The 136,911-nt window shown below is 36.1% G+C and overlaps 1 protein-coding gene across 1 annotated transcript; it reads left to right on the top strand.

The window, feature by feature from the left end:
• The first annotated feature begins 39,795 nt into the window (after positions 1–39,795).
• LOC108680619 (carbonic anhydrase-related protein 10) lies at positions 39,796–111,901 on the top strand. Its single transcript, XM_018169493.2, has 8 exons — positions 39,796–40,682; positions 77,465–77,512; positions 89,634–89,770; positions 99,816–100,007; positions 104,216–104,311; positions 104,897–105,118; positions 105,920–106,097; positions 109,731–111,901. The coding sequence occupies exons 1-8, from the start codon at positions 40,631–40,633 to the stop codon at positions 109,748–109,750; spliced, it is 945 nt and encodes a 314-aa protein (XP_018024982.1). The 5' UTR covers positions 39,796–40,630; the 3' UTR covers positions 109,751–111,901.
• The last annotated feature ends 25,010 nt before the right edge of the window (positions 111,902–136,911 follow it).

A 136,911-nucleotide genomic window follows, 5' to 3' on the forward strand; every position in this document is an offset into this window, starting at 1 on the left:
TACCTTGTGGATACAGTAATAGCTTTATCTAATACCCCACATGATCGCCTTGTAGGAGCTAGCAGGCATGCTGGAGAGGGGCTCAGAGATAGTTTAATGGTATTAGATATTAATTTTCGTGAATTTTTTGCCATAAGAAAAGCATAAACGAGCAGGATTGAATGATAGTTTATTCAGAGGGTTCTGGCATGTTCTGTTTGTGTAGACACGACAAGAATTCTTGTTTTTGTATGAAGTTGGTCAATGAAGCCATATTGAGGCTGCCAGCTGTGAGTGAGCCTTTCAATGGAGCTTTGAATGACTTGTATGCTCGCGACGGCGGTGCGATAATCGTGGGTATATCAGACTGGAGCTGCGTTCCTCAGAAGTGGTCTTGTCATGGTTGTTGTAACCCGTTTTGGGGATTGGAATTATCCAGCACCGGACACTTGTCGTACCTGGATGGTCGGTGATGTTTTTGTAGGTGGCAGTGATTGGCGTGGACCAGAGACCACAGGATGTGCAAGGTGCTGGTGGATTACGTGGCTGTTTTCTTGACGTGATTGCCTTCAATGCACGTTTTAGGATCGAAAGAGCATGGCGCTGCAGGTGAAAGTCGAGCCTACCTCATCAGTAAACATCGTTAGGGTGAATTTGCCATTATGTACGTGAGAAAGAAGAATTCGCGATCAATCACTGTTGATATCCGCATGAAACCTCTCGCCCCTACAAGAAAATTCTTTTCCCATTTGAGCATAATTACTCTCGGCGCTAGTCAAGCTATTCTGGAAGCTTGTCTGTATATCCCACCACGAAACTGAAAGAGGGGGCCGCTAACGAGCTATTCACTGCACATTATTATCTAGTTAATAATTTAATGCGACTGATTAGGGTTCTTTGGCAAATCTAGTTGGTAACTTCAGAATCTCGAACCTGTACACAGTGCATTTGCAGCTTGCAACAGCTCGGATGGCGAATTTTATCCACTTTTCCCAGACCAAGAGAAATTCCACATGTATTAATTAAGGGCCAAGAAATTTCAGAGCTCTTTCTCAATAAGCGAGCATTTATCCATGTTCATCTGTGATTATTATTCAAAACTTTGTCCTTGTTACAGCATGCTTCTCTTAACTATTATTAAGCACCACAAAGTTGTGTATGAAATCGATTTCATCCTCAAGTCAAGGATCGCCTGCATTTTCTTAGTTTTTTTGGCTATGTCAACTCCCATTTTAAAGCGATTAAATTTATATCTGCAAAATGAAGTCAGCTGTGCACTTGCGCCTGATCGCATCCATCAAAATCAAGAAGCCGCGCCGAGTTTTGAGAAAAGTTTCGCGCTTGATCGCCAATAAGATAAAACTTATAAGTATGAAGATGGTACTGTTCCCACTTCAAATTAGGAATAAAATTTCTTCAAACCACTATTTCTCAAATGATGGTTCCCATTAATTTCGTTGCCCTTACTTACATCAAACAATGGACTAGTCTACTTCAACGGAGCGGCCTCTTTTCAATAGTCCATGTCGACTGTCGTCAATGTTTCTGACGATATATCACCGAAAAGGAATAGTAATTGATTTCATAGCAGTTTTCATTGCATAATCGCCAATGCATGTTCTTTGGGGTATAGTTTAACAGCCATTCCAAATATTGCAATAGCAATTCCAACTCCTTGTTCGCGAGCAAAATTCAATCAGAAAACTGTTTACCTTTTGGTCTGATCCAATTACGCAATGAGAGCTAATGGTATGGAATCTTCTCGGCTCTATACATGGCTTGTTTCATTTAGCTTAGCGCTGTAATATTTGGAATGATTACTGAATCATCTTCACAATTTGTTATTCTTAACTTCAAACGAAACACCACCTAAGCAGTCATCATTGCTGAGTAAAACCCACTGAATGAGCATCTCTAGTCGTTACTTTCGTTAGAATTAATTTTTTTTTTCGTATATTCTACTAACACAAATAACGGGAAGGTTTCAACGGGACGCCTGTCGGAGACCACCATGCCGTGCTTCGAATGGACTATCATGATACCTTCCCTGAAGAACGTAGCCTACAACACATCTTGACTGTAACGTTATTAGCCGCACGCCACCAGACAGATCACATCCATTGAATTAGATCAATCAGCCCACAGGAAAATAAGCCTGGCATCGTATGGCCCAGCGTCCTCTGCCAACACACGAAAAAATTTTACACCACCCGGACGGAGCGCGCCGGAGCCGTCCGTATCTGTCCCGTGTGTCGGACCAGCCCACGGTCGAACGGCCACGCGTCGTACGATGATAAATTTTGGAACAGAACTATGCTATCTGGAACCTAACCCCAGATGCTGTGAGCTAAAAGTTACGTAATTTAGCGAAGCTGTAGAAGTCGCTCGTCGAAGGATGATAGATTTTGGAACAGAACTATGCTTTCTGAAGCCTAACCCCAATGCTGTGAGCTAAAAGTGACGGTCTGGTGGTGCACGGCAGGATGCACACAGTTCCACCGGCGACCTGGGCTGGTTGGTCACAGTCCGTTGTCCGCAAGTTACAGTTCGAGCTAAAGTCAGGGTATGAAGTGATGATTCGATGCAACGTTCAGTGGTGCATAACCATTACTTTCTGGGCTATTCGCTTCAGAATATGGTGGCGTGAAGCTCCTAATATTTAAAGCAAGATGATGTCACGGGCTGGTTACCGACGGTTGGCTTAATCATCATCCGGAAATATGCTAGGCGTTCCATTCAAGGCTGATTGGTGCACAAATTTGGTGGTGCACGGCTGCGTACCCGGTTTCAACCAGGCTTTTCATCCTTCTATGAGCGTCAAAAAAACTTGCACGCCACAATAGAAACGCGTTCCCTTCGTCATGAGGTCCTTAGTATACTTCAACAGTTGAGTGAGGTATAGGTGTTAAAATTTGTAAGTTTTTAACCAGCAATTCTTGTGACGAACTGAACTCTGATTCTTTCCTCGTGACCCAAAATTTAAAATTTTCAGCAATACGAAAACGGCTTTCGAGTAGTTCGCTAGTTAGGTGATTCATGCATGTGTATGTCAGGTCACTGTAAGTGTCGCCTTATTCTGACAAATTTCAGTCTAGGCCTCAAACTCTCTTAAATAGCTTCAAATATGAGATTTATAGTTAATAGAACCATAAATTAATATTTATGGTTCTATTAACTTTCCGACCCCTGCGAACGAGTATTCAGATTAAAAAATCATTACCTGCAGAAAAGGCTGCAGTACAATAAGGCTTCGTTCACGCCACACCGCCAGTCACGGTCTAGTCCAACATTTTAATGCATTTCTATAGAAGCATTCACACCTGCCGTGCAAAACAAGTGCCATGCCAGGCACGGTCCAGCCGTGAAAAAGGCGAAAAATATTTTGACCGACCAGAAAGGAAGTGACTGCAGTGTTGCCAACTATTTTTTGCCGGTTATACCAGATTTTCAGCTCAACATACCCGATTTTAGCAAATAGGCCAGATTAAAACTATCCATATCCGACACAATCTCGACTCTCCAGATTTATGACATCTGATACGGATTTATAATAATTAGCAACGCTGCGTGACTTGCGTGGTTCGTGATACGAAATGAACTGAAATGAGGATGACCCGTATAGGGCTTAACAAGTTAACACGTGGCTGCACCTGGCACGGAACGGAAAGCGACTGGCAAAGTGGCAAGTGTCTGGCACGTGCCCTCACTGCCCTGCAGTATGGTGTGAACAAAGCCTAACATCAAGATTATAATTTGTTTTATTTAAATATAAACATGACAATGGAGTTACAGTACTTGTAGCCGCGCGGTGACAAGCGAGCCAGGAAGACCTAGTCTGATGAGAGGTAGCGGATGGAGTTAGGAGATTAGCATCTTAAGGGGGTCCTGGTCTAGCATAGAGAGCACCAGAAGCAGAAAACGCATGACTGAAATTTAGGGTATTTAATTTTCATACCGAAACAAAATGCTACCTTATAAGGACGATGAATGTAATGTATACAGGAGTAGCGCCCGGCTTTCTCCGATGAACAGGTTGAAGTCTTCAATAATGGAATTTAGTCATTATAGAAAAGATATGAGTGTTATGAGACCAACAGCAATCGACTGTCCCCACGCTGTATTTATTTTAAGTAAGACGAGAAGAACACATGAGTATTGTCCAGCCTTCTCCTAGAGACTTGACTAGGTATCACTTTCTATTTATTAGAAATAGGACGTAGAAGTAAGCAAGAATATTTTTTGGCAACATATGGAGGAACTTTTCTGTCACCGTAGTTTATTTCATTATAAAAGGACTGTCTAGAATTGATGAGTGTTGCTTGGCCTGCATTCTCTAACCGTCGTTCACATGCCGCTGCGCTCGGTGGTCGCGCTATTTGCAGGGCTCTTCAAATTAGTTGAAGGAGGTTCACGGCAGCCTTCGAATGTCGGTCGTTACGCAGTCGGGGCCCTGCTTATTCGACACTTAGGAGTCGCTTGCGCCGCTCAAAACTCGCACAGGCTGACCTAAATGGGCCATCTCTGAGCGACCGGTCAGCTGCCCGGACCTCTGCCCTGCAAATCATTATCCTATCGAGTTAGCTCGCGTGAAAGATTCTATTTGTAAATGTATTAATTTTTACATTTCCCGGCGCCTGCGATGATTTTAAAACACAGGTTCAGATTTTTGTTTATTTCGATAAACCTCTGGATAAAGGGGCGCATGCCGGAAGCCAGCTTTGCCAAACTTCACACTTAGTTCATATTCCTTTCCGTAGGTAAGAACGCTTGAGTGTATAACGGCTTATGAAGTCAAGTGCTCAAAGCCATAGCGCTGTATGTCTACAGCCACAAAATAAGCATGCATCTGGCCAAACCTCCTCAGGCCTAACCTATACGAGCTGCAACCTTTCTTCGCCCAAAACAAACCTGAGCGGACCTAACCTAACCTCATTGGCTGCAAGAAGTTAGAAAAGCGTTCCAAGTGTGCTGGTACAGCCAGTCATTGGCTGCAAGAAGGTTGTGAGCCAGGACAGCATGAATAGATTAGGTCAGAAGAGGTTAGGCCGGAGTAGATACATCCAGATGGGGAACTGCCTGCTTATGAGCGAGCATGCTTAAGCATTGGCTGAAGAACAAGGCACTATTATCGTTCAGCAGTGTGTTGCTTGTCTGGATTACGGAGTTCAAGTGTAGTCTGCGACTTCTACTTCTGAGGCTGAGTAAAGTTAATGCGTGATGAAGCTAGGCGTCGGCTCCAGGGCTTATTTAAGAGTAAAATTTGTGGCCTACGGCTGCGCCCCCTGGATAAATAAATCCATTCTGAGGTCTCTCTGTGTGAAAGATGGAACTTATTCACGATACATTACACTAATGGTCCACTCTCAGAACGCACTATTAAACTCAAGAAGAACTTCTGTCACCTAAATCTATACAGATTAAACTTTACATGAATAAATTCAAGGTTATACAATAATGGAGGGTATTTGCCTTACTTTAAACTATTAAGTTTCGATTGAGCACACAGTACACACCTGCTCATTGTTGTAGCTCAGACCAAATGATTCTAGCAATGACTCTTTACTTTTCCGGCTCAATCCTATAACAACATTGCACTGACGCCTGATTGATTTTGATTAAAAAACGTCAATCATCACAACACATATTTCCCTATTCTATATTATAAAATTTTTTCCTAGTTTTACCATAATTTTCCGTGGGAAAATTGTGCGGATTAACTACAATCTTTCTTTGTGTACTTTTTTTAGAAAATGATTTATTTAATCGAAATGAGCGGCCTGATTGCGAGTCCATAATAAGTGTTCTTACGAGTCAATATTTATATTATTTGTGTTCTTGCGAGTAAAGGGATTGTGTGTAATTCTTATCTTGGTGTGTGACAGGCATACATATGTTCACGCTTGTTTTCCGGCCTATTTCATTGTTAAAATCTAATTGCCTACAGGACGACCTCTATATTATTAAAAAGCCTGCAAGTAACTCAGTTCCTAAATCTCCGTGGAAAAGAGAACTCAGGCATTTCATAACAATAGACAAACATTGTAAAAAATATAACTCAGTACTTTCTGCAGTGAGTGACAGAGAGCGCATTTTCTCGTCGACGAAAACGTGAAGTCACGGACAGACGGATAGACAGACTGACATGACGAGCACAATAGGGCATTTTTCCCTTTAATGAGAAAATGCGCTAAAAATAGATTTGCCGCTCCGATTTTAGGGAATTTGAATTTGTTATTTTTATAATTTTGCGTTTTTTGTATTTTTGTAATTTTTGTTTTCAGTTTAGAAATGAGGAAGTTAGATTTCTAGATTATATCCCGTCCTAGGCAGTCCCGAATTTGAAATCGCAGAGTCAAGGTGTGTTTCAACTTGGTTATTAGTTTGTTCCTGTGTTTTACATTTAGTGGTTATTCCGAGATGGTCTTTTTCTTGTTATATTCTGTAAAGTTGGATTATTTATTCATGAGAAGCGTTTGTTCATACTTTGTCTTATGTTCGTTTATTTGTTACTTTAGGTTATTTATTTTTTGTTCTTTTCCTATAGGAGAGTTTGGAAACACGGATTCAAGAGAGTGATTCCGGAAGTGTCTTCTACTGCACGCTATAGTTGGGGTCCACGTAAAAGTACTTTAAGTCCGGCTGGTCGAACCTGGGTGACCCCAGCACCGAAAACCTTACATTTATGTGAATCAAGTAGGTAACTTTAGAATTTAGATGATCACGAATGAATTTTTCACTTATAGTAATCTATTCAAGAGTTTCAGCCTAAATTTGTGAATATTTAAGTTATTATTCCACCCATGATCGTTTTTTCGATATAAATTTGAAAATACCAAGATTATTGTTCCAACAATGATTGTTTTTTTTTTTTCAACATAAATTTTCAAATACTAGGTATTGTTCCACCCATGATTGTTTTTACAACATATATTCACAATTCCTTCAGTATTGCAATTTATTTATAAACAAAATTTTCAAGAGACTCCGTTTGACGCATAGCTCATTGTTGATGCTTGCTCTCCTGACGCCGCTTGGCAAAGAAATGGCGCTAGTATCGCGGCTGCGACTCATGAATCTCCGGCACGGAATTGATAGCAGGGAGTCCAGACGCGCATTCTCTAAACGCCGCAAATAATAGCTTATTGACTGTCCCTTGAAGGCAATAATTCTGCGATAGGGCCAAGTTACTGCGCTGCCTTATCAGCACATTAGACTCGTCTCGGACGGAACGATCTTGCTCTGCACAACGGCGCATTGGTGCGTAAGGCTATTAGTCATTATGGGCCTTCGCCCGCCCGGCCTGCGCCCAGTCTTATATATGGTACACTTATTCTTTAAGTATCATGATTCGCTTATTGCTAATGATCCCATCGGTCATACGCTGTAAAAGTTCTCTTCTGAAAATTTATTGCAGATGGCATTATTGTTGTATCCCAATTCAGCCGGATAAAATTCAATAGGATTAGATTGCAGGACGCAATTATGATTTTATACATAGTCAATACCAGATGAAAAAAATTCTTATCCTTATTGATATTCAAGTCACCAATATTAGTGCTATTGATGCGCTGCTGATCTATTTGTGCTACTGGTTTAAATTCACCGGCGCCTTTCACATGTGCTTCGGATTATAAGAGAGATTTTTGTAAACTTTTATAAACCATAACGGACCAAAGTTCTGAATCAATGAGACTGGTTTTATGGTTTGATATTCATACCACGAAATTTTATGTTTCTGTATACCCAATATTTTTGCTGCAGTAAAATCGACTTTCGGAGACAAAAGTTTGGATTATGACAGCAAATGAAGAAGCAAGTGTAACTACGAGTACTTAATGTCAACTACTCGCGTAGACTTAGCTGCTTCGCCTCAAAGTTTTCTTTGATCATAGCTTCGTTGTAACTGCACTATGCTAATAATTTTTATGGATGTTTCTCGATCGGACGCAAAGTTTTGTCATAGTATAGCAGTTAACTATCCGTCCGTGAAACGCTGCACGAATGATCTGAAGAAAATTTAAATAAATTTCTCTCTCTTTCTGGTTCACAATTACAATTTTACCAGGAAGTGAAATTATTTCGTCCAATGTTTCTGATTTCCTTCGTATTCTTCATCATTAAAAAATGTCATATCAAACTTTATAATACAAGTTTTGCATTTCCTCTGAAATATCTATATTCTTTTCAGGATGAGCACAGAATTAGCGGTAAATCGTTGCTGTGTCAGTTCCTGCACGGTTACATTATTTTAGATATGCTGCGGGAAGGAATTAAATAATTTTTTCCCACAGAGCATGGCATAAACGTTAAACATTTTACCTAAAAAATATGACTGTTGATGAGCCATGATCGCCTATACAGATCATTGAGGATACAAAGATATACCTTTTTATGTTTATATTAATGAAAATTACTCGTAATCAAGGGAAAATGTAAGCTGCCTGACCGTAATCTACTAAAGCATTACCAAAATTTTTTTTTGTAACTTCCTGTCAGTAATAATACGTAAGTGCCGTGAAGTTAGTAACTCTATTTCACTTCTGGCATCGGAAATTATATTAAATATGCTTCGGTTGAGGTCTAATTTTCATTACCACTTTGGGCAACGTGTAGTTATTATTTACTTCTCCGGAAAATAAGTTTATATTATATAAACTCCGTGAAACGTGTGATTATTACATATCACTCCAGAAAAGGTGTGTAATTATTATATACCACTTCGAACGACGTTTAATTATTATATACAACTTTGCTTTTATGTCGGCAGTTTATGATGGACATTGGAAGTTTTTTGGGTCAATGAGAACATAAAAGTCAGGCTGCTACGTACTTTCTGGACATGAAGTGGAAAAAGATTCAGTTCTACGTATTCGACGAAGCGCTTATAAACTTTGTTCATTTTGTGGGGCAGGGTTTCTAGTGCCACAATCACTTGGCCGACAGTAACAATTATGAAACAACTTTCAGTTCAGTAAATATGTGGTAAAAATCGTGACCAAATAATGAGAGCGAGATAATCCATTAATTGGTATGCTATTCGTCTTGAATTGTGGAAAAATTCTCTCAACTTTTTTTTGGGGGGGATAATGTTTGAAGACGTATACATCGGTCGACAAGTTGAAAAAAATTATTCAATCCGGTCACCCAGGTTCGGGCAGCCGTACTGCAAGTGTTGCCCTCAACAAAGGCTTGCAATAAGAGACACTTCCGCAAATCCACTCTCTTTTGAATCTGGATTTCCAAACGCTCCTAAGAGGAAAAATAGCAGAGAATAAATAACCTAAAGTGATAAATAAAGAAATAAAAGACAAAGTATGAACAAACGCTTCTTATGAATAAGTTAATCTAACCTGTACTGAATATAAGGAAATAAATAACACCTTGCAATAATCACTGAATGTAAAACACAGGAGCAAACAAATAACTAAGTTAAAACACATCTTGACACTGTGGGTTCATATGCGGGACTGAGTAGAACGGACTATAACCTACAAATCTAACTTCCGAATTTCTGAACTTAAAACAAAAATTTCAGAATCATAACAATATTAAATCCTATATTTCCCTAACAATAAAATCTTACAATGTTAGAGATATTCTGCGTGGTCACTGGTTATGAAATAATTTAGTGGTAAAAAAATTAGTATAGAGCATGCAAGGTTTGCGAAAATTTTAAAATGAAATCTCCCTGAAATGAAATATCTTGCGGTGGTAATAGTTCTCTTTCACTGCATTCATCCTGCGAACTAACTCATTATGAGATTTCAACCAGCAAAAAAATTGTCGTTATGGACAATATCATCAACGAGCAAAATCTTTTATTCATCCACGCTTCTGTCTTACTATTCGCGCCGTCCGGATAAGAGTCAATGCTTCATTTCCGAAGCGCTTCCGAAGGAATAGAATACCCCATCTCATATAATATATTTTTATTCGGAGCATAATTTCATAAATTTAAGATTCACGTGAAGTGCGATTCATAAAATCACTGCTATTGAGCGAGCCCAGACTTCGGTTGCATTCGTAAATCAGACTCACATTGAGAGATAACTTTACATTGAAACGCTGTCGACATGAAGCGTCACGACGTCTCTAGAAATGTAACCAAAAATATCAAGTTCTAAATTTTGGAAAGCGCATGATCTATGCCAAACTCAATAGAAGTATAATGCATATGATTTTAGATGTACTATCTTATATTACTATGTTGGTCTTCGTTTACAAGCACCAAGGCCCATTTTAGTTTGAGAGCGTTTTTAGAAATATAAAGTCACAGAAAAGAGTTTTTGCATTCAGGCGTAAGAACTGCAATCGAAACCTTCTACAAAAGATTCGAAAAAGCTACTTAACCTTATTATGGTAACATCAAATCGTTAATGAAGTAAATCGCGTGAAACATAAGCTGACATTCAGTAGAGGAGTTAAGATAATATCACTACGATAACGATGTTTGGCACGAGGCAGAACTCGCGTTATGATGTAATCTCGTCGCCTACAAATTATGCCTTTCATATGTGGATGAGTGAAAAAACGGTTTTGTGTTTAATTCATCACTTTACACCTTACTAAGTTTATAAAATTGCTGGAGAAGCAATCTGTCAGAAAACGGTCAACAATTTTTTCGTCGTGGCTCTGAGAGGTTAAAAAATATTTCTGTTTGAACAGGAAATAATCCTTCACATCTTCACATGCTCCAACCATATTGTTGACATTGACTTTAAGAAAACATTCGAACGGTTGTCTCCTTGAGATCGGAATTTCCTCTTCGCCAGCGAGAACTGATTACTTCCGAAACCAAGTAGCAAAATAAACTAAAAATACTTGCAGAGTAAGCAGAGTATAAATATAAAATAAACAGTACACTTTAAGTTAGACCGAATAATTTTTTGAACAAATGAATGCACATTATAGCTATTACAAACACTAGTCCAATGAGGTAAAGTTACTAAAAAAGGACGATTCTTCTAATAAATTTGAAAAAAATTTAATCTCATTAGAAATTTCCTGAGTGTTGTTATAATAGGATTATTGCTTTTTACTCAGTTTAATGGATAAGAAATAAATCCGGCGTATAAAATATAACTGTCCCCGAGGGTACCGGACGATATAAAACTTGCAGTACCGCGCAAATGGCGCTTTATAAAATGGAGCTTGGGACGGGAAGCCAAAAGTGTGATAATCTTTAGGGTTCAAGATAATCTTTTCTGTTAACGCTGAACGGTCGCTTGCAGCGGTCGGCGATGTCATTTATCAGCGCATCAGAACACTTATGGGAATTAAAGAAGTGCCAGTAACACTCGTTCTTTTCTGCCCAGATTGATGACTTTTTTCTGGCACTACCGGGATCATTTATATCGACAAAGTTGTAAGCCAAAGAGTAAAATGCTCGCTCGGGCTATCAATTCCGAGAATTTTGCAGCAACAACGTGACCATTTTAACATTTCGACACTTTAGTCCTCAAGTTGGTTTATGTGAGTGTGGAATATGTGTAATTTTCTGACGCAAGCTTTATCGATCATGTGTCTTCATATATTATTTTATCATGAAAGATCTTGATTACAATTATTTTCTTTCTTTGTTGTTCATTTACGAATCTGAAAACAGCCAGAAACATGATTCGACTTGAAGATTCCACCAGCTTTGATTTAGGCTTGTTAATAAATAATATCAAAAGATCCACATTTTCGTAATGAAATGCAGATTATTTAAATTGTTTTCTAACAAATTCACGTTGTATTGCAACAATAAAGTATTGGACGCAAGCAGCGCGTGAATAAGTGTGCTTGTTGGTTGGCATTCAAATTAGGCACAAAGAACAGCATCAATCAAAATTTCTTTCATTAATACGAATACGTAAATTTTATTAACATTTGCTGGGCATCGATATTAGCTCGAAGAAGTTGCTTTTGCATAAAACAAATACTGCTATATATGATACTTCAGATATTTAGTCCATGTTATTTGTAAATGCTGTATATGCACTTACTCATACTTACTATATAGTTACCAAAGAACTTACGGAGCAGGTTCCTCCTAGCTGTCATATTAGCCAATAAAGTAGTTTCGATTTTTTAATTAAATGTCAATTGAACATATGAGAAACCGATGAAAGAACAAGGTTTAAGGGGACCGGCTACCCTAAACTTTTCAATTTTGGCGTTTTCCGGTTTTTGTGCTCATCTGGAAGCTGGAATTCTGCTCTTTCCAATTGCAACACTGCCATCGCTGTACGCCAATATTTACGTTCATGACGTCTCTTTAAAGGGAAGCGGGTGAGAGAGTTCTTTAACTAATTAGATGTAAAGTAATTAGCTGCTGAAATCTTTGAATATAGTTTCTACTTGAGTTGTGCTGCAGTTACATGCTTAGTCTCATCTTAAAGCTGACATTCTGAGCTTTCCAACGATACTACTGCGATCCATGTACGGCAATATATACCTAAAAATTTGATGATCATTTTTTTAAATTTCTGTCTGGTTCGTTTTTTATATGGGGGAGAAGGGGGGGAGGGGGGGAAAATGAGAAAAATGGGATAAAACGCGCATAAAAAAAACTAAAGGGAAAATGAGAAAAATGATCATCAAATTTTTAGGTATGGTCCTTACAAACCGAATGATACGTGTCTCGATGTTGTAGGATGATATGTGTAAGAGGAGATAGATTTTCTAAAGTACCCCTTTTTAGCCGTTTTCTATGAATTTCACGTTTTCTATCAATTTTTTCGAAAAATTTGGCCAAGCAAAATGTTCTTATTTTTACATTTTACGTATGTATGCGAAGTTTCATGATGATCGGATAATAACTGTAGAAGTTTTTCCGGAGGGTTGTCGGTCCCCTTAATCAAGCTAATTTTTTCCAAACTGACTTCAATAATTAAATTCAATAAATAATCATCATATTTATAATTCGAATACAATTGAAAATTATTTCAAAACTGAAGTGAAGCTGAATTAATCAAAGTAGGCCACAAGCTTGATTTTATAAGAGCAACCATTACTGCAAATGGATACTTAAAAATTTTAGTTAAAACACATCAAACTATTATATGTGCGTCTTAATTACTTTTTAACTGAGCAAATTTGCAATAATTGTTGCAGGTTATTTGATACGTATTATGCGTTAATATTTTGCAAACTAAAATCCATTGAGTTCCAGTGAACAGTGCGAATATTAGTGCCAATAGAACCAAAAAAAGATTCCTAGCGTTGTAAATGTTCCTAATTTTGCCTTTTACTCATTGAATCACATGCATCACTGCAATGGTGACTTTCCTGCTGAAATTGAGTTTAATAATATGTTTGTTTTTTATATATTATCAGCCAAGGCAATGACATACTCGAAGCTTCATATGCATATGTACCCTACTTCTGTGGGCTCATCGAGTCGAATATGTGCGATGTTTTTCACGCTGAATTTGTTTATTCGGTAATTTGACGTCAACCTTGCTTAGCGCGTGGCATCGTGCATGCCTCTTTGGTCCTGAAAGTTTAATGAAGTCCAACTTTGATCCATTACCAAGTTTGTCTAATCTGAGCTTGAGTCGATATCTTGTTAAGGATGCCGCTGCATAGACAAAACACCATTGAAAATCATCCACTAACCAAGGACGGCCGACCATTTACCTCCTTCTGGCCGCCGATAATCCATCAAATACTAGCAATCGGAAGTTATATAGCGACTGGTCTTATGTGAGCGTCGTGCATGATTTGTCGACAGCTGTCTACGTTGCAGCGCGACTGGCTTCCATGGGGCTAGAAACTCAAATATATTGACTGGCTTCATTTGTGGTGGATTGTTGCTTCAATAATATGGCTGGGTGTCTTTACTGAAATGAGAATATATATACTATAATGCCAATGGCTATAATGTTGTTATGTCTGATTTTAGAAACGAATGTCAACACGTTGTTGAAAAATTGCAGCTCGACTGGTCTCAGCTTGAACTTGTTGTAATGCAGACACGGAATTCAACATTTGTCTGTTGGCAAACGCATCAGCATATTTTTTACTCAATATGTCAGTCGCTATATATATAATGGCACAGATGTCCGGTACGTAAACAACTAAAACTGTTGAGTAAAATATGCATTTCGGTGTCGCTTAATCTTCAATTCACATTATTTTATGAATTTAGAGAAATTTCAACTTTTACGGAAGTACGTACAGGTTCGTGGAAAGACTCGCTTATTGATATTATAATTGATAATTGGTTGTCATTGCTTTTTTTGGTACATGTGAGCAGAGATGAGAAATTTGAGCCAATGATTTAATTAGTCAATCATTTCATCTCACAGAGAACAAAGCGCTCAAATTGCGGGGCGATTTTTGAGCGATTTTTCTGTATTTTAGATAAAATTATCTTAAATAACAACAACGTAAAGTTTTTTCGAAATCTCATATCGAGAAGTTAGGCTACGTATATGCCGGGAAAATGATCGGCCAACATAAAAAAAGAGGTACAAATTCATAAATTTTTAGTAAGCATACCCGCGTGATGAATAATTAAAAAAGTGAATTTTGAGTGCTTCGTAAATAATTTTTTTATTCTTTCCATAAACTTGAAATAGCAGATAGTATTAGACTACTAGAATTTCCTAACTGCCTTTAGTAACAGCGACTGTGGGATTTTAATAACAAATGTTCATCAATGATTTCTACAGTTGAATGGGAAAATTTAATCATTTGATTTCAACCCCTTCTCCGAAAGTTGTCATCCATTATCTAATCATGGAAGATAACCGATTTCTTCCTGACAAACTATAATTGGTTTGTCAAAGGCCACTTTGCATGGCTATTGATTGATCTGTTTGAAATCACACATTATTTTTTAACAGTGCACTCCTTTCCTTCAATTACACCTGCAGGGAAACGTTCCTTAAGAGCAATTGGTCGAATGGCAATCAAGGCATCATTCTTATAGACTGGATATGAGCTGCTAAGACGGCCATTAGTCAGGAATTCTTCGGTAACAGCCTGCGCTGTGCTAACAAAAGCCTTCAGATTCACTGGGATTCGACAGACTCAAGCGCTCCCTTAGGTCCATTAGATGAATTAATCGTAAGGTGACAATTCTACAGATCTGAGGGAAGCTCCTTAGTCCATGCTTCTGCTGCTAGCGTGGCTTCAAAAGAAACTCATCGCTACTGGGGAAACGAGGACTCTAAAGGTGGAGGAAATTTCTACTTCACGAATGTTCGTTCAGAAAGGCATAGACAGAATAATATTACTCGTTTTTAAAATGACATTCAATTTTAATCTATCTATGTGTTAACACAGTCTCCATAATAGCTAATATCAATTCGGCAATTGGTTGCATTTTTATGCTTTAATGCTACGTATTTCATCTTAATATACGTTTCGTACCCATAAGTTTACACTCCTAATATCTTCATAATTTTGCTTTCCAAATCAGTACACGTCAGTAAGGTCCAATTAAGTCTTAACATTTCTTTTTCATTTTATTCGCCAGTTAACTGCGCCGTCAAGATTGCTAACTCTTACAGCTACTTTTCGCATTCAAAATGAGCAATATTGGCGTGCTTGACATGCGGTGATCTTCAAATGATGAAAAATACCTTGACTTATCTTCAAGAAGCTTGAGGTTTTATCCCAAGCAATATTCGGCAATCTCAGCCATCGAATGGCCTAATTTTTCAGTTCATTTCCAAAAGTCAGCGCCATTGCAGACGGCGATGAGAATGCAGCCGAGGCCGTGCAGATCAAAGGATTAGTATTTTATGTCCTCGTGTTTTGTTGGGTGGTCCTTGCGTGCCGGTGTGTGCCGAAACATTGTGTGCAGGCAGGAATAACGTCATTGGTTTCCATGTATTGTGAGAGTATATATTAAAAGAAAACGTTTTGCTGGTCTTAATGACGCTTCGACATAGATGGGTTTAATTATCAATGCAGGTACTGCCATGAAATGTCCTTTCGCACTTGTTTAAATGAAAATATTTGTTTTTCACGATTAACGGTTGAATTGATATTTGAAGAGCTGTTGCGGATTTTGGGATCGTACCATCAAAATCTAAAAAATAACCTTTTGCTTATCAAATTTTACAGTAATTTTCTCTTTTTTAGATGGTACTAACTGCACCTACGAATTAGATACTGAAGACGAGATTGTAGCCCCAAAAATATAACTTTGAGAAAATAACGTTAACAAGAGAAATCTTTATTAGGTAGAAAGTAGAAATGAATATATTACAATTTACAACATTATAAAGATCCCATAGTGTATAAGTAATACGAGACAAGTGAAAAATAGAAATAAATCGGAATAAAGGGATTTCAACAATAATTGATTCAAATAACAATAGGATGGCGATCAGAAAAACATTCTAATTACAAATATATGCGCACATGTTGTCAGAGATGCATTAGCTGTTAACGGCCGGCATCCCGCCCTAAATCCTGCTCTGAGGCCTCGATAAAACCGTCCTGATGGCCGCTACCAGTGCCACTACGATGGCATTTCCTGGCACGAGGCGCTGCCAGGGAAATTTATTTAAGACGAAAGATTTGTGCAATTATTATACCAGGTATTCATTGACCAAAATGCGGAATTCAATCCTAAATACTGATGACTGTGTTACCCCTCTAGAATGGGATAATTTGGCATATTACTCTTAGATACCACTTGTACAAAGTAACAGAACTCGACTTAAACCTTGAAAAGCTCAGATAGCAAAAAATGCATGTAGAGATATTATAATCAAAGCACTGGAACATTTAAACAAAGTCCAACCCAAAGAAGAAATAAGATACTCGGTGCCAAAAACACCGACGCTCCCGCGTTGATGGACAAAAAGTGAGCAACCAGTGAGAGAAAATGGCAAGCAAAGGCGATACTAACCGACTTGTACATCAGAGCAAAATTCGCACTTAGGGAGAACTTTTATTGAAACTCATACTTCTCAGTTAGAAATGTGCGTCCTAAAGAGAGGTTCTCGTAAATAAGAAATCTGTTGTACGTGCAATTTTGCGCCGATGAAATCGTAATTTTAACCCCATGATGATGATTTTTAACCCCCTGAATGCAACGTATCATTCATCGAGAATGCGCAGCCCTATCGTGTATGCTTTACCTGATTAAACAGCTACCGTGAATGCATTATACTTGAGTAATACTGATTCAGAAGACCGAAGTTACATATGGGTTAGAAGGAAGCTTTGTTCTGATACAGACTTTGCTGATCAAAATATTGTATCGGATTGTGGAATTATAATGTTTATCAACAACTGTTGGCATAAGTCTCTTAACTTGAGCTGAGTTGACATTAAAGTGGAAAGTAGAACAACCAAGAATGCAAGATGTCATTGCGCTTCCGGTCAATGAATATAAAAGGATTAATTCTGGCAAAATCAGGAATTCGAATTGCAAATGATGATTTTTTTAGTCTTAGAAATCCCAAGTAATCGATAATCGGCAAGTCAACTTAATATCTATAGACCGTACAAAATCCCCAATAATCCGTCAAACGGAGCGGTTCGTAGGGAAAATATTTTCACAGCGAACAAGGGATAATTTTTTGTTTTAATGCCTTATTTCCAATGAAAAAACATGTATATTTTCCTCCATTTTAATTTTAATTGTTTGACTTGGCTTTTACTTCAAAAATTTCATGATGTCATCAAATGAACTAACATTTAATTCATTTCTATCAACACGGGTACACAATCTCTCATTTTAGCTCTGAACATCGAAATCAAGTGTGTTTTATCTCAATAAAATCATTCATTTTAATGATCACAGTCGTTTTCTCCTGAAAATTTTCACTGTTAACATTTGCTTGAAGTTTTAACTTGTCCTCGGAAAATTTCGAATCACTCTCTGGGTTTCAAAAACACTCGCCGTTTAGCGTCCGAACAAATTCTACCTTACAAAGACACTCAGGCGCATACGATGAAAATCTGGCACTTTGGTTGGAATGTCGGCGGTTATACACGCCCTAAAATCCCAATATTCAGGTCCGGGCTTCTTCCAAAATTCAATTTTGAGAAATCAGCATCGAGGGTTTGTGGAAGATATCGTTTAGGCGCGCTCAGAATTTCCGAGGAAAACGACGGTCGACCTCACGATTGCGATGAGCTAATAAGACAAAATTACGACCTGTGTAACACGGCAACGGCATCCATTACGACTGACTTCCGGGCGCCGGCCACCCTGCGACTCCAGCTGTGACAAGGCTCCACTGGAGGCTAAAATGGTGCTGACAGGCTGCAAGTCTCCACTGGAGGCAAAATGGAGCGACAGGCTGCAAGTCTCCACTGGAGGCTAAAAGGGAGCGACAGGCTCCAAGTCTCCACTGTAGGCAAAATGGAGCAACAGGCTCCAAGTTTACACTGGAGACAAAATGGAGCCGGCATGCTGCAAGTCTCCACTGGAGGCAAAATGGAGCGACAGATTCCAAGTCTACACTGGAAGCTAAAATGGAGCTGGCAGGCTGCATGTCTCCACTGGAGGCTAAAATGGAACTGACAGGCTCCAAGTCTCCACTGTAGGCAAAATGTAGCAACAGGCTCCAAGTTTACTCTGGAGGCAAAATGGAGCCGGCATGCTGCAAGTCTCCACTGGAGGCTAAATGGATCGAAAGGATCCAAGTCTACACTGGAGGCAAAGTGGAGCGAAAGGCTCCAAGTCTCCACTGGAGGCAAAGTGGAGCGACAGGCTCCAAGTCTACACTGGAAGCTAAAATGGAGCTGGCAGGCTGCAAGTGTCCACTGGAGGCTAAAATGGAGCTGACGGGCTTCAAGTCTCCACTGGAGGCATAGTGGAGCGACAGGCTCCAAGTTTACACTGGAGACTATATGGAGCCGGCATGCCGCAAGTCTCCACTGGAGGCTAAATGGAGCGACAGGCTGCAAGTCTCCACTGTAGGCCAATCTGGAACCGGCATGCTGCAAGTCTCCGCAATTAGCTGCATACAACGTTTTCAGCAGCAATTTTTAACCCTCAGCTCACGACAAAAGTAGCTGGATGATCTCACCCACTTTAGACTCACGCTGCTTCAATCCCCTAACGTTAGCATCCACGTGCTGTAAAAATTGTCTCTTTTCTCTAATTTTCTCAACTTCGCACGTTGTAATGGTTCCCTCAGGTATTATTAAACTATGATCAATAAGATTTGGATCTTCACTCCAACTTTAACTCCATTCACTCCTGTTTACAATTGCAGGCTCCATGCGCTGCAATTCTTCACTCCAATTTTCCTCTGTTCATTCCTGTTATATTCACTTTTTCAAATGCAAGCTCCATGCGCTGCAATTCTTTACTCCATCTTTTGCTCCGTTTACCCCTGTTTCACTCCGTTGTACAATTCACTGCAACTTTTACTCCGTTCACTCCTGTAATACTCACTTTTGCGATACAGACTTCTAGCAAATTACGAAGTAATTTTGCAAATTTTACTCTCCAAAAACCGCAAATTTTCTCGCTAAGCGTCCTAGAAAGAAAGAACTGCCGATACGAAAACCGAAGCCACTGCAAGCCAGGCTGAAGCTTCTGGCTTTCATGTCTATCCTGGGTTTATGAAAGAAGAAAGGATATTGTGGAAATGTTTTCACAGAAATTGTTCATGCCGTTTCATCAACTTCCTTTTACTCTTCCAAAAACAAATGAAAATTCGGAACATTCAACAATCTTCTGTTGTTTTTAAGTATTTTTAGTCCTTAAAAAGACACAACTCGCTACCGGAGAACCTTATTTCTAGTTCTAAAGTCACATTCAAATGTCACTTAACTCTGTAGAATTTGTAAATGATGAGCAACAGAGATCTTTTGGGAACAAAAGCAATTTCAATAAATAAAAGTTAATGAAACATCATTTGAGTATTCTATAATTTTCTTATCGTATATTTCTGATTTTATAACGAGTTATTATCAAAAATGCACTTATAAATTATTTTTTTTCTTTCAAATAAATCAACTCGAACATTGGGTATTTTTTATCGTGTTATCTTTTCACTGTCTTTCATAATACCCAACATAGTAAGTCGATGCCGAGGCTCAACCCTGCTCCCAATGTAGCATCTGATCTCGAAAACCAGAAATCAAATGTAGAAAAGTGCGCGTTTCCTCTGACTCCGAAACCCCATATTTTCCAACGTTTTTTTTTTCCTCTGGATAAATTTAGCAATAAATTGTTGTGTCCCCTAAAGAATGGGGACCCTGTAAGGCCATTAAATTGGATTTCATGCACATCGTCAATCACGTAAGATTTTGGTGCAATTCATTGCACGTAATAAATAGCAGGAAGACCCATCCTTGGTGTACAGGACTGGGACTTGGGAACCGACACGCGCGGCCGCAAGCGCTGTGGGCAGATAAGGAAACGGCCATTAAGATAGCAGCATCGTGAGAAATACCGTGCCTTCGATACAAGATTTATGAAGGCATCTCCAAACTGCATATGAGACCCAGCAAGCCCAAGACTCTTGCCTTGGTCCTCAATTGTTATTCCCGCTCGCGATACGAGCAAACTTGCCGAGCAAATGATGAAGACTAACGACCGAACATGCGAGCCCAAACGTTCCAATAAAACTCACAATTCGAACTAAAGAATCTCGATCGCTTATTTGTAACGTTTAGAAGGTTTCCAACGACTTTATGGAGCACTTTGTGCGAAAGTTTCGACAGCTCCGTTCATTAGAATTTTAAAAGGCATGGAATCTTTTGTTACCACGCAGTCAGTTGCGTCCTTATGAAGTAGCTGATCCAGAATTTGTCCATTCCCAACTTTAACAAATGTCACCGGATGTAACAAAGCTGCAAGATGGCCTGAAAATTTGAAAGACTTTGCACTCAGGTGTAATATATGAATGATATGTAAGCTGATAAATTTCTGCTGGCTTTCTGTCCTTTCGGAAATTTAAATGACATAATTTTAAATTTTATGTTATTTTTTAATTAGTGAGCTTGAATGTAAGTTAATTGAAATAAATTAATACATTTTAATACATAGTAGCTGCTTATAAAGACTTTCTACTTATTATAAGCTTGGTATCAACTGGCTACTTAAACATACCTCATACAACCGAAAAACTCTAATGCAAATAAAACCAAACCAGTAAATAATTAAGATGTCCCTGACAATGTTTTAAAAATTCCCACTTGCACTGAAAATACTTGAAAAAGTTATTATTTATATTCCTATCATTGCATGATAGGAATATATTCCTATCATTCATTTATATTCCTATCATTGTGTACTTCTTTATTATTGAATAGCTGTCCTGAAAGGAAAGTTCGTCTATTATGTAAAACTCAACTCACCAATTAACATTTTTTGGTGCAATATGATCGAATTTGATTGAAAACCTAATTCATAATCTCAAGTTGATCATTCTAAATAATTATTTACTCACGATAACACCCATAATATTAAATATTCATGTTATTTTTGTTACTATCTATTCAAAATATTAATACCCATTCAATGATAGTAATTTCTGTTATTTTTAGCGCAGTTTCTCATTTATGGAAAAATGCACTATTGTGCTCGCCATGTCCGTCTGTCTGTCTGTCTGTCCGTCTGTCCGTCCGTCTGTCCGTCCGTCCGTGACCTCAAGTTTTCGTCGACGAGAAAATGCACTCTCTGTCACTCACTGCAGTGAGTACTGAGTTATATATTTTTTAATTTCGGAACGTGATGGCTATACGAATACTTGCTGCAATAACTCAGTTACATCGAGATGTGTTAAGTCTGAGCCTAAAGTGAGTAAGTAGCGCGGTGATGGTATTCTCTAAACGTTTTTAATTCGTACTTATACGAAAAGAATTAAAAGTTTTCAATCTGCGTGTGGCAGCGATTATTTTACCGCTAATAATCATCTTAGGTTCTCGATCAAAATCTGGGTTAAAGTGAGCATTTAAAATCTTAATCTAATCGTATAAAACAAGAAAATTTTTATAGCTTTGCACAGTCACTCGTACATCGTGCTGTCATCTGTATTGAATTTCTGGAATATCAATGCTGAGTTAACGTTTTCTATGCAACGAAGGTTAACGTTTTCTATGCAACGAAGGTTAACGAAGGTTAAAGTTTTCTATGCAAGTGACTTTGTAGGAGTAAATGCGCCCAACTAGAATAAAATTAAAACGATATCAAGATACCTTACTCGAAGGGGAGGAAAAATTGCAGTACATTGTGATCCTGTCTTAGATGTGACTTGGCAACTATTTTAGTTGATGAAGGATAGATAATACAGTGAAGGATGGACAGTAAAAGATGATATTTTACAACAGTTTAGAGTAGTAGTGGCTTACAAGTCTGTGGGTTGAGTGACGGACCAGAGAGAGCGGTGGAGACATGGACGAGCGGTGCAGAAATGGACGAGCGGTGCAGACATGGACGAGCGGTGCAGACATGGACGAGCGGTGCAGACATGGCTGCATGTCATGCCATGTATGAGACTCGTGCTTATAAGTGGCGCCACGGCTGCGGCGTGTTGGTGCCAGAGATGCCACATTGATTCTGGAGCAGCGCCAAAACCTGGAGCGCTGCAGTGGCTCGACGCGAGGCGCCAAAACGTTCCTCCGAGGAAACATTTATCAATGAGGTGCCAGCTACCTTTTAACAACATATAATTCATTTTGCTATTCTGTTATATAATGATTGCTATAGCATCTGTTATTCATTATACACTATAATAACAGTAATCGTTGTGACATTAATACTAACTTCATGATTTTTCAATCATGGAATTATTTATATGTTTCATGCTGATATTTGGAATATATTTAATAAATTATCGATGGTAAAAAGTGGATAAGAAAATTTATCTCATTCTTTTCTAATATTAAATCTAAAGAAAAACCCACACAGTACATAATCGTTCGTTGTCCCTCCAAACTTACTAAGTGTGAAACTAAATGTTATGATACCATCGACCAATATCTGAGATGAGACCAATGCATTTTTATCTAATATAAATTCCAATGTATAAGAAGTTTGTTTTTCTTATTTCTTCAATCATCGAGTATGCAGTTGAGTAATATTCACTCAGGGTAAGATAGAACGATTTACTCTCATCTTGCATCCAATAGATTAATAGATTGGATCCAAGGAATTAAAGTAATGACTAAGATGAGGTTGGCATATGATGTTCTAGATGACCTTTAGAGCTGGATTTATTTAATCGCTGGTTCATGACCACCTATAATCAAGACTAAAATACAGATGAGGATTCATGATCCTTAATGTTGGAATGGCATCATAATTTCTGCTTGTATACAAATACCTAAGATCAAAGTAGCATCTGTGAAATATGATTGAGCTGGAATATAAAAAAATCTCATGTGACGGTCCAGCTCCGCCCTTTGTTTCGAAGACTGAAAATTATAACAATTTGTGTCTTTGATGAATGATTTTCAAATTAAGCAGTTGACAACCCATCAGCTGCCACGAAATATGAAGATATATGTGGTTCATTTTTTACATCAAATTTCTTAATTTCATAGCTGCTGCTTGCATTTATCATACCTGAAGTTGGGTGCGTAACACGATTTTGAAAAATAGAGGATATTAATTTAGTACGAATTTTGCAGGACTTACATTTGTATGAATTGGTTTTCAATATATTATTCATGGTATAATCATCGAAGAATTTACTAATTAACAAAATAAATAGCGCTGAACAATTAACTGCGTTTCTCATAAAACAATTGTAGCAAATAATACAACACATAAACATAATATTTCTAACAATAAACACAGCAACACCCCTAAGCCAGGCTGTGTTTGGTGCTCAGTCTGGAGGACCTACTGGCTTGTTGCCAGCGCCGAGCTCCAGCCCAAGTCTTCCAAGAAAAAAAAAACTGGCATTTGGGGCGGCATGAGTTGCCTGCTCAGTAAACCCTGACGCCAGGCGTCTCGCTGGCGCCAACACTTCGGCCAACGTCCAACAATTTCGCGGATGACGCACCATTCTATGCGACAGAATTCGACGCTTTCACAATAAACACTGTTGAGTTTCGAACATAAGTTCCTGATTTAAAAATCTAGGTTAATTTTCCGGAGAAAGTAAGAGTGGAAGATTTCTGAATTCTACGAAAACCACGTCTGATTTTCAATCTGATTCCTGGAGCTAGAGAGCTTCATGGATGACGGTTCCGGAATGACGCATCTGATGGATGAAGATAATTCTCTATCCCGCTTGATTGGTTCTGACCGATCTGTGGTGTCGCCAGAAGATACTCGAGCGTTGAGAAATCTTCGATATTTTTCATATAGTATTTCTGAAGCTGGAAATTAATGTCTCAACATGTACACAATTACATGTTAATGTTCAAAAATACGATTAATATTACCGATATTGAAAAGGCTATGAATTATTCAATTTAATAATTTATATCATTCCAGTTTTTAAATAAACGCACAATGTTTCTAAATTTTTTTACACTCATAAATGCTAATCACGAACATTATTATGCATGCTACTCATGCTAATCAATTTGATCGGTTCAAAAGAAACGCATTTATTCTTCAGTTCGAAAGTACAAATTGCCACTATATAAGAGATGTGATATAGAAAGACAAGACGCCGAATGCTGTTTTATATATATATAGTGTATTGTTTCTATTAATAAATAACGTAATGTTGCTTGAAAAGAAACGTCTTGGTTCTTCTCATTTTCAATAGTTCATCAAGTTTAAAATTTCCAGGGAAAGTCAAAACTTTCACGTTATCACCAATTTTCAGAAGATTTTTTCATTAATTGATTATGAAATATAGTTTCAGCATTTTTACAATTCAAGTTACATCCGAGTAGGATGACTGAGGATTTCATCCAATGCATCTGGGTGGACAAAAGCGCTTCTTATCCCATAACGCTGTCATGTTTTCTATATAAAGAGATATTCAGGAATTTACTGTACTGAAATGTCTTAGAAAAATTAATTTCATGCCCAATTCACTCCACGTACTCTGAAATGGAAGTGCATTTAACGAGAATGCTCGAGAGTCCAATGTCAGAGTGAGGATGCTGAACATCATCAAGTTGAATAGAGAATGATAAATATTTCGATTGCTTGAATCAAAAATTCATCATAAATTTTATACCAGAGAAAATTTCGCTAATATGATAAATATTTTACTTCTAGATTTGGAGGGGCCTTTCAAAACTAGCACTGGAAAAAACTGTCTATAGAAAAAACGACATATATAGTATATCTAGTAATAAATTACTAAATACTATTTAGAATAGAACAGATTTTGGCAAAGCAAAATGTTAACATAGAAGAACTGCTGGTGGCTATAATAGCTCCCTCACTTATAATAGCAACAACTTCCTGCTGTACCTGTTCTGTTACTCACAACTGTTAGGGGTCTTGCTTCATTTTTATATTTCATCTTTCTGACTGACTTGCAGTTTTAGATTCAAATTAGCTAAGGTAAATTAGATATTAAGCGTAACGAATCGCAATGGCAGAAATAAGATGCAAATATTGACGGACTCAGAGCTCTGAAGTGGCGGCACCTAAATTAAAAATTAACCATTGTAAATTTTCAGATGAATAAAGTTTTTTACTACATTGCTTAAATATTTCAACCTCTTCTTTTCCAGGAGAGCATCCGATCATGAAACCAATGGCCTTTAGGCGAAGAACGCAGCTGCCATTTGATTAAAAATCCAACAGCCATTATGCTGAGAATTTCGCTGCCACGTGGTAAAGAATTCAGCTGCCATTATACGAGGAATCCAGCTGCCATTAGGTGAAGAAATTCGCTGCCATTTCATAGAGAATCTAGCTGCAATTAATAAAAAGATTTCAATCCGATTTCATGAAAAATCCAGCAGTCATCAGGCGAAAAAATTCTGTGCCAGTTGGTGAAGAATTCTGCAGCCATTATGTGGAGAAAATATTAATGTAAAAATGGCTAAATTCCTTAATCCGCCAAATAAATCGCATCCAACTTCTCCGCCGTCCCGCAAAAACATTCCAGAGAAATTAATTGGAAATCTAAGATCAGTTATTAGGTCGATTTTGCTGCGATTATTCCTGAGCTCAAGTCTGAAGCAGAATTTTTTAAATTGTTCTGAATGCAAAATCCTTCTTAAAGGCTTAAGGGATTCTGAGAATGGAATTTGTTGTCGTAACTGAGTCCGTTGATTGTCTGAGGAGAACAGAAATCAATGTCACTGCGATAACTTAGGCTAAATGCAAGCAATTATGTTCCTAATAACAGGATCTATTTTCAATAATTCCAATGTGGTCATGTGAAACAAAAACATGATGTTTTGAAATTTTCGATCTGTTTTTTTTCATGAAAATATATGTACAATTAAAAAATATTTATATTTATAGTAAAAAATATAGAAGGAGAAGCAGTACGAAGAGAAAACCACCTAGCAATAGCCAATAAAGACTTTCAAGGTTATTTAAATAATGAAAATAATTTATAGTAGTAGAGACCTCAGAAAGTCTTATGTCTGGGTGCTGTCCAACTAAATTTAAGTACTCAGCCAAGCAGCAGAATTATAACTATTCATATTTTATAAAGACTTCTTTCCACACTCTACTTCCCACGGCTTAAATTATCGAAAGTTCATGAATTTTCTATTGGGAATAATTTTCGTACTTTAAAACGTGCTTTAAGAAGCCTCCGTAAAATCTGTAAACAATCTAAACTTCAACCTTGTTTTAATGGGCTGGTAAAAACCATCGCCTCGGTTATTAACAAGGCCGCACCCGACAGTGTTCGTTCAATTTGTGTGTACCCATATAGTTAAGTAATGTTGCAATGTAAAAATTCATGTCCCTTTTACCTGATGATATTACATAACACCTCGAAAAGTTAAAAATACTCAGCCTTAAAGCATTTCGCCACAGCGTCCAGTAAAATAGCTATGTCAAAAATATCAGCATCAACAAGTATTGCAATAACGTTGAAATGAATTTCATCATCGTAAAATATTCGCCCCAACTCAGTTTCGTCACAACAGCCAGTTGAATAATATGGATTGTTCAAAGATCTAAAGCCCAACTCTAATGCAATGCAGTTGGCTTAGGTTGCATGTGTCAGAATGCTGCTGTACGAGCCGTCCCAGTGTGAGATGAGACCGTATTATTGATACGAACATTGACAGGAAGTTGGCGCCTGTAAACATTATACGAAAATTGTAACTATCAGTAACAGTTGATGGTTCAAGATATTTCAATTCATAATTATAATACGCTGGTCTCTTAAACAGCAGCGATGCAAGTGTAGCAGTAAAGTTTCTTCAGTCATAGCTTATTAATATCATAGAACCCATGAATGTCGGAGGTAATTGTCTCTACCGAAGTGGAAACATCAGTTGCATATTGCGCTCATACAGAGATTTAAATCATTACAGATAATTGATTATTAGGAATAATCAAGCAACAATGGAACAACTACTACTAATATCGGCGAGGAAACAACTCGGTCGTTCCAAAGCAGCTTAGGACAAGATGCAACCCTCGAATAGTGAAATAAAATGAGGTCTTTATCTTCCACAATAATGTTCATACAATCCCTCGGGACACTCGGGGTGGGAACGCTGTTATATCAACCACATTCGATGCTTTGATCTTACTAAATCAATGACTTCCCGTGGCAACGAAATATATTCAAACTTTCGAATTTTGTAGCAACCATTTAATAATGTTTGATAAAATCTTGAATGTGCTGCTCGCAATTAACTAGTGTGATTATTGCTAATAATTTTGTTCTAATGATCAGTAATTAATTCTGCTTAAACCTGATATTACTGGAAATTTTTTTGAATGCGTGTTGGTATAAAAATCAATTAATTGAAGCCATATTATGCTCCTAATTCGCGGATTAAATCGAGTATATAATTATATGTAAATTTCAAAGGCTTCGTTAGTAACGAGGCCGATCTATATTTTTACATTAGTTGGCAATTAGTGAGAATATTTCTAAGTATCTTTATTTTGCAATGAGTAGTTAGAGGAACCATCTCTCGCGAAACTGAATAATGAAGAGAAAGTTCGTTTCACTTGTCTCAGGAATGCAAAGATTATCTCACTCTGGTATAAACTTTATACGAATATGTCGCATTTATTATGATCATATCTTCAAAATTTTTATATTAAAAATTTCCCTGAAAACGGGAATAATCACCGTTCACAGTCTGTGACCATCTTAGCGAATAACCAAGCTGGAACAGGAAAATTAATTAAAAAACAAACGAAACTCAAGTATTTTCCCCGTTGATACCCTCAGTGAGTAGAGGGTTAACCGCATGCAAAAGACCCTCGGTCGTCATTAATTCCGCACGTTTATGGAGCCGATAATTACACGCCAGGTTTTATCAGGTCAGGAGTCGAGCGGAGCAATATGTTAGTGGCTGGGTTTACCCTATAAAAAATATTGCCTTAGCATCGAAGATCACTTAGTGAACGGTTAATATTCTTTTACGGTTACTGATGAAGATTGGATGTGGTAGAAATTAACACGCGCCCTTGTTCCTACGACACAAACTACACATCTTCAGAACACAAGCTACACAGTTCAAGAACACAAGCTACACAGCTCAACAACACAATCTACACAGCTCAAGAACACAAGCTACACAGCTCAACAACACAGTCTACACAGNCGCAGTTCAAGAACACAAGCTACACCGTTCAAGAACAGAATCTACAAAGCTCATGAACGGCCATTAATTTATTTAGCTGTTTATTCAGCTTGCGGAAGCTAATAGATTGTAAGTAGATGATTCGTGAGATAGCGCGTAGTAGTGGAAACACAAGTGTATCGTCAAACTGCGTCCTTAGAACATATAGTTTGAGTGATCTGAAGATGAATTGTCAAGGCAACGAAGTGTGTTTCTTTCAAGCGGCTATAAAGTTTTAAAAATTACAATAAATTTTGCGGAATATATTGCCAAGTTATCAGCGTTCACAGCAGTTCGAACAGTATTGAATACGTCCAGCAGTACAAATCTTGAGTAAACTGTGAAAAATCCTAATGTGAAGCACGATTCAATGGCATACCGTGTCTCTGGATTGGAGCAGTTCGTGACGATACTGAAAGGAATGTGACTTTAATTCCCCATCGCTACCAGGCCCAATTGTTCATTTGTTTCAATGCTATTCCTTCCAAGTTTTTTAATTAGAGTGTACATGGGATTTGAATGCAATTCTTCCCATTATTTGGGCACGATCATAACAGGTTTGAGTTACCTTAATTTAAATAACCGCAGCAGGCGTTGATACTTTAGAATTAAATAGTGTTATTGCTAAATTAACAATTATTTATAATTATTCTCTGACTCTGAATATCTAAGTAAAGAATTAAAAAGGATGCATGAAGTGTTTGTCCATCCAACAGAGTAAAAAAGTTTTTACTCATCATTTATATGATTTATATTACAGTGAATCACATAAAAAGGAAAGCTTGAATCGATGGTACAGATATGTGATTTGAAAAGAAAAATTCGTATGATTTTTGATCACAAGTTTGATTTTATTTATCATAAATAACATGAAACGCCGCATTTTGTATCTTTAAAAGCTGCTCTTCGTTTCAGATTCTATTAATCTGGTAATTCTTTTTTATTATACGAAAAGTATGCATGGATTTTGCTATTGCAAACGAGACTAAAGTGATATTCGTATAAAAAATCATTTGAGAAAAGGAATATGGTTGACTGAAGGACTCATTTTTTCAAATGATGAATGGCTATTTATTGATGATGATCAAATGATGAATGGCAATCCGCGCAAGGAACGACATCATGCACTCTACTGATCGATCACATTTCAGGCTTCTGAACTTCTAGTCCCTTGGGGCGAGCTTGAAGAAATTCTCAGAAGCTCTCGACTTGATCCTGTGAAGCTCAACCTCCTTCCCTTGCCACTGAACCCTCGCTAGTCCACCCTATGGCCAGCAGGACACTAGATCAGCGGTAACCAAATGTCTCTCACGCCATGTAACGATGATTTATTGGCTATTTTACCTTTAAAACAATAGTCAAATGTTTCTTTTGCATATCAAATGGTCTTCTGTTGCTTTTATATATCTAATACTGGTACTTTTATATCCTTACCGATGATCTTGTGTCTTCCTCAGAATGCCATGATCTTAAATGTATTTTGCTCCAGCATCGAGGTTCTAATGATTTCTTAATTATTTCAACGACAATTCAATATTTTTCCTGGGTGTTGTTCTAACGTTTCATTTGTTTTAACTCAACGAAAATCTTTTGTTTTCACTTATGCTTATCCTCAATGTTTTTGAGTTGTTTTCTCTCAAAGATCTCTTACGTTCTTCACTTGAAATAATTTTAAATCTGTATAAGCAATGTAATAAGTAGTAATAATGACTTAACTAATAAGTAGTGATGATGACTACGAGAAACTGATTTTTGTCTTCTAGGAGATGGGTAAATCGGTAATTTATTAATCTTCTTATTCGAATAAGTAGCCTTATTATCAATGTTCGAAAACAAGGAAAATTTATTGTATCAATATTAACTAAGCTAAAAATTAGGCTCGACCATCAAATAAATAAAAAAATATCGCCCATCAAATATGGTAGAATTCGTCAGCTAGAAAAGTTATCTTCTGCCAATGCCCGAACAAAAATATGATAAGTTTTGCCCCCACGTTGAAATAAAGTAAAGAACTATTTGAAAATCTTTTAAAAAATGTGGCGATATTGTAAAAAAACTATGTTTTACTATTTGTATTTAAAATTGTTGACGCAGAACACAAAGATCCGTCGTTTTTTTCATAAAGACTCTATTAGCAAATTTTGAACTAGTGATATTTTGCAATCACATTGGTGTTATGTTCTATGTTGTAATAAAATTAATTAGCTCCAGTTTGAATGAATACTAGATTTGGAAACAAAGATAACAACGATAAATTCAGTGTAGACTTCGATACATTATATAAATCAAATTTTTCAAATTCAAATAATTTTTCGTGGCTAGCCAGAAATTCTGTCCCTCTATTTCAACATTTAGGTTCTCATAACAAATTAGTCGTCGAGTCCAGTGGGTCCTAAGAGGAGCTGTGAGGAACCTTTCAGGCCCGTCTATTTGGCCCGAAACGCAGAAATCTAGGACAATGTCTGTTGTTTAGTCACTTATAAGTCAAATTAACCACTTTATGCGAGATTTTTCCTACGTTTGCACCTCCAGAATGTTAAAGAAGTAACTTTAAAACCTGGAGTAATTATCACAAACCGAAGGATAAACATGACCTTGAATTGAAAATAAAATGAAAAAAAAACAGAAAAAATTGAACAGTTACTTGTATCGATTGTATTAATTTCATAAAGTCTGTTGTGCAACGAGAGTTGCAGCGAGCGGGACAGGTTGAGCGACAGTTGTTCCCTTACGCCCGCCTTTGTTTGCGATTTCCCTGTGACATTCGAAAGAGAATTTCAGGGCTGGTTTAGAAGGAATAAATTGTTGTGTTTCGCGCTGTCCAGTGCAGTAAAACGAATAGTTTGGCATAGCCTGCAAAGTGCCGACGACTTATTGATTGTAGATCGACAGGAATGGAGGAGAGTACCAGTCCATTATTGAAAGACTGAGAGCCGTCTCTGCATGTCCAAAAATACATATGAAACTGTATGTATAAATAGAACGTATTCAGGTATTTACGAAGATTCCAACAATACAATACGGGATGCATTAGAGGATTGCCTCGTAATATTTTGTCTCTCCGGCATCGCCTTGTCGATAATAGAAGCGTTGACACAAAATGCAACCGGAAAGACACTACAGAAATATATTTTAGGCCGTATTTGCGTTAAAAAGAGAACCACGTTTACGGATGTGCCGTTGAAAATGTAAATGCATGGCGTTTGTACAAGACTTGGCTTGCCAAGCAGCGGAGCTCATTGCGAAGTTTAGATTGTAATTGTGTATTATGACGGCACCGTGGAATTTGTTAAGGTGTAATAGGGAGAAGTTTTCTTGTTAACGAAGGCCGATTTCAAGAGCAAAAGAAGGCTCAGCAAGACCGAGAAGGCTAGAGACTGAGCTCTATTATAGCGCACCATATAATGAACTCAAAAATTCAATGACTCCAGTCACTGTTCCGCGGATCATTGAAAGATTTCAATAATGATTTTAAAGGATCGCTTCTATTCAACGGAAATCCCGAATCCAAATCGTGCTGATTCATTTCACTCTGCTATAAAAAATTATAAATGAATCAGTAACGGCCGACCATCAACAATTGGATGGCCTCCGAAAATCTCCCATTATTTTAAATATTGTTAATTGAAATGGCCTGTATGGAAGCCCGTCTAAGTCACGAGCATTCACGCCTATCGCATGGATCATATTCTTTACAATACGCTCCGGTAACGAATTGGACCTCCATTAAATAAAAACCGCACTAATATAGTTTGCAAATTACGAAAATTTAGCTTAATAGATGAAAAGGTGGTAACTATATTTTTGCTCGAATGAAAATTCGAATAATTCGATTAAAATTCGTAATTATGTCGTGTGTTTCTTTGCACTTTAAGGAATAATAAATTCAAAATAAATTGCTTAATTTTCTGCTTATTCATTAGATGATCTTCTTAGAACAATGAATAATATGAATGCATATTCTTAGTACAATGAATAAATTCCTACCTGTTAATATTGCTTTCCGTCTACGAATGAGACACGCATTGTATAAAAATGCATAACTAAGAATTTTTCATGTATTTTTATTCTAAAGTTGGATTGTTTTCCGCATTAGCTTGTTTTGTGTAGTACTTTTTATGTATATCTTTTCGCAATAGACAAAAAGAATTTGCTATTTTTAAAAGTTCAATTTGTAATTTAATTCAACGTTGAAGAGACGATGTAAGTAAATTTTCTAGCTTAGCTCCTCTAGAGTAAAATTTTCTCGATTAGCCAACATTTTACATGAGGATTTTCAACACATAAAGCCGAATCAAAATGAAAATGCATAAAATATATTGGATTTAGACTGTTATTTGCTCGTAAGATATTATAATGAAGTTGACTTAGTGTATTTGATTATAAAATGAAGCGTGATGCAAGTAAATTAAGAAAAATCAACTATGTATATTTAATCAATGACATGAGATGACTTATGAATAGGCCCACAATCTATGAACTGTGCGGTATTATGTGTTCAATATTGTAGTCCTTACGCAAGAGAGATAACATATTAATGGGTAAATCCTTCAAATTATTAGTTCAGCGGTCACAATTTTAACAGAAACAGGACTTACAGTTATGGGTCTAACAGTTACCAGTCTAATAAAACCCGTTCCTAGATCTGAACCTCCTAGAACTCCATAGCGACCACTTTATCACCAGTTCTCGTCTAGTAGTTCTGGCACAGTTGAGCCTCATCTCGAAGTGGACTTTATCCAGCGATAAAAGAGTGAGAGTTTGCAGAGGAAACATCTTTTTAGAACAGCTTCTTAAATTAGATCAACGGCTTCCCTCGCAATTCGATGCGGCGTCGCTCAATTGCTTCAACTCGGCCGCATGAAGCCTTTCCCGGCTGCTATGAAAGGTGATTCTTTTCATTTGGTGCTAAGAGAATTTCCCCACATTGCAAATGATGTCATATATTGTACGTGGCTCTGTGTCAATGGTTCTTAAGCGATTTGTTTGATTTTGATTTTATATATTGATTATATTTGATCAAACTGAAGTTTGATTTTATATTTGATCATTTTACAGTCGATTATAGATATTTTTAAAAAGTCTATGCGCTTTCTTTTATGGTATTTGCTGGGATATTTAATTATTATTAAAAATATAATGTTCAAAAATTTCCATTGTTAAAAATTTTTCATTGGAACAAAATAATTTTTCATGACGAAAATTGCGTAAATTTTTTTAAAGAATTTTAATCACGTATTCCATGAAGTTTGTATAATAGGTATTTCCAGTTTCGAGAAAGAGTTAAGAGAATTTCTAGATTGAATATTTTTCACCGAATTCACTTCTTCTACCAAATGGACACTTGTTTTTGATTATTTCTTATTATAGCTTTTCCTGTTGACTTACAAATTTTATTAAGAGTGGAGCTATTTGTTTTTGTTGCGAATATTTTATTTATGAGTAGATTATTTTTTTGTGGAGGGACGTCAACCAATCAATTCTCAAACAATTGAGTTGCAGCACTAAATTAACTTTGGAAATTACGCCATTTTATTGACTTTCTTGCGTTACTGGACATCATATCTCAGAGCTTTTATTTATTATCACTTGAATTTACCTGCACTCGTTCATTACGTGGTTCCTTTTTAAACTTTGCATTAGCTAGAACAAGAATTTACATCGAGAGTTATTCCGCTTATAATATTTCACAGGCATGTTTCTTTACTTTCCACTATATACAAAGTTTTTCAATATATTTATGGGAGAATATAAATTAATTTATTTGCTGTTAATTGTTTATATTATTTCTAAGGCAGTTTTCAAACTGATATATTCTAAAGAGCAAGCTTTAGAAGGTAGTATGGTTAGACCAGTTCTACGATATCCAGAAGGTCCGAGCTCAATAGACACGGCCACACATGATCTTCACCAGAGTGAACGTGAGCTGAATTTCAGCAAGGCTTAATGCCAGATAAAGCCTATCTCAACATGCTGTTCCTCTAACCCTAAAAAACCATCCAACTAATTTCACAACCTCGCCAGTCGCCCTGCCTGAGCTTCTATAAGAATTTTTATTTTATTCTGTTGTTTCTGCTTAGCCCAAGACAAAATTCTCTTCATCGTTAACTGAAACTATAAAAAAGAAGATATTTGCATTCATGATCCTATAAAATTATATGATATGCAAAACTAGCGAAGTATAAACAATTGAAATACAGTTATCTACTTTTAAACATGCCACATCGTCTCTTTCACTACTAAAATTTTTATGATTCCTTAAATGAGTTTTCTAACCATAGTTTCTTAATTTTTAAACATGTTTTTTTATTATCATATTATGTATACCGACATTCAAAATTATTCCACCAATTTTTAAAATAATCATTCAATGTTTGCAACCATGATTCAACAAATTTTGCTGAAGATACGCTTCGTAATTTGTGTACGACAAAGAATCGTCATCGCAATATCTCAGCGTCAGAATTTGCAGTGCTTACGACCACGTTCCGATCATTTACTAGATTGCAGCAATTACATCCGGACTCGAGCAGCCCCCGACTGGTCTATAACATTCACTTTAAATTTGGCCAACTCGCGCAGCAGAGCTCGGGAAAGCGTCTAACGACCAACACGCTCATTTGAACGCGAACTAATTGATAACAACCGTCATGTGAAATGCATTGGATGTCTTGACTGGTTCGAATCAATTGATAACAACCGTTATGTGAAATGCATTGGATGTCATGACTGGTTCTGATTCAAACTAATTGATAACAACTGTATGTGAAATGCATTGGAAGTCTTAACTGGTTCAAAATAATTGAAAACAACCGTCATGTGAAATGTATTGAATGCCTTGACTGGTTCAAACTAATTGATAACAGCCGTCATGTGAAATTCATTGGACGTCTTGACTGGTTCAAACTGATTGATAACAACCGTCAAGTGAAATGCATTGGAAGTCTTGACTGGTTCAAACTAATTGATAACAACCGTCATGTGAAATGCATTGGATGTCTTGACTGGTTCAAACTGATTGATAACAACCGTCAAGTGAAATGCATTGGAAGTCTTGACTGGTTCAAACTAATTGATAACAACCGTCATGTGAAATGCATTGCACGCCGTGTCTGGTAGCCAAATCGATAACATTAATGACGTGAAATGCATTGGTTATGTGAACTTTTGAAATGATAGATTGGCAACTCGATGGCAATTTACGAGTATAACGTATCTTTTGTCGCTGTGAATTGTCATTGTCAACAATTTAAAAGCATTTATTGACCAAGCATAGACACATTCGTAAGGACAGAGCATCAGCAAAAGGTGCGTGGTATCCGGAATGCTGTTCCTTAATCTGGAAATATAACAAATCTGGAAATATACATACATCTTTAAGCTGAGCTGTGATTAATTAGTTAGCAGAAAATGATCAGAGAATGAACATCATAAGTTTCGTTGAAAGTTGAGGGATGGCCACTGATTCTATGATAATAATTTTAAAATTAATATCCCATTCAAAATATATATACGTCATAGCGAGAGTTTCAATAGTGAAAAGAAAATGAAGGATTATTGTGTAAATATAGGAAAATGATGCTTTGACTCACTTGACAGTGGTATTTATGACTAGCTAAGTCCAAATTCAACCACGAAAATCAAGCCGTTTTCATACTGGATTTCTAGCTTGAAATCCCTGTCAATGTACTCTGGCTTGAAATTGCTTTCTCAACGTACAATGATGAACTTAAACATTGTAACTTATGAAATCTCATCTCGCATTTTAACAGCTCTAAAATTCTGACTTATGGAAGGAGAAAACTTCCGAAAAGTTTTTTTTTAATTATGCATGATAATTTGCAGGATATACCACCAAGAAAAAACAAATTACTTTGATAATTTATTAGACATTATTTTTTCTGCTTTCCAATAAATTAATATTTCTTTATCTACGGAAACTACCAAACTAACCGTAATAGCTCACCCCTCGTTTTTAATCATCAGTCCAGAAAAATCTCGGCATTGTCACCACTATGACAAGAAGCCCGTCTGAATATGAAAGACTGTCTTTTCAGCAGGCGTCAAATAACGAAGCATCAGCGACATGACTCCTAAAATAACCGTCAAAAATATTCTTGGAAATTTATTTTTATTTATTTTATTATTTTTGTTACAAAGTATTCTTACCACCTGACATACTTTTCAATTTTTGATGGCTACAGGAGAGACTTGGCTAAACATTCACTCACTGAACCAAAAATGGCCGAAGAATCAAAACGTGTCACTTGATTACCTGAGGAGTAAGTTGGCCGACAACCACGATTCGCAATGCCATTCAGAATGCAAGAATCTTTTGATTGTGGAAAATATTCAATTAATTTTAGTTTATTTGAGAGGAGCTTGAAAATTCGTTAAAACAATTATGGGTACTTCGGTCAAATTTAATGGAAGAAGATGAAAATAACCGCAACGGCGCTGCAACTTGGAAAAAAATATAACTCAGTACTCACTGCAGTGAGTGACAGAGAGCGCATTTTCTCGTCGACGAAATCGTGAAATCACGGACGGACAGACAGACGGACAGACAGACGGACGGACATGACGAGCACAATAGGGCATTTTTCCATAAATGAGAAAATGCGGTAAAAAGAAACTTTCATCTAAGTGAACATAATATAATTCTCTGAAGCTACTCATCGATAATATATGTAGTTGGGAGATACGAATGAAAATATTTTATGTTACAACTACGATGCCATTCAACAAATCATAATAGCAAATTAGTTTTTAATTTATGTTCTGTGCCTGATTCTTTCAATCTAGCATTTTTCATGCCCCATGAAAACTTCACGCGCTCGCACTGCTTTCTTAAACACATTGTACATTCCACCAAGTCGAGCATCCCTAACTCGGGTGGTTTTTCTCTGTGTAGTCCGGTTGCTTCAACTTCAACCCACTTAAGAAGAATGAAGTATTAAGCAAGACGAAAGTTTTCGCTACATCACTCTCGCATTATTCTTACAGATGAAATTTCCACGTTGCTCGGAGGCCAGAAACGAAAGGGGCTTTTCTCTTTTCCTTAAGTTGGATCCAACATGAAGGCCGGCATAGCTCAAGTTTTTAACTCAATTCATCAGACAGCCGCGCCTAAACTAGCGAATCTTCGCCATGTTGTTCGCTGCTTAAAATCTCTTCATTTCGCAAGCCACTAAAAAAAACAGCTGTGATAGAGTAGAAAAAGTGTTATGAGTAAGCACATCGTTTGTGCTTTGCTAACTCTAAAATGATTGCTAGAATTCAAGAACTTATTCAATTTGCACTGTTGATGTTGTGGACCTGAGCACTAACGATATATTGATGAATTTCACAGTGAGATATCGTTGAAATTTAAAGTTCAAATTTCCGAGATGATTAATTGAAAAATGGGACTTGAATCGGAAGTTAATTATTTCTTATCTAGAAGGCAGAAAAATTATGAAAGACAACACGACGATGCTTCTGTAATTTAGAATGTTTATGCCGCTGCAACCTCAGAAAAAAGCAACTGGGTTTCATTTATGTTATTAATGAAATATTCCTTCAACTTATCTTCCAATAATAGTTGAATTGAAGACTACGGCACTTATTACTTTTTTCGCTTTTAATACATTTCTGTTGCATCGAACTTAGAAATATAAACAGAATATCAATAATCGTAGACATTTCATGATTTTCTTGGTGAAAAATGACAAAAATTCGATGGTTGAAAGTCGATGATTGAATTAAGATTTTTCAAAAGGGGTAAATATTAAATAACGCTTTCGGTAAGGAAAGAAAATGATCTACGTGCGCGTGAACAGAACAATTTTTTGAGGTTGTTAGGAGCGAGGATTCAATTATTCTGACCGATTTTAATGGACATTTTCAATTTTGCGTTAAACAATTCTCTAAAATTACCGTGCGGTCTGAATAATGATCATATTTATATTTGAAGATCAGAATTGTACGTTGAATAAGTTCCGTAGCCTGGATGCCATGCGAATTTATTTTAATATAAAGTTCTTCTCTGTCTTAATTGGCTGTCAATGTTATCGAATAAATTATTTATTTACCGATTCATTTATTTAAAGACACATTAGGTAATTCATACACATGAGTTACATCCGCTGTAGAAGGTTGCTTAGAAAAATCGCAAGTAATTTTATGTTTACCTATGCTTTCGCCACCGTGAGAAAATGAAGCATTTCCACGGTTAAAAATTTAAGTTATATCCTAAAAAATTCCGATAGTGAATATTCAACATATATTTCACGTCTTGGAATAAATGCATAGTATTTATCTTGGTTTCCACGATTTGAATTAGTTAGCACTAAAATGAATTATTAACCGATGCTAAGTCAACTGATTGAGTTGCCACCTATTATACGCCTGTAATTAACCAATACTTATTAGTTTTGCTCAAGGACAGAGCTTGTAACAGCGATAAATTACGAAAGTTGACGACAAAATTCCTAAACGCAGGACTTTCATCGCAAAGATGAAATCGTTTCTCATTCTCGAAATCATTCTGTATCGTTTTAATTTTTATCTCACAGACAAAAATATGACGCTGGCCACTATTTCAGGGAAATTTTCCTGATGATCTGCGTACATGTTTGAATATTTTTGTGATGTCATTCGCGGAATGATTACTTAAAATTTTACAAGTTGCATTTCAGTTGAATTCCCGAGGAACGCCAAACAAAAAAAAAATTGAACGCTTTCATTATATTATCAATTATTTCTTTTATTAAATGCACATCATTTTCTGAACAACTTTGTACAGTGACAGATCTATAGTCCTCTGTACTCTGATATGATTTGCTAAATGAATTTTAACGGGTGAGTTATTTTAATGGGTGAGTATAAATACTTGCGTCTTCATAGCATCTGTGCTTATTGTTCAATTGTAGGACAAATAATTCACGTTAATAATTATTAAATTATTTCACTTGTAATTTCATTGATTCAGAGTTCCGTGTACGAGATTTAATTAAACGTGTATATCTTTTATAGTATTTATAAGGAGCACAATATGAACAGTCTAATTTTTTGCACTGACTCAAGTAAGGACAAATGTCTGAACTGACGATGATGTAAAAACTCGCGATGGTAGCGGTCATCCTTGAAAAAATCTCATGACCCTCCACAGTCGTCACCATACATAAAGCACGAGGTCAGCTGCGGCAGGGGTCAGTGTGCCTCGGATCGTCGTGAGGGTGTCATGCTCCGCTCCGCTGTGACTTCTCTAGCTTGATAAACAGACAAGAACTCGTCGGTCACAAGTCAATGTGTGCAGTGTTGATTAATTCAATTCAACGTGTGACGTTAAAACTCAATGTCTGATACTTAACTTGTGTGTTTCATCAGTCTGTGGAAATGGAGCTGATGAATGAAGACAGAATTTGATAAACTTGACGTTGAAATCCGCGTCTTTGTTGGGCAAAGATGGAAAGAAATCAAGCAGCCGTGATATTTGTATGAAGTCTTAAACTGTCCAACGTTTTTCTTATAAGGAATACATTGAATATCTGTAATAATTATACTTGTTCGTCTTCGTGGATTTAAAGGCATTTTTACGGATTAGATAACTTGGTGAAGTTATTGTTCGTTGAAAAATTAAATTACAATTTTAATGAAGATTTTTTACATTTTCACAGCTGGTCTAACAATAGGAAAAAAATTGCCCATGGTGTTTAAACATTTATACTTACCGTGAAATTATTGCGACGTTATAAAAAGTTTTCTCCTTTCAACTTTGGTTCTAACAGAAATTGAATTCCAGTGAATTGACGACCATATCTCACTTAAGTTAATGAGGACAAACTATCATGTAAATAGATAAATAACTCATGGATCATGCTGATCACATGACAAAATTTAGTGGATTTCTAGAAATACTTCTGAATATAATGCGGAGTGATATTCAGTGTTGCTCTCCTTGGAACTCAAAATTTCATTCTCGGGTGAAACTAGAACCAGCACAACTCTAGTGAAATAAAAATTTAAATTTCCGGAAGAAAAATAAAAATCAGAATCAGTCATGAGTCATGCTGTGCTGAACGGCGTGCTGTTGCTGCTGATGCTTCTCACAGGTAAGGGATTTACGGAGTAAATATTATTACGGAGTTTCAAAAAGTAAATAAATTACGGAGTAAATAAATTACGGAGTTTCAAAATATTCTAATTATCATGTAGCACGTAAATCTTTTTACAATGTTAACTTATTCTATGGTGCAGGTAATTTTACCAATTATCTACGTGCTGCACCATTCACTGTATTTATAAAAGTTAGATATGTATCATAACATTCAGACTTTCATTTTTATACTGTACTGATACAGTATTTTTATCACCAGTCTTACGTGATAAATATTTACTATAATTGTTACTATAACATAGTGAAAAATTGTTTGTGCATGCAATACATTTCTTGTATCAGAGCGGCAAAATTATTACTTTATTTATTAGTATTTTTATTGGAAACTAGATTCCTGGAAAAAGCTCGTTGATTTCAAACGTGTAAACCACCTAGTCCATCCTGAAGCTTATTTTTAAATCCCCCAATTCTTCGAAATAAGCATTTCCAGCAGCGGATAAATTAAATCCACCCAGTCTTTCCAGCAGCTTAAAGTAAGCCCACCCAGTCTTTCCAGCAGCCTAAAGTAAGTCCACCCAGTCTTTCCAGCAGCATTTCCAGCAGCTTAAAGTAGGTCCACCCAGTCTTTCCAGCAGCTTAAAGTAAGTCCACCCAGTCTTTCTGGCAGCTCAAGCGAGTCTATCAATTCCGTCTAGCAGCTTATTATCGCTGCACCAAGAATTGATTGCATCTCATTGCGTCTCGGTGTGGCCAAAAACTTGCAGAATTATTTTTATTTGAGGTGAAGTTGTCATCATCATTGAAAGGACCATTAATTATACCTTACATTAACGTAAATATCTATTGCTACAACAAGTGCTGCATTGCTAATTCTTCTGCTCTTACTGCTGCTATTGCTGCTCCAGTCGCTCCTGCTGTTGTTGCAGCTTCTGCTATTTCTGCTTCTTCTGCTCTTACTGCTTCTGTGTTTTTTAATTCTGTTACTACTACTATTACGCCGCTGCTGCTGCTGATGTTTGCTGCAGGGATTCATGCATTTAGTGGCCGTGAATTCAGCGTCGCGTTGCTCCCATAAGCGCTGAATTTCAAACGTTAAACAGTTGGATTGACGTTCAACAGCTGAAGCTGGAAAAGTAGAGCTGCAACCAGTTCGGTATTTGCAAAATTTACGATGGCATAGAAGATGTTATAGGAGAAATAACGTATTTACTGCTCATTACAAACCTGAAATAAACGATCACAAAATTGCCGTAAAAAAGATTATTCTATACCTAGACCGGTTATATCTTCTGCATCGCATTTTCTCATAACTTTTGCACGAGTCTGTGCAGCAGCTGCTGCGTTACATGCGGTTTTAATGCTGCTAATCTAACGTCTTTGAAATGCAATGTAACACACCCGAAAATCGATGCTAATTCGGAGCCTAAATGTGGCCGGAAAATGCCGCTTCTTGAGGCCAAACGCGCCCGATCCGCGGACGCCTGCGCCACTGAGTGGCCGTACACTGACTTTAGATGCGCCCCGCGTCACGCCACGCAGGCATGTAACACGTGCATCACGCCACTATACGTGGACGTCACACTTACGTCACGCCTCTCTTCATGTACGTCAGACGCACGCGATATTGCCAAACAAATCCTGCCGCCCACAGGCTAGAGTTTATTATCCTATGAAAATTTTATAATTTCTCGTTCGTCAAAGACTGCTTGAGCACATCTGTCCTGGATAAGGCAGCACTTCTGCGTTCAACATGTAATTGAACAACTGCGTATTGATTCCATTATATTAGTAAACGGAAAACGGTAAATATTCTTCGAGATTTATGAGTTTCGAGCATTATTTCTAACTGCACTGATGCTGCTGAAGTTATAAGTCATGATAGGCTCCTAGTCTCACAGCAGCTCCATGATTACACTGCAGGCGCATCATGGTCTGAACTTCAGAGAATATCATTGCATTCAGTGCAGCAATAATTATAGTGAACTTTCTACCTCAGACGATGCTTGCCAGCAACTGCTGTTAGAGCGCTTTGTTGCCTCAGATGGACAGTTGATATGAACGATTTATAGGGATGCCTCATATGGACGATTCATATGGATGAATCATATGGACGATAAATGTTGATGCCTCATGTGAACGAGTCATATGGATGCCTCATAAGGACGATTAATATTAATATCTCGAATGGACAAAATGAATTAATCATATGGATGCTAAATGTTAATGCATCATATTGACGAGTCACATGTATGCTTAATATTGATGCCTCATTCGCATGCTAATATGGATGCTCCATATGGACTAGTCATATGGGTGCTTATAATTGATGCTTCATTCGGGTGCTTAATATGGATGCTCCATATGGACTGCTGCTGACAGCGAACTCCATGCGTTTTATTCAAGCGCGGCCGCACCGATGCATTAATAAATTCTTGGTCTCGCGCTTCCCCCAGCCAGACTGGAGCGCATGCTTTATGTATTATTAGGGTCTTAGTGTCATGGCTTCAGGAGGCTTTCATACGCCAAATTCTTGACATGCGTATGATTTTTGACTTGCTGCTGTGATTTTTGTTTTAGTAAAACATCTTTTGTTTTTGCTAAAATGGCATTTGTCGTGAATGGTAAACACATACATGACGGGAACAACTTCTGAGTCTCGTTGTTGAGTCAACCGGATTGTAATTAATAGTTAAGAAATTTATGATTATTAAATTTCATGACTATGAAAATGAACTTCGTAATTAGCTCCACTGCCGGGCAATAATATGATATGCATCGCTACTGGAAGAAGTCCTTCATTACTGAAATGTAAGGCATTTTCCACCTACTTCCTTGAATGTCAATTAAATTTATTCCCATTCTGTGTGAACTTGTTGGTGACTCCGTGAGTTTCGAAATTTAAACGCGATCTCCACAATAATTGTTAAAGCTATTGTTTCAACATGGTTCTATCATTAGATTATAGCTGAATAGGAGAAAAAACGTTCATGCTTAGTTCCAACAATATTATTAGCAATTACCGGGACTACTTACAGAGCAAAGATTTTTGGCGTCTCGTAGTCTCGTTACGAGTAGTTGCGAGCACCGCAAGGTGCTGCCGTGCGCCTTGTTTTCGTTCCGGTCTAAAGTTATAACGCAAATTTCGAAGGCCATTTCTGTGTTTTCTATTCACGTTCAGGTGGTGTTTTGCTCCATAAAATAAATACCATTTTACATCTTATGGCTGGAAAGGCTGCTAGAACTCCTAGGCCTGTTGGGTCGGCTCATTAAAAGAAACTTGGCCGGCACATTTACATTGGATTATTTAAAGTAAGCTTCATCGAAACCGATAATAAATTGTGAGTCAGCTTATTTCAATGTGCTACTTCAAATTTAATAAACCATTATAGTTTCTCGCTCTTATATTATTTAATTTTTAACACTCAGAACGATTTATATAATCTGGCATTTCAATTCCGCAGTCACGGTTTAAACTTTATTTTAAGAATCTCTCATTCACTCAAACCAAAAAATTCAATACAAAATATTCATTAAAATGTTGCAAATTTAGGCATATTTTTTATCTCCACCTTATGTAAGATGCTCAACAATTAACGTCTCACGCTGGTAAACAAAAGGCGTGTCAAGAGCGTCTCCCGACGCACCGATGTCGGCTGCTACATCAGCGCGATGCTCGTACGAGGAAACTTGACTTGCGCTCGATCGAGTCTCAAGTTTGCTGCTTATCTAAATGCCCGACCCACTAACTTGTTCTCCAACTTCCGCTGGTTGGGTGATGCGGCGTAGTGCACCACGACTCTGCAGCCTCCACAGTGCGTGGTGCACCACGACTCTGCAGCCTCCACAGTGCGTAGTGCCGTAAATGCCAGTTTTTACAGCTTGCTGCGTGTGATGTATGCGGATATAGCGGGAAGATACGCGGAAAAATTCGTTGCAGAGAACAACATTCAGCAGATAGAATGATGTGTTTCGGCATTTCAAACATAAGTGCCTAGCCTCGTGTGCAATTGACGTGACAATTTGCAACAATAATTTCATCACGTGAAAATGCAACGAGTGATAATTTTGTTCAACACTTTGTGCTTGCCGGACGTTTGGCCAACCGTGTCACTGAGTCAGCAGGACTACACAAGCCATCCAACATTGTGTTGAATATTTACTTGGCAGACAAAAACTGCAACTCTTTGCTTGACGCTTGAAGAATGCAAAGCAGTCGCCTGGCATTTCTGCGCTAATTTAAGAAAGCAACGCGAACAAAACGGCGCTGTGAACCCGACACATAACCCTTATTATTATTCTAATTACTTGAAGGGGACTGGATGGTGCTGGGTTCTGCGACGAGATGTGTGGTAATCGAAAGCTCCTCGCTCGCGATCATGTAACGTGAGGATAAAAATGTCATTTGCTGCAGCAGTTGCTCATGCTGCAAGCTTTGCATTCTCAAATAACATGACGGAAGTGAAGTTCTCTCATAATTTAGCCGCGAAATATAAATAAGTTTTGCTGCACGTTGTCATTGTGCGTTGCCGCATTGTCAAATAGATATGTCATATAATCAAACTCTAAAAGAAGGTGAAATTTAACCAAGGCAATGCATATTGCAGAGTATCTAGAATTGTACAACTAGCTAATTTTATGAGCTCAATTTGTAAATTTTCCACGCAGAATTCATCCAGTGTTGGTCTCGAACAACCATCTAAATCATTATTTATTTTTCAGTGATTGTATTTTACCTTCTACAAGTTTATCAATATATAGAGTAGATGCATGACGCTTCTACAGCGGAGAATTTATTAAAATGTTACCCTCCTTAGAATTAAGAATTCTAATACAATTCAAAGCAATTTTTGAGTCGTTGTACATGCCCGAGCACATCGTTCGTCTCATGATTTCAGGGCAACAAGAGAAGTGTTTTGAAACCTGCGTAGTAATATCAGAGGAGGCGAGTCAAAATACTTATTTGTTGATGAAACTCGCGGCATTTGCATCCATATTGCCTGGAGTGCAGCGGCCTTCACTGCGTTCCGCTACAGTATTTGTGCCGGGGTCTGTGGATCGCTCTGCGCTGAAATGCGCCCTAACACCTGTATACATACACCAAAATACATGTTCACATACGTCATCAAAATACTTTTTCACCTACACCGCCAAACGCATGTTCACCTGAACCGCCAAAAACGTGTTCACCTGTACCACCCAAAACACATGTTCACCTGTACCACCCATAACAGATGTTCACCAGTATCGCCTAAAACACATGTTCACCTGTACCTCTCAAAGCACGTGTTTACTAACACCACACAAAGCACGTATCGTCGTAATGACTGTATTTACTCCTAAAACTGTCTCAATGCATGGCAAGTATATTGATGCGAAGCGTGCGTCTTTAATAGTTTTGAAGCATGGTTTTGCAAGTTCTCAATAACATGTTTCAAATGTTGAAAAGTCTTCTTTCAATCATTTGATAATTCCAGCGGATAATTATAATCCCCGCCCTTCTCACAGCTTCATATTCATAAATGGCTCCAGCTTGCACCAGCTCTTCCATCCCAATTCAACGTGCAATTCACACCAACTTAACTCATATGATTTGGCGCTAATGTGTTAGTTTTAACACAGCAAGCCATAGTGAGATTATTCTTGACATGGTACTCTCATACAGCTAAATATTTAATTATCGTTACATAGTTCGAAATTTATAAATAAACTGGTAACAATCTAACAAATGATTTGCAGCCAATGCCTAAAATAAATTTTTTTACTTTAACCACGAGAATTGCTCAAATTGCGAAATAATCACTCAAAACTGTGATATTTTTTATTCCAATAATCGATTGTAATTGCGGAGGCCTAATTACTCAAATTATTTGTTCAATTCAGTTTCTGCATCACAAAAATCACAGTAAAAATGTTCCTAATTTTCTCCAAGGTTGGTTGGCAGCCCTGGCTCGATAAAGAATTAATTAGTTTAATTTGGATGATGCATCGCTGCAATTTGTACATGTAATTGCGACAGCACGGGGGCGAGAATCTAATCCATAGTTTGCTCGGCTGACATCATTAGTTCTGCTTTCGCTTTACATTCCATTCCGGTTGACGGTTGCTCATTAACACAGTAACTTCTATTTTATCATCGCGTCAGTTTTTTATTTACGTAATACTTTTTCTCGAAAAATATTCATTTATTTCGAATGTATAGATGGTTAGTTTATTTTATATGCTGCAAATTTTTATTATCATGCCATGAAGATGTAAGTGAATTTTAAATATGCAATCGGTCTTGATTCGCGCAACCAATGTAGAAAAGTGTATTCCTGAATTTATTTATTGGAATTATTAACACCGTTTCAATGAATTTTGAAAAATGTGAATTATTCATGTTTGCACTAGTTTACATATTATCAATTTTTAATCATACAATCATACTAATTGGTAGTTCTAAATAAATGAAATTAATTGCAATATCAATTGGCAGCCAGAAAACAACCACCTAATTGTTACTAGTTTATAAAAAGTCTGAATGATAATATATTTTGTTTGTGTTTGTGTGTTTCAGTTAAGCATTGAGTAATGATTTTTTAAGTGTCTGCTTAAAATTCAATATACAATCCGCATATTCAAATAAATTTATGCAGCATATGTAGCTGAGATGCAAAAGTTCTTGCCGTAAAGGCAGAGAAAATTATTATAAAATTAAAAAAAAAACTTGTCTTTAAAGAAATTTATTCGATGATCTCGTGTCACGTGGCCCTATTTACAACATTTCAGCAATAACGCCGGTGGCCGACCATCAGTAATTCATTGGCCACCGATAAATCGTCAAATACTTTGAACCTGATCCGGGTACTCAGTAGCCAGGCCTCGTCCAATTAATTTGTGAAAGTGTACCTCGGGTCATAGATGTTGGAGCGTGTGTTAAAGAAGTCTCATCAAGTATAGCTGATCTCTGGTATATTAAATATATTTTCCAGTACGTAGGTGATCATGTGATAGCCTATACGCCTCCACCGATGAATGCAAATGATGTACTCATGATCGGAGTAATATTCAGTCAACTTCTTGTTCAGGTTGTTGCGCGGCTCAAAGTATTCCATAAAAAAAGGCAAAAACCTAATTTTGGCAAAATTGCATTGTTATTATTGTTATATACAAAAATTATTTTTCCTGGTTGCGCTCGTTTCGTTTCATTAATTCAGGGGTTGTCACAGCAATCAAGAAGGCTGTAAATGTTGTTGAAATTGTAAAACTTTTAAACTTATGTAAAAATTTTTACGGTATATCAAACGTAATTTCAGATTTGAAACCCAGATGATGCTTTTTTGTATAAAACTATTGTATTTATTGTTACTCTATGCATTTATTATACATAAAGTAGTTACAGAGGACTGTTTTCATTAATTTAAAATTTTATGTGCTTCTATTGCCAACAAAAAAATACTGAATGATGGAATAATTTGATTAATTTAATTAATTTATTCTCTCACTTTATTCCATATATCTATTATATGAGCTTTTTATCGAGCGTGGTAAAAGCTGACGTACAGCAACTCAAATATTCCTAATTCTACAATAATAAATTTGAAAAAACATGCCTAATTTTATAACAGCCCATATTTTCAATTTTATTGAATCATCTGTATAAGTTGACATAATCAAAGTCAGAGTAACTTAAATGTTGGATTCTATCTCCGCGGACTTTTTGTGCAACACTCAACTTCAGTCATGAAAAGCCTCATGGAATAAATGTAACCGCCATATAACACAGAATTGTCATCGAAGGAGGGTTAATAATATCGGCTTTTTAGCTCTTAGAGATTTTCTGTGGCTCTTATAACTTCCTTCCCAAGGAATCATTAAAAGAGAACAATTCGTTCATTATTAACTCCATATTTCTTGCCCTAATTTAATTGGTTAATATTGCTTGTTGTTCAAAACGCATGCATTAAGTGTTACGAATGATTTTTAAAGTATACTCATACGAAACTTCATAATTATACACCGGAATTATAAAAGTTTTAATGTCCCGACATATAAACATGATCTCTTTGCTATTCCTGCGGCGGTGGCATTAATAACGCTAGCACGTCTTGAACCGCTTTAAAAATCACTTGTATCGTCTTCTATTTTCTCTCAATAATAATAGAATACTATTCTGCCGTGAAAAAACCTATATATTAGTAAGGTAATGAAGGTTTAACGATTAGGTTTATTTTAAACGAAGGTTAGCATGAGTTAGAAATGGAACTCATTACCCATGTGACAGTCCACTGTAACGTTTTGGTCTTTTCAACTTTTTATTTATTAATGTCTGTTTGGAAGTATAACGGGAGCAAGGAAAGTATAGGAGCATAATACTAAGAAGATGTACAAAAAACTATCAATATGCTTATATTCGATCGCCTGAAGCTCCTGCAAACATTGCACGCACACAGTTTACGGTTTAATTGTTACAATAAACCTTGCATTCATGCAATGTCGCAGCAGAGATTTGATGGACTTTCTGATCTCATCCTTATCAACCCCAGAGAAATAATTATACATAAGACTTAAATAATAACAGAGTGGCCGCCAAATGCTTGTCATGAGAACAGACGCCCGACGGCAGTTTCTTCGACCCAGGCCCTTTTTTCTCAAAACTTTCATTAGCGATTTTCTTTCTGAGTTAACTTGGAATAAAAAGAACAATGTGAAAGACTATACCAAGAATAACTGAGTATGATAGCCTGCAAATAACTTGAAAATAATAGCAAAATACAAAGCTTTAGTAGGAAATAAAAATGCTACATTGTATGCAACGAAGCTGGAAAAGCTTGCTGCTCAGTAATGGAATCTGCAAAGTAAATAAAAATTATTTGAACAGAAATTTGTTTTTCTGCACAATGGGATTGACCACATTTTTTATTCAAATATTTAAGTTCAATGTAAAAAATTTTTTAATTAATTGTATGAATGATGGAATAGGACACGTTTTTTTCTTGAATTCCTTGAAATATTTTCTGAGAATGTATGGAATAATTTTTTTTGCATGGACAAATATTTTAGTACAACTTCAACTCAATACTTCAACATACACGAAAACAAAGATATAAATTTCTTTATAACTTATAATAAAATATGAGATTTCATAAAACGCAATTCCAAAATAGATTTAGCTGAACAGAAATTAAATTCGGTTATTCGGAACGAAAGCCAAGCTTGTTAAACACAACAATAAGCAAATCCATTTCAAGTTTTTCTGAGTCATCAAAAGCCGTTAATTATACTGAAGTTCAGACGCTGACGCATTTATAATGCTGGTCAATCAGCGCAACAACTTGATTAAATGGAAATCATCTCTTTTATCAACAATATCAGACTAATTTTGTTAAACACTCTACCTATACTGACTTTGAGATTGGAAACATATTTCAGAATTTAAATTTAAATTTGGTGCATTCCACTATTTATTAATTATTTTTGAATTCAACTATTCAGAGCCCGAAATGAAGGAAAGTATATATGGACATGTTCACCTAAGATCATTGTGGGCTGTTGGATGATTAGTTGGAACCATCGCATCTGGCTAAGGTCAACATTCATTATCATACCAACATGTTTATCTCCAAATCATTACGAAAAACTCGAAATTGCGTTTAGATATTTCCTTCAGCCACTTCAAATGCCGCTATTTTAAAGCCGGTACTGTGGATATTTTGATAGGCGAGTAAATATTTTTCTTGATTTTTTTTTCTAACGCGATTAACCTTAAACTATTATTTTCTTATCAAATATGTTTAAAACCAAATGAATTTAAAGGAAATTATGATTGAGAAATAATCCTTTACGAGGAGAGGCCAGGATAAGTTTCAAAATTTATTAAATAATCTATTAGAATTTTAAAACTTTCAGATATAAATTAATAATTTTTTTGTTTCGGCTTTGAAAATTCCGCAAATATTTCGCAACTCTACTTTCATCACTTGAATTGCTTTACAATAACACTTATCCACCGACTAGGCAAGAACATCTTACATGTGAACTACATTTACAATTAATTTGCATTCAGTAGTGGACAACGCTGTTGTCCACTACTGAATGCTCTCTGTGGTCTAACTGACTTCCTGGTCTGAATTACATTAAGCCTGATGACCTCACGGAGCCCCGCACGGGAAACAGACTCGGCTCGGATTGTATAACATTTCACTTGATTTTCTCGAGTGAGGCTGCCTTTCATTGTGACGCTAAGGTTAATGGGCGTCATTTGTAGTGCGCTGCAATCGATGCCAGACTGCCCGCTCCTTGCCTGGCTGTGCTGCTGCTGGGCTGCCTTTTGACAAGACGAACACCACACTTCTCCACCCCACGTGGTGCTGGGCTGCCTTTTGACAAGACGAACACCACACTTCATCACCCCACGTGGTGCTGGGCTGCCTTTTGATGAGACGAACCCCGCACTTCACCACACCACGTGATGCTGGGCTGCATTTTGACAAGACGAACTCCGCACTTCACCACACCACGTGGTGCTGGGCTGCATTTTGATAAGACGAACCCCGCACTTCACTACCCCACGTGGTGCTGGGCTGCATTTTGATAAGACAAACCCCGCACTTCACCACCCCACGTGGTGCTGGGCTGCCATTATACGGTGGTGGCCACCTTGTGATGCTGGGCAGCCACTCGTACGGTGCGGGACAGTTACGAGTTGTAGCTTTTTACTGAGCAGCCTGCAACCACGAACTTGAAATTGAATTAATACTGATGTTGGTCAATCCAATTTTTCGTATGCAGTATTGTTCTATAAAAAAGGAAATGTGAAACATTATTCAAATAATGCAATTATGTCGGATACGTTTAACCAATTTTTTCAATATTGATGAAGTTTTAACGAAGAGAATTATTCAGTGAACAAATTGCTATCTATAATTGAAAAATATATATCCGTATATATTGTACGTGTATGTGTGTGTTTGCAATTAACGACGTCCTCTGATTTGCTGATTGGAGAAGTAGAGCACGGAACCACAGTTTGTGTTTAGTAAAACTATCATCCAAATATGATATTAAAAGTTTTAAGCGTTGTAAAAGTTTTTGATTTTATGATTATTTGATAATTTCTTTTAAATGGTTATATCAGTAACATCGGGATGAAGTTGTCATCAAAATAAAGCTGCACTCACTTGTTGATATCCTGATATTACCAATAATAATAATTGCTAATTTTCCCTCATTCAAACTAAAAATAATTTGGCACTCCGTAACGGTATAAAATAATTTGGCACTCCGTAACGTTTGGGATTCAAATGATATATACCCAGGAACTACCATGTGTTCATATATTTTGGTGGGTGTCAACGTAATTTTGATAATATTTTGACAAAAACTTCGTATCACATTTTCATGAGAATTTTTTTGTGCTTTTTCAATTATTGATAATGCACTCGCTCAGATTTCGTTCATGATCAAATCCCAATTTTCTAGGGATTGCGATACAATTTTACAATATATCAGCAATTGATCGTCATCTCTAAATTGATAAGTGATTTCGAAGCAATTTTTGAACATAATGACTTCTGGAGTTATTCTGCTGTCAATTTCCGCACTGAATTTGTAGCTTTCGTGCTGGCAGTGCGTGAATTTAACATTTCTTCGAACACGTATTGACGCATGTAATTAGGGAAAGGTATTTGTAAATATATTTAGGGAGAGATATTGTTACATATATTTAGGGCAAGATATTGCTAAATATATTTAGGGAGAGATATTGAAAAATATATTTACGGAGAGATATTGTTAAATATATTTAGGGAGAGATATTGCTAAATATATTTAGGGAGAGATATTGTTAAATATATTTAGGGAGAGATTTTGAAAAATATATTTACGGAGATATATTGTTAAATATATTTAGGGAGAGATATTGTTAAATATATTTAGGGAGATATTTCTAAATATATTTAGGGAGAGATATCGCTAAATATATTTAGAGATAGATATTGCTAAATATATTTAACAAAGTTCCGTGCAAGGAGGACTGACGAATTTTATATTCAGGCTGACGCCTACATCGGACAAATGATGGTACGCATTTAATAGTTACATGTAATAAATCATTTTAAATAAGACAGCAATGTCAGGCTTTGACCCTCTTTAGAGATTATAAAAGAGCGTAGTTATTTATTCCTATCTCCTATCTAAGTTCGTAGCTCAACTATGAATAAGCAATTTAACAAATTTTATTAGAACTTGAAATTAGAACGCTGAACTTTCAGCGAATCTAATTAATTGGCATAAACAAATTTTTATAATTAGATTAATTTTTATCGTCTACAGATATTTACTAACCTAGAAACCAATATTGTGTACGAACTTTTTGTGTAAAAATCTGGACAAATCCTAACAAAAATTCTCCTTCCTAAATTATCGTAAAATTCCTTTTCGAGGCTAAGTTGAATTTTTAATGAAACCATGAGTGGCCAAAATTCTGCATTACTTAGCGGTTCTTTGAATTCTGTGTTTCTAGTCAATATGGGGAATATTAAGATAAATATTTAACATTTGGAAAGATAAAAAATGTCAACGATTTTGGTTGAGAGACCAAATAAAAACAGTTCCTCATGTGGTCAATAATTTTTACTAATGCAAAAAAGCCACATCGAAAGTGCTCCATGTAATGTATGAAGTTACGCGCGTGAAAGGTGGGACGAACACGGCAGCACGGAACAGGCTTTATTGGAACCAACATAATGAACATTAAACAGGAACGAAGGCGTACGGAGCACGACTTCTAAAACGTGCTTCTTCTTAGCAGCTAGTTATTAAGAATACAGGAAACGTTATATGCTACACTCCACATATATGAAAGGTTATTTTAAGTGATGGACCCAGTTTGATAAATTATTCTTTTTGAATATATATAGTAAATAAATGCTAATTTATCAAATTATGTCAATCATTTAGAATAACCCTGTATTATTAGATTATTGCATCAATCTGTGCAAAAGTGTTTCATCTACTTTACAAAATCTATTGCACTCTGAGGCAGTCGCCAGAGTTTTAAAGCGTTGTCGCGATGAGTTACAGCACGCGCGGTTGAAGTCGTGCGTAAAAAATCAACGCTAAAGCTTTAAGATAGACGCTATTTTCCGGTCACTCTGGTTTACCAGAGCGCCATGCTATCAAAATTCGCGTAAGTATGAGTAGCGGCCCAAGTACTCGTAGCGGTTTCTCCTCCGTGATTGGTGGTTTTAGCTCGAAACGCGCTTAGTGACTGGCTGACGGAGTTACGTACTCGTAACTATTTTTGATAGCTGGGCTCCAGAGAACAGAATGCTTAAAAGTGTGGAATTAAGCTGTGGATTTTGTGGGATGTAAGGTGAAAGTGATGGATAAAGAAGAGTTGAGATGAGGATCATAACGACATGAATGATTAGTGATGCTGTAAACAATTCAAAAAGTTACGAGAAAAAGCTCAAAATTAGTGTATATTGAGCGTCACAAAGATGTAAGTTATTATCAACATCAATCTGTCAACCTATCGACTTCAAGGAACACAAGGAATTAAAGATATTATATATTATTTATTCGCATTTATTTTTCATAGAATTATGTGGTTTAAGGAAAAATTGTTGACTAAAAGTTAGTGAATTATTTCTATTTATATTTGAAAAAGTAATGAAACTTGAATGCTTTGATTCATGGCTTTCTTCGTCTGATCTTTCCAGCAAAATCATGGGATCGGACTATTTCTTTTTAATTCCTATTTGTTTTTTATCTAAATTAGATGAAAAAGTACAATTAAATTAATTAATTTAATTTATTCATCAATTAATTAATTAATTAATTTGATGAAAAATTTTTTGAGTGTAAACGGGACCAAAATATTTTTCATACCTGCCCGTGTCGATGGACTATTTTAAGATTTCTTTATACATCTTATTTAAATTAGAGACAGAGCAACTGAAACGAATTTATTTTACCTAAAAAACGTTATTTTCTGATAATTTTCAAGCTTGTCATTTTTGCGGAGTTACCGAGGATGACTAGGACACCAACGAAGGTCAGCCAAATATTAGGTAAGTATTGTGAACCCAGAAATGAGAGTAGCTGGGGAAATGCGATACCATTTCACTGGTTCCTAGAATAATAATCGCAGACTCTAGAGTTCGCGTGAACTTTTATTAAGCTTTTACTTAGGTTTATTTAGCAGCGTGTGGGCTTAAGGAAGTCATTATATACTCTCCCTCCAGACTGACAACTAATTAAGAATGGAAATTAAATCCAAACTTTGCAGAAAACATAGACGGAAGCCTTGAGAAAGACTCTTATTTTAGGGTAAACTAGAGCAAGATTGACTCAAAATTTCAGGCTAAATTACAATCTATTTAATGACGAAAATCAAGCAGAAAAAAATTAACGAATCTCAAAGGAAAAATAAAATCAAATCTATAATTGAATCGGAGTGTGCACGGACGCAATGGTCTGGAAAAAATCCTCTTGGCTAAGATTCAAGGATAAATCGAAAGCCAGAATAAAATATTAATTTGTTCGCAAACACTCTTTCGCCTGACTCAATAATCCGACTGGATTAGAAATTGCTTTCACTCGCCGGAAAATAACGTTGTTTATATCAGTGATTTTTAGTTTTGGAAGTGAGCAGGAATTCTTAATGCTCGCTCAGTTCCAAAAAAAAATGGTTTCGGATAATTGAAAATTAATCATTTGATACTTTCTGAGCACAATAATAAAATTTGGCAAGACTTTTTTCATTTCATTCATGTTCTAAATTTTTAATTTTGAGTTAAATTGATGAAAAGTTGGCCAGAGACGATTGAAATTTTTAAGAAATTTTAAGGAATCGAAATAACTACATGAATCATTCATATTTAACAATAGTTGAATAGTTGAAATTAATCTGTTTGCGAACTTGAAATGCAGGCAAAATCAATACAATTTGTTTGAAAAATTACATATATTCATTGTTATCTGGTTTAAAATCGGAAATTTTGTGATACGCCTGGTAGTGGCATTAATTCAAGTATCACATTTCCAATGACGAAAAAGATCGCAAATTTCAATTTGCATCGCCATGGCGCTAGGCGACTATCATTTTATTAAAATTTATATGGAGCTTGTCCAGAGTGCAGCATTGCATTAAATTGGTTATAAATGTAAAATGAAAGCCGTTAAACAGAATTAAAGAGAATCTGACCGAGGTTGATAATTAGCATCAACACCTGATTTGGATTACGAGGATGAAAGTTTTCATTCAATCAAACATTCAAACTTCGTTTAAAATTAGTGACGGAAATAATCCAATTAGCGACGTAATTACACGTTGTTCGCTTTAAGCGTGTGTCTTTGTGACACACTTTGTAATTGTGACACAGTAAAAATAACATAAATAGTACCACATAAGCTTTGATTTGTTGAGATTTGATATTTATATTTGATTTGATATTCATTTTTGTGGTTGTTAATTTGTAAAATTAAAGAAAGCGCACAAAAAGTTTTCCCCAGCTACGTAGAAATTAAATTTTATTATTATTTTCTCATAATGTTCAAGTGAGTAGTTTGTGATCACGTAGGCTGCGCATAATAATGCACATAGAATAGTGTATCTCGTTTAGAAGAATCTCGAATAGCTGTGCACTAGGTAAAAACATTCACTAAGGTGAAAAGTATTTAGGAATACGATTAAAATCGAGAGACTGCATAATGGTTGAACACAATCATTCGTAAGAATGAATTTTATGGCGATAATCGAATTACTGTGCAATGGTTAAACACAGTTACTAGAGAAATAAAAATTTTATAGATTAAAACTCCTAGAATGCACTTTGGCAAAGTGAATTCTGTACCACTTTGTTCCACGTTGTTTACACGGCTTTTTATGACCGTTATCAGCTAGGCTTCATGCAATTTTCTACCTGACAGCTCTAGACCTGTAGCTTTCACACGTACAGCAGCTCGGAAGTTTTTAATCTGGAACCATTGAACTCTAAAAGCATTTGCATATTTTGTGTCAGCTTCTTTGCTTGATTTCTCTGGCTATTCTCGGAGACGAGCAGCATGTAGCTTCATTTCTCCAAATCACACATCTACAAGTCGTTTCAACACCTTGCAATTTCAGTTCATTTTTTAGATCGGTTGTGAATGAGGTTCTGATGGTCTAAGAACATATTTATGAATACATTTCGTCTACTATACCTTATTCAATTTCACTATAATAAAGCTATGTTTTCCTAACTATCTTCTTATTTAATTATCATAAATATGTATCCTATATGATATGAAAAAGCATTCAGATTCAATTATCCAGAGAAGGCGATGCGTTTGTTTGTATTCTGTTTGTCAGCTTCTAAGGTTATTTGTTCATCGGAACGCCATTGTCGAATCATTCAACTCATTAGTTAGGACATCTGAAATCGTCATGCTCTCTATTTCTTGTTCTTAATGTTTCGTTCAAGACCTTGTATAACCATTTCAATGATATTTTTACGTTCCGATAATGAGGAAGATGATCTGTAATTTTTTTTAATTCTATAATTAAGATTGAAGTTGATGGCTGTATTTAAACGGATCACCAACGGTATGCCGTCCAAAATGAACCGATTTACTTATGTGTCAGCAAAATTGAATAGGTTTTTTCGTTCACTGTTTTCGTATTTACAAGAAACCAGTGTGTATTTGCATTCCGCGAGTAGCTTTGAATATACGAATAGAATTCTCCAATTTTTTCAATTGAATACAAATTTTCAAATAATTTCTCATCGATAAGCAAAAAGTGAAAGCGAAGTTTCTAGCCACCTGATTCATTTCTATTTGCGGTCAAATAAAATAGTTGGTTGAACATCCAAAGCATTCTCATGATCAGTGTTAAAATGAAGGTCCACTGAGACAAAGAATTTTAGAGAATTTTGTGAAACATCGGTTTAAGGCAGCAGGGCGCCGCCATTCGCAGGCGATGTATAGGTAATCGATGGGATTGTTCTCGAGCCTCAGGTTTTTATGGTCGCACTGAGCCTTGGGCAACTTTATGGCCAATGTAGGATTATGTTATGTAGATTATAGCTCAGACAAGGGACCAAGCCCGCCATCAATCTTTGGAACGACTCAAAAAAGTATTTTATCGGCAGGCTGTTAAGACCCAAAGGAGGAGAGCTCTTGCTCTGAATAAATGCCTAATCGCCATGTAACTGCCGGTGCGGCTGTGCGGAGACCGCGGTCTGGCCGAGCAGACCATGACGTGGCTTCGAACTCAAGAAAAAAGCAAACATTGAGAGGATAACTGATATATTTTCTTACACTAAAGATACACATTATTATAGTTATTACAGCACGTGATGCTTCAGTCACGTGAATTATTTCGCGTAATTAGTAAAAATAATATCATAGGAAGAACCCACGCGTCTCACCATGTGCAATAATATTGTGAAATACGAGAGTCTCTCGGGACCTTAGTGGACTCAGCGCTTCTCTATTTTTCATTTACTTTTTTAGAATACCAGTTGCATTTTGTTTTCATTTAAAATTGGACGCAAAACATTTTTCATTCGAAGCGAAATATATTTTACGTATTGCTCTGGCCTACTATTAGAATTCAAATTCCTCTGTAAAATCTCATCTGAAGTTGCAAAATAATTTTACAGAGAAAAGCGGTGCTGCCGATAAAATTTTGTCTTGCGCAGTAAAATACATTGCTCATTTCTCATTCGAAAATCGTCTGGGTTTTCGAATCAAACTTCATATGTCATACAAGAAAGTTCGATTACATATGTTACAACTTGGGGTTTGACAATCGCGTTCGATTCGGCCAGCGTGGCATCATTAGTCTATAGCGATAATGAAATGAATATTATTCACGCTATGTTCATCTACCTAAGACTCGAAGCACAGGACAAAAATTCATAGAATTAGGCGCGACAAACTCCCCCCAAAAAAGCATATTGATTCCTTCATGCGTGATATATCAAATGGAACATGAAAAAGAGAGCTGTAACTAATGAAAAAATTAATAATGAATAACTCAAATTCATTCACCCCAACTTAAAGCGATCTCTAAACTTATATTGGTACATTCAATTCGACTTTTTCAGCAAAATTTCCAGAAAAACAATTTCAAATTCTGCTTGCCCTTAGTATGACCCCAAAATATCTCCCTTAGACTTGCAACGCTAACGCCACCTAAGTATCACCGACTAATCGAAATCTGCCACAATACGGCCATCGATTCTCCGCCTGTAAATATTCTGTAAAAAACTGTCTACCATTTTCAGAGGCAAGTTGTCTCTGCCCAAATGCTTACGTTAACCCGGTAAATTTATAATTTAATTGAGTGACATTATCCCCTCCAGATCAAAAAGGGAATAAAATAATAATTTCTCTTATTCACTATTCGACGAATATAAAGGAGACGGGAAACTTTTTTCTTTAAAATGTGATAAACTTGGGGAAACCATTGGAAAGTGAAGGCAAAATAATCCTCGGGGGAAAGAGACATTCATTATGCATGCAGGATTAAAAGCCCTATCCTGCGATCACTGGCGATTTAAGAACGCGCGTGACCCACACGGTTTTGCGTCCGAATTTACCCATTCCGACTGACCTAGTAGTTGAGAATTTTGAATTTAGGTCTAGAATTTTGATAGAATTTTGGAGCAAAAGTGGCAGATTGTGATGCGAGAAGACAGTTATAGTATGTGAGCATCCGAGGAAATCATAACCGTCTAAAAAAAATGACGCGACACAATAAATGATATCATCTTAAAAACACCTTCCTAAGTTCGATTCCGTGTTAATATTTTTCGTGTTAATTAATACGATTTTTTCAAATACTTTAGAATTTAAAAATTAATTCCTTGCTTCCCGTTTACACACAAATGTCAGCAGCGAGGTGAAGGGAGTAAGTGTACACGAGGTATAAGTTGCAAGCTATGTAGAGGGACACTCTGAACTCCCCAGTCTACGCTGCCAATGAATAAGTTTAGATCCGGTCAGAGTGCATTCGTTGCCGTGCTTAGAAAAAGGCAGCAAAACTAAATGGAGTTTAGGAACTCCAATCGTAAACTCCTCAGAACTTTTGCAGGCTTCTTTACAAGAAGTCCGAGTCATTTCTTAGAAGCTCTTTTTCCGTCTCAGATACACCTTAAATATACGTACGTGAAAAACGCCTGTTTCTTTAAATGCAGTTACTCAATTTATCGAACTATGCAAATTCAAAAAGTTACCTTTAGATTATTTAGTTTGTTTTGAATTTAATACATTATTGAGTATATTCAGTATTTAAATCAACCGGATTTTGACGGATTTTTTAAAATTGGATGAATTTTGCACGATATTTTGCTGAAAAAAATTTAACTGCAGAAAATATATTAAATATGTATATTCCGTTCTTACAGTGAAAGAATAGTAAGCCCTCTAAATTCTTCATGATATGTTAATAATTACATATAATAATTGTTCTCGAGCAAGAGTTTATAGGCACTTGTACGAAAGCATACTTCGTACCTACTCAGAAATTATTAATTTTTTTCGGCGAACTTATACCTTCAGCTAAGAAATAATGCGACTTATTATGAAAGCTTGAAAACTTTTACTTCTAAGAATACTATAACTATATGAAAATAAAATTAGAATTGCACTGTTTTATTCGTTTGCAGTGTGCAGATGAACCTTTTATTTCAATACGGGTTCTAAATTAAAATCTAAAATGGAAATGCCTAAATTTATTGCTGTTTCAAGATCCGTCAATTCAAATGACCTCAAATGAATGTTCATACCGTAATTAATTAGCACAATATTGTCTGACAGCTTACAGTGGCTAATATAGCAAAGACTGCACTCCAGTTCCTTTATTTTTTTCGTGAGTCGTTTTTGTTGGTATTTTATGATAATCGGTAAATAATTCATATAATTTTTTAGCCTCTGCTCACGATAAAAATCCATATACAAGGTGCGACTTGAAAAGGTCACAAATCCATACCATATATCATCTACAAATATCATAGAAATGAGGCTTGGTTAACCACGCAGGCTCAAGTATCAACATCATTATGAGGCTCCATTCATAATGTACGCAGGCTCAAATTTCAAAGTTATTTGAGGCCTCATTCATCACGTAGGCCTAAGTTTCAATGCTTCTATGGCGCATCATTCATCACTTGAGTTCTAGTTACATTACAGTGTCATTGTAAGACTTCATTTATTAAGGAAGCACAACTTACAACTTGTTTCTAGGCTACATTCATCATTTAAGCTCAAGTTTCAATGTCTTTGAGAGTCTTCATTCGTCGCATAGGCTTTAGTTTCCATGTTATCATGAGGCTTCATTCATCACGTAGGCTTAAAACAGCCCCGCCTGCGGCTAACAGTCAATCGTTTTGGCGTAACTACATCGATGATTCGCCCCCGGCACATCGATGAATCGCCCCCGGTAAAATGAGGTGAGGTGGCCGTACTTATTCAAAGTTCAAGTCGCCAAAGCCATAATAAAGTCCAACAAATGACCGTTAACGAGCACAAGGTGCGCCATTATGACGGCAAACGCTGTAGATTTTCTTCGATCAGTTGAAGGCAAATGAGAGTTTCAAGGAAGCTTTATTCTTTACCTAAGTCTGTACAAATTTTCCATAGAGAAACCCTGTGTCCTTATCGATTTAAGAGGTCATTCTTCAATTTGCCCGCATTCTACAATTAATTTTCTTGCAGAATTACTAAATTGGAGCTTGTCATTCTTGAGGACTGGGTAAACAAGGCATTGTGTTCCGCGCTCATTAATTACGTGGTGCCACTGAAAGTCCACGCAGTTCCCTGCCACTCATTAAATAATTTTAATAAAACATAATAGATTCCAACTCATTATGAATTAGTAGAAGATTTGTCTCAAGAATATTTTGTGAGGCACATAATTTGTACACCAGTATTCTATAATGAAAGCTCTATTCAATTTCCTGTCTAGAAATTGTCTTACAAGGCAAATTTGTGGAAAAATGTTAGACCTTAATCTCGCTATTTAATCTGAAATTTAGAAGATAACTTAGAATCTTTATACTAATTACATTTTGTTCGCCCTTGGATTCTTGCTAAAAATTTTTATGACAAAAATTCTCTCCTCCACTCAGTTGCAGTCAGCATGTGTAAGTGCACCTCGCACCAAATTTAATTAACTATGTGAACCAAAATCAAAAGTATTAAATTAAAACATAGCCTACGTATATTATTTTATCAAAACTTCATAGAGTTTGCTCAAAGAAGACCAAGGCTGCTTGTCATTGGTATGCTAATTTGTTCAAAGTAGTAAGCTTCTTGACCTAAAATACTACATCATTCTAGCTCGTCTCACTGATGCCCATTGCATTACCAGAAGTCAAAGCATCAGCTAGTAAAAAGAACTACTGGAAGCAGCTCCAGTATTCGAAGAAGAGTTGAGGGAGCCTGACTAAGTATGCTACTGAATCGCACGACCTTGAATCTCGGCTGTGGAAAGCCAGCACGAGATAAGGGAGAAACTGTTACTGCGCCTGTTGGTGTACGTTGTTATTTATTTTTAAAGAGCACATTTCATTTACATTTTATTTTCTTCTTTTTTTTGGCTGACGCTTTCCAAAGGCTCAATGGAATCAATGGAAAGCTCTTTTCAACATTTTATCTTTGATTTTATCAATACTCGATTACAATTTTGATGATTTTTGATCTTACATTAATTTTGTTCAATGCCAAATTTGATTCAGATTCTGAAATAATGTTCCTCTAGTTTCAATTTCAATAAAAATCCTAAATATATGAATTCCCCGCACGTCATTTCATGCAGTGAAAAAATGATCACAAGAAAACATGATAAACTATTCGAAATATTTTAATTCATTTATTTATCTAACGCTAGATTGTGCGAAAGTTCGTTGCCTTTTATTTTTTCATATTACGCTATTTGTGTCGCTTTCGGCGACACAAATAGAAATAGAAATCTCGGTTCTGTCCAGTCGTAGAAATGGCGATGTTCCCGTGAATAAAATAAAGTTTTTGATGTCGTGGAGCGCTGTAATATTCACCACTAAAGCTTCTATCGATCAGACGGAAGCAATACTTATGTGTTCTCATCGCGGCTAATGGACGCAAGGCACTCGTACGGACTCACGCTTCACTCCGCCGTCATGGCGAGTGAATGACTTCATTGCGCGTAAATCGTGCGTGCACCGAATGAATGCTGCCTTTAACATAACTATTGCGTTCAAATAAAATATTCAATGCGCTACCAATTTGTGTATATACAGCATGACTATTTGTACTGTACTTTGAATAACTGAAAAGTTTGCATACGGTCCATACAATTTAGTGGAATTTGCGTACACTGCAAGGTCTGAAGCAAGAGTTGAGAGTTTTTTATTCTTTATTATTATAATTGGCTTGATAGATGCAGTTCATCTTAACTTAGTTGCAGCCTATTGCGTATCTGTATCTGATTTTTATTTCTTACATTACAATGTATTTATTGGTTCGGCTTTCAAGATAAATTTTTCTGCAAATTTGGTTATGAGCAGAGTCTATATTCTACGGACTCATAATGATCTCTAGTCTGAATTTTATTCCAATTTTATAAGGATTAATTTCATTTGAGTATAAGCAAACTTCACGTACGGGAATTTAAATCACTTTTTCGTGTATCAGAGCTGAATTTACTTTTTTCAAACAGCCGTCTTTTCATAATTTCGTCTAGGTATCCCAAGCTCACGCACCTTATGAAGTACGTGGACTGAAAGCATTAAAGGGACTTTGACCATCGTTTTGAGCTCGTCCTCGAAACTGAGTGCAAGATGGAAGCCTTTGGATCTTTAGCGCTGCTTTTTGATCTAAACTTCTACGTTAATTTGTATGCCTGTACCTGCACTCTTCATAATTTTGTTCGTATCGCACAATTGGTAGTTTCATTAAGTTAGGTATTTTTAGTATCCTATTGCGAATTCAAATCACGAATTATATATGAAATCTTCTCTCCATGGTAATTGCTTTTATATCTCAGAATTTCGTTGTTCACAAATTATACCGTTGACTTACTGCTGTCCTCATAATTTAATGAAGAGGCGATAGTTGAATCTTCATGATAACATTCAACGAAATCAAGTCTCTGCTTCCCAAAATTTGATACATGAAACTGAGTAAATTCATAACTCCTAAAAGCTATTTTTCTTACAAAGAAAACCACCGCTCTAACCTCAATTTGGTTTTTAATTAAATTCTAGAAAATTTCCGGCTTTCCTATCCCTAGAATATTTTACGCAAAAAATTATCAAATTGAATGAATTTATTATTCATCGATTCTATCCAAACTAAAGTAAAAAAAAATCGGGTTCGTTACCATGCCATTTTTTCTCAGTAAAAGACACATATGAAATGTAATAGTAATTATGGCAATAGTTGTTACCAGAGAGAGTCTCACGAATACTTGGCTGGTTATTTCAAATTGCTAATAATATCCAAATCGTGTTACTAATCGTCAAAACTCTACTGGCAACATTGCTCCAGAAATTTAATTTTTTTATACCAATTCTCAGCAAATCTCGATATTGTTTCCAAATGCAAGATTAATAAATACGCTGCCGTTCTCAATAACAGAATTCAGGTCTTTTTCTTCTCTCAATTCGTCATTCTAAAGGGTGGAAAATCGCGATCATTTGAGCTTAATACGTCGATCTGGTGTCGCTCAGCGTCGGAATTAAAGGCATTTTATGAGCTTGCAAGCTAATACACGTTACTTGGATTGACGCGACCAGAATTATTAAGAGCAAAAGACTTGCATGTCGGCACCTCTGAGTGAAGTTTAGTCCGGGACGTGGGTGATTTATGGCGCAATTGCACGTTATAGCTTCGTAGAAGAATCCATTTCTCGTTCGTCCTTGGTGGCGAAGAATCCATAGGTGTCGAAAGTGAGGGTTACAATGAAACAATGGAGCTGGTTCAATCCCAAATAATTTTTAATAAATTTTAAAATTTTCTATAATAAGTTACTTCAATCCTAAAGCCGAAATAATTTTTTTTATGAATTTTATTTATGAATTTTATGAATTTTATTTTTATGCATTTTTTATTTATGAATTATTGAAGGCTTGTGAAATTAAAACAAATTATGAACAAAAATATTTTGGTTTGCATGAAATTCGATTAGAATAATTGGTAATATTGTGAGCTTCGTTGTCATGTATCGTCCGTCGTTGACAGAAATTAAAAAAAAGTTTATTTGTACGTAAAAGAATATATACGAAAATTTTTGAAGATCAATCATGCATGCATTGTTAATGTGAGATATATTCTTCTTCCTATACTAGTTTTTACCATGAATATTCGAATAATTAATCCACCGACATGAACAAAATCAATCAATTCACCAAAGAATTTTATGGATAGTGGTAGCTTAAATGTCTAACTACCATTAGTTGGACATCGGAGGATCATCTTTTTCTAAGCATAGGACATCTTTTATTCCCTAATTTACTAAATAATTCGTTACGATCCAAATGCTGCGATATATCGTCGCATATAAATAATATTGTGAAGCAAGAAGTCTACAACACCTCTCGAATTTACTCAAGTACAATGTTTGTAATTTTGACATGCAACTTATAGCTGGAAATGATTCCAATTCATAAATTGCACCGACAATGATGGTTCCGTTGATGAGAATCATTTCGACTCAAGGCTACCGCAATCATTTATTGGTTGACGCCCGAGGCGTGTGATGACATTAACAAATATAATTTTTTCATCGACGTTTTGAACGAAATAATCTATGAAGTCCTAGCGCTGCGTGTCTACTGAATTAAGAAAAACCGTTTAAATCATTTTAATGTGACTGCGTATAAGATAATATCACATTCACGACTAATACCAGCTTTGTTTATCCGAAGAAACTGAAATTATGACATATGTGTTCTACAATACTTTAATCTTGAATCACGTTTGAAATTTTTTCTTTGTGGTTATAGAGTTCTATGAGTTAGTGTGGGGTCTCTTATAAACGGTGCATGATTTGTATTGCAATTTAATTGCAATCGATAAGCGTCGTTACTTCTGAACGATCGAAGCCGCAACAGAACTTAGTGCTGTGCTGATGGTGGCTATTGACTGGCCGACGGTTGGCCGAACATAAGCATGTCTCCTCTTTATAAACGTTTTAATAGACAGTCTATTGTATCATATTTTTTAGGTTAAGATATATCAGAAAAAGTAAATTTGTAAATTAATAGCTGCAGTAATCGAGCAGGCTAAAATTCTGTCATGAGATATCTTTTTATGAGATATCTTTTTTCCATCGAGTCGATTTTTCACCGATCGTACTGATGACATCCTTGTCCTCCAGATGAGCTGAAATGAAGCTCAAAAGTGAATAGTTTGTACTATAAACGAGGAAAAAACAAATTATTTATATAGATGAAGTTTTCGCTTTGTTTTATCCTCAAATGATAGAAAAACCGACGAATAATACTCACTGTCATAGAAATATATCACGCAGCTGATATGTTAGAGCTAGTTCGCTCGTTTGGACACGGACTCGAGTAATCGAAACGTGCAAATCGATGCGACGTGCATGTTGGTTTTTACTAAGGGAAAAATTCTCAAAACTTTTCGCTACAGATCTTACCAAGTCCAAATCATTAAAACAGCAATAATGAAGTTCCCTCTCTACTATTTCAGAAGGATGAAATTGCAAGAAAGAGATTTAAACATATTTTCTTTTTCGCTAAATTTTGTTCAACTGAGACCGGATGTAGTTTAAAAATTTCAGCGCTTTAATTATTCGCAGCTCAATTTCCTCCTGATGTTCTTCCGCTCACTCAAAAAGTAACGGCCAACGCAAGGCTTCACAGGTGCGTTCTCCGTTGGATTTTTCAGCGAGTTGGGTAAGGTGGCCGTAAAATATCAAGTTTGTGCAGCTCACTGAAGCAATGTGGCCGGCCGACGGAACCAGGTTGTTCAGGCAAAGCCATTCCGAGTTAAACAAATGGACGGATAGCTTGCGAGCAACGGCCCAAAGCTACCTACCTACTCTATTGAAAATAACAGCAGGATTATTCTAGGACAATGTACGGCCAATGATCAGCCATACACATATATATGTATACGAAGCTTTATAAATTGACATGAGACTCCAAACGTACGAAGGCTCTTCTTCCGATCAGCCGAAATCTTTTGTGTGGGCTCTCGCTGTGCTGGAACGTTGCTCGGCTCTGTACCTGACTTGTCTCAAAAACAGAGCCCCAGATTAGGATTTGTCTTCAGGATTGGCTGGAGGAGAATGCCAGTCTTATTGGCATTCGCGTATGCGCGCACAAACGTGTTGGCTTGGCTCGAGTAGAGGCGGAAGTCGAGTGAGATTGTCTGTAAAAAGTGTCATTGGAAACCCCCGTGATGATCTGCTTTTGTTTTAACGAAAGAAAGAAATAATGTAACAGGACTTACGAAGATGAAAGCTGTTGTAAATCTATATGCTTAGTTATAAAGCTTTCTCCTCTGGTAAAAACTCTCAAAAAAATTCTTATTCAGTTACATAATTTCACGTTACTATTATTACTTCTTTCGGGCTAAAGAATTGTTGAAATATAATTAACGTTTTTGCAAAAAAAGTGCGCATTGCAAAGACTGAAATATTACTTATAGATTCTCACTTTAAAGTTTTTATGTTCGCATTAATGGTTACAAGTGTCAATTCAAACTGTTTAACTGTAGAACTTTGATTTTTATTAATAAAGACTCTTTTTAATAACACTTAGATGACTTGATTCCAGCTAGAAGATAAGGAGATAAGATAAGTACCAGTATATATTTTACTCAGACTGGTTACGCTCGGTTATGTTATGCTCAACGAGGTCTTTTAATGCTTGAATTAGACAAATTGAGAAAAAATTAAAAAAGTCTAAAAAATAAGCTTGTTAAAGAATCACCCCAGTACTACAATTACTGAATGGATGAACCACTAGGGAAGGAAGACTTTTTCCCATAGGAAAAATGTTTTTTAACAATAACGTATAACAGGTCGAGTTTCTACATCATTTTTAATGAACTCAGATAGAATTTCTTGTAGGTTGTAGATTTTCAGAACGACATATGATGGTTTTTTTACGCTCATTTTGGAATCAATCTAAATGATACCTGAAATAAAGAGTGTTTCCAGTTTTAATAGGAAGAAAAATATGAATTAAAGCGAATAATTTTATTTATATTCCATTTATTTGTTTCAATAATCCGGATTTCTGATTTTCTCTATTACACGTAAATTTCAGCTAATTATAATAAATATGTAGTGATTATAGTATTCAATATTCAATGAATACGATATTTAGGTTATAGAGATCAAAATTTCAAGACGTTCAAGTGGCTGCAAAATTAACAGCTCAATAAAACCAGTTGAATTGAAATTGAAATAGTGCCAATGTTATCATTATGGTAATTTCATTTATCAATTATAGAAATAACGGCAATTATACCTACTGACACGCAGAGCTGGGCAGCGCTACTTGGAAATGTAGCGGCGCTACCACTACCGCTACATGCTCTAAATGTAGCGGGCGCTACCGCTACCGCTACACCCACTAGATTGTAACGGGCGCTACCGCTACCGCTACAGTAAAATGTAGCGCGCTATATTAGCCGCTACAATGACCAAAATTATTGGAAATCTCTAAATATTTATTGGTCTGCTATTGGGATTTAATGATAATAAAACATTTTTAAAACATATCAATGCAACTTTATTGCAATTAACCTAACCGAACTAGTATGGGTTACCCCAGGGTTAGATACAGTAAATAAAAGTTACAGTTATTTTTATGTTTTACCTTCCCTACATAACCGCTACATTGCCTTAAATGTAGAGCCGCTACCGCTACCGCTACATTGCCTTAAATGTAGAGCCGCTACCGCTACCGCTACATTGCCTTAAATGTAGAGCCGCTACCGCTACCGCTACATGTAGCGCGCTACTGCCCACCTCTGCTGACACGTACATTCTAAGCGCAGTATATGTATTACCGGAACGTTCTCCACGAGAGCGTCCAAAGCTTCCCATCAACTTGGCTTCTAGGAACTTTTTCAAATTTGTTTTTTTTTCAGAAGTAAATGCTGGCCAGGATTTCCCTGGGTCCAAATTAGCCAATCTCAAGAGAAGCAATTCCCCCAAATTTTGCCTGGACAGTTTACCTAAAAAGACAACGAGCGCCCAAAACAATTGTGACCCTGCGAGGCCGTGCGTGAAGTGTTTTGGGGCGAGCGTTACTTGGAACCTTCGTGGCAAGAACCTCGTTCAGAGTCAACAACGAGATATTAGTTGCATATATATTTTATTATATCTTATTTATTTATTTCTCCATTTTGTCAGGTGTCTAGAAGGCCTATGGCCAACAACAAGTGACTCGTTGCCTTCTGAAACGTTTACTGTTGAGTTACACTTTCTTATGTTGTATGCTTGAAAACTATTATAAAGTTGTGGTTTGGGAGGACTATAGAACATCTATATGCAAAGTTCTATTTTTTCTCTTTGCAAACGTCTGATGATTGATAAAAGCATTTATTAGAAGTTAGATTAGATGTTATCTTTCATATCGAAGATTATCATTTAAGTGCCTAGAACGCCCGATGAGTGCTCAAGGGTGCTCCTTGTGTGGTTTGAACGTCCGTTGAGAGCTCAAGACGCCTGTTGAGAGCTCAAGGTGTCTGTTGAGAGCTCAAGACGTCTATTGAGAGCTCAAAACGTCTGTTGAGAGCTCAAAACGTCTTTTGAGAGCTCAAAACGTCTTTTGAGAGCTCAAAACGTCTTTTGAGAGCTCAAGACGTCTTTTGAGAGCTCAAGACTTCAGTTGAGAGCTCAAGACGTCCGTTGAGAGCTCAAGACGTCCTTTGAGAGCTCAAGACGTCTGTTGAGAGCTCAAGACGTCCGTTGAGAGCTCAAGACGTCCGTTGAGAGCTCAAAACGTCCTTTGAGAGCTCAAGACGTTTCCGTTGAGAGCTCAAGACGTCCTTTGAGAGCTCAAGACGTCTGTTGAGAGCTCAAGACGTCCGTTGAGAGCTCAAGACGTCCGTTGAGAGCTCAAAACGTCCTTTGAGAGCTCAAGACGTTTGTTAAGAGCTCAAGACGTCCGTTGAGAGCTCAGGACGTCTGTTCAGAGCTGAAAACTTCAGCTGAGTGCTGAGAACGGCAGTTGACTGCCAAGAACATCTGTATATAACAACTTCAATTCTTTGGGTTGCCACGACGCCTAAAAAATGCCAAGTTTACAGAGGTCGCTCAATCATTTGAAAGTAATGCAGTGGGAAATTTTTTGGCATGTTGTTTCAACAGGCACCAGGTTCATAATATTTCAATTATTCCTTACTAAAAATACACTTGATAATTATGCTGAGCATAAAATACGCGACTGCGAATATAAATTCCCGTTAGAAGACTTAGCCAAGAATACTATATTAAATACAATAATAATATGCGTTTAAAAGTTATTTTTTTTTTAAACCGCACTTCTAAAGAGGCCGGTGTCTCCGAAGTTACACATGTACAATGAATTTCTCATCTTATTTTTAAATATTTAAAAATTTTCAATTTATTAAATTAGCTTTTTAAATCTGTCAATTGATTCATGCATTGTCTCCGACTTTACGCAAGTGTGCAAAATTTCACATCGATTGTACAGGTAGAAGCTTGTTAAATATCGATTATGAGATTTGTAGCAGACAAACAAACAAACAATAAGTGACGGTAAAGAGAATTGTTCTAAAAAGCAATGCAATCAGGCAAAAATGAAAAATGCGCTTTAATATTTTTGCATGAGAGAGATTAAAATCCTTTCCTGTGAAATTTTCTTGACGGGTAAATTTCTTTTTTTCTGAGAAAAAAAAAAGAAATTTTTTTTTCTGAGAAAATCCATAAAACGTAGATTTTTGTATCGGTTCCTGAAATTAAGTTTTTCAGATACTTTAAACAATAGTATCTCACAAATTACTCTCCAGCGCTAAATTTTGTGCTTCAGAAATTGAGTAAAGCACAATAGTGGCTACCATTGCGTGCATTTATTACGATGCATTTCCTGCATTACTAATTTGTTCATGCACGCTAGCTGTGACATACGTCAGAAAATAATTTGACTTGCAGCTGTTTTCCTGTTCGGACTTTAGGTATTGCATCTAGAAGCGGAAAACTCATGTCGCTTCTATTCCGCTAACAATTTATAACAATAATATATTGGAATTAAACTGAGCACTAGATCTTCGGTGGCCTTGAAAAGTCGCGGCAGCCGATAATGCAAAATAAATACCAGCAAGTTATCTTTCGTGCTATTTGGAGTTTATTTATTCGAATTCGTACCTATAGTTGTTAATTACTAGTTGTTAATATTTCATTACTAGTTCAGGTGTTCGTACCACTATAGTAATGAATTATTCATATGGAAATCATTGACCTAATATCCGCATAAATGATATTTTCGTAGTTTGTTTGCTGCGGACCGTTATATTTATCAGCAGGCACAAGTTTCTATTCCCCCGACGATGGAACCGAAACTTAATATTTTTTGGGAGATATAAAGGCAAACAGATCAATTTTAAATTTATTCTTCCCATTTCTACGTCTGAAAATAAAACTGGAAATTTGTGAATACTTTTTTCGTATAAAACTGCCTGCATTTTTGACGATCAGATTGAGTTGTTTTAATATTTATTTGCTGTTTATAAGTGGAAGAAAAAGCCTGATACTCCATCAAAACATTGTGTCTAAGAAAACATGCAAGAAATTATCTAATATAATTAAATTAATTATGAATAAATTATGTATATGGTGGTGTATATTGTGGCTAACAGCACAAAATTAGCTTGTATACATCGATTCATCAGAGAAAGTGACTTTTCTGGATTGATTGCCGGACTTAGTAAATAAGATTTGCAAAGATCAAAAGATTGATTACCGGTCTTTGGTATAGCAATAAAAACTCCCAGTGGATTCATTGTAGACAGCCTGTGCTCTACATTTGTTTCTTTACTCGATCAATTGTGCGGATAACTTTTCCTGAGCGAGTAATGAACTACCTTCATATGCTGGTCAATATATGTAACCTATAATACTTCGTGATCTTCTCGTAGGTAAAGGACAGGAAATTAAAGCTCTGTATGAGTACTCGGAGTCCAAGTTGCGACAGCAAGAGTCTCCTATGTATATAAAATTTCAAATGGAAATTACTGGTTGATGACCAGTGCATTCTATGTAACCAAACCACCCATGAGCTAAACGCGACATGAGCCTAGCACAAATGCAGTGCAGATCGCATGGCCATTCTGCATAGAAGTATTTATTTGTTTATCTTTCATTATTTATTATTATCTTATCATAAAAAAGTGAACAAAATAATTGAAAAAATTATACTCACACTTTGAGTCCGGCTACGTTTACTGATTCATTCTTAAATAAAAAAAAGCGAGCAATCCTTTTTTTAAACATTTAGATTTTTGTAATCTCATCACCTCAATCCGCAAAAAGTTTCTTCTAATGTTTTATTATCCTCAAATTTTCTAAGTTAATTTTTTAACGCAATTAACGGCAAAAAATTTATAAACCACTCCTTAAATCGCACGCAAAAATTTGACACGACGTATTACTGTGAGGACATTAAAGTAGGCAATGTCTGAAGTTCTCGCTTTCACGAGCCGTGCAACTTTCTGACTGCGTGATCGATGCACTGAGGAAGAGCCTAAAGTTAGAGCCAGATTTCTCGAACAAACGGCAGGCGAAGAATTATCGATTACCTTGAACGTTGGCTGATGGCAACCGCCCATGCATACCTCACCACGGTGGTAGAGTAAGTTCTATGTAAGGACAATTCTGGATTATCATCTTAATACATTTTTCTAAATTATTCTATTTATACAAGGAAAACCACTTTTTATAACATCACTCTTCCAAATTTTTTATCTACAACCGTATTCACAATTCCGTCATTTGATAGAACATTACAAATTATCCATAGAGGGTTAAAAAAATATCAAAAAAGTTAAGGATTCACAGTCGAATGTTACCTATCCATTTTAAATTTAAAAAGTGCTATTTGCATTGATCTTTCTTGAGCATTAAACTTTTTGATGCTCCCTCACACAAAGTTACTTATAAAATACGAAACCATGTTTAACGATAAGATTGACATATTTTGTGTTGAATCCAATTCCTTTACATCAGCCGCCTCTAAAGCAATCCTTCCCCTGAATTCCCGTGAAATAATCCTTCTCCAAGTGCCCTCTACAACGAACCTTCTCCTAAGTCTCCTCTAGGAACAATTCTTTTCGTGATCTTTATCTGAAGCTGCTCTTGTTTGAAGCTCTCTCAATAATCACTCTCAGTCCTTTTTGAACTGCCGTTTGCTCCAAATAAGAGAAATAACTAAATTAAAATTATTTACTTATTAGTGTATGCGAAAGCCTTTCAGCAGAGCAGATCAGACGAGTAGTTTCTGCCAAACACATTTGGAAATATAAATTCAATGAACGAATGCTTATCTTAAATTTCGTTTGTTAATAAAATTATACGTTGAACCTACATACAGTAAACATGAATAAATTTGAAAGCATGAGATTCAGTAGCAGAAACCTAAGGTGCACTTGTGAGATAATAGGCTCCATGAGAAGTTATTTCTCCACAATAATATAGTTTTCTTTCACTTTTTATTCCCCGATGATGTTTTCATTCACTTTCGGCTAAATGTTTTCAAGTATTTGGAGTCTCAGTCAGAGAGATACTCGAATGTTCGGTTTAAATATCGTAGACTTTTTCCTACCGTCCCAATTCCTTGGTATTAATCTCCGCGAAATTAGCCGTCGCTTGGTAGCAAAACGCATATTTTTTGCTTTCCGCTTCAAATATATCAACGGAATGCATATTCATAAAACAAATATTCATTAATCACAAAGAATTATGTAAAATCGATTTTAACTAATCCCTTAGATATTTCGTAGCTATGAAAAACGGCTATCAAAAGTATGGGACATGTAGACAGGGTTTGTGTCCAGGCGTTCTACTGTCAGTGTTGCAGTCACGTTAGCAGAGACTGTGTCTAGTCGTTCCTGACAGTCATGTTCTGCGAGTATTGTACGTTCAGGCTTAAGTTTACCAGAGATTTAGGTCGTGTCATGCAGAGACCGTTCATCCATCAAGGAGAGGCGCTGTAGAGCGAAATATGTTCGCTCCGGTCCCTGACACGAAGTATCGGCAAAGCTTCAATGGCCGTCCAAGAAAATTGATGGCCAGCTTATGCGAAGAGGAAGCTACCACAACAAAGGTGTCAGTGACACGGTTAACAGTATGGGTTGCTGAGGCCACATCAGGAATAGAATTGAAGCAGCCTATTTCATTAGACTCTCTGTCACAATTGGTATTCAACAAGTTGAGCGATCGCCTGCCTCAATTATGATAATAAAATTACAATATTTTGCCAAAATAGACGGACACTAGACGATTTGCAAGCACTTACATCGAATATTTCTTTCTTGCATATATTCCAGAAAAATGTGGAAATCTCTTTGGATCACTAAAGACGTTGCAGGCTCGCTGTATTGTATAGAAAACAGTTTTCACGCTTTCATATTCAGATAGAAGATTGAAAAATGATTTTAGCATTGAGCTTATCCATAATAAGTATAACTGTTCAAATAGGACGAATGCTGTCATCGCTCAGCTATAAGAGGGCAAACGTTCATGTGCGATGCTCACCAGTGTTCATTTATTTAACTGGTAGAGACGAGGAAATAGGCAAGAAAATTCATTCTTTTCCCTTTTTAAATGGTACGGAAATAAATTTTCAGTAGAATGCGAGATGACTTTCGGTATCGCAGCTAGATTCCCAAGGAAAATTTCAATATTTGAATGGATAAATTCTCGAAAAGACTTTTAGATAATTATTTGAATTAAGAGATTTTTCTCGCTCAGTTAACAATATAAGCAAAAAATGGCGGAAAACAGCCCCCGAAAGGGTGTCGTATTGTCCAGAGAGATTAATAGAAGATGTGAAGTCGTCAATATTTGTCGATTTGAGCTAATAGTTTAGTTGAGTGGTGTTTTCAGAGGTGTATAGTAGGATTCTGTTAATAATTCGACATAGTAAGCTTTCATCATCCGATAGCGATTCCGGTTTGATCTTAAATCTCGAAATTGCGGCACCAAAACAGTATTTGGAATTATCAATGAACTTATGATCAAAGATCAAGCTTTCGAAATTGTAGCACACGGTTGTCAAGATTAGCGACGATTTTATTTTTTAACGGGCGGCTGTTAGAAATGAATATTATCGAGATTCAAAGTAAATAATTTGATAATACACTAGCGTCTAGCACAGAGAACACAAAAGGAATTAAGGATCATTTTTTATGAGTAACTATTCCTCTGGGTCTAATTACGTGACGGTTACTTTATCATCAGTCACAGATTACGGAAAAGAAAACCCGGATCATCAAGAAAAGTTTAAGGGCAGGAAGATGTTTGCAGTCGCTTATCAGTAGAAGGTTTTCCTAGTTCCTTTGTGTTGGCAAATCCTCGATTGAACGCAGCCAAGGCGATATCATCTGCCCCTGCTGTAACAGTCGGCTAACCTAACTGCTAAAATGCTAGGGATCAACTCCTTGGGCTAAAATCTTGAAGCAATGATGCGGAGACCACTCTTTTTCTGCGTATACCGTCCCTCTCTGCCTCACGCTTTCGCCGCTGCCTAAAGCTCGCAGTATCATTTGTACAATTGAGGCTTCTGTCTCATCCGTGTTTATGGTCGGCGAGGGGCGGGTCGGAGCCGAGGGGCTGAATGTGGTTAGTGCAGAAAGACGACTTGGATTCAGGATTCCTGGGAGAATTGTGATGGGCTTTGCGATAAGGGCTGCCAGACTTGGCCTCTCTTAGACTTGCCTTCCGCCCTCAATAAGATGGCGAGCAGAAAACCTTGGAATCAAATCAATATTGAAATTCTAACAGATGAAGATCTGTACATCCGTTCTGAACAACAAGTTTAGAGTCAGTCACTAGAGTAAATTTCGCAATTTTGCTCAAGTAAAGTGTTTTGTTCTTTGCAAACCACCAACTTTGCAATTTGGCAGAATCGGGTAAAATTCATCGAAATTGTGCAGGCGAAAATAGTGATGATAAAGATCAGTGGAGAATGCTGAACATCAAAGCATGTTCATGAAAAAATGTTCTCGTTTTGACTGAAAACCGCGTTTTTCATAACTGAAGTTATTTATATTCATGCTGGTATGATTTGGAACATTCAAGATTGTGATATGTTTACTGCATTTTTTCATATTTCCGTGAAAAGGTATTTACATGATAACAATAAAGTTGAATACATTCGCAAATCTTAGATTTAGATTTGTAAAAAAAATAATTTAGATTTTGTCATGCGGCAAAGTAATCCACTTTTATATTCATCTTTAACTTACTTAGCAGCTTGATGTCCGAGAGAAAAATTTTGGAAGCGTCAACCGTAAAGAAGGACTCATATGGTTTTTTTCCGAGTATAATTATGTGAAGTACCCTCTTCTTACCGAATATGGATGGCAAAATTCAATTGGCAGTTAACAATGGCAGTAATTACGTTACTTTACTGCAGTGGACTAATATCTTATATTACAAAGTCGTAAAAGTCAATAAACCTTAACGAAAACTAATCTACATTTCAGCAGAACCCGTGAAGCCCTCTTACTTTAAGGTTTTTGACTCTTATTTTTTCCATTTTTCCCACAATTTTCAATCGGAGCATACAAGGCTCGCAGAAGGCGTAAATTGAACAGAATTAATATGGTTCTGGGGTCACAATTTTTGCCAGATATTTCGTTTGGTCTGCACCCATATTCTGCGTCGTTCATACATTCGCAGCGTCAGCATAGCGGCGCATTCTTTATGTGGTGCAAATCTTCGATCTTGCAGCCGCAGTAGAAGCTGCCACAGCGCTCTGGGTCATGACTGTTAGTCGGCGTTGATGTTTTCGTCAATCTCTTTAAAATGCGCTTAATGGACACCACATCGATTATTGACTTTGTTCAGCATAATCACTAGTGCTCCTTATAGCGATAGGACCTTGGGACAAACTTTCATGCATGCGTTTTTGATGTGGTTAGTGTTGTTCTGCTTGTGATTCCAACTAAAACTTTGATGATAACTCAATAGTGTTAAATCACGAAACTTCCCAACAGCATCCACTTCGTCACGCTATGAGGTAATCAGCGAGGCTAAGTTTCCTGAAATCGTAATGATTTTTAACAAATTGTTATATTATACTAATCAGCAACATAAATAACTAATCCCATTGATATGAACTTTATCTCATGACAAGAATGCCACTGCGAACTGCTATGCTGATTAAATTTTATACCATAATGACACTCACTGTTACATGCGTTTAAAAAATTGCGCTAAGGTCCCATTAAAATGTCTATGCATTGAATCAGCAGAAAAAATATTCTGCTAAAATGTCGAACGTACTGTGTTGCCACCGAATTAAAATGCACATCTCAATGAATATAAATCATAAATACTTACTAGTCATGTTACGTTACCATGCTTCCTACATTTTTTGATCAACATGAAGATTTTTATAAACTCAGGTTCTATTTCTAAAATGCAATAATTTAGAACTCAGATTCTACAAGGTGAAAAATTTTCAGCACTTTTACACTTATCAAAACCATTAACAATTAACATAAGTGCAAGAAATGCATTTTGATAATGAATATTTAAAATCTATATCAACTTATTCCACTTATTCGCCTCGTACATTTTCGCTTTTTCTCTCATTGCAGGCAGCGAAGGCAGTTGGGAGCAATGGTGGACCTACAGTGGCATTTCTGGTGAGTGTTTAATGTTATGATTTCCTGTGGAAAGGGTCTACCAAGCTTTTTTTAATTGAATCTTAATCTGTTTTGTTAATCAAGCGGACTCGTGATAGAGCGAGTTATTTTCTATTTATGAAAAATGTATACGTATATTTGTACAATGAATATATAGCAGTCAATCCTATCATCTTTTGCTTCATTTGATACAGAGAAATGCTTCATAATTATATCTGTAAGTGAAGAATGGTTGTTAATGAATGAAATGGTTCGAAATTATATCTGTAAATGAAGTCATATAAATCTTCTTAGACGAAATTAAATCTGAAAAGTATTAAATTACGCTCTCTGAAAAAATTAGAAGAAAACACAAGTAAGGAGGCAGACTGGGGCTCCAATCCCATTTTTTTATTGAACTCTGGTTATAATTTGATGGACTTTTTTTGAAAGCATGGCAGAGTTTTGCTCTGTTAGTTGGTGGAACCTTAGTGCAATTGATTTTATAACGGTAATTCGTCATTCATAGTTGCTTGACATTTCAAATGATTAATTTTTTATACAAGGCAAGTTATAGTCAATTGCTCATCATTTCATTACACATATTACTGCATTCAGAGATTTTAGATGTTGGGAGGAGGGTCCACTAAAAGCTGCGTGCATTCTAAATAATAATTTTATTATTAGTACGATAAATAAAACGCGTTTACCCGTTTGCATCATAACCAACTTTAGTTATCACTAAAGCCTGATGAAATATTTATGTCATAAAGCCAGTATGATCAGAAGGGGCACATATCAAAGCATATACCGCCCACAACAGTCGGACCTGCAGCGCCCAGGCGCCATATTTTACATTGGCATCCTCCTCTTTTGCATCGCAAATCTGAATATTTATTCTGCAAACACAGTAGAAAATTGTCGTCCAAAGCGCCCAGTGGCGGGCGTGACCGGAATGGTGGTCGGATGTGGCCACTTTAAGCTCGGATTTACAGAACTTGCGGTGCGTGTGCGAGCCACTAACCAAAACCAGTGCTTGCGTCTTTACTGAATTTGCGTTCTGTGTGAGAACTTCTGATATAAAACTATGGTTAAATTAAAGTGCATACCTTTAGCATCATCAAGGTGGACCAAAACAAGTGTCAAAAGATAACAATAAGTGTAGTTCAAATTTGTTGAACTTTAGCTCATTAATTAATTGTCCGAGAAATGAACCGAACCCAGGGTTTTCCTATGAAAAACGTCCAACGTACGTGCTGGGAAATTGAATATGCGATTAGTGGCTCGAAGATCACCTATGAAGAAAAGCTAGATTCATCACTTCGAGGATCCTCACTTAATGTGTAAGTGACATAGCATATCAATTGCTTAACTTTCAAGACCCTGTGTCAGGGCTAAACGGAATTCATGAGAAGTATTGTGAGTTACCATAACATAATAACAAACTCCGTCAAAAGCTGGGCCTTGATTTTTCAAGTCACTAAAGAAGCGCCGTGCAAAATTCAATTTTCAATTCACAGCTGTTTAAAGAGTATTTAGGATTATTAAATTTAAGATATTTTGAATACTAGCTTAAAAAATCAATTTATTACTAAGTATCATAATCAGATATTCAAACAGCTTGCCCTACAACGGTACTCGCAATAATAGAAAACATTGTGCGAAAATTTTCGATAATTTCATTTCGTAATAAGGTTAATAATGTTCATCGAAAACATATGTGATAACAATATTGGTCAGCCACTGAGGACCTTGAATGGACAGATGTAATTCGAGCGAGCTGTAATGGAATGAAAAGCATAATATTTACTCCTTGGTTTTCTCGAATTGTGAAATAGTAACAGTATTTTGTGAGCACAAAGGAAATGTTCGTATTTCTTGGTTTCACGGTTATATTTTATCAATTGAGAAGTTTCACGCAAATTAGACCATATTTTGTTGAAGATATTTCTTTGAAAACATGTTTTTGGGTCGTGAAGGCTTCACTATCGTCATGCACCTTCTTCTGGCTAAACGATTCGTTCCGAGTATTGAACTAAACCTTCCATTTGCACATAAAAGTTTGAATAAATGATAAGTACAGGTCGATATGATTTGCTGGACAGCGTATCAAGCTATGAAAATGATATTCCTCAGAATTTGATCACTGTATGCTGAAAAGTTTTCAGACTGCAGCTAAGTCGATCCATTTCGGATCAATCATTCTGGCCACGCCGCAATTTAGTATTGTGAATTATATGCGGATCAACGGCGGCCAACCATCGACCTCTGAAAACCACCGAAAACTAAACTGAAATTTCTAAAGAGTGCCGAATTTGCTTAGTTTGTATTAGGTTAGTTTGGGCATTTGTGGCAAAGTGCATTTGAGCACCTTGGACAAATCTCGCAAAAGCTTCATCCATCAAAACTTGCAGTGCGTACTTTTGTTGCGAACTTTGAGTGGGTTGTCACCGAGTGACGATTTTACAGCACAACTTTGTGCTTATGCTAGGCTTTGTTGGAGACGGCCGCAGCCCTGTTGTTATGGTCGTACGGTGTAATGTATGCATCACTAGTAAATTGCTCATGAATAGAGCTGTGAAATCAATCATATATATATAAATGGTCACAGAATTATTTACTGGTAACAAAAGAGTCATAGTACAATACTTAGAGAGTTTTGAGACTGAGTTATAGTACTGCTACGTATAGAGCAGTACAGTACTGCTACGTACGCACTTACAGTGCATTTCAGCAGACAATTAAGTTCAATCAGGACTGTTCCATACATCAATAAAAACCATCAACTGAACGTAAAGGTAGCGATAAATTCTTCGCTAAATTGGATGCAGCGGTAAATATTGCGTTGTTCCCCGAAAAAATAAGTTTGTGACTGGTAACTTTAAACTCATCCGTGGTTTAAATGGTACGATATTGGAATACTGATGCTAGAACAACAATATTTCACTGACAGGGACCACTATTTCTTCTCTTTACTGTCCACCTTCCTACGCTTATGAATTAGAAAATATTATAGCATTAAATTTTAACCTATAAAAGTTTCTATATTATTAAGTTTTAGAGCAATAATGAAATTAATTGAGAAGTTGAGCATGATGTATATAATTATTAATTGATACGATAAAAAAGCTGGAGCGCTGTCTGAAAATAATTAAAATAATCCATTCTAAGGGATAGTATCCCGTAATAAGGATTAGTATCCATCCCGTAATTGAAGCTCATTTTAATGAAAAGACCCATTACTTATTTAAAATAAGAAAAGAGCTTTTCACTAGTGCTATTGTGCATGACCACTAAAAATATATGATATTATCTGAATCATTCTGAATCAATAACGACAGAATGTCTAACACGTTCACAGATTTCTATAACATCATTCATTTTTCGCCGCACGAATGACAGAACAGTTTTGCGAAACAGAAACTTCGAACGCAACAAAATATATCATAGAGAATAAAACCAAATTTTTTCACATCATCGCAAAAACAGAGCCCCTACAATGAAAATTGTTAATAATAATTATATAACACGATGAGTCGATGACACTCTTATCACTTTTTCGCTCCTTTCAGGCAGTCGGCAAATAATCGTACCGAACTCAAGAGAAATAAGTAGTTTGTAATTTTCTTATATACGGAAATAGATCACTCCCGGAGACTGTATCAATATCGTTGGCTTGTAATTAAAGGAGTTCGATAGATGAGGATAACTACTATCCTTCTTATAACCTGAAGTCTCCATATATGCATCGGAATTCTGCCAACATCCATGCATCAGATTAGTAACTCTTCGTTTTGCCGGCACAGTAATCATCGCATAATACTGCTATTTTCATATTTTAATCCACGAGTATTTTTTACATGGAAATAACAACTCTATTTTATTAGGTAGCTACAGTGAACAATTTCTCAAGCCCCAGTAAACTATTGTTCCCTTCAATTTCAGAGTGGGTAATGACTAAATAAACTTTCCTCTAAAGAAAGCATATATTTTCTGAGTAGACTCTTGCCTCTACCTCGGATCTCACCGTCATTTGTATGCTACAGCAAAGCAGCTTAACGACCGCACGTAGAGCACCTACATTTCAACACCCTCGATCCTGTACCTATACCGCAAGCACTTCCATTCCAACACACTACAACACCTACACTACAAGCACCAATACATCAAGCAACCCCATGCACTCTTACTCCTACTTCAACATTAATCACTCCCTAACTACCACTCCTACACCACCACTCCCACACCACCACTCCCACACCACCACTCCTACACCACCACTCCCACACCACCACTCCCACACCACCACTCCCACAATGAACTATTCAACACGTAAGGCGATCACAATAGATGAACTATTCAACACGTAAGGCGATCACAAAAGATGAACTATTCAACACGTAAGGCGATCACAAAAGATGAACTATTCAACACGTAAGGCGATCACAAAAGATGAATTTTGCTTTAGGTTTTCTTAACTAATTAACTAAGAAGCTCCACGGTTGATATTAAGGACTTTTTCTCTTCGACCGCAGCGAAATGGCCCTGAATATCGTGTATAAATTGTATTAATATTGTTTACTAATTGCCACACCCCCACTCCCACACCCCCACTCCCACACCCCCACTCCCACACCACCACTCCCACACCACCACTCCCACACCACCACTCCCACACCCCCACTCCCACACCACCACTCCCATACACCACCACTCACACACCACCACTCCCACACACCACCACTCTCACACACCACCACTCCCACACCACCACTCCCACACCACCACTCCCACACACCACCACTCCCACACCACCACTCCCACACCACCACTCCCCCACCACCACTCCCACACCACCACTCCCACACCACCACTCCCACACCACCACTCCCACACCACCACTCCGCTCTTCAATTATGTTAATGAAGTGGCCGGTTGGGGCGGCCAAGAGTCTCATCATAATAACGCCTGCTCGTCCAGGCCGAGGCATCAGCGGTCGTTAATCCTACAAATGACTTCGCTTGTCTGTCCTGCTGTCACAGAATCAAACCTCACTAATTTATTGCATAACATTAATTAAATATAGTAATTAACAAAGAAATTTAGATACCCAACCTCAAATTCACGTCCCGTCAAATTCATGTAATTACGTGTGTTATGACTCTTTAAAAACTATTAACTATAAATGATTGTAAACTATAACAATTTGAAAATAGGTAACTTTGATACCACGCTACAGGCTCGAGGGTGATTTCTATTGCACCAAATTAACCTTTATTTCTCGCTAAGAAATGTAGTCAATTAGATTAATAAATAAATAAATTAAAATGTCATTCACTAATCAAACACTCCTCTCGTGATTCCAGACTCAAGCTCCATTGATCACATGTACCATCACAACTAAATCTAAATGTCACCATGTCAAATAATGTCGTATCAAGGTATAAAAAGAAACTTTCAGAATACTTAAAAAACTAGTATTTCAGTTTTATCATGTTAATCAGTTTTATCGTATATAGTTGATGAAAATCATTATTCCTTAATTTCATCCGCGTTAGTGTTTTCTTCGGAATCGAGTGTTTAGTAAAAATTTGATTGCAAAAGTAGCAGACATATAACAATCAAGATAATAGCTTCTACTCTTAAATGAGTACATGAAAAAAAAAAACAGAGTTTCCTGCGACAATCCCTGAATTTCTTCAATTCTATGAAATTACAAGTAGTGGTTAAAAATTCATTTTGTGAACGTGTTGCTGCGAGAAATTCAAGCCTGCACTCCAAGAGTTCAAACTTTAACTCTACACTCATAATTGAAGTTCTTTTCATGGCTACGAATTACATTGCGTGACCGGTCAATTTTGGTTCAAGTGTAAGTACAGTTTAACTTCTGAACGATGAGCGTTAAATTGAGTTGTTAATAATTTTTAGCATTACTTCTAGCGGTCAATGTAGAAAACTATTGCATATTCTTTAAGCTCAATTATGTGTCCCTAACTAATTCAAATAATTCGAATTTTTAATTAAATACTTTCACACCGATATAATATGTGTATTAATTTGAGAAGAAAATTTCCAAGAAGAAGAAGATAAGAAGCAAATTTTTCTTATTTAAATCTCACGATGATCTCGTCTAGCAGGCAAATAACAATAGGAATGTCTGGTAATCTAAAAGCTAGTTGTTTCATGATTTAAGTGTCTCCAATATTTATTTTATGCATATATAATTTTGCACATATTTTTATTATATTAATTATTTTTCTCATCGCATGACTGGCCGGAAATTATTCAATATATGTTGTTGAAAGTTTGAATACATAAATTTAGATTTGAATTGAATGACTTCTATTATAGTTCAAACTGACAAATTTTGATGGCAATAGAATGAAAGAATATTATTCTACTCCATGCTTTGTTAGCCAAACAATTTTGGCAAAGAACCTACAAACTTTTCTTCATATCTTGCATTTAATCGAAAAAAAATTATTCTGCTGTGCGTTGCGCACCATAGTCTGAAACTAAGCAAGGAACCCTGCATGTTATTTTTGATCTAATTTGATCTTATTATGAAATTAGATCAACTTTTTCTTCAATTTTCATAAAAACAAATCATTAACTTTAGAATGAAGTGCATTCTGAAAATTTCCTTTAAGAAGTAACAATTACTCTCACAAATTAATCACACTAACTGAGTCACACTCTCCACACAATTTTTCGCAACATGTACAAAAAAATTAACATTACAACTGAAGTAATTGTTATCAATAGTACTGGAACTTCCGAGAGATTATGATCCAAAATTGAAACAGAGTGTTGCGGGTTTGATACTCGCAGTTTGTTGTAAAAGTTGTAGTCGAAATCAGCGGGTTGTTTAAGAAAAGCTAGACTGGAGAAGTGAGATATGGATTTCACAACCGCAACTAACTGTAGCATATTTGGTGATATATAAAATTGCAGACAGGCTTTCCGTGGTTTTGACCTCAACCACTTTTTTACCTATCCAAAAGACGCTTATGAGTGTTTCCCAATCTTCGAGGATGGCATTACTGGTTAATTTATTTATAATTAAGAAATTTTCTTCTTCCAGAAACAGTTCTTGAACTAGAAAAATTATTGATTCGATTGATTGATTGGATTTATTTATTCAGCTAGATTTATTTTTAGATTATATCATTAGGAAAAATGATTGAGACTTTTTAACCGCCAAACAATTTTGGCTTCTCGTCTACGAGTCATAAAAAGATCATAAATACTGCAATTAATTTATTTTTGTTCTTAATTTAACCTTTAGTACATTTTCATTGTTTGCTGCTAGCATTTGATGCCACATTTCCGGCAGAAGGATTTACGATACAGAAACTATTTGCCCCGACTGCCCCGAACTTTCTTATTTGTCCGTGATCGAGCAGCCCATGCAGAGGTCGACTTGTCGGAACAAGATTAGCTTCATTATAGGCGAGGCATGATTTACAGCCTCCGATAAATTGCAGCCGTGTGACAAGTATCGATTACCTTGGCAGGTCAGACATACGAACAGTTGCGATTGACGGATAAGTTCAGTAATTGACTCGTAAGAGCAAACCTGCTCGATCTCAACTAATGTGACGAGACGCAATTGTGTTCGCATTGCTGAAAATCTTGGACGGATTAGAGGCGGCCAAAGCCTGCCTGCTATGAGTCACTCTTTGGGTTGTGATTATAGCATGACAGCGTGACAGTAACGCTATATGTCGCCGTATTGTTAGCGCTGTAACATTTGTGTGTACGAGGTACACGCTGGCGACCATTGATCAGGCTGCTGTAGTGCCCCCTCTTTGATACACACGCACTGGCCCCCACGGTGTCTCACTTTTTCACGGCGCGATAATGCATGGCCTCTGCACTATTTTTCTAAATTAAGCTGGAAAAATAATCACATTTTTTATAATTGTTATTTGATTTTATCCACCTGTTAAATCCGCATTAAAAATAAGTTGATGAAACTTTTCAATTAGCACAATAAAATTTACTCACATCACTGCACATTTATTCCAATACTTTTTTCTTTAAAGACGAATCACGAAAGAAATTAAATTTCAGTGTCATGGCCTTCTGTTTTTCTGTAAATTTGACCAGGGTTAAATTAAAGCTTTAATATCTTTACGATTTTTATTTATTTTCTTGTTAGACTCAAATGTTTCATCGTCGCAATATATTACTTTCACGCACAATTTTCAACAGCTGTGTGATTTTTCCCTTTACATCAGAACTTAGCCTTGAGAAATCGATGACTGAACTTTCCAAGGTTATTATTTTAGCAACAGAAGCTTGGAGAACCTTTTGTGATGGTCATTGCTCTTATGTTTTATATATCTGCACCTAAATTAATAAGATTGGTTTTACTGTATGAGAAGTAAATTTGGTTAAGTAAAAAACTCGAACATAACGATGAAAATATAAACATACTTTGTTCACCAATTCTATTATACTATCGTTCCACTTTCCGCGTCATTCGTGCCAGTTTCTGCAAAAAAATAAAACGGAATATCTCTATTAACACGCTTCGTTCTCCAGTCTCACTATTAAAAACTTCAAGCGCTGACCCTGGACTAAAGTTCGAGATCGAACTGAGATTGGGATTCATCCTTGAGTGAAGTTAGTTTTTTTTTATTGAAGCTGATTGATTTGAGTCAAGCCTTGACCTACAGTCGTGTTGTGGCAACTCTTGACCTGCAATTTTGTTGACTCAAGCCTTGACCAACAGTCTTGTTGTGGCAACTCTTGACCTGCAGTTGTGTTATGGCAACTCTTGACCAGCAGTCGTGTTATGGCAGCTCTTGACCTGCAGTCGTGTTATGGCAACTCTTGACCTGCAGTTGTGTTGTGGCAACTCTTGACCTGCAGTTGTGTTGTGGCAACTCTTGACCTGCAGTTGTGTTGTGGCAACTCTTGACCTGCAGTTTTGGTGCTGAAATTTATGACAGGCAGCTCTTGACTGTCAGCTTCAACCATGCAAGTCGAGAACATGAGTCGCAAACATGCAAATAAAAGCAAACAAAACCCATAAGACGTCATAAGCTGCAAAAATAAAGCATGTGTTCAGTACAAGCCTCTGCAAAGCTGCAGTGCATAAATCTGCATCGCCGGTGACAGAAGGAAATATGGGTGCGACGGCGTCGAGCTTTGCCGCGCTACTGAAGAAAAATGCGTCCGATGTAGCCAGCCATTTGCGCCCTTGTCGAAACGCATGTAAAGCGCCCCGCAAGCGCTGCTGTCGCTGCGAATTATTCTCTACTTCTAACGCAATCAGAAAAAATCGTCTCCGAGAGGAGAATATTTTGTACTGGGTGCTTTCTTCGAGGGGAAAATGAAAACGTTTCTTGTTATCACAAATGTGCAGAATATATCAACGAAAAACTAGCATTTGAATGTGTTAAATATGCCAATCGTTTTATATGTTATTTTAGAAACTAAATTAAAATTATAGTACGAAGTTATTTGATTTTTTTCTTTTTTGTTCACTTCAAAAAATGTGATGTATATATTTTCTTGCGGAAAAAGTTATGGAATTATATATTTTTCTGTCAAAAAACTTATATCTTTTCTGAATTTTTGAAAATTTATAAATTAATTCAGGAATTTCGATAATGATTTAGTGCTTATATTAGGTTTCGTTGATTCCCAAAATTTAAAACTTTTGCATTATCAATCTGCGACAACTTCCGGCTAGTAATAACAGTGATGTAACGTTATTTTGCAGTCCACTTCTTCTCCGGGAAAAATTCTAAAAATATTATCAGAAATATTGTGTAATTAGACCGAGTAATGTGACAACACCTTAATTTAAAATGAGAGTATGCATTCATATGAATTAATATAAACTAACTTGGTTGAAAAATCATGTAGTGAAATGTCTCTGTTTCTATTGTTAAAATCATCACATGAATCAAGCAATTTCATCTATCTTGTTAGATAAACTTCTGTTAAAACATTGATTTGCCAGTCATTTCAATATTGATAATAAGTTAATCACTTATTTCCTGACTCTCACATCTGCTTTCCATGTCAATGACTGACAAGAAAATTCTGGAATTTTCAATCGGTAACATGATGTCAATATCCTAATGGCATCGATGCAAGCCGGGCCGAGCGTTAACCTAATATGATTACTTGTCGAATCTTTGGTATTTTTGAAAAAATTTTAGCATTACACCAAGTTACCTGGAATTGTTTGGTTATTCTAGGTATACGTGCTCTTAAATTACCAATAGTGATTTGGCCAGATTACAGTAGTTGTCAAATTACTTACGACGCCAGAGTTTCTGAATTTCTAATCAAATAAGTTAAATTTAATTAAAAAATTTTCAACTGATAGTAAGCGTGTGAAAGTATAATATGGAACTTTCTCGTGATTTGGAAAGTTAGATATGTTTCGGTTGTTATTTGGGTGTTGAAAATTACACAAATTCAATCAAAATAGACGATCAGCAGTAACACTTATTTTCCTTTTCCAAAAATATGAGTTTTACAAAACGAAAAGTGTGAATTGAACATTTTATGAAAATGTTACCATTTGTTCGAAATTAGAGCAGTCTGTGTACGGTTGTCAGGAAATAGAATCAAAATTCTACATATACGAGATTTGGGAAGTTCGATATACTGTCAGAATGCGACAGTTTGTTCTCGACTTTCTAACAGCCGTTGCTAGTGCATGAGATGAACGATGATTGAACTGTACGAGCGTTCCTGTCTCCAAACGATTGATGGCCGAAAAATGTATTCGATGCAACGAAAATGGCACTTGATATAAATTGGCTCAAAATATATGTGCCCATAATAAACATGTATTGGTGAATGTACGTTATAATAAGCATAATACTCAAGCGAAAAATTCAATTTAGACACGAGCTGTAACACCTAAAGCCAATACTGGGAGCGAGTTTGACTGCGTTCGAGTGGCCGAATTACAAGCGAATGTTTTACCTGATTTTTTTTTTCTACGTACACATTGTAGAGGTCTTGATTCAAATTATATTTATTGTTTGAATATTAGGCTCAAACCAAATATTTATATATGCGTTGTATTTTTATTATTAGAGTTGTGTTAGAATTGTACGAATGTTGTAGAGAATTTTGGAACCGAGATCTGAGATTGCTTGAGAAAAGTAATAGTATGAATTTGGATGGGCTTCAAAGCAACGTCATGTGTCTCGTGATGCTTATCCCAGTAAACTGAAAGCTAATCGCTGTTTATTTGTCAAGCCATGAATGTGAACAAGTGCCACAGTTCTCATGTTTTAGGAAAACTCTTAATATCAGTTTACGCAAAATAAAGTGTTTTATTTGGCCTTGTTAAGTTGATCAATGAACTCGTGGGCCGTGGGCTTCACTATATCCATGACTACATCTGATTCGTCTTTCACGAATCACGACTAACGATTCATCTGATTCATTGACTTTGTCTGCATATCGTTTTTTTAAAGTTGACGTTATGGGACAAACAAATTACAACCACTAATTTAACGTAAATTTCTGATAGGTCAAAGTCTGTATCAAAATTTAGGTCCATTTTATTATTTTTCACTTAGGTTGTCAAATTCGATAACAGATTGGCTCCATAATTCGTAAAATCTTCAGGCGTTCGCATTGTTTATTCGATGCACGAATAAAAATTGGCGACTTCGCTCTATGACTCACCAGACAAAATCCCGCTAATGCTTTAATATTATTATTTTCAACTTCCAATTTATTTTCTAAGTTAACAATATTTAATATTGCTCATTATTTTAAATCAACTGAACAGTTTAAGACTTGTGTTGCGTCTAGCCCATTATAAGAATTTCACTTTTACCATGAGAACGTGGGGTATGAAAATTTTTTCACATTACTATCCAGAACTCAATGGATTAATGATTTAATTAGTTGTTATTATTCTTTGATTTAAACGCCTGCTTGTATTTAATGAGCTCACACAGTATTATTAGCCTATGTTCACTGGCAGATTCTCACTATTAAATAATTAAAATTAAGAGACTGTGTGGATTTGTCTTCTAAAATTGTATCGTTTTCTGCTCTCAATAATTATTTTTTAGCTATTTCCTGCTCTTTTTATCTATCAATACTTGTTTCTTAAATAAACCATGACATGTTCTCTCTCCTTCGACAGGTCCTCAGTTCTGGGGCCTGCTGAACATGAACTGGAACATGTGCGACAAGGGCCGGCGTCAGTCTCCCATCAACATTGAGCCCAACAAACTGGTGTATGATCCTCACCTTCGCCACGTGCATGTTGATAAACACAGGGTAAGTCCGTGCAAGCCGGCGCTGCTGCGTCTTGAATACGCAAGCTCTTCGTAGTCGGGGGTAAGGGTAGACAAGGATGGTTAGCTGAGAGCAGCGTGAGATGAGGCAGAACAAGGATGGTTAGCTGAGAGCAGCGTGAGATGAGGCAGAACAAGGATGGTTAGCTGGGAGCAGCGTGAGATGAGGCAGAACAAGGATGGTTAGCTGGGAGCAGCGTGAGATGAGGCAAAACAAGGATGGTTAGCTGGGAGCAGCGTGAGGAGAAGCAAGGCTAGGTAGCTGGGAGCAGCGCCAGGCATTAAGCCTAGCTGGAGAGAAGCAATATAATATGAACCAGTAAAGAAAATGATCGAAGACTACGGTGAAATATCAGTACAGGTTGGGCGAATGCAAGACAACGCGATATTATAAGTAGCAGAAACTGAATCAATTTAAGGTGAGTACGTAGTAATAGAGATGAGCAAAGAGTTTTAACCATATTCGCCTAATCAGTACTCCTAAAATAGTGGAAAAGAAGCTGATTCATAGAGTATTTATGGTATCACAGAGCATTTACAAGCTCTTTAAAATATTTCAGCCTGCTTAGTCCTCGATTCTCTTTCTGTGTTCCGTGCTTATCGTAAAAGGATCGTTCCTTAGAAGTCCTAAAAGCGTTTGATCATACAGAGTATCAAGGAATAACATAGCCTTTTTCCACACAATAAATGGTATTAGAACTCGTTGAAGTATTCGCGGCTTATGTATACAACCCAAAAATAGACATTCCTATAATCGAGTGCGAGAATTTGATTAAATTATTTGTATTTAAAATTTTTCCGAGACCCTGAAGGTTTTCGAACATCCCGATGCACGAACGCAGCAGAATTAGGGAGATAAAAATAGTAAATAACTTTTATGTTCAATCCCGATATATATTTGAATTACAATGAATTTTTTGAAAAGCATATGTTCCAATGATTTATTGATTTATTTTAGAGTAAGTTCCCAACATTATTGAGCTAACACAAATTTTATAACATTTTTAGTTTCATGTTTTTGCTCCTTCAAAAAGACAAATTTCATTTTTCAAAAAATTCTTATGCAATCGCAAAAATTCTTTGTGAAGGTTTCCGATTATTAAATGAGAACAAAATCAAAATCAAAATTTGCTCCAAAAAAGGCAATTGATTATAAGGAAGTGTGTTTTCCAGCATAAATTCTAGTTCAAAATCGTATTCAAAACTTCCAAACTCGTAATTATTTCTTCCCAATTATTCATATATGGACCTAATACATAGAATTTATTAAGTTTTAACAGAACTTGTGTTCAGACTTCAATCAGGATTTATGAACACTCGTTTCTTGCAATCGTGCATTAATAAAATTATTAATTGAATAATTTCAGTCCGCTCTGCAATCATTAAGTATTTACTCTATGCGACTCTAAAACATAATGTCAAATTATTTCACGAGAAAAGATATGATTGCTGTTTGAATGACAATATTTGTCTTTAATTCATTCAAACAAATTGAAATATTTTGCAATATATTTTACATATTTAGATTGAAGTCCCCACTTAAATTTAAAGAGAAAATTCATTGATAGGGGAAACCTCTTGTAGTGAATTCTGTTTGAGCCGCAGCGCTTATTTGTATAATTATTACTCAATATCTGTCTTAATACTCGAAATTGTATGAAATACCTCACGTACCCGTTTCCCGCTCGAAATTGATGTTGAGAAAAATCTATTCAGTGTTGTTATTTAATTCAGTTCGACTTGACGAAACCTCATGATTCTATTGAATTTCTGCGTAGCAACTAAAAGCCATTCATCTCTAACGGTCTGACACAATACAAGACGTCGATAATTTGTGTCTGTCGAGATTGCTACGAAGGAAATTTTGACTCGAGTTTGCGAGTGAAATTGAAGACGAGTTTGAGAAGCGGAAGTCCGACATGCGATGCCTTCATCTTAGACGTTCTCTTTCAGGAAATAATGAACCAAATCCAAAATCCTCAATCTATTGTTTGCTAAAATATCTTACGTTGATCAAAGTCTTGTAATGTTGTTTAATACGAATTATACATCAGTTTTTTTAGAATACACTTGATCAGAAGGACAAGAAAATGTAATTCGTGTAACTAATGTAAAACCGAGATGTAGAATTGGTCTCCTATTGTCAATTATTATTGTGGAAAGTGAGAAGGAATCATTTAATGAATGCCGTCTCAGGGGTTGAAGTAAAAAATTGTTTTGATTTCTATTTCATAGATTCCGCGGAATAGTTGTTTCGATTTCTTGAATGGAAATCACCAAAATAATTGGCTGGTATGATGGTAAAATGGTTTTGCAATCAAGTTGTGGCAGGGATAGCAAGTAAATTTGTTGTGGTAATTCTCTTATAATACGTGGCAGTGAATCGTTTCAATACTTTCCATGATGCAATAGCACTTAAATTGCTTGAATGACTAATCTCAAAAACATTTTGTTCTTCGGACAGACAAAATTTGTTCAATACTGTATAATAGCTGTAAATAATGCCATTACCGGAATATAATATTTCAAATTTTTTGCTAAAACTTCAATTTCATGGACACTTTTACTATTCCAAATGCAATATTAAATCTTCATTATTCATTTCGGTAGAAGTAATCGAGTTATTTCTGATTGTATATTAGGCTACTCATTGTGAGACAAATTTGATTTTTCCGCACGTGAGAAAATTTGAAGTTTTGTTTTTCTCTCAATCTTTTTTCTCTGAAACACATAAAAATCAGGTTCGACGTCGGGGCCAGCGTCTTGTACATTCTCTTTAATGTCCGCACTTAAAGTCTAATTTCTAGATCCGCTATCTCATAACCGATGTAATGGAAGCTGCCATTAAAAGAAGGAAAGACTCTCGCGATGTCCTTTATCGGAACTCAAGAGATAACACGAGTGGATTCCAGACTTAAAGTCGCTTTTTTGAGAGCCGTTTAGCGGCAGGATATAGGCAAGAACTCGGCCCTCAAATGCCACAATGAACCTTTATCAGTTGCCAATATGCCTGCCACTTGAGCCTATAGTCTTGATACTTTGGCTTTCTTAACTGAAAACTGTTCTTCGTTATTGCTATTCCCGAGACTCTACTTGTCCTCCAAGTTTTATTGTCCCGGTAGCTGTAATTTGAGAATTTTCTTGTGAACCTCCAGGCGAAAACTGCGAACGCTACGTGCCTGTTTGCTTGGCTGTTCTCTAGTTCCATCCTATTGATGTATATAAAGTGTTCCATGTATCCTAAAACTACTAAAATTTTCACGTTTTTTTACTTTAATATTTTGCAAGCAGTTTATTATTTTTAACGCACCATTTGATCTTTTGATTCGTTTTATGTTTACAAAACCATCGGTAAAAATTTCTCTCATAACTGAGCGCTCGTTCATTTGAAAGATTTAATGAAGCTTTTTATGTTTAAAGCCAACGAAGGAACATAAAGACTTTTTTTAAGAGTACCTTGCAACCACCAAAGAATGTTTTTCGAATATTGCCAGAAAATTTCCAATTGTTTCGACACATGCCAGGTAATTGAAAATAAAAGGCATTAATGCACCATCCAGTACTGATATCCTATTTAAAATCAAATTATATTCATAATCGATTAAATTTTTTATGTTTTTAGAAATTTATAGCATTCATGACACCTTTTTCCGATTCCGTCTGAACTTTAATAGAAACAATGGTGAGATTTGACCTTTTTCTGCAGCCTTAAACTTTAAACGACCTTTTATATATATTTAATTGTGTCGGACTTGATGAATGAATGAAGAATGAAAAATTAACTCTTATTTTTTGAATTATTATGGTCGGTAAGTGACCTTTTGGCATGCCTCTATTCGTCAATGCTTTTTAAATGAGCCGGGCGCTGATTTTCAAAAGGAATTTTCTGCATAAGTATTTAATATTAATATAGCTGCTATTGAAAGGGACAATTTTTATTGATCGAGTGTCAAATACTTCACTTTTGATCAAACACTTCAACTTCACTGCGTAAATACAAAGTCTCGACAAAAAGTTGCATGTTGTTGTTATAACTTCTCTACAAAGAAGGTTCTTTTTTTAGAAACTATTTTACAGGTAATTCCCTGGTTGATGTTTTTTGTAGGTTTATGATAAAATATGGCAATTATCGATAAGGTTTAGAGGGAATGTCACCATATAATAAATAATCATAAAATGACATACGTATAATGTCGAAATTTCAAAAAAGTTGGAAACACAATCAGGTATTGAACCTCAATCTTTTAAAGTCAGTGATTCAGTTCATAAACTTTAAGTGCACAATATAATGAATTTCAACGAATTAATTACAAAAAATTGTAATTCATTAACAATCCCCATAAATTTACCGTCTAACCAGAAGAGAAGCACAGCCGCTATCAATCGGCAGTCAGCGTCTACGAGCGGAGCGTCGGCATGACAAAACCTCCCCCGCGGATATGAACTGTCATGGTCGCCGAGAGCTGTGTCGCCAACTTGTCTGATGTTTCCTTTCATTTTATTTGAACTAATTTAAGTTAGTAGGAACTCATTTCAACTTACAACTCGCGCTGTCTTCCGCTCACGCTTTATATTACAATCCTGAAAATAGGAGCGTGTAAGTTCTGTCATGGTTGTGGACGAAAATTATTATCAGATGCTCCAAGAAAGTGATAAATTTTCTGTTTTGTTTCTAACGAATTACGGTGGTAAAATAAATCATGAATAAACGGCGTAGCATAATCTTGCAATTTGACATCAATTTAAAGCTTGGCATGGAGAATGCCAAGCTTTAAATGAGTTTTGAAACTTAGATACGTTATTAATTCGCGACTTAGTTTATTGAGAACATTATATTTACCAAGAGATTAACAATATTTTAGATCAAACACCCATTTATGCAATAAAAATAACGACTATCTAATTAGATTCGTACCGCACAAGAACAGCCGACTTATGTAAAAATTTTATGTGTTTTAAGACGTCAAAGTAACAGTTTTTAACAATTATCACTAAATGTTTTAACAAGAATATTAGATGAACTTTAATTCCTCGATTACATGCAAATGGAGCAGGTAATTAAGAGCGAATTAGAAATTATCTTATATAATTAGATTGACTAAATAATAAACAAATTCTATCTGCTACAAATTTAGAAGAAAAACTAAAAACCCAAGTATGATAAATGATTTCTTATAATGAGATTTTTTCAAATAAATATTTCTGTTGTCTTTAGATAATTCTTCATTTTAAATATCCTATATCCATTAAAAGTTGTTATTGTGCCTACAGGGCATACTAGTACGTGGTCGCGCTTAATTGCGATATTATAGGAAAATATTTAAATTTGAGATTGTGTGGCGATTGAATGACTCCCCTCAGTCTCAGTTTTTAATTTTTTTTTCTATTATCACATATTGTTTCAGGATATTATCGCGCCTCATTAAATTAGATTTCGTTTTCAAACACTGCTTACCTCGTGTACTTGACTTGAAAAGCATTACACAAGCAAAATATCACATTTTCTGTTTTACTTCGTCATGGAAAGCAGCGATATTGCCCTTTGACTATAAAATCATCATTCTTTCATACCATTTAATTGTGAATATGCTCCACTCCACCAAGGGCAATTCAACATAATATTAGTTCATTAAAAATATTTCTGTGAAGAGCCAGTATCCTACTTTATGTTTGCTAGCCTCCAGGTTGACAGCTGCTGTTCAGCGCAGCGCTAGTGCAACTTGAACCCAAAAAGCTAATGATGTCACTGCAAACTTTGTTACGGCCTCGAAACATGGCCAACTAAAGTGGACATTGTTCTTCAGTTTGCCTGTTTTCTCACCCCTAGAAATGTCGAGCAAGAAATGTGTTTATCTTATAAACGAAATGCAAATATAATTTAGGCTGCCGAAGAGGATGCCAGTGGAAAATTTTACACTGGTAAGATAAATCGATGATCAAATACCAAAAATCTGTGTACAGCAAGATAAAAATTAAATTTTATGATGATTAAAATTCACTTTGATCATTCGGTCAACAGTCCATGTTGATCAGTGTCTATTGCACACATTTCTTTAATGTTTTTCATACTTGAATGAATACAATGAACATAAAGTATCTAACTCGGGTGTGTTGTACCAAAATTTTCAGGTTTTTCTATAGCTCAATTAGAATGTGAGTAAGTTGTTCGATAGGACTGAAAATTATTACAAACAACTTCAAACGCATTACTGAAAATAATTTCTTTACGTGAAATTTTCAAGACTATATGATTCTTGATGCAAAGAGTCTTTTTAAATTAAGAATTTTACCTTGTAAACTCTTCTAATTATCAAAGGACCGATTTTTGTGTCGCATTATCCGTAACCAAAAGAAAATAACGTAAAACCATTTATCCTTAAATCTTCTGGTATATGATATTCCCACTGATGTAAAATTTTCATGTCAGCGCACTTAGGAATTATTTGGGAAGTACTTTAAATATCTAAGAAATTCCTAAAAATTTAACACCTGCTTGAAAAAATGATGATTGAAAGTACCAGCACTAGTAATATTGAATAAATGCTGATGTATTTAATAATGCTATTCCTTAATAATTCTAATAATTATTACTAATTTATAATGATAACTAATTACTGAATAACTAATACCAATGCAATAAAACTATGATTTAATAATAGTAATAATTGGTGCTCCAATGTAATCTCTTTGCTGTTGTATATTTGTTTCAAGACAAATTAAAAATTTTAATTAGATCTTCAGTTGCTAATGTTGAGCCTTTCATGATCCTATTAATGCGTGTGCTTATATTCATCATTCACATAACATCGATTTTATTTGCGACCATCTCGACTCATTATTTTGATTTAAATTTCTCGACGTTGTTCCATACTTATTCAAATTAAAAATTGTTCGCAATTCACCTGGCAATTTTAAAAGAGTTAAATTCTACAGATTTTACGTCAGAAATCACGTGTCTACTGGACATTTCGCCTGGAATAAAACTCTTGAAATGCTCATAAGACAAACGAGGTCTCAGCAGCTGGTAGCTTATCAGCGATCTCAAAAAGAGCAAAGAAAATTGCAGAGTTTTGCGGGACCATGAAAGGCAGCGCGTAGAGGACAGTCTGACGTACAAGCACTTCATCAAGCGCGACGTTCGATTTAATCTGCACTATCACACTTTTCTAACTTACCTGCGTGCTCCTGATTGAACTTTTACAATTGCAATGATCAATGAGAAATCGAATTTAAGCTGCACAAAGTGTAACAGTAACTCGCACTCTCTCTTGCAGTAACGCTAACTTTCACGTGCAGTAACGCTAACTTTCACGTGCAGTAACTCTCACTTTCCACTTGCAGTAACGCTAATTTTCATGTGCAGTAACGCTAACTTTCACGTGCAGTAACTCTCACTTTCCACTTGCAGTATCGTTAATCCACATGCAGTAACGCTAACTTTCACGTGCAGTAACGCGTACTGTATACTGTATAGAAACGAATAGCCACTAAGCGCTCCATTTTGCATTGTTTCATCTCGCAGCATTGCACAGGAAAATGATTGCTAAAATAAGAATGTCCTTACGCTAAACTGTCGTCTTCACAAAGTTTAAACTCTTCTTTTAATCCGGTATTGTTTTCTTGTCCTGCATCTAAAATCAAATTGAGATATTTTTGTGTATCTTAGGCTATAACCTCTCAGCAAGATTTCACCTCAATTTTAACTATAAAATTATGACTTTCTACTTCAGAATAATCACGGAAGAATACATTGATTTTAAAATGACTTTAATATTATAATTAATTTTCCTTCTTCGTCATAACAGCGACACTCACGCTAGACTGCGTCGGAATAATTTCCCGCGATTTTTGCCCATTTTTGAGCGAAAGGTCGCCACGCTAGAAACAATTACGTTTCTCCTATTTTGCCCACACGGATTCGAAACCATTTTCCAGACCAGTGATGGAGAAAACTGTAAAAACTTCCTAAAAACTAAAATCAGAACATCGCTCCATTGTTGATAACGTAAGCTAGCAACACATGGATAATATAACATATTTTTTATCAGATAGTTTTATATCGTCTGGATTATTTTCCATCTTGCTCTCCTATTACCGCATAGCTTCTGTATGTGTAAGATATCGTTTTTTTTTCTTTAAAAATAACACTCTAGCACGTATGTTAGTGATCCTCACTAATTTCCACTGAAATTATAAATCGAAATTTATAGATAAAATTGAACAATGAAAATACTAACTCTAATTACAGCTTTATTAATGATCAAATAAATTTCTTTCATACATTTTACATACCTAGAATTTCTTAAGTGGATTAATGCATTAAAAGAACAAAGCGATACAAACCTGCGCAGTAGTCAATTATTTCTGTAACGTTAGGAATAATAAATTAACAGTGGAATTCTAATTCAAGGTTAACTCATGAGCATAATCTATGAGATTCGTATCGTTCCAATAATATGTTCGTTGATTCCGACGACATTCTGCACCGAAACAAAAGGAAGTGGTGAAATCAGAAAAATGCTTAACTCTTTAATGAGTTCTCTTTATCTCTTTACGCTAAACTCATTAGTGAGTTCCCATTAGTTCTTAGTGCAAAACCCATTAGTGTGTTCTTAAACCTCGGTTGCCTCCTCACACGCTTGCCTTATATCGATAATTTATTTCCGGAGCGATAATTGCATATGCATTTTTTGGCTCCTTTGCCTGAGTGGTGAAAGAATTTATTCTGGGTATATCCTTTAAAAAAAATAAGAATAAATATAGATGTTCTTTCACACGGGCAGTAAAATCTATTACTCAATGCAGTGCGCTACATGCAAGTTAAAAAGGCCTCTAAATGAATAGTTTTAATTTGGATCAGAATATAATATTAATCGGATCAGAACCAAAACGTGCTGCCAGTGAATTTTAAAATTCCCAGTCTCAGGAGCGGGTTAATTGAAAAGTCTTAGATAATTTTCTGCGTATTTATTTAGCGAGATTCGGTAATAAGCTCGACAAATAGACGGCAATTATCGCATAGAATTAACATAATAATAGGGTTGTCTAGAAAAAAATTTGTTGAATTGCAGTTTAAACTTGGAAAATATCACTAAAATTTGTAAATATTCATAATGAAAAAAATTAACCAAGCGTGGAAAATGTCGAAGAAAAAATGGTCAACGAAACTGATAAGCGCAGCCAGGCTGGTACATAATGAACTAGCAATCAAGTTTTTCGGGTCGCAAAAAAAATATACCATTAACCGTGACACTGATGGTCGTAACTGTGATGTGTATGAAGCTCTACTAAGATCGTAATATTTCATCACTCACAGATGAATTTGGAAGACTTTGCTTGTACACGAATGAAAATTTTGGCTGATGGACTTCCGAGATCGCCTTCACTTTTTTAAGACTTCTTCAACTTTTAACGTTTCTCTTAACGAGAAAATATTTTCGATTTGATCTGATCAATTGTGATCCAAACTCCGAATGGAACGTATTCTTCAAGAAATTAATTGAGCTCAACGTTGTTTTTGACTCCATGCCTCCTGTTAGCCAAAGTGTTCGCTGTTTTCGCGTCCGCAAAACAGGGGATTGTTTTCACTCCCCAGATCGATGGTTGACATACATTGAAAAAAAAACATCTCTTCCATTCGCAGAATCAACGCTCTTGACAACTTCTTACGACGGCATTAATGTTTAAATTCTTTGCTCACGTGTTAAAAGATTTCATTTTATCTGTAAAAGGTTGGAATATTCTAACACTAATTACCGTGGATATAATTCCTCGTCGTTTTACATTTAACCTTGTTTTGGCGATGTTTGAATAAAACTACTATCAATAGTCATGGAGGTAAAGAGTTAAATAGGAAAATTGTTCACGTTCTACTATCGACAGTAACGTTTTTCGTGCTGGACTTTTTTTAGCCAACTTATCATTATCTAGCAAATTGAAAAATTATTTCAATGACATTCGGCTTATCAATAATAAAATAAGCCAAATTAATGTTAATATATTCACGATGGAAATACCTTCTTTTTCAGATCGACGGCTACCTTTACAACAAAGGCCAGAGCGTGATCTTCAGAGTAGACCCTGCGATGACGACGCACGTGAACATCACAGGCGGTCCGCTGGTCTACAAATATCGCTTTGAGGAACTGTATGTCCACTTCGGAGAGCACGACAACGTTGGCTCCGAGCATCAGATCAATGGAAACGCATTTCCTGCTGAGGTTGGTTACTTAGATAACACTGCCTGTAGTAAATAAAAATATAGCTCAGTACTCACTGCAGTGAGTGACAGAGAGCGCATTTTCTCGTCGACGAATAATGTGAAGTCACGGACTGACAGACAGACAAACGGACAGATGGACGGACGGACATGGCGAGCACAATAGTGCATTTTTTCCATAAATGAGAAAATGCGCTAAAAACTCATTTATCTGCCTGGAGCTATACATGCACTTCTGATAACACGGCAGACGGTTTCTCGGCATTACGAGTCGAGGTTCCAAAACTCGCTAGCTACTCGTTATTAGAAGCATAAATCTTCAACAAGTAAAATTTGACCGACCATGTATATAAATTTTCAGTAAAATTTCGTTTCGGTACACGATGGGTTTTTCGCAACATAACAAATAGACTCGATGAATTTTGAAGATGAAACAAGAAATTTTCTGAACTCAATCCCATATTATTAAGGCAGGTAAAAATCGTGCATGTCACGATGCCCGTCCGTTCAACATGAAGCGCTTATATAAATTATGTTACATTTCAAGCTACGCTTGATTTTTTTTAGTAATTCTCAACTAGATTTTACAGATACCGTCTCTACACTAACATCTTATTCGTTCCAATAAATTTTAGCAAAAATGTGTCTGTATAACCTTATTTACGATCTTATAATCAAGTTTTCCATGAAGTAAATAATATGCACTGCAAGAAACTTTATAACTCTCCCGACTTGACCCTCGTAGGGAAGTCCTAAAATTGTTGAAAGGTTTTAACCTTTAAGTTATAGCTCGAGACATTTATAGAAGAGGACAGATTCCATGTTCGTTCTTCACCTCTTTAAAGCTTTTCTGGCCATTATTAGATCATATTTTCAAGCATAATTTCAAGCATTATTTTCTAGCATTATTTTCCAGCAGTATTTTCTAGCATTATTTTCCAGCATTATTTTCTAGCATTATTTTCTAGCATTATTTTCTAGCACTGTTTTGTACCATTATTTTCTATCAGTATTTTCAAGCATCATTTTCTAGCATTATTTTCTATCATTATTTTCTATCATTATTTTCCAGCATTATTTTCTAGCAATATTTTCTAGCATTATTTTCTAGCATTATTTTCTATCATTATTCTCTACCATTATTTTTTACCAGTATTTTCTAGCATTATTTTCTAGCATTACCTCTACACTTGAGTCTATGACCTCGTATCCGATTCAGGGAAGTTACGAACCAGTGAAGTCAGTGAAGTCAGTGAAGTCAACCTAGTCTCGCGAAGTGCGTTCTATTTTTTAGTAATGACACGAGGAGCTGTCACGGGTCCCGGGACTCGACACAATTTTCGTGTCAGTGTGCCAGAAAGAGCTGAGGGGACCGACAGATTGCCGTCACAGCTTCTGACCTGAGAAAAACGACCTCCTAAAAAACGGCGAAAAATTGCAGTCTCCTCGTTCACGGCCCATGGCTGGCGCGCGTTCACAGACTTTCCTGCACGACAATAATTGATGGCTATAGAGATCACAGAAATTATCTTTTTTTTCATGAAGGTTATTGCCCAAATTTAGCAAAATTACGCACTCTTAGCTCGAGCGGGAACTTGGAAAACAATTATCTAAATTCAGTTAAACTTTATTATTTTCACGGGCATGGCTTTATTTTTCTGAATGCCTTGACTTGAGATTATAAAGAAATCTCACACAAAATATCGTAACATTTCTAGAAAAAGATTCCCACACTGTTCGCTTGCTAATATCTTGAATTTTTTTTATATTTCTGGAGCAAATTGTTTCTTTCCGGAAGACGGTCTTTGTAATATTAATAATCTGCCACGAGCACAAGAGCTGACTATTAATTATGTTTATATAACTACTTACTAAACACTGCAGTACAACATATCCCACATATTATTGTATATACAATATTACAAAGGCACATCTTGGACATTTTATTTTATTTTTAAAAAAATCCACAGCGACTTAGCGGTTTTCTCCATGCCCAAATAACCACTAACAATAACGCAAGCCTAAATTAATGTCAGAATCTTTTTGTCCACAAATAGAACCCGGTCTTTGGCCCATTCTTGCACAAGCCCAATTAACGAAAAAATTACCGAGAATTTTAATGTTCCATTATTTCAATTTCCTCCAAATTAGAGCGATTGTGTAATCAAGAAATGAATCTCTATTCGTCCGGTGAACACGCAAGCCAAGTGTCCACTCTTAATTAAAATTTGATTCGCTAGTCAAATCATCGCCCAGTTTCTTCTATATTAAATATAAAATGTAAAATGCAGACATTTCTAAGTTCTACGTATTTATTGGCTACTCCTTTAATTTATACGTGCTCGCTCCCAAGAACTGCTTGATCTAATTGATGAATAAATTGCATTTAGGAATAATTGATTGAGATTAGAAAGCAGGATAAGAGTTTTATCACAAAAGCGTTTCACAAATTGGCTTTGTCACCGTAAAAAGTTGTTACCCGCTTATTAAATTTAAAGTCTTAATGCTGAAAAGTTAATCTCAATATCATAGCCAATTAACTCCATTTATTTTGAGAGCAATGCATCAGCAGGGAAATATGCAAGAGAGTCGTCTTACTCAATCGAGTTGCGATAAAAGGAGAGTTGTTCAATTGAGTTGAAAGTGAAATTTTAATACAATTTCAGCAAGCTGTTGACTGCTGAAAAACTGTAACCCATTAATCAAACGACTGAATTACAATTGGATTCAAACAATCAAAAAATTCTTAATGAATTGAATTTTATTTATTTGCATTTTTTTTAGAAAAATTCATTGATTATCGTCATTAAATTTCTTCTGATTATTGGGTGTTTTTACCATACAATTACGTACTTGAATGATTTTCATATATACCAAAAGTACCTAATAAAGAATAAATTTTCCGTTGAAATATTTGTGAAATTTTTTGCTTAGATGCCCATGATTTCTGCAGTGTAGTCGATCTTCTATGCTAAAATATTATCGGTATAAACTACAGCAATATTTTCACCCCGCTCGATGCAATGCGATGGCTCTCATCCACTGAAATATTCGCACTATGTGTGCTACGCTGGAATATGAGGGAGCGTTTACTCATAGTCTAAAACAAAAATATTGTGCTTGTTGATATATATGAATTTCTTCTTATAGGTAAATGCACAAATAATAATTCATAAACGAATACTGTAAATATTTATACTTCGTATAGGTCGTAAGAAATATTGACAAATTAATATTGACAGCAGGGTAACATGGGGCAGCGAGCCCACTGCGGGTCACGGGACCAAGGGTGGGCGCCTTGCCCCAAGCCCATGGGCCCATTGCCCCAGGGGTGGGGCAATGGGCCCATTTTGACACTTTTTACAAAATAGTGTTTCACTTAAAATTGAATAACTCTATAGGCGTCTAATTCACATCATACATTCCTCATTAGTTGCACCTTTAAACAAAACAAAAAACCACTTCGTATCAATTAAAATTTCATCAAAAATTTAGTTTAAAAAAAGTGGGGGGCGCGCTGCCCCACGTTACCCTACTTGAAAATTAAAAGATTTATTTTTCCATTATATTGAAGTCCCAAATACTGTGCTCAAGATGCAGCTTTTCATACAAAATAAATTATTTTCTGGAAGCTGATTTAGGAATTCTATTTTTCAACTATGAATATCAGTGAAGAAAACACAAACGAACAATTGAGAATAATACAAAGAATTAAGAATTTATTGAAATCAATTCACACTTATCCGAGACATCTTTACAAATCAACTGTATACGTTACTGTATAATTTCAGGTGGATCTCTCCCACTGTCATAATTCTTCAGAATATTTACACTGAACGCTCAATATTAATATATAAATTATTCAATCTTTCATTTACAATATTTTTCCAGTGATATTAGTGCCGTGGCGAAAATTAGTAACCATGAATGCAGCTTTCTTATCCGCCGAACAACTTGATTTGATTTTAGATACATTATAGTATCATATAGCATTTTGGCTATCAAATTCCCGAATTTCAACTATTTCGTCTGTCCATTCAAATAACTTTCTGACACGGTATGAAAATAACAGCAAATTCCTAAAATGAAATTATTCAATCGTTACACCATTCTCACGAAATCGTTACACCATTTCTTTTGTCCATAATATTTTATGGACAAAAATTAAGTGTTCCTCAAAATAATTATATATCATTTGGCGCTGAGCAGCTACAGCTGTACGGGTTCAACGCTGATCTCTACCCCAACATGAGTGAAGCGCAGCAGAACAGCAACGGCATCGTCGGAGTCAGCGTCATGATTCAGGTCTGCATTAAAAGATGTTTTAATTTTTCACTGCTTACTACACGAAACATTCATTTCTTATCATCATATAGGTGTACAGTTTCTGGATTCAATAAAGTTTAGCACATTATTGACTATTGTTTTTTCACTTACGTTCCTTTCTCATTCAAGTCGAAATTCATTAATTTGTCATCTTCATTCAAGTTTATTTGTTTTTATTTGTCATCTGCAACAGGAGCCTATTTGATCCTATGGATTTCAAATACTTAGAATACTTCGAAGGATATTCTCTATAACTCGAGCAATTAATTTAACTGCCCTATAATCATCTAGATTAAGTGCATTATGAATTAGTACATAAGCCTCTTAAAAATTACTCACCTATATTTTCTAAATAACTTAAACCATTTTACGCTGCTTATCCGATCTATTTTAGTCTTTACGATATTTCGGGCCACTACAACATTACTGCTCTGTTTCTAATTCCTGTCTTTCCACGATTTCATTTCGGGTCATTGCGTTTTCATTTCTGCTTCGTGCATCCTATTTAAACTTCTGACCCTTTTATCACTGCGTTATTCCTGAGACCGGCAATTTTTCCGTCAGATCGGACAGTCCGGCAACGACGAGTTCCGAATCCTGTCCTCGGGCTTCAACAAGATCGTGTACAGAGGAGACCGCAGCGCCGTGAAGCACATCTCGCTGGCCGGTCTGCTGCCGCTAACCCAGCATTACATGACATACGACGGCTCTACCACACACCCTGGTTGCTGGGAGACAACCACGTGGTTGCTCATGAACAAACCTATTTATATCACCAAGCAGGAGGTGAGTTATTTACCTTTAGTCATTATCCGATGCCACCTACATTAATGCAGCCGAACTGAAAACTAGCTGGGTGCTCATTTTATTTGTTGAACATTAAAATAAGCTACTTTTATTTCACCAAACATCATACGATGGACGTGTGCGTTTTCAATAAAAGAAATATATACGAATCATCAAACAGAAATTGGAGGTGGATTGTTCATAAATTTCTCAATCAATTTGTCCAGGCCACCGACAAAAAAATGGTGTCTAATTCTTGATGCATGGAATACACCTGTTCTGGACACTTTATTTGCACGAGATGAAACCTCCTCTGTTCAGTACAATAAGTTTACTGTTTTTTTAATATCTATCATATCAGGGATTTATTCCTAAATTAAATAAGAGATACGGACGGATGTTTTATAAATCCGAACTTAATAAATTGCAATTTTTAGGTGGTCGCAATTCCGCTTTTCTGACATTTAATCGTATTACAACTTGTTAGGGGCATATAAACATTTTAAAGTATTAGATCATTACATAACTAACGCGACGCATTACATGCATTCGAGAACGGCAACTTTGCCTTGTGATGTATCGAGTCCTCATGAATAAATCTTGTACAAGGTCTGACATTACACCACGATAGTTTCAGTAGTACAATTATTGAAGCCAAATCCTAATTAATAATCTTTTAATGCGTCGATTATCGATAATCTTTTAATGCCTTATGCTTTTTAATGCCTTTTTTAAGCCTCGGTAGTTAATGGCGAACTATATACATTATTCATATTGATAGCCAACATTTTCTTCTGCCAGTTACTCGCCCTACGGCAGCTCTACCAAGGCGACAGAACTCTGCCTAAAACCAAGATGGCGAACAACTTTCGGCCCGTGAAGGCTCTGCACCACCGAACGGTGCGCACTAACATCGACTTCACTACAGACAACAGGCAAAAAGATTGTCCTTCCATGCACCGCGAAATGTTTTATGCAGGTAATGTTAACAGATTAATCGTTTTAAATTTATTTGGGCTGAATCTTCATTGTTGTAAATTAAAAAGAATTTCAGTTAGAGTAAAAAAATATCAGTTTTAGTAAAAAATATCGGTTTGGGTAGTAAAAAATATCAGTTTGAAGCAAGTTTGGATGAATTTGATCGTGTTATCTACAAATAATATGATTTAAATATAATTATAACATGGATTCATATAATGCAAGAATTTCTCTACTAGTTCGTTAAAAACTTAATTCAAGTTAACTTTTGGCACTGCATGAAATATTTTGAATGATTATATGAAGAACAACAAATGTTTCAAAGCATCATTTATACCATGCATTAGAGAGCAAACTTTTGATGGATACCTATAATTTATTCAAACAAAACTTAATGACTTGGCAGATACATTTTTGTATGTTAAAGCAAGTATTGCCGCCTTGTAATATCATCGTCGGGATTTTAATATTATTTTAATAACAATAGCGACGCTATTGTAGTACACAACTGTGGTTATTGCACTCGAGAACAATCCTGAACGTATTTTCGAAAAGTTATTTGTTACTTTTCGAATGCATCAAACGTATTGTTTTCAACGCATTATTAGGGTGAAAATTTTACAGAAAAATTGTTTTTCTAAATTTGGAATGCTTTGTAGAAAACTTTGGCCGCGTTCGTTGTCAGGCGCACAATGATTTCTGCATATCATAGTTTATTCCAGAGACAAATAATATAATTGAGGGAAAATATTATCATATGATCTATACGAATTTTAGAGAATTAAGCGAAAATATGCACAGGAAAATAACATTTAAAATATAACACATTGAACTGACAGCACAAGAATTAAGCGAAAATATGCACAGGAAAATAACATTTAAAATATAACACAGTGAACTGACCGCACAGAAAAAACTACCGCGAAACTCAAAACACACAGATTCCTTTCATAATATCATTTTAGTGTAAAGCGATTTGCCATGAGTAACGATATTATCTCAGTCATTATCCTATGACTTTTCGGGAAACATAAAAACGGACAGTTTGCTCTGCATTCTCATTGATTACCCTTCATACCTAAGGCCTCGTGATAGCCTTCAATTCTCACCGTAATTACCCCGACAACGATGGGATTCAGGGCCAGAGCTGGCACGATTACGAAGCTTCGCGAGCAAATAAAATAATTTTCGTAAATCTGGAGGGCAGTCTCAGTGGACGTCCTAATAGCCTCATGATAGTAAGAAGACAGATGATGGGTATTAGGTTTTCTTCCTGCCCATGACAGATGAAGGGAATCAGATAGCTTTGCCGGGATGATCTGCCTTGAAGAGGTACGCGCAAATGGCACTGCTGCTTCTTCTTGACAAATGGCCTCCTGGGATCCCACCCAAAACGCCCCCGAACAACGCACAATAATTCTAGGTCATAATGTAGCCTAATTGCGCCCTTCCGCTGCTATAACCTTCACCACAACTCATGGTGCTCAAATTCTTGGCTAAAATGATGACCAATGAAAGACTTTTTTGATGAAAAATGTTCCAGGATAAAACTGGTTTGATAGAAAAATTACCACCAAAGAAAATCAAAGCGGAATTTTTAGGAACTTTCTGATATATAGACCACATTCTGGCCCCAATTTGAGCCGTTTCATATCTAGGATGATGTAGTGATTTTAAAATATAAAATTTAATTTATCATAATAATTAGTAGAGACTCTGTTGTTGGTAAACTGAATTCATGAAAACTGCTTCTTTGCAATTAATTCTTGCCAGATTTTTATGTTACGAAGTTAAAATAATTAATTTTAGTGAGCGTAAAGCCTGTACATGCACCGAGGTGATGAACTTGTACTCATCGGTTGAGTGAACCTTCGCTCGGTCTTCTTATAAGGAACACCGTCGTCAAAACTTGTACACTGTCATTTTTAACGTAAGCAAAGTACGTACAAATTGTCTCACTTTAGCGGCCCATAACTTCTTCTTAAACAAGCGGCTGTTTAGTTCAAGAACTGAGACGGATTACCAAAGTTTCTTAGCCAAAGTGCGCTCTCAGAATGCGTCCACTTGACGCTTTACGCAAGAATTTTAGATCCGTCAATCAGGATTTCAACGAAATTTTCATAAAACCACGAATCTTATAAAAAAAAACACAATATCAATTTGGAAAGATAAAGTTGTAGAGAGTGATTGAGAGGAATTTCATTGCATTAAATGCCCATTTATAAGCAATCGTATCGAAAATCATCTTTTGCGTTGTTGAGGACCAATTTCCTATGTCTTTGTTAAATTGAAAATGTCCACCAATTTCTTCACATATTTTATTCGGCAATGGCGAGAGGTTTATGTTCTCAGACAACAATATTTATTACAAATATTGTATACCGATTATAATATCTTAATATAACAGCTATAATACTACGGTGACAGCTTTAGCAGTTGTAATAATGCGGTTACTGCTCCAGCAGCTATATTATGGTGACTACTCTAGCAGCTCTAGTAATACGATTACTGCTATAGCAGCTGTAACAATACGGTTACTGCTCCAGCAGCTATAAAACGCTGACTGTTCTAGCAGCTATAATAAAACGCTGACTGTTCTGGCAGCTGTAATGTCTTTTGAATTAAATTTCTATTTAGAATTCCACAAAACTGCATATCACTTGCTCATGATTCTAATTCTAAAGAAAAATATAAAAACCGCACAACTAAAGCCGCCGCATGATTTCATAAACATTATTATGGCCGGCTATAATATCACGATTCTTTGATTCCAACCCAAGTCGAAAAAGCTTGTAAGTTGCTGATCTTATTATGAGTCCTTGCAATCCCTTCGTTATCGGAGCAGAAACTTCAGCACTTAAGACGGCAGGACTGAGCCCCAAACTCGTTTTTATTATTTCTCCAATTTTCAAAACATAATTGGAAGGGCCACTAGCGTGGATGTGAGTCTCCCCAAACTATTGGTATTCAGAAGAGCGCGTATACAAGCCTGTCGATGGCCGACTCGAAACAAAACGCTGCCTCTTTGCCGCCTAAACTTTAGCCTCGCCCTCCTCGAAAAATTGCTCTTTGTGATTAAACTTTGCGTGCCTTTGTCCAAGTTTGCCGACAAACATAATTGACAAAGAATCCTTCGTATTTCGTTTTATTTCAACCTGATGGAAGTCCACACATGATTTCCGTCTAGCTTCGTCAGGCACAAGAAAATTCATTACTCATCATCAAATTTTTTATAAGTTTTCTGGTTCATGTTGCCACCTAAGTTTTCAGTTAATTATTAAATATTACCAACATGTTTTCAATTATTAATCGATATTCACTCTTTTCTTTAACTGAGTGCTAGTATTGCGTACGCAAACCTTTATTTGCGTTAATTTTACAAGAATAACGAGGTTAATCAAATTAGGTAACACTGGAACCTGAGCTAATAATTTTCATTAATGACAGTAATTAATTGTTTTGTACTGATGTTTTGTTACTCATCCTTCAACCTAAATTAATAAATTCGTCCAGATTGCTTCAAGCAAATAAGTTGCTTCATTCTTTTTGTATTATAATAAAAATAAGTCATATAATAATAATTTTTAATGGCTTTAACTCAGTGCATTTATGAGTAACATGTTATCTGTTTCAGCTCGCAAATGGAAGTTATAGTGGTGGACCGAAGCACTGGAGTCGGGAATCATACAGAGCAGTGGCCTGACTCAGTGACTCAATTGTGAGCTTGCGTACGTTTCAGTCGACTCAGTGACTCAAGTGGAAATTAAGCAAGAACATCAAATAGGAAAATTACTCTGTTCGAAGATGGAATTTTTTGTCGTCTGACACACTAAACCTCGTTACGGTGTGACTCAGATGCTCACTATGGAGTGAGTGTATTGACACAACGGCAAGTAAATCATAGATACAAACATGTGACAATTTTATAAGTACCTAGAGTGAGACAAATGGGAGTTGACACACACATTGTTTACAGAGCTTGATGATGGCCTGTAAAAACATATTGTAAATCAATGACGTCCAGAGATGGTCGGTCGAAGGCCGACGAAAGCCTGCAGATAAAATGCAGATCATTTTCGACAATATTTTGAGTTAAGATTTAGCAATGCTTTTCTACCGCAAATTTATTCGACAGGCTTTGTAGAAATAGTAGTTCTTAGTACGCAATATTAATAATAGTGCATAATTTGTTGATGTTGACATGTAATTTATAAATAAAATGGTGTACATTGTTCTTTATTAATACAAGTATATTGTTTCTAGAAACATATGCCTTGGCAACCAGTCATTATACCAGCAACAACTGCGTCGATGTGAGTGCTATAAAATTCACCCATAAATAATTTGTGTTAAAATTTATTACCTACAATTTAATGCCAAGCAGGGTTCAATGACATGATATTAATTTATGCATTAAGGCGTCTATAGTAAAATAAGCAACACACTCTCACTACATTTGGATGTTAAATTAAACTCTTGTGAAATATTTTCCCAAAAACAATAAATGAAAAGTCAGTGCATGATAAGCCATTTAGTTTATATTTCACGTAATTTTCGCTTGCGAGCAGAAATTCCAACTGAAAATATTGAACAAATTGTTCATGAATATCGACGTTAGGCTTCCGATTACATCGCAAATTTTTTAATATCTTATGACGGGAAAACAATATAATAAAGATACGACGAAACTGATAAATCCCCTTACTGCTGAAACACCGTCCTTCTTCCTAACTTGTACATAATAACTGTAAAATATGATAAGTGATTCATTTCCTCCTAATTTCCAAAACTGTGTAATAATTGCTGCGATGATGTGAAAAGTTTAAGGATTTATTACACGCTAATATAAAGGTAAACATTTACGGCAAATAATCGCCATTACCAATTAATTTACAATAATTTTTCAGCTACTTTAAACCGAGTTTCAACCTAATATTATTTTATGGTAAACACTACTGATTAAAAGACATTAGATAACAGTGAGCTAAAAAGAGAGACGAGAATAAACAATATTAATTAAACTATTTAAATATTAATTTATTTATTTATAAAATTTAGAAATTATCCGTGATAAAGGGATATTGTAACATGTGATGAGAATATTGTATTGTAATATTCTGGATAAAAATGATGATTTTTGCCATGAACAGCGAGCAGTACTAGACATCAGTGAACAATTTTCCGTGGCTAGTAAACCATTTGGAAATCTAGGAATTTTGTCTGAGAATATTGTAGCTACGAAATTGAGTTAATGGTAAAAGATTAACTGTGTATTGGTGGAATAAAATAAATTTTTTAATTGTGGTTTAATCCACAGTTCTGGTTTAAAATAATTTAGGCTAAAAAAAGTTAGGCTAAATTTTAACGTGCGTAAATGCTTAAATTTTAATGTGCTCGGAATCGTATTCTACTCTTCTACTGTGCATGAATTTTGTTGACAAACCTTTCTGGCGAATTGTTGAATACTAACAAAGATTCCAAAATTGTCTACAGTTGTCCACTCTATATGCTATTTTTAATATAATAAAAAACTGATGACTGCTGATTTGAATCACTTTGTAAATAGTTTGTATATATTGTACATGTTCTTAATTGAATAATAGAATAATTCCTGTAGTGAAGCTTAAAAATTCTTGCCACCGAATAATGCTGTAATAAGAGCTCCATTAACTCTTAGATTTATGTAATTCCAATAATTGTCACTGTAAACGTCAGCCATCCAATTATTTTGAGTATTACAATTAGGATGAAATGTAAAATTTATATAAATTTGGCTGCAAATTACTATTTTGGAATCCAAAAAAATTTCATCTCAAAAATTTTTTGCTTGTATGTGAAAATTCAAAAAAATTGTCAAATATCTGAGTGGAAAAAAAATTTTAAACTCCTCACGTAGACGCGATTTATTATCGCGTCCTGTAAGTCATGTTGAACATTGCTGAGAAGATGACTTATTTTATTTTAATATCGATTCAACTGTTCTCTTGGTTTCATCATTTTTCTAACAATAACAAATAACATTTCGATATCACAAATTCGATAACAATTATTTAACAATTGAGAATGAAATAAATAATGTTCCTATCTTCGTCCGTGAATAAAATTATTTACTCATAACGAAAAAAAAAATATTTAAAAAGTACTTTCCCATGATACATGCAATAATTTATTGATATTCATCAACTATAAATATTTGCAGAACCTCCTAAAGGTATAAATCACTGGATTTACGTAATGTAAATGTTCTTTTGGGAATTTTCTTAAATTTAACTTTTTTTTATTTATGTAAAAAAAAGTTTATTCGGGAAAACACTCACACTGTTATTGTAGATTATTTCCAGATTTATTTTGCTAATGACTCCATTGCATTGTTAACAAGCGGAGTAATAGCGAAATCTTTTGTTAAGTGATTATCAAAACACCATTTTTTTATAACAATAATTTTTTAATAGAATTCTCTTCAAACGAAACGGAAAATCTAATGACTTTCTATCTCTGTTTAGAACTTGATTAAAACATTATTAATAGTCTTCATTGCACAATAAATTTTTTCTTATACATTTTCATAAATTTTCACTTATGAAATTAAATCATCTTTAAATATAATATCATGCATTACGAATAACTAACGTAGGTATCGGTTTTTCGTTAATAGTTACTCTAAAAAATGTTTAACGTTCCGACGCATAATTCAAATCTTGATCATGAGCAATTCTCTCATCGCATAGGCAAAGGATGTTCGAGAAAAAAAATTTAAATAGCTTTATTGAGTTTTTGTACTTTTAACCTATGAGAGTTTCACGGAAAATCATGTAATTAGTGATGTATTACAATGGTGACTTCTGCAATGTACGATGCGATAATCTCGGTAGAACAAGTCCATGATAATTGTGATATGGTTGCTGTAGATTAATTCTACCTGTTTCGTTAATAAAGCGAATCCTTCGTGTGCATTCTCACTAACCAAAAAACCCCTAGGAATTATTATTTTATTTGCTTGTGAGATCATCCAATAGAAGCGCATTCGACAGACTATGAATAGTTGTTATAATAACATTCAGATTCGGAACTCAAAATTTGATTGGTCTTATTATTGGTATCATTTCTGAATAATGTTATAACTCATTCTCCTTGAAATATTGATGTTATTCGACAATTTAGGTGGAAACAAACATAATTATTTTAAATAACATTCATAAAATGTAAAACTTTTTATGACAATCTGGGGCCGAACATCCTGGCTCATTCTGAGCGATCAGCGAATGTTGAACCATTTCAACAACTGGCAGCCGAATCAACAAAAAATCTTAAAATAATTTCGACAAATTTCGTTTTTTACACTTTCTATGTAATTTTGTACTTTTTCTATTCAGGCCCACGTCTCGATACAGAAAAATTTAGATTTTCTTTGTATTAGAATTTTACTGGATGAGTATTAATTTACAATTCAATTTTGAGAAATATATCATAAATAGCGCCAAAGTTTTCGTGTACTTACATTGTTTTCCTAATATTTCAAATTTCATAATAAGGTGCCTCTCAATAATGAAAACGTCCATGACTGCGGAAAATTACGTATTTGGAATTTCCCGAGGTTTTGAGCAGCCCCAACTAGAGCTGAAACTCACGTTCTCGTGTTTGAACATGACGCCTGGACCAGCTATTCACATCAGGATGTCAGCTCTCAACCAGCCTTGGTACTCCTCTTGAACACCTCCCCTTTCACTCGTGAAAAGTCCTTGGTTACAGTAGAGACGGCCTTCAAAAATTGTTCTATGGTGCGTGCAACCATAAGATCCTCCTTTAGCGCCATCACCGCGTCCATCGCTTCTCAAGTGCTCAAGTTAAGGCCCTTTTATGGAGCACCAATTGCAGCCGATCCCGCAGCCACAAGACGTTCGCTATTATCAGACAGTTGAGATCTACACAATTTTTTATGAAAAAAGATTCTTTTGGAATAGATGGCTCAGGAATATCAATTGAATATACTGTAATTTTTTTGTATATTTAAATTTGGCATAAAAATGCAAGGAATTTAGTTGATTTTAGCCGAATGTCGATATAATGTATGTAACCATGTCCACACATAAATCTAGACAATAACCTTGTATTAAATAATATAAATTTAAAGTGCATTGCGCGATATTGACTTGTTTGTGAAAAATTATAATGTAATACCGAAAACATGCAATGACAATTTTTAAAAACAATGGCTGCATATAGATGTAACAGTTTGTTACAATTGGAAAAGAGATTATTAAAGTATTGCATAATGGCCTTCTTACAAACGGGTATAACAGGGAACCTATATAATCAATTAATTGATTCCAGCAAGAACAGTTATTGTTAAGATGAAAAAATTGAGATCCAAAAATGGAAACCAATAACTTAGTGCAAATTATGAATTTCACGTCATTATTAGCATTAGCCATTTTTCGTTATTAATACTTGTTTCTCGGGTTTTCAAAATTTAACAATGGTTAAAGTTCATGTCGTTAATTCAGGCTAAAGGTAATTTTTTCTTAATTTGATAAGGATTTCATGTCTGAGTACAATATCGAATTACAGGTGAATACAATATCCTGAACAACGGTATTAATCACAGCCTATTTTCCAAAATTCTATTAAAATAAAGTCTATTGGTTGTGGTTTTGTGATACTAGTACAGTGGTAATGAAATTAAATTGACTTGGGTGGGTAAAGAAGTCAATTTTTTATGATTACAACATTTTTTTAAATAGTAATGAATATTCGTCCTCGTTGGTATATAATTCTAACTACGACACTTATTAAACGCGGGAAACTTCAATAGTAACAAGTCCATGGATGCAGCGCAATGTAGATACACAATAAAATTATGTTTGAAAGTCTCCTGAAATTTATATCAATAATAAAAGCAGGCAGAATATTTGCAGAGTGGAAATCCATCAGCGTCAAAATAAATAGTTTCACGCTAGGAGCGAAATGTGCATTAGCAGAAAAAGAGCGAATTCACGAGTCGCTTGCAATAATGAATATCTGAATACCGTCCCGGAATGCAGGATGTGAAATTCTAAACGGAATTCGACGTTGATTCAATTCACAAATACGGTAGCCATTTCAATTCAAAATGGTTGCTACTGAAATAATCAGAAATGAAATGTTTCAAGTTACTCATGCTATGAAATGATGCTGATTGAATAATGTAAAGTATTTCAATAAATGCATTTCCTTCATCAATTTTATGTACACATAATGACAAACAGTAAAAGAAGAATACATTTTATCTATCGTAAAATACGAAAATTAATTATTTTTATATTTTGATGAGAAACTTTCGTCTCAGGAAGTCTTTTGATTTCGAATTCACTAACTCTCGATTAATTTAATAATATTTTATTAATTTAATTATGAAAATTAAGACTTTAATTCGCAAATATAGCAATCAAGGCTTATAATGCTGAGCGCAATAACTTTATTACACTTTTTTTCGTCTATTGCACTTAAATATTTAACAGGTAAAGCTTCCAATATTCCATGAACATGGCAAATCTCCTGTAACTTTTTTAAGTATAAATTCACCATGCTTGTATAGTGCGGAGCTCAGCGTTGTCTGATTATAGCTCTTCCTTGATAACAAGTTGATGGCTCAAGCGAAATGGCCGCTTAGGTTTCAGATAATAACTAAAGTTTGAACGCAACAGCTAGGAATTGGATGATCAGATCCGTCGAGAACGGCATCTCCTCGAATGGACCGTCGTTAGATTTGATGGCACGTTTCGGTTGACGTAAATTACACCTGGGCGGTCTCGCGAAACTTGATCTTGCTACTGAAACGGGGGTTCGATTCCAGCGATCTTCTAAAGAGCACCCGACGTCTGATCACTCATCGCTAACGTCGCTACAAATCACAAGGTCGAATATCAGCGAACTGGTCGAAACTTATTTGTTATTATAACACGGACCCTTCGGTTCTCAATCCTATAACATCCATTAAATTTCACCTTTGCATTACATGAAAAAGTTTTTTAAGGATATTATAAATAATGCATTTTTAACGAGGTTAATCGCCTTAGCAAACTTTGAGTGCGGCATTACTATATTTATTCAGGAGTGAATTTAAATTGGAAACACCCGTCCTCCACATTACCAAATGTTTATCAAATATTTATGAACGCTTCCATTAACTGCATTTTATTCAGCTTTAGTTTGAAAGTCACAGGGCAATCATTCAGTGGCGCAAGAGTCGTCGCAATTAAATAGCTTCAAAAAATCTTTCAATTTAATGTACTTTATATTATGACATTTTACCACACGTTCAGCTTGAAATAATAAGCTTGCAAAAAAGTTTCAAACTTCATAACGCTTTAAAACTTTGTCCTAGACTCTTCATAAATTAAAGAAGTTACCGAGCTGAAAATGTCACTTTAAAATAGTCATCGCTGGCTATTTTAAGATTTTAGCAAATCGATGGAAGATTCAGTATTTTGAAATTATTATTTTTGGTAAATTATTTCAAAGTAATTATTTCTCTCTTTCACTAATGAGGGACAAAATGAGTTGTGAACCATTGGCCACGCTTATTTTGTTCCTCATTGTCTTAATATTTCGATTGCTATAATATTTTTACTATTAATTTTGATCCGAAAGTGCAATTTAAATCCTTTTTTAACTGTTAATAATCAATCAGAGGTTTTCGTGACCAAAGATGTCCGGATATTGGATATTTTATTCATCAAGTATAAATGTTTATCAGTTCTGAGTGATGAGTTGATAGAATATTGACGTGTAAAAAGCCCTGCAGTCAATCATCCAGGGGAGAAGAGAAGAGATGTTCATAACTGCTATGCGTGAGATATAGCGACTCTGGGGCCGAATGAAAATAAGAGTTCATAGCGACATCCATTATGATCACGTTTAGAAGAAGCAATATAGCGACATCCATAATGATTACGTTTAGAAGAAGCAATAAAAATTTTTGAGAGCTTGTTGACTGACAAATTGGAATAAGAAGCTTGACAATAGATGCTAACAAGAGTAACAAGAGGCTTGTGGTTTCTCACAGAAATCAGCACGACATATAAGCATTCGTAGACCAATCCACCAATGGTTTTAAACACCAATCTGTCTTGAATGGAGCACCTTGGACAATATTACCCATCCTTGTTTCTCGGTAATTCAAGCAAATGTTCATTTATTCAAGAAAAATTAATGAAAGATTAACTATGACAGTGACACCATGTATGTCTAGGCGAATCCCAATACATTAACTACAAACAGGTATATATGATACACAACCTCCTGAGCAATGCGATCTCATTAAAATTTCAGCGTGTTTTTTTTAAATCACTTAAAGCTATTTATATAATTTTCCATTCTGAAACAAAATACCTAGTGTTAGTGGACCCACAAAATACAATCGAAAGCGCCTGTTCATTCAGTCTTTATGTTTTAAATAAAAGCTGATTGCCGGCTTGGGTAGGACAGAGCATGTAGAGGCCAGTGCCCGGTTACAGGAACTTCATTAACGTAGATTTTTCTGAAGCTACTTGCACGTGGTTCATGAGTTTAGTAGAAAACCTCATGTCACATCATGAAAGCCTGCGTTGTTGGGTACTAATATTTTTGAATCTTTTTCAATTTTTCAAAAACATTTCGTAGTGCCGAATGGAAGAAAAGTAAAATAATAAATATGGCTCGTTTCATACACTCAACAGCAGTTCACTTAGTTTAGATGAACTTCATTCAAACAGAAAAATAATATAATTAAAAATTGTCCTCTTCCTTGTAAATGGATTCATTTTTTTTATAACCTCTATGATTATTTAAATGTTGCAATTAATCGATGTCGCAACCACATTGCAAGATGCCGCCTGACATCAAGACAGCCTCACAGATCAGTTGTATCGATGGATTGAGCTTACTTAACATCGCTAAGCATAATTGAATTCACTGTTGACATATTGCGCATTCGGATTATATGAAACTGAATGAAGAATAAAAATTAATAGGCCATAATCAGGCATCAGAAATTAAACAATTTCTTCAAAGTAATGTGCAGTGAACTTCGTCTAACCAAGATTTTCAAGATGAGTGATCCCAACTCAAATTTGAATATAAAGTACTCCACGTTTCATCATTTCATTCGTCTGCTATAATAGTTTTCTCCTTCTGTGTATAATTTATTGTGTGATTAATAATTTTAACTTATTTGAACTACGCCTTATGAACTTAGAAATTAGTCAATTATAAAATCGTCGCTTGAACAAAGATCTGAAGATTTTCTATCCCTACTCTGAAAATGTCCTCAGAGATCAATCATAAATACTTGAAGCATGGCCGAAATCTTAATACAAAATTCACGAATCTCTGACGCATCGCAGTAGAAACTCCAGCGAGCTCGAATATTATATGGAAAGCATATTTTATGAATGAAAAGTTGCTTTTCAATTTTATTATCTCTCTTCTTGAGGCTCTAGAGATTTTTCAAACACACAAGGGATCCATGGCTAAATTGAAACGAAATTACATTAATTTATTGGGTTGGTTAAGATTATAAAACTTTATTATGAAAATTAGTCTGAGACCCAAGATTATTTAATGTTTATAAATTAATATACCGACGAAGTATGGCAAAAATCTCATTCAGGCATATGAAGCATTTCAATTTACAGCATGCGTAAAGAACCTAAATTCATGGTAATGTTTCAGAAACTTTCATGAAATTTTCTGATTTTTCTTTGCTCTAAGATTGAATATTTTCCGCCATTTTATTCATTAATTCACAAACCAAAATGTAACAAATTCCTGCAAAAGCTTTAGTCATTTACACCGAGTCTGTCCCCTTGCCCAAACTAAACATCAATCAGTTTAAATTCCCAGAGCTCACATTATTTTAATCTGAAGTTCTGGCATGTAGATTTATTTATTTATTCGAATATTATTAGCTCGCGATCGTTCACAGAATCCATGTTATAATAACTCATAATTAAAATCATGTTCCCCACACATAAAATAATTAATTTTATTTATTCGCATCTCTGAAGATTGACGCCATTCATCCTGCTAGAATAGACTAAAATCGAACATGATTAAATTTATCTCCGACTGTGAAACAGATAGGGCTAATCCGGTATAATTAATAACATGTATTTCAGATCAAAGATGAGTCCAGACTTGAATATTTTATTTGCCAATCTGGATCAAAGAAGAAACTAAAATTTTTTTTAACTAAAATTTTTTATTTAATTCAACCTTGATTGCAAGACCAGGAAAATTGTTCTTCAATTATATAACAAACAGCTACGTCGTCTTGTATTTGTTCTACTCGCCTTGTATAAAGGACGCAGCTATATTCAATTACTTAAACATATTATTACTTATTTAAATGTATAAAAAAATTTTACGACGCTAGTTTCAATATTTGTCGCAAAATAAAAAAGATCAGTGAACGATATTATAACAAATTATGCTGGAAATTTTGCAACTAAAAGTTTAAATGGATTATAGTTGCACAGGATGTCCGTCTACATTACCAGCCTGCTCAGCCTCGCCCTCCACCTGCTCGGTAGACTGCCTCCAGCCTGCTCAGCCTCGCCCTCCACCTGCTCGGTAGACTAGCTCGGTAGACTGCCTCCAGCCTGCTCAGCCTCGCCATCTACCTGCTCGGTAGACTGCCTCCAGCCTGCTCAGCCTCATCATCTACCTGCTCGGTTGACTGCCTCCAGCCTGCTCAGCCTCGCCCTCTACCTGCTCGGTAGACTGCCTCTACCTGCTCAGCCTCGCCATCCACCTGCTCGGTAGACTGCCTCCAGCCTGCTCAGCCTCGCCCTCTACCTGCTCGGTAGACTGCCTCTACCTGCTCAGCCTCGCCCTCCACCTGCTCGGTAGACTGCCTGCATGCATTTGTAAAGAAAGAGACTGCAGGTAGACTGCATGCAAAGAATAAAACCTGCATGCATTTGTAACTTTTTCGGTGAATACGGATGATATTAGACAAATGGTTCATATAAGTACAAATTTCGTCAAATATTTCATAGAGGTACATACTTCACTAATGTTTACATACGAGGACAAGTACTTCATCATACCATTTAAGAACAATGTTTGTAAATGCCCCTTCTTGTTGTTCTTGCGCAGCTCCGATTCAGAAGCATCTCCCCGAATACAGAATGGCAGGTGGGTTGTAATTATATACACAAGTAAATTCCTTCAAGCAGGTTTCATTGAAGACCAGAGAATTCGTTTTATTGACAATTTTCTTATTAGTTTTTTCAATAGACCGAATCCCTATACTAACAAGTAAATTCGAACATCTCTGTATAGCCCGATGATACGAGTGTGACGTTTCTTGCTCTTCTATTCCAAGACTATAACCACGGTAATAATACTGTCATGGTTAAAGCCGCTGGGAATGAGCGAAAGATTCCAGCAGATCATCTGCTCAGTTTGCTTCTTCTTCTAGACATTCCGGTCCCTGTTGGTACTGATTAAAGAACGTGATATCGCATAATAAATTATTCATCAGGACTTAGTTTAAATAAAACTAAAAACTAGAAGCAATTCAATTCCAGTTCCGTTATATACATCCTAAATTCGTTTATAGTAGGTCATTTCCTATACCCTTTATTCATTATTGAAGCTTTTTATTTTAGGCATTTTCAGCCTTTCATTTTTTATAACTTTTCACGTTTTCCAAATCCGCGAGATTTTGATCAAGTATGCGCTACAAGTTTGCAGCGAATTAGTTTTGCGAGTGCATTTCGTCAGAGAAAGAAGTTGGAAAGTATCCTGCTCATTTGGCTGCCTCATGGCCACAGAAGTTTATTGGTCTATCTTCGCTAGAGGCCGTCAGCTCGACCAAAGATAAAGTGTGTCAAAGAGGGATCTTCAAGATTAGTTCTGAAAGCAGAACTTGAACTAATTGCAACCTAAGTTGGTGGCTTCTGCAGAGCGAGATTTATTTGATCTCTTTAATCCTCGTCCGACAATAACGTTCCAACTTGTGTAATTCCTCGGGTGGTTTTTGTCGGTGAGACACGGGGAAGGGTAAGACGTAACGACGGTCCATTTGGGGCAGCGCTAGATTTCTGCTATCCTAATGATGATGGGCAATCAGACAAAGCCTTCTGAGCCAAATCGCTCCTTATACGAGGTGCGCTCGACATGAAAGATCAGACATGAAAAGTTGTTCATCATACGCGTGTTCCTTCACATCTTGTACGAGGTGCGCTCGACATGAAAGATCGGACATGAAAGGCTGTCCATCATACGCACGTTCCTCCATTTCTTAAAACGAGGTGCGCTAGACATGATTTATCAGACATGATAAGCTGTTCATCATACGCACGTTCCTTCACTTCTTATACGAGGTGCGCTAGACATGAAAGATCAGACATGATAAGCTGTTCATCATACGCATGTTCCTTCATTTCTTATACGAGGTGCGCTAGACATGATATATCAGGCATGAAAAGCTGTTCATCATACGCACGTTCCTCCATTTCTTATACGAGGTGCGCTAGACATGAAAGATCAGACATGAAGAGCTGTTCATCATACTCGCGTTCTTTCACTTCTTAAGCGAGGTGCTCTAGACATATCAGACATGAAAAGCAGTTCATCAAGAAAACTTCATTTGCTATAGTGAATTATAGGTTTTAAATCTTGAAAAGACAGTGAACAATTTTGAGTTATTTCTACAGTGTTAAATTAATAATTCATTCCGAAATGATGAAAAAAAAGTTATCAGATCAATTTGTGGTTTTTGGATGAAAAATTTTGTGGTGACAGATGATCACCTTCAGATTAGTATTCATGCGACTAAATCTTAAGCTGTGAAAAAGTAATCTTTTCATTAATTAATGGCCGAGATACGACAACTGACAAGCAATACGAGATTTAAATAAAATAAATTTGAGCATTAACCCACTTCTCAATAACTTCAGCCAAACAAGATACTATAAGCTTCTATTAATATATTATAAAATCATCCACTCTGATGCCGAACTATTAACCTCGCCGAAAAAAACTATGCAATTAGTCTTCGTAACTAAACTATTTCTTTTGGCCTATCATAGAGGAAATATTCGTGCAGGCGGCCTACAGGCCTGGCATCGAACACACAAAAGAATTCTGGATAAAAACTGCGCCTCATTGAAGAATTTCTGGGAACATGGCAATGAGAGGTCGGAAGCTGTCATAGTTTGCTTGGCAGGTCAAGGTTTACTTGGTAGGTCAAAGATAGTCAAAGCAGGCCATAATTTGCTGGGCAGGTCAAGGCAGGACATGGCTTAGGCAGGTCAAGGCAAGCCATAATTTAATTGACAGGTCAAGGCAGGCCATGGTTTAGGCAGGTCAAGGGAAGCTAGGGTTTGCTTGGCAGGTCAAGGCAGGCCATGGTTTAGGCAGGTCAAGGCAAACCATGGTGTGCTTGGCAGGTCAAGGCAGGCCATGGCTTAGGCAGGTCAAGGCAAGCCATAATTTAATTGACAGGTCAAGGCAGGCCATGGTTTAGGCAGGTCAAGGGAAGCTAGGATTTGCTTGGCAGGTCAAGGCAAACCATGGTATGCTTGGCAGGTCAAGGCAGGCCATGGTTTAGGCAGGTCAAGGTAGGTTATATATTGCTAGGATAAAAATATTGATACAGCCACATAAACATCAAATTAATTGAAATATGAACTTTGATAAAAAGCTACAAATTATAAAATTTTCAAGTATAATAAGCATTATTATGCCATTTTTACAAAATCCAAAGCCAAAATAATAATGTTCAGCAGAGAAATTTCCTCGCAAAATATGTTTCTTTATGAAATTGCGTATAGAGGAACTGCTAAATTCCTTAATTCTTGTTATTGAAATTTTCGTGTACTAAATCAACAAACGTTTTTTTCCGATGCAACACAAAGACAGTGCGAGTCTTTCTTCAATCTTTCTTTCTAATCATACTCGTGAATTTCGATGCATGGGGTAACAGTGATATAAATTTAAATATTAGTAATTTCAAAAAATATTTGAAATATATTTGAAAGTAATTCAACTAATTTAAAAAAAAACTGATAGACAATTAAAAATAATTTAAATAATTTAAAAAATAAGCGAAGTAATTTCAAAAATAATTGAAGTGATTTTAAAATTAGTCGAAATAATTTAAATAAAGTTAAAATTATTTCAACATAATTTTAGTTAAAGGGCCAAATAATCAGCTGCCACCTATGAACCTGTCTGCCGTTGTATGTACAACCATCCCTAACACAGTGAGAGTATAGCAAGCTGCTCGTGGCAGTAATTGCTGCGTCCAATTGGCTACAAATTGCAGAGCATTCCAATTAGTGTAGCGCTCAGTGCAGTGATCTTCTGCTAGGGTGTAAAGCCAAGTTATACATAATGCAGAGTACCAGAATTGTCGTGTGTTCCCTCATGCATTTCTGAGGGAGTCCGAGTCACGAGGGAGCGACGAGCCCTCACATTATTCATTAATGTGAGTAAAATTGGCAATGGATTCTTAAGTAATGAGGGATAAGAATAGCGTCAGCTTCTACATTCCTAAGTATTGAGAGAAACACGAACGAATGATAATTATGATATATAAATAGTAAATTACGTTAACCGCGAACAAATGCGCTTATTTTAATTATTTAACATTCGTTGATTTCAGTTTCTTCAGTTTAAGGTCATCAGTTCATTTTAATTTTCAACATCAGTTGATCAGCGGACTAAACACTTCTGAGTTGATTTTTCACTTCACTTTGAATGCTGTAAAAGTCATATCAACAGCATGGAATGTTTAGTAAAAGCAACTCTGCTCTGAAACGACCAACTTGACTGTTTTGAGTTTTCCATATTTTCTGCTGTAACTCAATGTTAAATTGGATGCTCAAGCATGGAAAATCGTACATCCTACTTCTCTATTTGTAATACACTATCATGTTGTATTTTTGATCACTCTCCGATATTTAGTTAAATCAACTTAAGGCGAAAAACCTGGCCTGCCATCAAATCTTTTTTAGCGCATTTTCTCATTTATGGAAAAAATGCACTATTGTGCTCGCCATGTCCGTCTGTCTGTCTGTCTGTCCGTCCGTCTGTCCGTCCGTGACCTCAAGTTTTCGTCAACGAGAAAATGCGCTCTCTGTCACTCACTGCAGTGAGTACTGAGTTATATTTTTTATTTCTTTGTCATGTATTACTCTATGGTGTAAAAAAACACTCGAAAATATTTGTTCAATATTTATATCAAATATCTTCAACAGAATCATTGTTCTCAAAAGTTTTTCGTTTCATTTCCAAGTGATTCTCTGCGGTCAACAAAAAATGAAAAGATGCAGGCTTTTTATCGTAAATTCCTGATCATGACTAGGAACGCGCAGTTCACAAAGCTCGGAAGCCTAGAGGACTTTCTGCCTAGTTCGTCCTTGCTGTTGCGGCCGACGCCTTGTGAAAGTTTGATACAAATTTTTCGAGAACGTTTACTCCACAATGAAAAGGTCAAAGTATACCCAGGAACTTTGTTTATTGATACTAAGGAAAGTTTTAGAGTCACTACACCGGCGGCCGCAATTCCATTGCCAGTCCGATAACTCGCAACAAAAGTACAGGGACGCCGGCTCGGCTTCAGGCAGACAAAAAAAAATCTTGGTTAAGTTTGTCTTTTCTTGGGATAAAAAGTTGAACTTATTCTCTGGCACAGATCTGGCTGCAAGAATTCTGCGCTTTTTATATGCATAAAATAATAAATATAACAAATGCGCCAACCGATGCGGGTCAACATCATGCATGATCATCCTCAGTCATCTACCTAACATCATTTCCTCTCAAAATTAACAACTAGATTTTTATAACAAGCGAGGCATTGCTCAGGAAGAAAAATTTGATTATCATTAATACCCGCACAATGTTGATGGAAAATTTTCCTTGTTCTCATAAATGTATCACTGGAAGGAGCAAACCACTCCAATGATAAATACCTTATATATCACATAGTCTACTCGAGTCCGTACCAAATCCTGCCATAATAAGACCGTAGATACGCAGCCATATTTCAGGCGGCTTCCCGGCCTCGCTGTCGTAGAAAGCGTGGCTAATGTGGCCGCTTTGGCCATAAGGCCGCAGGTGATCGGACATAATTAGCTCCTCCACGGCCACTATTGTAACACACTCGATGTTGCTCCGGCAACCTGGTGCCTGAAATACCGCTGGCCTGTTTCTATTGATATTGTCAGAAGGGAGCGAGCGTTCAAATTAAGCGTTTTTTATTAAACGAAAACTGCTGCAAGGAATATCGTCGCTATCGAACAGACACTAACTCGGCACCTAACGGAAACCTGAACTTTTGAAAGCTGAAGTTTTCATGTCATGTGTCGACCAAATGTAAAGTTTTCAAATTCATTCCGAACAAAAAGCTTATTAATTTTATCGCCGATAATGCCTGGAATTTATTGCTCTAACGTGACACCTTAACCACATTTAATGGTGTCGTCGGGAGAGCTTAAATTATTTATCATTGCTTATGAGTGTCGAATGTCTTAAGTTATTGCTCGGGAAATTTAAATTTTTGCAGGAGAGCGTGCAGGAGATCCGAAAATTTTTTTGAGCGTATAAAAAATCCTAGAAAATTTTTGTTTTTCTAGATATAACTCTAATGGGTGCGCTATTTAACTTTTATAACTACCAAATAATAAATTAATGACATTTCAAGCATCCTGTTTACATTTTTTTAATTACTATTCCCTCTATTAAATATTCCAAAGAACAGCCTTTTTGGCGCATTTTTTCATTTATGGAAAAAATGCACTATTGTGCTCGCCATGTCCGTCTGTCTGTCCGTCTGTCCGTCCGTCGGCCCGTCCGTCCGTGACCTCAAGTTTTCTTCGACGAAAAAATGCCCTCTCTGTCACTCACTGCAGTGAGTACTGAGTTATATTTTTTATTAAAGTCTCTTTGTTGAGGCAAAATACTGTGCGATTCTCTTGACCAAAAGATTGAGTGAGCAAATGTGCGAATCTTATTTGAATTAAAAGTAGTCTCTGATGTGCATTACTTTAATTTTCATTAGCGAATAATCATTAGAATAAATCATACTGTCAATTTAATGCAGTGGAAATTCAATTTTGTGGAGGCGCAAGAATTCCTGCACTCATAATCTCAGTCAGAACTCGGGTTCACGTGCAACGAAACATCAGCCCTTACGTTCATGTAACAGCACTTAATAGAGAATTTAGCTTCTAAAGTTGAAAATATTAAAGTTGCTTAGACAATAACTAAAGATTTTTTTTCAATTTTCATAATTTCATTTTGAATAAAGAGTTTTCAGCTTTCACTCTTAAATGGAATATTTCGGAAGATAACTGCTTTAACTTTAAGATTTATATAAAATGACACTAAGACTAATAACAATTTAAAAAAAAAACACCAAAATATAAGTAAATAAAGGTCAAATTTTATAGCGAATTTGATCAAAAATCTTCTGTTCATTTACCACTCATAACTATGAGTTGCTGAGGATGAAACGTACTGACTGTACTAGGCACTTCCTGTATGATAATGAGAGGTTGACATATCACTCATACGGAGAGGGAAAAGAACAAGATGGTTTTTACCAAAAATTTAAAGTTTCTTGTCTCGATCGCCAAGGCAAATAGCGACACAACTGAACATAAGCTGATCGCTGACAATAAGTTTTCTTTTTATATACCACACACGGGCGTTTCGTCGACGGCCTACCGAATACCGTTCAGTTGCCATTAAAATAGCACCTTTGTCTCCTAGTTGGGTTGGCATGTCGACCTAGACGGCAAAAAAATCTGCGACAGCCTACAAGACTTTGATCAGCTCATTAGAAAGTTTTCATAGGCGATAGAAACAATTAAAGTCGCTGCGTCAGCAGTCCTAGACAAGGTCAGGCATCGTATGGCACCAGAAGATCGGGCTCTTTTCAGACGCTTTTTATTTTGGCGTCGTGTATACGATTTAATGTGTAGATTTAACATTGATATAAATTTCAATCATGCATTTTTTAATGTTTTGTGGACATTTTACTGATTTATCAGCTGATATCGTGATATTTTAAATTCTCCCAGTAAGAGATCAGGTAATAAAAATTATTTAGAAATTGGATATAAAATTTTCTGACGGTCTAACCATTCCGAATTGATAATCGATGTCCACTTTTTGCAAAAAATGTAGTTAGCGTTAATTATTAAATAGCATAGAATTCTGCATGATCAACAAATATCGAGTTATTCGAAATCGCCACGTGATTCATAATCTATTTTAATGTGAATGTTCACTGCAACACATCAATGAAAATGGCATGATATCTCTTCAAATAATCACCTAAATCTTAGAATATGCAATAATCTATGAATTTTAAATCCCTATTGCATGCGCACATTAAAAATTACATTACTGATAATAATTCAGTAAAACATCGATGCACAACAGAAACCGAAGTTCTCAGGAATATTCTTGAACGTGGTCGTAGACGGCAAAGATACCGAGTAGAGACAGAGAGTCTCGAGGGAGAAGGAGAGTTTGGGCGACAAAATATTGGGCTTGACTATTAGCCACAAAACAAAGCCCGCGCCGGAGACACAATCGCCTGTGTAAACATGCGGCGTTTGCTAAAGGAAACACCGTCGCATTTTCCTCTTTCTCGTCCTGGCAAAGACATTTATTTAATTGAGAGACTCTGGAGTGTTCTCCTTCTGCATGAAAATAGAGCTGAGTCAATTATAAATGGTACTGAAGTTTTACAAGTTTAGCATAAATAATATATTTCAATGCAATACGTATCATAGTATTACTGTTTTATATAATTATATATTTATATTGGTATAGTTGGACACAAGCTGTTTCATCATAAACATAAAATTATTGGCTGGGCCGATCATTTTGTGCGCCATAAACGTCTAATGAAAATTTTCTAATATTGCACGGTCAAATCTCTCCTAGGATGAAAGGTTGGAATCTATAAATAGATTCTTTGGTTGTTGAATTTGAATTGAAAGAATGGGGCTATGAAATCAATAATTTTAAACATCGCATCAAATGTTGAAAGTAATTTGCCTCCTCCGGTCAGATTGCAATCGTTATTAAAAATGAATAAAGCACGAATAATTCTGCTCGTGTATTTGGCTGCATCCATTCACGTGATTACTCATAATTCATTGTCTTCTAATTAATCCATAATGAAATTATGACACTTTTCATACTACTGCCTTTTTCATTCGTTTTTTATAGCTGCTTATTCAGTTAATGCAAATCATGACAAGACACCGAAAAATAAAACACATTTTACTTCAATATTTATGAAATTATTCTAAATGCCTGTTCCCTATTACTGCATCCCAGAGCTTTCAGAGAAATCGGTCGCTGATATCCTGAGGAAGCAGCAAAAGCTGACTGCTGACACTTCAATTTTCTGATAAAAGGCCGGACATAATCGGCCGCTGCCAGCAGAACAAAATATCCATACAAAATATCCGCTCTGAGAACAAAATGCGACAAGATCGATGGATCCAGCGGCTTCTGGCCCCAGTTTACCAAGTCAAGCAGAGTGGCCGCCAGTTGTGACAGAAGCGAGATTAAAAATTGAGTTTACTTCGAATAAATGCTGGAAATAATCTTCGACATTGATCGTACCTGCTCAGAATAATTAGTTCACTAGTTGTAGTCAAGTTTTTGATGAAATTCCGAGTAATGCAACTAAACAATGATGTTTGTATTTTAATTGGGGGCGAATTCATTAATTAAGTTAGAAATCGCACAACATTTAACATTTTCTGTAGTACAATATAAGCTGGGCGAGCTAAAATTAAGCAAATACGCTGGTATTTACGTGAACATTTTTAGTAAAAGGCTTATTTCGTGCATGAATTTCCTGCGTAGATACAAAACGATAACTTCGATAGAGCATCACAATAATTAAAATGTAAAATCTATTTTATACAAGGTAATCAGCAAAAGGAATTTTTCCGGAGAAAAACACCTAAATGCCAAATTATAATAACATCGCCGCTATCTGTAATCATACTATCATGGCCCGATTCACGCAACTATCTGCTCCGATCAGTAATGCTTCATTATTTATCGATAGTCAAACAGTCGACAGTTATGACCTGTGATGAATCAACTTCGGATTAATTCAATTCCTGGTTAACTTTTCTTCCAAATAACGTGATGAAGTTCGTTACTCTCCAAACAATGCAAAAAAAAAAAAACATTTAAATGTATGAACTATATCTCGATAACACATCATGCTTTAGACCAAAAATGTATTTCACTTGAATTCATAGGCCGATTGATCATTTAGTTATCATTGGTGATCAGCATTTGATCTAAAATTTATCCAATTATGATAACACTAATTATGTTTGCATCTAACGCATGTCCTTTTTAACTCACTCCACTCATCGCGTATCAATTCATTTGGGATTAAACGATATTTGAATTAAAAGGGAGATTTCCTTTCTGTGACCATCAGTCCAATGAAATTATTAAACACAATCTCAAAATCGTACGTGGGTTGAGAATCTTTCGTTATTTAGCTCAAGAACAACCAATTTATAATCATTAATACATTGCTGTTATCAACAAATGCTTATAAACATCTGTCATTTACTTATTTCATTCAAAAATTATCATTTCTTATTCCAACCTAAACTTTTGAAAAGAAGTACGTCTGAAATTAAAAATAAATAAAGCGTGGCGACACAAGAGAAGTAGAAATATTACATGGCTGGGTCGCCAGCTGCTGTGATAAAGTGTCAACTTTGATATATACTGGCATCTGGGTAATTAAAGGACTAACTCGCCGGATAATTTGCTCTAACCATTGGCCATTTGACACTGCAAACACCAACACGCCGCTGTAAAATTACCCGCACATGGCGTCATATGAAGCTGCAGCCCTTATTTATGGTGGTCTTATTACTTTTTTCTGTTAGCCACTCAATGTCAGAGGCTCTTGAACTCATGCGGCAACATAGGCGTGTGTGAACGTTGTGCTCCTGCATTTGTTGGGTATGTACAGATTGGACAATGGACATGCAGCGCATGTGAGGATTTAGGAAGCACGAATTTTATTTGAATATGAATATGTTATTTGTATTCTCAATTGATGCGCTGAAAATTTGTTGTATAGCTTTAATTTGAATGCTCATGATTTGCTTGTGATGGCGAAATCAATCAAATTAGGGCTATGTTTGATTCAAAAATTTAACAACAAATACGATAGTTTTTTTTTTGTAGCAAACTCATTCGAAATTGGCCATTGGAATGTCATTCCATTAACGTGATAGACAGTAACGTTGTGATAGCAAACTTAAACTCATCCTAAAAACTTGATGAGGCGGGTAAATGAAATTTAATTTTCAATGCTTGTGAAACCACGAGTGCTCCAACACTATCACCTCATAGCGAATTCAAATTCCTTAAGTCAACTTTGGAATCAATCATTGAGCAAATGAATTTCAAATTAAGGCTTAAAACTGTATTCATAGACTGCCGTTTACTTTTTAGCCAACAAAGCATTAATTTTGAATATCAGAAACTGCTCGTCTGTAGTTAGTGCACATTTTCATGGACTTCGACAGAAACCTGCACCACACAAAGACTGCCTTGTGTTGCACAAATGACCGCGACTAAAGTTTCATTAAAATTAAAGCTTAAAATGAAAATACATTTATTTCCATTTGAAATTTTATAATCAGAACATTTTGAATTTATGTTCGGATATTTTCATCATTGACTAATCCCAACATCACAGATGTTCTTGATACGTATTTTAAGTATCGGAACTCCTCAAGCTGTACGGCCTAGTGGCTGTATGCTAAAAAAAATGCTTAAACAACCAATAATAATTCGGTGATCTTTCGCCCAGGGCTGGAGAACGTGTGCTGGTCAAATTATATTAATTTTATTCTAGTTTAAGCACCGTCATGATACCCGTGACTCTAGAACGAAGAATCCTAGCAACTTTAAAATCGAAATGAACTTGTCAATAAACGTCGAATATATACCCAACTTTTTTCCGCGGCTGATTTTAAGACCTAACCAAAAATTAACAAACGGAATTCGGTCGCTTCCACAACCTTAAGCAACAAATCTGAAGCGAGAGCTGGAGTTTAGCCTCAACAAACTCGCCGAGAGTGCCAAGCTTCCGTGCTAAGTTCACTAAGCCGGTTTAGAGACTTGCAGCCGGCCTTCCAAAGCCGAATTTTGTCCTGATAAGCACAAGCGCTTGGCGATCTAAGATGTGTTATAGCGTTCGGCCGCTGAAAGATGATCAGGGCTGGCTTTTGGTCGGGGCCAATAATCAGCAAGATCATCAATGTTACGAGACGTTAATCAGCTAATTAACAATGCATTCAAAATAAATAGTGCACTGCCCAATCCTTGTCTGCCTCATACATTTATGGATTTATGGATCTCCATCTCAGAGACTAGAAACATCTTTCTCAGTGGCAGTGCAACTATGCTCCTTTTTCATGCCTAGATAGATTGCATTCGTAAATCTTTATTCATGTGAATTTTTTCTTTGTTTGTTGCTAAAAAAAATTCGAGATATACGTTACTCAAAAAGCACACTCATATATGAACACAAGACCATTCAAAAATGTTTTGAAAATCTTGTAAACGTCCAAAACAAATCGCATTTCTACTAACGAATCGTTCACTATTGCTTACCGCTCCCTCGATCAATCGCTACCACATTATTTTCGTTAAAATTGCTAGATTACTCTGCAAAAAGTTTGAGCGTCGAATATAAGTAAAGACTTTGATTATTCCCTTAATTTCAGTCAATTTTTTAAATTAAATTTTTTCCTGTTTTTCACATTAATATTGCTTCTGTTACCTTCAATGACGAATAAATCAATTGTTTATTAAAAGTAATATCAATCATATAACATGAGAACATGGTTTAATTAAAATAAGGCTACGTTCGTTCATATATGGCATCCGTGGCAACGCATTCGAAAAGACGTGAAATAAACCAGCCAGCTTCCCAAAAGTGAAGAAAAACTAATTAATTTTTGTGCACAATAAATTAGTACAAAATTTACTATACTGACTATATATAAAATATGGCATAACATCAACAATATCCATAGACGTGAAAATGTCAAAAACGCGAATGAAGAGTTTAAAAGAGTTTAGTCGTACATATATTGTATACCAGCTAAGACTGCTTCTCAATCGTTGTTCATCAAGAAGAGGTGCTGGTAAGTTTTCCCATCAAATGTTAATTTATATCGAGGCAATTCTTGAAAATAAGGAGTTATATATTTGCTATATTGCAGCCTAAATTTGGCCTCAATTTTTTCTAAGAATCATCTTATGACAGTTATCGCGAAGGGTGCTAGACATACATATGTGTTTAGAATAAAATGAGAAATTTTTAGAACATGAAGCATGGATGAAATACTTATAGAAAGATTCAAAGATTTTAAAATTCTCTTCCAGAGAGAACTTTTAATGTAGTTAATACTACATCTAAACTTCAAGGTTCATTTTCTACACCGTCAGACGAAGGTTAATGACCCGAACAAAATTCGGGGACCGCCTAGGCTTCGGCCGAATAGTCACTACACTCGGCGCCAAATTTTTCTGGGTCTGCTTATGGCCTCCCGATCGAAATCAGCTTCTGGTCAGAATCTCCTATCCAACTTAAAAGTCTTAAGAGAGTAAGACAAGGGTTGGCCGAGCCGAGTCATACCGAGCTAGCAAGCTGCCCAGAGGTTGCTCATCGACCCCTGAGCCGAAGCGGACATAGAGATGAATTAAGCTGATTTACGTGCTCGCCAAGTCCTAGGCGGCCCTAATGACGGGTCGCACATGCCTCTAAATTTTGTTACGGGAAGAACTCTAGCGTCCTAGGCGTAAGAAACGCTCAAAGGTTAGCAGGCGGAACTTAGTCGTAGGTGTAAGAGAAACTCAAAGGTCAGGTGAAGAACGCACGAGTTGTAAATAGCACTTGAAGGTTAGCCTTAAACGTCAGAGTCGTAAATAGCAAATGAAGGTTGGCCTTAGAACGGCCGGGTCGTAAATAGCATACGAAGGTTGGCCTTAGAACGGCCGGGTCGTAAATTGCTCACAAAGGTTGGTCTTAGAACGTTAGGTGATCGCTTTGTATTCTTCAAAGCTTCAAGTCGCCGCCGTCGCCGCACTCGGGTCCATTGCGCAGCATCGTCGGCCGTTTCCGCTTCACAAGCAAAAAGCCAATCTCTTTCAGCGAACGCTTCATTGAAATGCGAAGAGCAGTGGCCAAGAGCGCTGCTCTGTCTGGCTGCATGCAGCGCAGACTGTCCCCTCTTCTATCCTGAATCAAAGGAGGAAATAAAAAGATCCTATTTGAGCGCGTGCCTTCTTGCGACGCGTCCAAGAGGCTTGCTTGAATTAAGATGATGCTGCCTTCGAGCTCGCCGTACCTAGTCGCCTACTTTTATCCTAATGCAAGAGAATTAAGCGAGGCAATAAAGTCGAAATGACGTTGAACAATTTACATTCGCGGGCTGGTGGTTCTGTGGGTAGAGTTCAGTATAAACTAAGAGAATAGATATAAAAAAAACTCTTTCATTGGGTTTCGTTCTTCATTTATCCACGAATTGCTATAAAATTGTGAACAAATTCTAATATGCGGTTTTCGAATCTAAAATGTTCCGTGAGATTTTCATGATAAATAACACAGAATTCTTTGAATTCATCGAAATTCAACTTGACAAGCGCGCAAAATCATGTGTTAGAAGAGAGGGCTTATTTAGTTTTACATAAATTTCTATGATGAAAACAAAATTTAATAAACTTTTTACAATTTTTCCAATTTCTTCGAAAATATATTTTAATTTTATTGTTGAATCAGAATAGCGTGTTCAATGAGAGCAACAGTTATAGATTTTAATTTCTTTTTAAGAATAAAAGGATCTAATGTCAACCACTGTAGAGGACTTTGACATTTGTAAATGATGACGGTGAAAGTTATTAAGGCTATGAACTTTATAATGGCGGAAAACAATTAAATATTTGCAGTTGGTTCGGTTCTTAACTAATTAGCAGTTATTAGTCTAGAATAAACGACGAGTTTTCATCATTAGCGTTTACTGAGGGAAAACTCACACATTTATGCAGTAGCACGTTTATTTTTTACTCAATTATTCTATTTTCGGTGCAGAGACACGATAATCAGGCTAATGTGCTTGTTTAAATGGAGTAGTTTCATTATAGTTTAGTCATCCCTATTGTGCAGGGGGCGACATGTAAAAGAATGCTAATGAGTGTTTGCTAATTTACAACTCTAAATGTTCTTGATAATTTAAAAATGGAGAAGTATCAGAATATATATATTTTTTTCATCACTTGGGAAAGAAAACCTTGCCCTAAGAAAATATAATTAAATCAACTTTTCCTTGTCCTGAGTTTAGCATGAACTTTTAGTTAAGCATTATTATTTAATAAAATTCTCAGCCGATCGCTGCGTCTCTGCTCCGAATCCAAAATGAGTTTTAACTTCTCTCTCAATCATAGGACGTCGGTAAAAACAATCACTCCTTTAATAAAAAATTTTAATTTGAAGACTATCATGAGCCAGATGAATCAATTACTGGTGAATGAATCCTACTTAAGATTTGTTCCTGTGATCTTTTGCTTCACACATTTGAGTTGAAGCCATTCAATCTCCCTAAATAGTATTCATGCTTTAACTTGTTTTTTCTTTTATTTTTACCGAGTATTCATATTTTCAATTAGTATTCGAGAATGCTTAGGAGGCAACTCTTCTTGCCTTCTATATAAATCACTAAGAAAATCACTAAAAACTGCTTCTCATGCATGAAATAATTGCTGATCTGTAAGTGAAGCTTTGAAGTTATACAGAATGTGGCTCCATTGCAGCGCCCTGACCAAACTATTATTCAGAGTCCCTCGTCCCAATCACTTATCCTTGCTAAAAATTTTGGTATTCGTGGTCACTCATTCCAATCACTTATCCCTGCTAAAAATTTTGGTATTCAGAGTCCCTCATTCCAATCACTTATCCCTGCTAAAAATTTTGGTATTCAGAGTCTGTCTCTTATACACATCTAGATGTGTATAAGAGACAGCCTCGCCATCCACCTGCTCGGTAGACTGCCTCCAGCCTGCTCAGCCTCGCCCTCTACCTGCTCGGTAGACTGCCTCTACCTGCTCAGCCTCGCCCTCCACCTGCTCGGTAGACTGCCTGCATGCATTTGTAAAGAAAGAGACTGCAGGTAGACTGCATGCAAAGAATAAAACCTGCATGCATTTGTAACTTTTTCGGTGAATACGGATGATATTAGACAAATGGTTCATATAAGTACAAATTTCGTCAAATATTTCATAGAGGTACATACTTCACTAATGTTTACATACGAGGACAAGTACTTCATCATACCATTTAAGAACAATGTTTGTAAATGCCCCTTCTTGTTGTTCTTGCGCAGCTCCGATTCAGAAGCATCTCCCCGAATACAGAATGGCAGGTGGGTTGTAATTATATACACAAGTAAATTCCTTCAAGCAGGTTTCATTGAAGACCAGAGAATTCGTTTTATTGACAATTTTCTTATTAGTTTTTTCAATAGACCGAATCCCTATACTAACAAGTAAATTCGAACATCTCTGTATAGCCCGATGATACGAGTGTGACGTTTCTTGCTCTTCTATTCCAAGACTATAACCACGGTAATAATACTGTCATGGTTAAAGCCGCTGGGAATGAGCGAAAGATTCCAGCAGATCATCTGCTCAGTTTGCTTCTTCTTCTAGACATTCCGGTCCCTGTTGGTACTGATTAAAGAACGTGATATCGCATAATAAATTATTCATCAGGACTTAGTTTAAATAAAACTAAAAACTAGAAGCAATTCAATTCCAGTTCCGTTATATACATCCTAAATTCGTTTATAGTAGGTCATTTCCTATACCCTTTATTCATTATTGAAGCTTTTTATTTTAGGCATTTTCAGCCTTTCATTTTTTATAACTTTTCACGTTTTCCAAATCCGCGAGATTTTGATCAAGTATGCGCTACAAGTTTGCAGCGAATTAGTTTTGCGAGTGCATTTCGTCAGAGAAAGAAGTTGGAAAGTATCCTGCTCATTTGGCTGCCTCATGGCCACAGAAGTTTATTGGTCTATCTTCGCTAGAGGCCGTCAGCTCGACCAAAGATAAAGTGTGTCAAAGAGGGATCTTCAAGATTAGTTCTGAAAGCAGAACTTGAACTAATTGCAACCTAAGTTGGTGGCTTCTGCAGAGCGAGATTTATTTGATCTCTTTAATCCTCGTCCGACAATAACGTTCCAACTTGTGTAATTCCTCGGGTGGTTTTTGTCGGTGAGACACGGGGAAGGGTAAGACGTAACGACGGTCCATTTGGGGCAGCGCTAGATTTCTGCTATCCTAATGATGATGGGCAATCAGACAAAGCCTTCTGAGCCAAATCGCTCCTTATACGAGGTGCGCTCGACATGAAAGATCAGACATGAAAAGTTGTTCATCATACGCGTGTTCCTTCACATCTTGTACGAGGTGCGCTCGACATGAAAGATCGGACATGAAAGGCTGTCCATCATACGCACGTTCCTCCATTTCTTAAAACGAGGTGCGCTAGACATGATTTATCAGACATGATAAGCTGTTCATCATACGCACGTTCCTTCACTTCTTATACGAGGTGCGCTAGACATGAAAGATCAGACATGATAAGCTGTTCATCATACGCATGTTCCTTCATTTCTTATACGAGGTGCGCTAGACATGATATATCAGGCATGAAAAGCTGTTCATCATACGCACGTTCCTCCATTTCTTATACGAGGTGC

Source organism: Hyalella azteca, unplaced genomic scaffold (assembly GCF_000764305.2).
Source record: "Hyalella azteca isolate HAZT.00-mixed unplaced genomic scaffold, Hazt_2.0.2 contig10792, whole genome shotgun sequence".
Lineage (NCBI taxonomy): Eukaryota > Metazoa > Arthropoda > Malacostraca > Amphipoda > Hyalellidae > Hyalella > Hyalella azteca.

Excerpts from the sequence above, each read along its gene's own strand:
- LOC108680619 (XM_018169493.2), top strand. The coding sequence starts at position 40,631 with ATGAGTCATGCTGTGCTGAACGGCGTGCTGTTGCTGCTGATGCTTCTC. Across the intron at positions 104,312-104,896 it reads GAGTCAGCGTCATGATTCAG|ATCGGACAGTCCGGCAACGA; the intron begins GTCTGCATTAAA and ends TTTTTCCGTCAG. Across the intron at positions 105,119-105,919 it reads TTTATATCACCAAGCAGGAG|TTACTCGCCCTACGGCAGCT; the intron begins GTGAGTTATTTA and ends TTCTTCTGCCAG.